The sequence below is a fragment of the Lygodium microphyllum genome, chromosome 16 (assembly GCF_053477565.2).
Source record: "Lygodium microphyllum isolate KBCC chromosome 16, Lygodium_microphyllum_v1.1.10, whole genome shotgun sequence".
Classification (NCBI taxonomy): Eukaryota; Viridiplantae; Streptophyta; class Polypodiopsida; order Schizaeales; family Lygodiaceae; genus Lygodium; species Lygodium microphyllum.
Window position 1 is genome coordinate 139,126,589 of NC_141150.1, and position 117,852 is coordinate 139,244,440.

General features: G+C 45.6%; 1 pseudogene; it reads right to left on the reverse strand.

Moving 5' to 3' along the window:
* Window positions 1-7,902: 7,902 nt before the first annotated feature.
* LOC148023496 (putative pre-mRNA-splicing factor ATP-dependent RNA helicase DEAH5 pseudogene) lies at window positions 7,903-77,962 on the reverse strand (annotated as a pseudogene).
* Window positions 77,963-117,852: the final 39,890 nt, after the last annotated feature.

The following is a 117,852-nucleotide window of genomic DNA, read 5'->3' on the forward strand; positions in this document are numbered from 1 at the left end:
CCTAGAAAACCCTAGTCCACCATGACATGGCACACACTCTCTCTCTCTTTCAAAAAACCCCGCTCCACTCAATCCCAAAAAACCCCACAAAACCCCACGACATTGCACACCCTCCCCTTCTCCTTTACAAAAACCTCACTCCATCCGATCCCAAAAAACCCACACTCCCACCACAACATAGCATGTCGTCCCCCCTCTCAAAAAACCCCGCTTGGCCTAACCCCAAAAAACCTTGCTCTCCCACAACATGGCACACCTCCCCTCATCTTTTCAAAGACCCGGCCCTCAACACTTGGGTTGATCTAACACATACTGTCTCTCCCAAAAACCACAGCACAACCCCTACACCCAACCTCCACTCCGCTATGATATGGCACACATACACACATCTCTCTCTCCTCCCAACTCTCTTTTCTCAAAAAACTCACTCCACCCAATCCCAAAAAAACCCACTCTCCCACGACATGGCACACCTCCCGCCTCTTCCCAAAAACCCCACTTCACCCAATCCCAAAAAACCCTACATATCACGTCATAACATGGCACATCATCCCCCCTCCTTCCCCAAAACCCCGCTCCACCTAACCACAATAAACCCCAATCCCCCACCACAACATGGTATGTCAACCCCCCTCCCCCGTTCAAAAAATCGTGCTTTGCCCAATCCCAAAAAAACCCACTGCCCCAAGATATAGCACACGCACCCTCTCTCCCAAAAACCATGGCACAACCCCTACACCCAACCTCCACTCCACCACAACATGGCATATATACACATCCCTCTCTCCTCCCAACTCTCTTTTCTCAAAAACCGTGCTCCACCCAACCCCAAAAAAACCCACTCTCCCATGACATTGCTCAACTTCCCTAAGAACCGCGCTCCATCCTGTTAGAAATAGGCTTTTCAACTAGGCTCATGTGAATGCCCCTGTGTTTGGTGGAGAAAGGGAGATGTATTTACACCCATGAGAGAATGTTAGGTGAACCTATTTTATGTGTTGTGAGGCCATCAATGAGGTTAGCAAAAGATTCTTGTATCAGCCTATATAAGAGGCTCATTCTCTTTATAACAAGACACATTAGATCAATATGATTATTATTCTTCTACTTTTCATTTAGCTTGTGTCCATCTTTCTTTCTTTTCTCTCCAGACATACACATTTCTTTCATCCACACACCATGAGCACACTTTGTTATCATCCGCCATACCTAAAAAACCCCACTCCCCCACAATATGGCACACACACCCTTTCTCAAAAACCAGGGCACAACCCCTACACCCAACCTCCACTCCGCCATGACATCATATATACACACACACACATATCCCTCTCTCCCTTTAACTCTCGTTTCTCAAAAATCTTGCTCCACCTAACCCTAGAAAACCCTAGTCCACCATGACATGGCACACACACTCTCTCTCTTTCCAAAAACCCTGCTCCACTCAATCCCAAAAAACCCCACAAAACCCCACGACATTGCACACCCTCCCCTTCTCCTTTCCAAAAACCTCACTTCATCCGATCCCAAAAAACCCACACTCTCACCACAACATAGCATGTTGTCCCCCCTCTCAAAAAACCCCGCTTGGCCTAACCCCAAAAAACCTTGCTCTCCCACAACATGGCACACCTCCCCTCGTCTTTCCAAAGACCCGGCTCCAACCAATCCCAAAAAACCAACTCCCCCATGACATGGCACATACCCTCTCCCCCTTCCCAAAAACCCGCTTCAACCAACCCTAAAAAGCCCGATACTACAACATGGTACATCATCCCTAAAAAACCCCACTCTCTCACCACAACATGGCATGTCATACCGCCTCTCAAAAAATCCCACTTCGCCCACCCCAAAAAATACCCCGTCTCTCCCATGACATGGCACACCTTCCCCCGTCTTCCTAAAGATCCCGCTCCACCCAACCGCAATAAACCCACTTCTCTACGACATGGCACACACCCTCAATCTCTTGCTAACCTCATTGATGACCTCACAACACATAAACTAGATTCACCTAACATTCTCTCATGAATGTAAATGCATCTCCCTTTTTCCACCAAACAGAGGGGCATTCACATGAGCCTAGTTGAAAAGCCTATTTTTAACAGGGTGGAGCAGGGTTCTTGGGGAAGTTGTGCCATGTCGTGGGAGAGTGGGTTTCTTTGGGGTTGGGTGGAGCAAGGTTTTTGAGAAAAGAGAGTTGGGAGGAGAGAGGGATGTGTGTATGTGCCATGTCGTGGCGGAGTGGAGGTTAGGTGTAGGGTTGTGCTGTGGTTTTTGGGAGAGAGGGTGCGTGTGCTATATCTTGGGGCAGTGGGGTTTTTAGGAGTTGGGTGAAGTGGGGTTTTTTGAAGGGGAGAGGTGGGATGACGTGACATGTAGTGGTGGGGGAGTGGGGTTTCTTGTGGTTGGATGGAGCGGGGTTTTTGGAAAGGAGGGGGAATGGTGTGCCATATCATGGCGCGATGTAGGGCTTTTGGCGTTGGGTGAAGCGGGGTTTTTGGGAAGAGGGAGGAGGTGTGCCATGTCGTGGGAGAGTGGGTTTTTTTGGGATTGGGTGGAGCGGGGTTTTTGAGAAAAGAGAGTTGGGAGGAGAGAGGGATGTGTGTGTGTGCGCCATGTCGTGGCAAAGTGGAGGAGAGTTGGGAGGAGAGAGGGATGTGTGTATGTGCCATGTCGTGGCGGAGTGGAGGTTAGGTGTAGGGTTGTGCCGTGGTTTTTGGGAGAGAGGGTGCGTGTGCTACATCTTGGGGCAGTGGGGTTTTTAGGAGTTGGGTGAAGTGGGGTTCTTTGAAGGGGAGAGGTGGGATGACGTGACATGTAGTGGTGGGGGAGTGGGTTTTCTTGTGGTTGGGTGGAGCGGGGTTTTTGGAAAGGAGGGGGGACGGTGTGCCATGTCATGGCGCGATGTAGGGCTTTTGGCGTTGGGTGAAGCGGGGTTTTTGGAAAGAGGGAGGAGGTGTGCCATGTCGTGGGAGAGTGGGTTTTTTTGGGATTGGGTGGAGCGGGGTTTTTGAGAAAAGAGAGTTGGGAGGAGAGAGAGATGTGTGTGTGTGTGTGGGCCATGTCATGGCAGAGTGGAGGTTGGGTGTAGGGGTTGTGCCGCGGATTTTGGGAGAGAAGGCATGTGGGGGAGTGGGGATTTTTGGGGTTGGGCGAAGCAGGGTTTTTTGAGGAAGGACGGGGGGGCATGGGGGGGACTTGAACAGCCTATTTCCAATAGGGTGGAGCGGGGTTCTTAGGGAAGTTGTGCCATGTCGTGAGAGAGTGGGTTTTTTTGGGGTTGGGTGGAGTGGGGTTTTTGAGAAAAGAGAGTTGGGAGGAGAGAGGGATGTGTGTATTTGCCATGTTGTGGTGGAGTGGAGGTTGGGTGTAGGGGTTGTGCCATGGTTTTTGGGAGAGAGGGTGCGTGTGCTATATCTTGGGGAAGTGCGTTTTTTTGGGATTGGGCCAAGCGGGGTTTTTGGAAGGGGGGAGGGGGGATGACGAGCCATGTTGTGGTGGGAGAGTGTGGTTTCTTGTGGTTAGGTGGAGCGGGGTTTTTGAGAAGGAGGGCGGATGGTGTGCCATGTCATGGTGTGATATGTAGGGTTTTTTGGGGTTGGGTAAAGCGGGGTTTTGGGAAGAGGCGGGAGGTGTGCCATGTCCTGGGAGAGTGGGGTTTTTTGGGATTGGGTGAAGCGGGTTTTTTGAGAAAAGAGAGTTGGGAGGAGAGAGGGATGTGTGTATGTGTGTGTGTGTGCCATATCATGGTGGATTGGAGGTTGGGTGTAGGGGTTGTGCCGCATTTTTTGGGAGAGAGGGTATGTGTGTCATATCGTGGGTGGATGCAACGGTGTTTTGAGGAGGGGGGTATGCCATATCGTGGGGTGTTGTGGGGTTTTTGGGGATTGGGTGGATGGGGTTTGAGAAGGGAGAGAGGGTGTGTCCATTGGCTCCCACCTCTCTAGTTCACTCGTTATGCTCTAAGACAAGTAGTGAAATCTCCTCCTATAAAGAAGTGTCTCTTGGGTATGCAATGTCAGAAAGCTATTATAGGAGACATCGTACCTAGGAGAGGGTAGTTGAGTCAAGAGAATCATGGCCATATCCTCTAAAGATATCATCCTCTCAAGGGATATAAGAAGGTGATTGGTGTCAAATGGGTCTTCAAGACCAAGTACCATAGTGATGACTCGTTCCTTCAGGTAAAGTTAGGATATCGGTGCTCCAAGGCCGATCTGCAACTTTATGTGTACACCTCCAAGGGTGGTCGTGTGTTGCTTGTTCTTTATGTTAATGATTTGATTGTTACAGGTGACTATGCACAGAAGGTTGAAGAGACAAAGGCAGCCTTACATCAAAAGTTCGAGATGACGGATTTAGGACTTCTCCATTTCTTTTTGGACCACCAGATTTATCAAACTCAGAGGGGGATTTTCCTTTCCCAGCTCCTAGCAGTATGTATAAGAGCTCTTGGTGACTTTTGAGATGGAGGGTTGCAGGTCCATTTCTACTCCTATGGATCCGAATTGGAAGGCCACTTCTCACATAGATTCTCCTTTAGCAGATGCTACCCGCTACTACAGCAACTAATTGGATCGTTGATTTGGCTCCTCAACACTTGGGTTGATCTAACACATACCGTCTCTCCCAAAAACCACGGCACAACCCCTACACCCAACCTCCACTCCGCTATGATATGGCACACATACACACATCTCTCTCTCCTCCCAACTCTCTTTTCTCAAAAAACTCACTCCACCCAATCCCAAAAAAACCCACTCTCCCACGACATGGCACACCTCCTGCCTCTTCCCAAAAACCCCACTTCACCCAACCCCAAAAAACCCTACATATCACGCCATAACATCGCACACCATCCCCCCTCCTTCTCCAAAACCCCGCTCCACCTAACCACAATAAACCCCAATCTCCCACCACAACATGGTATGTCAACCCCCCTCCCCCGTTCAAAAAACCCTGCTTTGCCCAATCCCAAAAAAACCCACTGCCCCAAGATATAGCACACGCACCCTCTCTCCCAAAAACCATGGCACAACCCCTACACCCAACCTCCACTCCACCACAACATGTTAATATAGCTAAAAAATCCAAAATCTTTGTTTATAAGCTTATAATGCATAAGGCTTTTTGACGTAGCTTCAACGTCGTTCTGCTGACCTGCAACGCGCACTAAACGAGTATGTCTGTGCGACAATTGCACAGAAAAAAAAACACACTGCGAGGTGACGTCGATCATGGCCGTCCAAGGGTTGGGTGGAGCGAGGTTTTTGAAAAAAGAGAGTTAGGGGGACAGAGGGGTATGTGTGTGTGTGCATGATGCCGTGGTAGAGTGGAGATTAGGTGTAGGGGTTGTCTGGCGGTTTTTGGGAGAGGGTGTGTGTGCCATATCATGGGGGAGTGGGGTTTTTTGGGGTTGGGCGAAGTAGGGTTTTTTGAAGGGGGAATGACGTGCCATGTTGTGGTGGGGGAGTGGGGGTATTTTGGGGCTGGGTGCAGCGGGGTTGTCGGGAAGGAGGGGGGTGGTGTGTCATGTCGTGGTGCAGTGTGGGGTTTTTTGGGGTTGGGTGGAGTGGGGTTCTTGGGAAGAGGGGGGAGGTGTGCCATGTCGTGGGAAAGTGGGTTTTTTTTTAGTTGGGTGGAGCGGGCTTTTTGAGAAAAGAGAGTTGGGAGGAGAGAGGGATATGTGTGTGTGTGTGCCATGTCATGGCGGAGTGGAGGTTAGGTGTAGGGGTTTGCCATTTTTTGAAGAGAGGGCGCATATGCCATATCGTGGGGGAGTGGGGTTTTTTGGTGTTGGGCGAAGCGGGGTTTTTTGAAGAGGGGAGGGGACGACGATATGCCATGTTGTGGTGGGGGGATTGGAAGAGGGGGGAGGTGTGCCATGTCGTAGAAGAGTGGCTTTTTTTGGGGTTTGGTGGAGCGGGGTTTTTTAGAAAAGAGTGTTGGGAGAAGAGAGGGATGTGTGTGTGTGTGTGTGTGTGTGCCATGTCATGGCGCTGTGGAGGTTTGGTGTAGGGGTTGTGCCGCGATTTTTGGGAGAGAGAGTGTGTGTGCCATATCATGCCGGAGTGGGGTTTTTTGGGGATGGGAAAAGCGGGGTTTTTTAAGGGGGGTGGGGGGCGACATGCCATGTTGTATTGGAGGAGCGGGGGGGAGGGGCTGTGCTACGTCGTGGGGTGGTGTGGGGTTTTTTGGGGCTAGGTAGATTGAGGTTTTGGGGAGGGAGGGGAGGGTTGTGTGCCATGTCATGACATAGTGTGAGGTTTTTTGGGGTTGGGCGGAGTGGGGTTCTTAGGAAGAAAGGGGAGGTATACTATGTCATGGGAGAGTGGGTTTTTTTAGGGATGGGTGGAGCGGGGTTTTTGAGAAAAGAGAGTTGGGAGGAGAGATGGATGCATGTGTGTGTATGCCATGTCGTGGCAGGGCGGAGGTTGGGTGTAGGGGTTATGCCGTTGTTTTTGAAAGAGAGGGTATGTGTGCCATATCGTGGAAAAGGGGGTTTTTTGGGGTTGGGCGAAGTGTGGTTTTTTGAAGGGGCAGGGGGAACAATGTGTCATATTGTGGTGGGGGAGCAGGGTTTTTTGGGGTTGGATAAAGCGGGGTTCTTGGGAAGGGGGGGAGGGGGTGTGCCATATCGTGGGGCGGTGTGGGATTTTTTGGGATTTGGTGGAGCAGGGTTTTTGGGAAGGGAGAGAGGCTGTGTACCATGTGGTGGTGGAGTGGGTTTTTTGGGGTTGGGTGGAGCGAGGTCTTTGGGAATAGGGGGGAGGTGTGCCATGTCATGTGAGATCAGGGTTTTTGGGGTCGGGTGAAGCAAGGTGTTTTTTGAAGGCATGAGGCGGGGATGATGTGCTATGTTGTGGTGGGGGAGTGGGGTTTTTTGTGGTTCAGTGGAGCGGGGTTTTTGGAAAGGAGGAGAGTGGTGTGACATGCCGTGTTGTAACGTGGGGTTTTTTTGGGTTGGGTGGAGCGGGGTTTTTGGGAAGGGGAGGAGGTGTGCCATGTCGTGGGAGAGTGGGTTTTTTGGTGTTGTGCCATAGTTTTTAGAAGAGAGAGAGTGTGTGTGCCATATCCTGGGGGAGGGGTTTTTTGGGGTTGGGCGAAGTGGGATTTTTTGAAGGGGCCACTAGGGGGGGGCAATGACGTGCCATGTTGTGGTGGGGGATCGGGGTCTTTTGGGGTTGGATGGAGCGGGGTTCTTAGGAAGGAGGGGTGGAGGGGGTGTGCTAGAATGGCAAGCGGCTTCCTGAAGACAGGTGTTCATTTGGCTACAGATCCCAATCCCAAGGTTATCGCTTCAAGTCCGAGACAACTGGGGCTTCAAGAATGACAGAAACGCAGATTGGGGCATAGCATAAACACAGATTGGGGCTTCAAGACGAAATGCATACTCAATGCAATTAAACCACAACAAAAACAAACTCAAAATTATAGAGAAACTTTAAGAGGCTTCGTTCAAAATGAAAACACAGAGAGAGGGACGAGAGAGAGAGAGGTTACAGCTACCTTGTTTTCAGACTGTCGTAGGCAAAAATCCTATCAAACTCGTCAAAGACAGCCTACAAAAGTACCTCGTTTTCAGATTCACAGAGAGAGAGAGAGAGAGAGAGAGAGAGAGAGAGAGAGAGAGAGAGAGAGAGAGAGAGAGAGAGAGAGAGAGAGGTACCTCGCTTTCAGAAATTCAGACTCAAGAGAAGACACTGAGGGCCACTTTAGTGACTCAAGAAAGACTCCAGCTTTCAAAAGGTAAACTTATTAGGTTGTTAGATCTATGGATAAGGCTTGTCTTTGGTGGGAAAGGGACGAAGCTGTCTGGATCATTAGAGGCACACATAAATGGGTTGATATATGCCATTATGAAACCAGATGAGAAGGTTGATATTATGTACAGGAATATCAAGCATGCCTTCTTTTAGCGAGCAACTCACTGGGGAGGGCACTATAGACAAGGAGAATGATTAGCTCAGGAACGTCTGGGCCTAGCCCTTTCATCCTTTCATATGGAATCTGGTAGGCTGTGTCAATCTCTTCCTGGCTAGATAAGAACAATAGTATATCCCCATCTGGTTCAGTCAGATGAATCTGCAGGACTGTTGCAGCTGAAAAATTAACTTGAAAACTTTTCAGCATCGAGTGTTGCTGATGTAACAATTAGACACAAGTCAGGTTGCCGACTAACCGACCATTTTAATAGCCCAAACAACACATCAGTATGTATCGTCCTTTCATGTGCCTCATCACGCATGATCACAAAATAAGCTGAAATATTTTCATCAACAAATACTCTCTAAAGAGCATACCATCTGTCATGTACTCTATTACTGTCTCAGGTCCTATACAATCGTCAAACCTGATGGCATATCCTACCTCCTCCCCTAGTTTGCAACCAAACTCTTCAGCTACTCTATTGGCAATAGACATTGCTGCAACTCTTTGAGGTTGGGTGCACCCAATTTTTCCTCTGGTTGTGTATCTTGCTTCCGCAAGGTACTGCATGACCTGTGTTGTCTTACTTGAACCTCTCTCAGTCTCCGCTAGCACTTGATTGTCGTGAACTACTTTGATCAGTTCATCCTTTAACTTATATATGGGGAGACTCTGTCTCTGTTCTTGAATTGAAAGCTTTGATCTCTGACCAAAAGTGGGTGCCTTTCCAAACACATCCTTCTTCCACTCAAGGATATCGTAGGTAGAAAGGCCAACACCACAAAGCTCCTGTACCAAACACCTCTCCCTTGACTCTGGCATTGGATCCACCCAAGGTAAATTCAAATCTTTGGGGATGGAGTCCAGCATAGTCCTCTGTTGTTGCTCTCGAAGCTCTCTTCTCTCTTTTTCCAAGGCAGAGTGAGTCATCACAGCCCTTTGCAAAGAGCCATTTGGGATTTTCACAATTTTTTTCAAGGGCCACATCAATAGAGTACCGGGTTTGTCCTCTCAAGAATGCGGGCTCATCCTCATTCAGCCGTATCTGAAGTTCCTCTTCAGCACCTTCATCTTGATAAAGCAAGTCGCCACCATCTCGGTCACAGTTGGGATAATCCCTCACATCCAAAACCCCAGGTGTGATGAGCTGTTTAGCCTCCCATGTCACATGCAGCTGATTGGGTCCTTGATATGGCATTGAACACTTGTATTTTGTATTTTGCTGTAAGTTTATTGGTTGGGCTCATGAATGACCAACGATGAAGCCGTTTGCTTGAAGAGTTATAGGGTAGGCTTTATCATCATCTCAATGAAAGGGAATGCAAAGACTAAACGTAAAGAGCCAAGTTTTGTTGAAGACTCTTCCATTATGTACATAGTTGAACTAATTTTCTTGTGTTATGGCCGAGTTAGTTTTGTGAGAGTGCGCAATGGAAGAAAGAACACGAATACAGAGATAAAAAGAGAGAGAGAGAGAGAGAGAGAGAGAGAGAGAGAGAGAGAGAGAGAGAGAGAGAGCAGAAAATAAAGAAACAAATGTTGCATTGGAGATGAATACAATGATGTGGACTAGTTCCTGCACACAACCCAAAGCGTCAGTGAGGGTACCAAATCGGGCTGAGATGAATGGCAACATCAATGTCGGAGAGGAGACAGAGACTGGGGTACTAAAATCTACAAGAAGTTTGTGGGAATAAGGAGAGGGGCTACTATATATAGCCCACATTAGCAAAATTGACCAAAAGTGGCCTTAAAAAAAAGCCACTTTTGGCTTATGTGGGCTATATATATATATATATATATATATATATATATATATAGTAGCCGCCGGCCTCCAAAAACAAACCAACTGTCCCAAAAGTGGCCGCCAATATGACACCACCCCCAAAATAGCATGCCTCCGTAAAAATGACCAGGCAGCCTCAGTAAGAGCTCATCTTGAACAGCCGGAAGAGGAAGACCCAACCCTGCACAGTCCATGGAAAGAGCAACTTAAGTACAACAAGGGGTATAGCTCCAGTACTAGGGTCTACTATAACTTATATCTTGTTTTGATACTATCTATTGATGTAACAACTCTTGAGCTAGTATTTTGTAATAAACTTAGAATTAATTAGGTCTTCACAATTGTATTTAATTAGAATACGTAGCGGAAGCATAGTGGGTCCTAACCCACAGGTCTTAGAACTTAAAACTAGTTTTTCTCGAGATGAGGACATCTCGATTTCTCTAAGGGGGAGTGGATGTAATGTACCTATCTTAGCACCTTAAAGGTCAAAAAATAAAATTGATAAAATTAATAAAAAATGTTACATATTATATTACAAGGACCATCAGAGCTCCTCGTCTTCTTTGGGTAGAGCAAGGAGAATAGACATATGTATGGATGGAAGGAGAAGGAGAAACTTTAAAGGAAAAGGAAGAACAAGAATAAGGAAGAGGAAGACGAAGAGAAAGAGGTGGTGGGGGTGAGCTTGAGGCTTGAGCAACAGGTGCCCAAGGTTTGAAGCTTGAGGAGGAAAGCTTGAAGGTTGAGGGTGGAGATTGAGGTACAAGCGGGGCTGCTTTTATAGAGCCCCAGCCAAAAGAAAAGGGCTGGCCAGTAATTGTTGTCGCCTTGATAAAATGCAAACACCAATGTAGCCACCTTGCCCCAAAAGATGCCACCTGATCAAAATGCAAGCTCCACGCTGCCTCTAGATAATGCCGCCTAGGAAAGGCGCAAGGTGGGGACACTCCATATATGGCCATCTAAGCTCCAAAAGATTGTGTTTGTAGTAAATGCAAGTAGTGCTAGATGGTTGGGGTTCTCCTCTGATAAGACGTGCTCTCAGTTAGGCAATGCTACCATGTGAGAGTTCGCAACGCAAGAAAAAATACGAATACAGAAAGAGAAAGAAACAAGAAAGAAAGTTATATTAACATCTTCAAAAGGCCAAATCGGCCTATGAGACCAAAAAGATTTTTACATCCAGGGAGTTTGGGGATTTCCCAAGTCTCAATAAAGCTATCATCTAATGCTATGATAGGCTAAGTGGAAGAAAAACCAAAAAGGAGCACATAGCTAATAGGTACGAAAGTGATATACATGCCAGATGCAGTGTGGAACCGCTCATGGATGTGATCATCCCAGAATATTTCTCACGAGTCTATCTAACATGGAGAGACTAAAGCGGTGGGGTATGGTCCCCTGGTGGCATTGTAGTATCCTTTGTATCCGCAACATGTGCCTCCTACAAGGGCGGGGGCCAGCTGGACGTGGGCGACGGATTCTACGTCTTGTGATGGCTATGTAGGGTGGGCCCCGGTGGCGGGGGAGGCTAGGTGGGCTGGTGGGGCCTCTATGGTGGAGAGGATATTCGGTGCTTGGTAGAACTCTGTGATTGTGCATTGGTGGGCGGCTCTTTGTCTCCGCTCCGAGGTCTGTAGGAGGTGATCTCTGTAGCGTTGTAGCTCCAGTAGGAAAAGCCCGCTGATTCTGGAAGTCCATCGCCTTGGAAAGTGACCCAAATCCCTCTCTGAACAGGCAGTGGAATCGCCCTCTGATCTCATAGTACACGAGACATCTGCATATGTAGTGTTTCTCTATCTATGGTTCAAGCTGGCAGAGCTAGCAAATCCTGTCTTCTGGGGGGAGGGGGTTTGTACTATACCTGCCTATCTCGATCCGCAGCTAGTGTGAGGATGTGTGGATCTGTCCAATGGTGCATCGTACTCCATGAGATATGTGTGCATCCATGTAGCTTAGGCGAATAATGAACCCGAATGAGGATATGCGAATAATGAACCCGAATGGGGAACCCGAATGTGTGCATCCCAGAGTCAGTGCAGGAAGGTCACTATCTGGAAGAGAGCCTCTGCTCCTAGAGTCACTGCAGGAAGGTCCTTATCATAAGAACCAAGGGTCGCTCCATCTGCTCCCATCCCTTATAGACGGCCTCCCCCTTGGGCAATGGTTGGTCCTGTGTGCTCCTCCTTGTGTGGTAGAGACTCGATCCCCATATGGGAACCCCATACAAAAGTACTAGCATGACCAAGGTGTCCAAGAGCCATAGCTTCCGATGCTCCTGGAGCTGTATGCGGGCACACTGGCTCTCCATTGACCCTAGGGCTGCATAGCCTCGTGTTAGTCTATCTTCTATTGCTTTCCTCAGAGTAAAGCTCGGCCCTAAGAATGTTATCCCCAAATAGGCGTATCTCTGGACCACTTCTATTGTTTCTACGCCATATGTGAAAGGGGGTACTGATCGCCGGATCCATTGGGTAGAGGTGTTAAATATCATGACCTTGGTTTTCCCCAGGTTCGCTATAAGGTCCTTGTCGTGACAAAAGGCCTGTAGTGCATCCAGATGGCACTATAATACCTCGGGGGTACTGGAGATGAGGACTATGTGGTCTGCATATAATGTTAGAATATCAAGCTCTCTCATGTGTGTTTGACCGACATGAGCTGGACACAGCTAGTCTAGCTATCTTAGTCAGGTACATTAAATAAGTCGGTGCTACTCCTGGTGTGAATGGTCTTATGACCTTAGGTTGTACTTTCACTATACAGTGTTGAATGAATGATGAAGTGTGTGAGAGGAAGCATGCTGCTTCACTCTGGTTATGATATCTTTCTGTCTCCATGAATTTGAACATGGTATCAGAGCCATGAATCGGCAAAGACTGTGTGCCTGGGAGTGTGGCATTGGACTTGCAGGAGCTTAAGTCAGAGGAAAGGAGTCAACTGTCATCTGCAGTGGTGAAGAGATCTATCCTATGGCCTTGACAACCATAGCTGGAAGCATGAAGGACTTCTTTCTGGTCTTTGTCTAGAAAGGCTTCTCAAGTAAGGTTAGTGGTAAGTCTTGAAGCCTATGCAAATGAGTATCAACACTAAAAACCAGCAGTCGTTTAAAACAAACGTGGCCTGGAAGAAAGCGCAGCATGACAGGGTTGCGTTTGATGGAAGAAACGTGGATTTGGGGCAGCATTACTGTGCTAAATGAAGACCATCAAGCACTTTATGAATGCTAGTTATGTACTTGAAACAACATGGTTGGCTGAAGCAACATAGGTAGCTGAAGAAAAACGAAATTTCAGAGCTGCTGAACATGTGGTCTGCTGGAATGCACCTGTCCTTCAGGAGTTGAACGACTGCAGAAGCAACATACTTAACCATTTGAGCCTTCTAGAGGGGATAATAATCAAGCATTAGAGCTTGATTTGAGTGAGCTTTAATGACCAGCCCTACTGCAGATGTAAAAACGAGTTGCTAACAGGTTGCGCCTGGTTCTTGATGCCCAAAATGGGGCTGCATTGACTACTGAAGTGGACAAATTTAATTCAGCACATACTTGGCATCTTGTGTGCTTGCTTGGGGGTCTCCAAATGCTCATTTGGTCATCTACAAGCTGAATTGTTTGTCTGGGTTGCACTTATCAACAGGCTGCCATTGTTGGCTGGGATTTAAGATGCAAAGCACGTGTCAAGTGGAATACAGGCTGGATGCATACCAAGGAAGGTTCTTACCTTTCTATTGCCCCTGTGGGAGCTCATGTGCGAGCTGACATACAGTTGCATAGGTCTGAATAGATCGGGCTAAACAGTCATTGAAAGTACAGGGACATTTTACACTTGTATGGTCTGAGATTTGGATGCTATTTGGCATGTACACTGAGCTTGAATGTAGCATGTGATGCTTGGTAGAAGACATGTCATTTTTCTTGGTAAATTTGGAGCTTTTGGTGGCCTGATCTGAGAGTTTGTGACAGGCTGAAAACTGTCAAAAATTGCAGACATAAAGCACTCATTAGTTACTCTAGCTCTTACAAGAACTAGTTGAGTTCATTAGCCATACAGGTACTTGAAGGCTTGGTTTGTGACTCACAAATGCTTGCGCATTGGAGACTGAAGTGATGCGAATGTCTTATGGTTCATTGGGACTGAGTGAATCCCTATTGCCAGTGCATTGGCTGTCTGGAACCTGGAATGTATTTACAACATTCGTATCTGCTAGTTATGTACTGTTGTGTGTTTTTATGTGTATGTATGGCTTGACACATGTACTAGCAGCCATCTATGAAGGTTTGGGACATGTATGACATGTATATTACTCAATTTTGGGGTTGAAATCACTGCTGGTCACTCCCAGAATTACAGTTTTCAGACTGCATGTCTGTACCCTGGCAGTGAGGTTGAAAGAGTTTCAACTAAAGTAACTACATTGCATTTGTCTTGACTGTTTTGCTTACAGTGTATCCCACTTGTTGCGGACTGTTTTGGGGCTGCTAGAGGGTCGAAATACCCTGTTTTTTTTCTGCAATTAATTGCAGAAAATTGTCACATACAGTTGCGGGCTGAAGTTTGTCAAGCTGACTTACTGGTTTGCAGGTAGTCAGGCAGTGTCTATAAAATGGCAAATGCTGATAGAACGGACAACATAACCCAGATTGTGGGAGAGAAGCTTGATAGCAATAGCAACAATTATGCAATATGGAAGTTCCGCATGGAGAACTTTCTGATAGGCAAAGGCTACTGGGAGCTTGTCACTGGAGCTGAAGCTGAACCCAGGTTGCCTACTACAGAAGAAAGACCTGCAACACAAGAACAACTGCGAGCTCATCGACTCGGGACAGAGAGAGCACGCAGGGTTTTGCACTGGCTGTCCTTGTGTATATCAGATGCCATGGTTATGCAGATTATGAATTGTCGCTCTCCAAAAGATGCACGGAACATCTTGGTCAGGTATTATGGCACTACTACAAGTGCAAGGAAGATCCAGTTAAAGCAAAAGTTTAATAATATGGAGAGAAAGAACAGATCCATTCAGGAGTATGTAACTGAGATAAAGACTATTGCGGATCAGCTGGCATCTGTTGGTTCACAGGTTGAAGATGAAGATATGGTTGCAGTGACCTTGAATGGTTTAGGTCCTGAGTACAAGTCCTTTGACACTTCAGTGTCTGTGCGGGCTGAAATGCCTGACTTTAATGAGCTGGTTGCATTATTGATTCATGAAGAGGTGAAGCTTGGCTTAGCTACAGGATCAAGCGGTTCAAAGAATAAGGATGCAGTTTTTTACTCGAATCAGCGCGGCCGTGGCAGCCATGGCAGGGGTTATGGATCTGGCAAAGGAGGCCAGCAGAATGCATCCTATGGCAATCAAAATCAGCAGCCATCAAATGCAAGAGGTCGTGGAAAATTTTGAGGCAGGGGGAGATCTAACTCCCGTGGTGGCAGAGGCTCATGGCAGCAGTAGCGTCAGTCAGACAATCCAAACAAAGACAAGGATTGTCATTACTGCGGCAAGTATGGGCATATTGCAAAGGACTGCTGGAAGAAGCACGGGAATCAGAAGGGTAAACAGCATGGACACTATGCTACGTCCAGTCAAGCAGATGATTCTGGTGATCGACTGCTTGCCATGCAATATGTCAAAGATAAGATTGCTGAAAAATCATATGATGATGCAGTGTGGTACATTGACTCAGGGGCGTCAAATCACATGACCCCTCACGGTGATTGGTTCACAGATATGGTGGCTGAAAAGCATGGCTATGTATGCACAGGTGATGACACGCAGCATAGCATTGAGCATAAAGGCAAAGTGCCTCTTGTGGTTCATGATGGCAGGAAGAAAAATCTGCATGATGTCTTGCATGTCCCTTCAATTACGAAAAACTTATTGTCTGTTGGTCAGATGACGGAGCAGAACTTGCAGGTTAGATTCAATAAGCATGGCTGCTTTATTGAAGAGTTTGGCAATGGCTGCAAGTTGATAGCTCATGGTCACAGGCACGGCAAAATGTTTACTCTTGATGCTTCTTTGCCAGAGCTGAATTCAGCTATGTTTGCCCATGGTTCTGGCACTATTAGGGATTTGGAAATCTGGCACAAGAGAGTGGGGCATGTCAATTTGCAAAGGCTGCAAACTATGCAGAAGAAATAGCTGGTCACAGGTTTACCCAAATTCCAATATTCAGATATTGGTCATGTATGCGAGGCTTGCCAGTTTGGTAAACAGTCTTGATTGCCGTTTGTCAGGCATGTAAGGCAGAGTACACGTCCATTGCAGTTAGTGCACTCTGATGTTTGGGGGCCAGCTCATAATGCCTCTATGGGAGGTTCCAGATACTATGTATCTTTCATTGACGACTACACTCGCTATACCTGGCTTTACATATTGAAAACAAAAGATGAGGTCTTTGCTGTTTTTCAGCAGTTCAAAGCATAGGTTGAGAAGGAATTTGAATGCTACATCTCTTGCTTGCGATCCGACAGTGGTGGGGAGTATGTATCAAATGAATTTGCTGATTTCTTGGCTGAAAATGGCATTCGTAGGCAGCTCACCTGCAGCTACACTCCGCAGCATACTATAACCTTGGTTTTCCCCAGATTCACGGTGAGGTCTTTGTCTTGGCAGAAGGCTTGTAGTGCATCCACTACCATGGGTGCTACATTTTCACGAGAGTGGTACAGTGTGTGGAATCTGGCAGGCTTTCATGCACGCAAAAAGGGTACTATCCATGTTTCTCAAATTGCTTCGAGAATGATAGCTAATGCAAGACATGTGGTCAAACGAGATCAAGAAGTTTGGGTAAAGGTTGTTTCTATGACTAGGAAGGAACTTAGTGGGTGTGACCCCCTAGCGAGACCCGATGGCGTCATGGAGGTGGCAAGAGGATGATGGTGGAGTATGGCAGGGCGGGGGGCTGACGCACGCGATAGGGCCGAGGGGAGATGCCGAGCGGGGCCGAGGGCCGAGGGCAAGGGCCCAGGGCTGAAGGCAGGGGCCGAGGAAGATGGCAAGGCTGAGGGCCGAAGGCAGGGGCCGAGGGCTGAGGACACGGGGGCCGAAGGGCAGGGGCCGAGGGCCGAGGCTGACGGGACCAAGGGCCGAAAGGGAGGGCTGAGGGCCGAGAGGTCGCGGGGCTCGGACGGGCCGAGAGGTGACGGGTCAATGCGTGTGGAGCAAGGCCGACGGTGACAGGTCGGAGGGGAAATGAATTGGCACGCGTCCCATGGCCGACCTGATCTGCTGACTTGTCCGACCTGATCTGCCATGTGGCAGCTGACGTGGCACTGATGACGTGGCTGCTGATGTGGCACCTGCACAGTCGCCTGCTGACGTGGCAACACATCTGCTTCGCACACTTTAACACTCTTGAATGGCTGCCTGGCTGGAAAATACATATGTACACAGCCTGAATGAGGAAAATGCATGTTGAGGGGATGATCTCTAACAATAACCCAAGTGTCTAGTGATCAAGTATTTCATCTAGATCCAAGAACCGTGTCATTTGGACACATACTTCTCAAGTTATGGCCAAAGGAGTGGTTATGGGACACTTGGACAGCAAGCTTGACAGGGAATTATTTGATGACCTTGTGCAAATGCGGAAAGGGATTGAACAATGCTCTCTTAAGGTTGACAAGTTTGTTGCTGAGGCTACTTCACTTTTTGAGAAGTTTTCTCTTACAACTTCCCATGATCCCAATTCAACATGGCAAGCGGATCAGCAAGTTCCAATGCAAACTCCTACTTATGGGCATCACAATTGGGACTCATCTTTTTATGGTTATCAACATGAAGACTATCATGGGCAGCTTGTGCAAGTGGACATGGACAGTCATCTTTTACAGTGCTGAGCTACCGGAGTACTTCATCAAGAGCTTGCTCACCACCATCCATGCTGTCCTCCTCCCAAAGAAAGCCAGCAAGGATGAGCTCTCAAGTATAATAATAACAAAGGAAGATGATAATGGTTCTTCTCGACGCTCATTAAAATGGATGAGCTCTCCAAAGAGATGGGAGGCCTTTTCAAGTAACAGAGTAGATGGGATGCAACTTTTACTAGCTTTTATATTTGGTGACATCTTAGCTATCTAAACTTTAGTGCAAGTTGATAAGAAACATAGAAAGTTAGGAACACAAGACATATATAATCAAAATAACAATAATACATTGCAAAAAATTCAAACTTCTATTATATTGTGATTTTAAAAAATATTTGGAATATCTGACTAGCTTTAATTTTAAAAAACCCATAGAAGTTTTAATTATCAAAGGTGGCCCCATAATCTCACATAAACATCCATTGAAAATAAGCAAAATAAAGAGAATATGTAATATGTATGTGCAATGTAATATATTATGTAATATGTATGCGCAATGTGCATATGCCATGCAGTCTTGTAGATTATATTGAATATTCTACCTATATACACCCATATGAACCTTTTTTTTAAAGGTATAGGTACATCATACATGCATACATATGTGTACATCAGGGAGGGGGAGAGCGAGACCTTGTCCATTGTCGAGACTTGGCGTGCTGCGCAGATGAAGTACCACAGGCTCGAAAAGGTCACCGTGGTGAGACCTTTTTTGACATGGCAGGCAAACTACAGTTCAACTAGGAGAGGCCCGATAACGGTGGGGAAATTCTGTGTTTCACCATTTCACAGTTCAACTGAGACACGTCGCACAAGCAAAGGATGCCTATTACAGAACAGACATGGAAAAAGAGATGCAATGGAGATAAGACGAGCTTACCTCATGTGCGCCAGATTGGAAAATGGTGCACCCTTTCTAACTATGCAGTTAAACTGGCTTCGCCTGCCTGGTACGTCATGTGCATGTGCAGAGGGGACGTTCACCACGAACAGCTCGTTTTTGGACTGTTACTCTTTTGGGCACTTCTTTGTGGTCAAATCTCTTTCCCATTTTGGTCAAAGATATTTGAAATGATGTCACTGGGCCCGCGGCACCTCTCCATGTCACGGTGCAAGAAGTGTAACATCTCACTATGTTTTGAACCAGCTCTTGTTGTTGCTAGTCAATTCTTAGGATAGCTCAAGAGTCCCTTGCAAGTGATCTCTTAGGAACTTTAGTCCACTCACCAAGCTAAAGATGGGTCATTTAGTATCTTTGAGTTTGCGAGGTTGCACATAGGTGCAAGATCTAGAGAGAGAGAGAGAGAGAGAGAGAGAGAGAGAGAGAACTATGGGAAATAAGATTGTTAACTCATTGGCTCTTTTATATATTTGTGTGGCATGCTAGGTTGTTTTGCTATTGGGTATTTGAGAAGAAGCCCTAGATTCAACTTCATTTGGTTAGGCACCTCTTTCATGATATGCCCTTCCTTCCTTTTTTCTTAAAACTGCTGCAAATATCATAATAATTTGGGTGCTACCCACGCAATGGTAAACCCCCCCGCCCACCCTCCCCCCTATAATGAGTCTATCGTTGTATGTAGATAACCCCTTCAGAGCTTCAAGCCCGGGGTTATTTGTGTGTTTTGTCTTGGATTTTTAGCCCTATGATGTAAGATCATGGATGTATTTTACCTTGAGGTCTATGCCCTTGGGGTGTTTTAATAGAAAATGATAATCTTCTGTGGTAAAAAAAACGGTCGCGTGCTTCTTCACAAAAAATACACATCTTGCATGCAAAGCAATGATGGCATCAACATTCCCTACAATATTCACAAAAGAGGGATAAAATATTTCCATCTACATTGTGCCAGACGTATGTGTGTGTGGGTATGCTACTCCCATTACAAATCCATAGACCGATACACACTACCATGCCAATGAAACACACTCCCACACATTTGTTCAAACTCCCATAGTAAATATCCCCATACTCTTTGCACGTGTACCTCACTTTTACATTACATTCCACTCTAAAACATACATGGACCACAGGGATACCCTTGCTAAGTAGTCTTACCTCAAAACCATCTTCCATCATATATCCAAATTTTGAGCATAACTTTTTAGATATCTTGCATAATTTAAGCAACCTTTATTCCTAGCTCAAACACTCAAGAAAATTTGAGCTAGGCTCAAGTCAAGAATCCAAGCTTACATGGTTGTAAAACCAAAAAAATGGAGAGATTGTGATTTTGTGGCCATATTAAAAGTTACAATGGATAGATGGATGCACCTACTTTCCTTTAGTTGAAGGATTTCTTCCATTTCATCAACCTTGGGAGCATCTTCCATAGTAGGTCCAGCAAACTTTCCCACAAAAGGGCATTGCAAACTAGCACGAAACACATTACGTATCCTTCGATGGGTTCTTGGAAAGGAGTGGGGGAGGGGGTGTGCCATGTCGTGGGATGGTGTGGGGTTTTTTAGGGTTGGGTGGAGCGGGCTTTTTGGGAAGGGAGAGAGGGTGTGTGCCATGTCATGGGGGAGTGGGTTTTTTGGGGTTGGGTGGAGCGAGGTCTTTGGGAAGAGAGGGAGAGGTGTGCCATGTCGTGGGAGAGCGAGGTTTTTTGGGGTCGAGCGAAGCGGTGTTTTTTGAGAGGGGGAAGGGAGATGACATGCCATGTTGTGGTGGGAGAGCGGGGTTTTTTGGGGTTGGATGCAATGGGGTTTTTTGAGGAGGGGGTGTGCCATATCATGGGGCGTTGAGGGGTTTTTTGGGATTAGGTGGAGCGGGATTTGGGAAGGGAGAGAGGGTGTATGTCCTCTCTTCACAAAAAGATTAAACTCGTTTGTTAACCTTATTTTTCCTATCCCTTTCCTATTGCTTTTCCTCAATCACATTTGGATCATATGTGCTGCATCTACCCCACCAATTGGTGAACTACCTCCATTGACCTCAACGAAGAATTGTACATCCTTGGTCTTCTTATTTCCAACCATGATAAAGCTATGCAAGTGTAGGTGAAGGAGAGTAATCATATCTTTTTTGAACTCGCTAAAAGAAGGCATGCTTGATATTCCTATACATAATATCAACCTTCTCATCTGGTTTCATAATGGCATATATCAACCCATTTATGTGTGCCTCTAATGATCCAGACAGCTTTGTCCCTTTCCCAACAAAGACAAGCCTTATCCATAGATCTAACAACCTAATAAGTTTACCTTTTGAAAGCTGGAGTCTTTCTTGAGTCACTAAAGTGGCCCTCAGTGTCTTCTCTTGAGTCTGAATTTCTGAAAGCGAGGTACCTCTCTCTCTCTCTCTCTCTCTCTCTCTCTCTCTCTCTCTCTCTCTCTCTCTCTCTCTCTCTCTCTCTCTCTCTCTCTCTCTCTCTCTCTCTCTCTCTCTCTCTCTCTCTCTCTCTCTCTCTCTCTCTCTCTGAATCTAAAAATGAGGCGCTCCACATCCGGGTGGTAGGGTGGAAGGAGGGAGACCAGCCCCCTGGCAGACGCCAAGAAGATTTGTGAAAATATGGGAGTAGATGACCCCAAAATAGTGGAGAATGCATGGCGCGTAGGGAAAGACCTCACCAAGGGACGGCCTCTCATCCTCAAATTCGCCAACCTGGACTCCCGACAAGCCTTCCTCTCTAGGAGGACAGCTCAAAAAGGGGAAAAGGTCTATTTGGAGGATGGCCTCACACCTGCACAGGTGGCACATCGTAGGGAATGCATGCCACAGATTCTAGAAGCCCGCAAAGCAGGTAAATGGGCAGTATATAGAGATGGTCGGGTCATCATCACAGATAAAAACCAATGACGGGGCGCGGCCTATGAGACACACCTGAAGTTTGCAGTGCGGAACTGCAATGGAGCCATGAAGACAGATGCAAGGCTCTTCCAAGAGACCTTCACCGGCAAGGATATCATTCTACACACAGAGACCCACCAGAGCCCGGGCACTTACTTACCGGAGGTGAGGGGATATAGATGGGAGACGGCATGCCGCCCCAAAGCCCGAGGGGTGACGCGGGGTGGGGTGGGTCGAGCGGGGTTTTCGGAGGCGTGGTGGTGTGGCGTGGAGGGAGCGGGGTTTTTCGAGGTGGGGTGCGGGGGGGCGTCGTGGGGGGGTGCGGTTGGGTGGGGGGGTGTGCCGTGTCATGGGGGAGTGACGCGGGGTTGGGTGGGTCGAGCGGGGTTTAGTCTATGAATACGAGGATATCATACACTACTCCAGCCTGGAGAACGTCATGCTGACTGGAGACTTCAATGCCCGCACAGCACAGAGACAGACTCCCTTCTTCGAGAGCGAAGACCACATGTATAGAGAGATAGCACCAGAGGAGATAGGGCTCAGCCGAGCATCATAGGACACAGCTGAATCCACCGAATACGGCGACCACATACTAGCACTAGGGGGGCACACAGACTAGCCATCCTCAATGGCCTGGACAGATGGCCCAGATCGGACGCCCTCACATGCTTCCCACATAAGCATGCATCTAATTGCAGCGGACGAGGGGCATCATGAGCACCTACACAGAAACTGGGAGCAAGCACAGTGGACTATATACTTGGGCCCCCGTCTCTCATCACTGACATCCAGTCCTTTAGAATATCACCCCGCCCACTCGCAGTGGCCGCCAACCATGCCTATCTACAGTTTGACATCGCATGCAGATATGAACTCACCATACTGACTGTAAGTGCCTACTCCGACCATCTGTATTGGATCCTGCAGGAAATGGCCCCCTAGGCACCCCTGGAGTAGGTCATAGCACAGCTTGCAGGAACACACTCCACACCTCAGCTGCCATGTACTTCCGACATTGGTGCTGCCCGTTCCCACTTCGACATTGGTGCTGCCATCATTTCCAGCCTGATCTGGTGCCCTCACTGACGCTCTGGGCTGCGTGCAGGGACTGATCAGTCCACAGCTTTGTATTCAGCATTCATTTCAGTCAGTGCAGTATTTCTTCCTACTCAATTAGCTCAACATAGCATAGATGTTAGCTTCACTGGGACTTATGAAATCTCCCAGATATTTTGTATGCAACATTTTGGTCTCATAGGCCAACTTGGCCTGTTGTAGACGTTAATATAGCTCTCTCTCTCTCTCTCTCTCTCTCTCTCTCTCTCTCTCTCTCTCTCTCTCTTCTGGAAGCCCGCAAAGCGGGAAAATGGGCAATATACAGATATGGTCGTGTCATCATCACAGATAAGCGCCAATGACGGGGCGCGGCCTATGAGACCCACCTGAGGTTCGCAGTATGGAACTACAACGGAGCTATGAAAACAGATGCAGGCCTATTCCAAGAGACCTTCACCGGCAAGGACATCATCCTCTACACAGAAACCCACCAAAGCCCAGGTACCTACTTATCAGACGTGAGGGGATATAGGTGGGAGACGGCATGCCGCCCTAGAGCCCGAACAAAAGGAGGAACCCGAGGGTCCGGAGGGGTGGCCGTGCTGTACCGGGAGGAGCTACAACCCATGGTGCAAGTGTTGCGGAAAGATGAGGAAGCCCGGTTCATGTGGATTCGGATACACATAGACCGCCCCCGAGACATATACATGGCAGTGTGCTACTTCCCACCAGCACACTCCCCATACGCATCACCGAAGGGCGAGTCACCATACCTACCGCTGTACGAGGACATCATGCACTACTCCAGCCTGGGGGATGTCATGCTGGCTGGAGACTTTAACGCACGTACAACACAAAGACAGACTCCCTTCTTCGAGAGCGAGGACCACATGTACAAAGAGATAGCACCAGAGGAGATAGGACTCAATCGGGCATCACAGGACACAGCTGAATGCACAGAATATGGTGAACACCTACTGGCATTAGGGGGGGCACACGGACTAGCCATTCTCAACGGTCTCGACAGATGGCCCGGGTCGGATGCCCTCACATGCTTCCCACACAACCACGCGGCCAATTGCATCGGGCGGGGGGCACATGGAGCACCAACACAGAAACTGGGAGCAAGCACAGTGGATTATATACTCGGGCCCCTATCACTTATCCCTGACATCCAGTCCTTCAGGATATCACGCCGCCCACTCGCAGTGGCTGCCGACCATGCCTACCTGCAATTTGACATAACATGTAGGTATGACCTAACCCCCCCCCCCCCCCCCCCGCGAGCAACCCCCAAAGATTCCCTAGGTACCACTTTACCAGGCTAACTGCGAGCGCCTACTCCGACCACCTCTATTGGAGCCTACAGGAAATGAATCCCCACGCACCCCTGGAGGAGGTCACAGCACAGCCTGCGGGCACACTACACACCTCGGCTACCGAACACTTCCCCTACACATCACAAACTCGGCTCCGTCTTCAACAAGACGAAGCACGGGGAGTACACACACACAAACAGGCACGCTGGATCTTCCGTCGTCTAGTGCGACGTCAGTAACTAGATAGGGGTAGTGCCAACGCTTTGGTGTTGATAGCAGCATTCTCTCCCTTCCATGGCAGGGGTAGAGACAAGGACAGGGACAGGGACAGGGACAGGGACGGGGATAGGAATACCAAATGGAATGATTAGAAATATGACCACCATGACAGTTATGATAGGGCTGCTAAAGATCATTATAGGAACCATGAAAAAAATGATGAGTTGGAGAGAGAGGAGATCGAGGCTTTAAGGGTGCCCCTAAAGAGGTAGAGCTTTTTGCTTTGTACCATGGCAGGGTTTCTAGAGTCATGGATAATGGCTACTTCGTACAACTCTCCGACTTTCAACACGCAAAAAGGGTATTGTCCATGTTTCTCAAATTGCTTCGAGAATGATAGCTGATGCAAGAGATGTGGTCAAACGAGATCAAGAAGTTTGGGTAAAGGTTGTTTCTATGACTAGGAAGGAACTTAGTGGATGTGACCCCCTAGCAAGACCCGATGGCGTCATGGAGGTGGCAAGAGGATGATGGTGGAGTATGGCAGGGCGGGGGGCTAGCGCACGCAACAGGGTTGAGGGGAGATGCCGGGCGGGGCCGAGGGCGGAGTGTAAGGGCCCAGGGCTAAAGGCAGGGGCTGAGGAAGATGGCAGGGCCGAGGGTCGAGGGCCGAGAGGCCGCGGGGCTCGGACGGGCCGAGAGGTGACGGGTCAACGCGTGTGGAGCGGGGCCGACGGTGACGGGTCGGAGGGGAAACGAATCGGCACGTGGACGCGTGAGGCGCGAGACGTGAAGGGCACAGGCGCGACTCGGGTCAACGCCGACGGGCCGGCAAGCACGACCTGCGGGGGACCGATAGACGTGACTTGTCGGGGAGGAAGGGCGTGACCTGCGGGGGATGGTGTGACCTAGCGGGAGACCTGGCATGGTGGGCGTCACCTGGCGATGGTGGGCGTGACCCGCTAGACCCGGCGTGACCTAGGAGACCTGGCGATGGCGATGGCGTGACCTACCTGGCGATAGCGCGAGAAAGAAAGAAAGAAAGAAAGTTATATTAATGTCTTCAACGGGCCAAATTGGCCTATGAGACCAAAATGTTACATACAAAATGTCTGGGGGATTCCAAAAATCCCAGTGAAGCTAACATTTATGCTATGTTGAACTAAATTGAGTAAGTACAAAATGATATCTAGACTGGTTACAATCTAGAGGTACTCCCAGTGCGTTGTGGAACTGCGCCTGGAGTGTTCATCCGAGGATGTCCCTCATGGGTCGGTCTAACATGGAGAGACTAAAATGGTGGGGCAGGGCCCTCCGATGGCGGCGGAGTATCCCTTGTATCTTTGACATGTGTCTCCTGCGGGGACGGGGGCCGGCGGGGCGTGGGCGCCTGGCTTTGCCTCTTGCTGTGGCTATTTCTAAGGTGGTCCCCCGGGGTCGGGAGGCCGGTTGGGCTGGCGGGGGCTCGGTGGTGGGGAGGGTAGCTGGTATTTGGTAGAATTCGTTGAGTGTGCGTTGGTTGGAGGCTCCTTGTCTTTGCTCCGTGGTCCGTAGAAGGTGGTCTCTGTGGCATCGTATTTCTAGTAGAAAGAGCCCCAGGCATCTCTGGTCCCTGAATTCCATCACCTTGGAGAGTGGTCCGAATCCTTCGTTGAATAGGCAGTGGAAGTGCCCTCGGATTTCGTAGTACACTGGGCATCTACAGATATAGTGTTCCTCTGTCTCTGGCTCGATATGGCAGAGCTGACAAATTCAATCTTCTAGGGGGAGGGGGTTGGCCCCATATCTACCCGTTTCGACCCAGAGTTGGTGTGTGTGTGTGTGTGTGTGTGTGACAATAGAACAAGAAGACCTGCTGTATGAAGTATGCTGAATACAAAGGAATGCATATATGTACACGGGCGCAGTGCATATGTCTGCGTATCTCCACCTCAATGATGTCACTTGCTGTCCACCTCGAAGTCTATGTTACATGAGAATAACAAAGAATCACTTTCAAGAATCCTCTCTTGCTCGTAGATACACCTCCCAAGAGGTATATCTAATATGAAGAGAGATGAGATACACTATAGTAACCTCTCAAGGCTCAATACTATCACTATCACTTCGGTCTTCACTTTGAGTCTTCAAAAGCTACTTTCTTTGCTTCTTCAAACTCTTTTGAGCTGATATTATTCCATTTTCAAGATTAGAGAACACCCCCAATCCATCAAATAGAACACTCAAAGGAGCATACAGAAGATAACAAAAGATCCACAGAAGCTCAACATGAAGTACCAAAAACTAATCATCTCAATCCAAGCCATAAAAAACCATCCAACTCACTCCCAAACATTTTCCAAACCACTAATTCACAACCATAACTTCTCAAAAGTAAAGCTAAAACAGCCCCATCAAAACCAAACAAACACACCACAAAACCAAACAGCACATCATAATTCAATGAAAAACCATCATGAGCTTCTCAGACCTACTCAACCCATTCCAACATACTCCAAAACATTTCCAAACTATCCAAAAACCAATTAATCAACCAGAAAATTAAACAAAAATCACCTAAAATCCAACAAAAATATATATAAATACAATCATTTTAGCACTCAACAAAAGCTCTACTTCTCTACTTTGTCATGACTCCTACTCCTTCTAAGGTGAAACGTAGTCCAGACAAATGAAATAATAATTGAAAATATAGGACTTTGAAAAATAAAATCTAAAAATTATAAATGGATGACAATGAGATATTATTCTTAAAAATAGAAAAAGAAACCACGATAAAAAATACATCATTGAAGAAAGTAAGTCCCCACCTTTCATTTCAGGCACACTACATCTATAATAGATAACATACATGAAATTGTGTAAAAGGTGCAATAAAAATGCAAAATTACCTAAGAATAAAGGGCTCCCAAACTTTCTACAAAGGGATGCAAGTTCAAATCTTCAAGTGGCTTTACTCCACTTCAAGGATGATCAACTAGGATTTGTAGGTAATCTTAACTTTATGGGTGTCCTACACACTTCCAAGCTACATGTTGTAGTCCATCGCCTATAAGTTTAACAATTGATAATAGTTGAGGATTTCATGCAAGGTGTCACAATGGATAGATTTGCTTCTCACTCAGCATTAAAGGAGTCATGACTACACTTCTGTCAATGTGTGGGTTAACAAAAACACACAATCTTCTTTAGAGATTGCATAACTACAAGTTCCAATTGTTGGCGATTGTTGGTGGTTAGAAGTTCTAGTTTTCTTATTTATGATAGCTCCTCCTCACAATAAGGTGACATGTATTCCAAATTAGTTTAACTCATAGATTATTTTGAATGATATGTGCTTTGGCTTTGGAATGATAATTACACATTTAGAGCTTTGAAAAATAAAACCTAAAGATGATGCGCAAATGATCTCTCATTTTAAAAGTAGAAAACACAACTACAATTTTAATAATATAATGTTTATAAGATAAAAATACATCACACAACAACCTGAATCGCCATTTTTTATTACGTGTACTATGGACATGAAATTATATAAATGGTTAAGTGTGTTGAGGTTGTAATGCAAATGTAAAATAATATGAGAAGATAGAGCTCTCAACTTACTATAGAGGGATGCAAGTTCAAATCTTCAAGTGGCAATCTCTCTCTCTCTCTCTCTCTCTCTCTCTCTCTCTCTCTCTCTCTCTCTCTCTCTCTCTCTTGTGTGCATGGTGATATACATACAAACACATGGGCTAGAAGTCCATACCATATATTGTTAACTCTATATACAACATATACTTGCGGACATTCTATATATATTACAACAAAAGGTGATCAATAACCAAAGCAATGACGATCGAACAAAAATAGAAGTATGAGTCATAATGGTATGCTTTTTCTCTACTTAGTTATTCATCATCTCAAAATTTTAACCTGAATAAAATAAACTTGAATAGATAAGGATAACTAGAGTAGAGTGAATATATGAATATAAATATGTATTTATAAAATGTCAACATGTAGAAAATACAATGTACATATTCTAAAAGAAAGTTGTATGCATACAATATCAACAAAAGTTGTTGAGGGGGGCTAGCTACTGTCATCATCATTGTCGCCATTACCATGTTGCAGTGTACGATTATTACAAGGTGGCTCTGCTGTGAGGATGCAACACAAGCTCCTCGTCTATCCACCTACCGTACTCCTCCTCCCTAGCAACCACCTCTAGATCTCTCTTACCTGAATCTCATGCATTAATAAGATTGAAGTTTGATTACTCGATTATTAAAAAGTACTTAAGAAATCATTCTAGCTTGAAAATATATCTAAACATTACAAATGATACTCACAAAAGGGTGTGTTGATGGAAGTGTCCAACACTACAAGGTTCTCTATCCTCAATATTTGGTCATCTAGATCTCTACTAGAGTGGGGTACAATTGGAGTCTCTGCTCTATACAAGAATAGATCCAAAGTTTTTTTTTTTCATTTTGTCCAGTCTATATACAGTATCTCTATTCTGTGAGAACTTAATAAGCATATACTTACAAGAGTGGCTATGAAGCCATGAAGTTAGCTCCCTAATGTTGAATGTCTTTTACCATGCCCTTGATGTAGATTAATGATTAGTGCATCCTTATCTTTAGTCTTATAGTTCTTGAATAGTTATTGACTTGCTATTTCAATATCCTTGCCTTGAGCATACCACTAATCACCTACTTTTCTTGCATTCACTTGATAAAACATGAGAGCACATGGAGTTAAGTTCAAGAGTTGAGATTTTGGAAAATAAAAAATTAACCTCAGCTTTTTGTCCCTTATTGGTATAGCAGTTTGTTAGCCTAGTGGTTAATTATTGCTCCCTCCCCACACAAAAGATATTGCAATGTTTCCTAGCATTATAGGGATACTGATCTTGTGGCATGCATGACTTTTTAAGAAAATATTTTAATATCTTCTACCATATACAACAATTATAATGATGCGCATTAGGAGAAATATGGACTCTCTTTTTTGCCCCTTAAGGGGTTTCTCTCACCTCTCTCTCTCTAAAAAGAGATTCCAAAATAATATTATAAAAAGAGATCTTCTACAATCAAGCAAATCTAGTTTTTGTGTTTTTAATAGATTTCACCTATTATTTTATTCCCAAACTGCAGGATAAGGTCACTTTTTCTCAAAATCCTCATAACTAAAAAAATACAATTCTATTTTTTCTAAAAACGTAGCCAATCATTCTTTAATGCCCTCATGACTCTTTAATGCCCTCATGACTTTTCAATCATTCTCATTCTCGCTTTTTAAAAGGGCGGAAGTTAAAAAACGATATAAAATGATGTACACATCATATTTTAAGATTATTTTTTACCCAGAGACACCTTTTTGACTCGAGAGTTTCCTTGTAAATGTTCATCTTTTTTGGACAAGTATATACCTATTTCTGGGCATTTTTTCATTCCCTCAGAAAGCTCTAGTTTTGTCCCAAATTTTGTGCATTCTTCTCTTTCCCTCTAGAATATGGTTTCTTGCATACGAGTTCTTCTGAAGCAGCATTGAGGAGTAGTTTTGATACCATTTGTTGAAATCAAATAATCTCTATCTACAACACACTCTACCCTGCTACAAGCCATCGTCCTCTTCATAAATATGCAGTAAGAAATCTCCGTCTTCAACAGTCTATACTACAAGCAATCCAGTGATAATGGAGGTATCTTTATTTTTTTAATCTTTGTGATGTTATTATTCTTCACAGTTGTTGTTCAGTCCTTAAGCATCAATTCATAGAGAGAGAGAGAGGGGGGAGAGAGAGAGAGAGAGGAGGGGAGAAGGGGGGGACAGAGAGGACTGTGTGAGATGAACAAAGAAAATAAGTGATAGAGTGACAGATAGTAAATTAGGGCAGAAGATAAGATGACATTTAGATTGTATACTTGTAAAATAAAATTAGCCTATATTGAATTAAAAGATCAATAAAATCAAGAAAACACAATATGAATCAACTAGCTATAGCCATACCATATTTGAATTGAATCAATGTATAGTGAGAATCAAGATGAGAGGCTACTGTAATAAATCCGCCCCTTGCAATAGCCATACCATAGCCATAGCCGACAAACTTGTATTTACTACAATACAAGGTAGCCATAGTTGAATTGAATCAATGTATAATGAGAATCAAGATGAGAGGCAACTATATGAAATCCACCCCTTGTAATGGTGGGCATTGAGCATCCACCCTCAATGTTGGAAGAGAAGGTAAGAAACCCTCAAGCTCCAAGATTGCTATGGTCAAGTTCTACAATATGTCTATGGAAGAATGTAGAGGCAAGCTTAAGTTTGTCCTCAAACTTGATGAGAGTGAGATTATCAAGGGGCAAAAACTTGAGCGTGTGAGTATAACACTTATGAATCGAGCATTGGATCCCAACATCGATGAAAAACATCCTTTATACTTCAGTGTACAATCGGAGAATGAAATATGGTGGCTTGTAGCATTTGAAGTACCAAAGGAGGACCATGAAGTACTTAAAGTTTTTTTTAACCTCACTAATATACCCAGTGTTATTCAACAGCAAAATAATGGAGCAGTTTTACACGTTTAGGGGTTTGGGGACTATCAAGTTGAATGGCATCTTGTAGGTGATTTAAAAACATTGAAGTGTATGTTTGGTTTATCAAATGCAGCAAATGCAAAATTTCCGTGCATATACTGCATGCAAACTAGGAAGAAAGGGAAAAATGGAAAGAAAGAATGGCTTGCCAAGGCAGGACAACAGGGTGCTCCGACACGTTATCAGAAAGTCATGAGAAATGGAATGCTAATTCTAGTGGATCCAAACTGGCGCCCTATTTTGGAAATACCACTAACAAGGGTTCACTTTTGCACATTGCAATGTTTGGTTAGAATAATTGAGAAGCTAGTATATGAATATATATGCTTTGCATACAAGATGCAGCCCGTGTCAGAATCTGATGCTACATGCAAGAAGGTAGAACAAGTCCTCTCTGAAGTTGGATTGCACGGAGGCCAAGTAGAAATAAAAAAGGACGAGAAAAAATCGGGGAAGAGTGGAAATGTTCCTTGTAAACCATGCTTTGGCGGACCCAAGGCTAGGAAGTTTTTATCTCCACCTCGACATGAGGAAGGCAATATACTAGTAAAACAACCAGAGAAGTACGAAGCATGGAAAAAGTTGCACCTTGCTATTTCAGATTGGAGCAATGGGGGACGAACGAGGATTGCGAAGGCAGAAGTGTGGATACACCTAGATAGATTAGCAGCTCTCTTACAGAAGTTGAGGTTTATGGATGGTGATGCCAATGCATTTAAAGAGACAGCTGCTAAATTTCATAAGTCCATGGTGGAGGCACGGACTACAAATAGCATAACACACTACATGGTCATTATTATCACCATTGCAAAAAAAAATCATCATTTCGAATTACTTTGTGATTCTAATCTCTTTTCTTGTGCAGCATATACTTGAAGCACATGGTCCATACTTTGCAGATCAAGGAAGTTTGGCAATATGGTCAACTCAAGGCATGGAAAGATCTCACTGGCAAGCTCGCTGTGCTTTTCAAAAGGCAACTGATCATGGAGGTGGCATCAATGATTCCAATTCTATGAGGCAATTATTCCAATGGTGGTATAGGAGACTAGAGATATGATACGAGGAAAAAGAAAAGAAGTCCAAAACATCTCAAGCAGAATCTATAAGTAGGGCAATATATGAAGTGAGAAAAGCAAGATATGAAAACAGCACAGCTAGACAACGGCACACAGAATGGTTGGCAACCCAAGAGAGAGATGGCAAAAAATGGAGACCTAGATAAAGATAATAATTTTGATGCATTTAGAGTCCACAAGAGAGCACAAGTCCCAAGGATATGACACGTCAATACTCATATCTCTAACATGAGATGTCTTATAAATTTTCTTTAAAATTTAAAAGGTTTGTCACTATGTTTTTCAAAGTCGATTTCGAACTTTGTTTTTTAATTATGAAAAGTCGATTTTGAAATCCTAAGACAAAGATATGAAAATTCCAAACATTGGAACATTCATTGGCCTAGAGAGAGAGGGGGGGCATGAGGGGGGTGTCAGGAGATAGAGAGAGGTAGGGATGGGGTGGAGAAATGAAATGGAATGATAAATTTAAAATTCATTTACAGCATAGTAAGTTTGAAAGTTTCGTATTTAAGTCATCTCTCCTTTCATTTTTTCCCATTGCTCTCCACTCTACCCTCCACCTTTCTATCCTTCATCATCACAACCATGGCACGTTGCAAGCTTCCTATCAAAAAGGCGCCTGCGAGAGCAGCTCAACACTCTTCCGAATCTAGTGAGCGTACTATGAGTGACAAAGATCCCCTAGTGACCGATAACAGTGGCCCTACTGCAGCCAATAATGGTGGTGCTACTGTGGCCAACAATGGTGGCCCTAGTGTGGTCGATAATGATGGTTCGCCATTGTCCAGAAATGGTGGTCGACATGCTCCAGCTGCTCCACCTCCCACTACTACTCCAGCTCGTAATACACGCCCTCCAACACATAAAAAGCGAAGATGGAGACCAGGCACAGCTGCGCTACGCGAGATAAGGAAATTCCAGAAGAGTGCCGACTTGATTATTCCTAAGGCACCATTCTCCAAGTTGGTGCGAGAAATACTGCAAGATCTACAGTCAGGGCATCATCACAAGTTCTTTTCGAGGAACCAAGCAAGGACTGTGGGGCGATGGTCAAGACAAGCCTTGCTTGCTCTCCAAGAAGCAGCTGAAAGCTACTTGATTGATCTAATCAACTTTTAGCCATTCATGCCCGACGTATCACTATTAAGCCCATAGATTTGGTTCTTGTTCGCAGGATCCGCAATAACAAGAATGCATTTAATCTTAATGTCAACAATATGCTTTGAGAAGCTACCTTGTAATTGGATCTATGTTTTTAGCTCAGGTTTGGTTGTAGATTGTAAGGAGCTTAGTTTTGGGTTATCTTTCCAGTAGACCTTCAAGTATTTGATAGTAGTGGCCTGCAAAATGAAGCTAAATTTTCCCTAGCTCTAGTTGTACTTGGTGCGATGCACTATCTACCATGTATTTCATAGTTTCGCAATGCTAAATCCAATATGTGATATTCTATTTTGACCATGTTTCGCATTGTGTGAATTTTCAAGTTTCCAATTTTGTAAGTAGTTTTGTTGAGGATAAATTCAATGTGCAACCACGTACACATCGGTGATCAGTTGTACATGGGACGATGCACTATATCCTTACTATATTTAATGGTTTGGCAACAGTATATCCGATATGCGATATTCCATTTTACCCATGATTTATTTTTTGTCAATTTTTAAGTTTCCAATGTTTCGCATTGCGAGGTTGACAATACATTTAATCTGTAGTTGTGCACACTCATTATCAGTACATTTAATCTACAGTTGCGAGGTTGACAATACATTATCAGTACAGTATAATGAAGTTAATGCATTTTCAAAAAAAGATTGAACCGTCAAATTTATAAATCGGAATATGGTGAAACTTCACCCTCATGCTGGGCATTAGAAAAACTCATTTATATTAAAAATTTGGCCCCATCAGAAGCCTCTGGGTCACCTGTCCGGAGGCTCGCGTCTGGGGCCCTGAATCTGGGGATTCAGGGCCCCAGACGCGAGCCTCCGGACAGGTGACCCAGAGGCTTCTGTTGGGGCCAAAAAATCTTTGGGTGGTTGATGTGTCCTTGAGGAGCCTACAGGTAAAATTTCATGTGAATCGGAGCACTGGTGATATTTTTCCAAAGTGTGGATTCATTAATTAAAATTTTAGGGTTTTTGAAAAGTTTGGCCATAAGTTTAAAGTTTCACCTCATTTTACACATTTCACTTTTGAGTTCTGAGTTCTCTCTCCTAGAAGACATGGTACACACCAAGCAAGCGGCCCGGAGATACCCCCTGGAAATTCCATATGGCAGCCACGTCCTCCAGCTCCACCACCACCACCACGACGCCAACATCGCAAGCGTCGATGGAAGCCAGGCACAGTGGCTCTTCGCGAGATCCGCCACTATCAGAAGACCACTCACCTCCTGATACCGAAGGCTCCATTCTAAAAGTTGGTGCGGGAGATCATGGAGGGCATACTGATCAGGAACAACAGGACCCAGTTTCCAGATACATCACACGCGAAACAACCGGATCGCTGGACTGCCCAGGCCCTCCTCACACTACAAGAAGCTGCTGAAGCCTACCTCATCGACTTATTTGGAGACTCAGTCTATGCAAGGGTGCATGCAAGGAGGGTCACCGTCACCGACAGGGATCTGCGGATAGTCAGGTTCTTTCGGCAATGGAAAGATAGTCCTTGCGGAGATCAGCAAGGATAGAGGTGTACAACTCAAAAGCACATGGAATGTAGCTTCTGAAGACATTTTGTAAAGCCTTGGTTGTAATGGACCCCATGTAAAATTGTTATTAATATAAATACAAAATTTTTGGCGCGTCTTATTTTTGTTTAGTCGCTTGATATTTATTTTATTTACGTCGTTGAGTTATCGTTACATGCGTTCGAACAAATACATGTTGCGCACGAATTCGATAAAGCACTGTGTATTAAATTTAGGGTACGAATCGTGTTACGTATAAATTCGACAAATAAACGTAACATTCAAGTAAAAAACAACAGTAAATGACACGTATCATAAACTACATTGCACACGAACCCAACAGACATCGGTTTTCATTACTTGAAGAGAAGATTACAAAGTGCAGTACATCAATGATGCAATATCAGTAGGCAATAAGTACATCTATTCTCTCCTAGGCTTCTTCGAGCTAGGCTCCCCATGGTCAGAGCTATTCTTGATCATAGGCAACAATACATTTTGCCCCAATAGTTCCTGTCTAATGACAGTGGGGTCTTCAACACCGGCAACCATGCCATGGGCCACCATGGAGAAAAGTGGGCCTGACCTAGTACTCGTGAATAAGTAGAGTAGCTTCGAACGTCGTAGCAACACTACTTTCTCAAGGCTAGAGTTGGTCGGGATGGTCTTGAAGGGCCCAGCCTTTGTTAGTGCCCTCAACTTCAAGAAGTTCTCGGCAAAAGCAGGGGAGCATGTCTTATGAAATATAATAATGTCGTTGACAAGCCGCCCAACCTACTCCTTCAATGCCAAGTCTTGCACCCTTCCTTGGCTACCAGATCGGCCACCTTGCCTAGATGAAAACTCATCTATATAGACAATCTCCTGCAACACACAAGTTCAGTATCAGACTCACTATGCATGGAGTGTGCTGAAGATATATAAATCATATTCATATGAAACTTAACCAGTAGTGCCTCTAGGGCATCAAGAGCGCACACATGTGTTTTTGTCGAGATCGGGCCCCCAGATGTGCCCTGGCCGGAGGCTCGCGTCTGGGGGCCTGAATCTGCAGGAGCAGTCTCATGGCTTCGGATCATTGGATGGGAAAGTCTACATGTTGAGGAAGGCCTTTGAAGGAAAGCATCACGTGCTTGGAACAATAAGATTGACTTCTGATGCTACGTTGAGAGCCCCACATGCTCAAGAATGCATTGTTGTTAGTTGTGCATCTCTGCACATGACTCCTTGCTTTGTATAGGTGTTGTCTATTTGGGAGCTTCGCATGGGTAGATTCGCATTGGAGATAGCTTTTCTGTTCTTGTGTATGTGATTGTGTGATTTCATGGCGAAGTGGAGGTTGGGTATAGGGATTGTACTGCGGTTTCTGGAAGAGAGGGTATGTGTACCATCTTGTGGGGAAGTGCGGTTTTTTGGGGTAGGGCAAAGTGGGGTTTTTTGAGGGGGGACGAGGGGGGAGGGGGGATGATATGCCATGTTGTGGGGGGGTGGGGTCTTTTGAGATTGGATGAAGCGGGGTTCTTGAGAAGGGGGAAGGGAATGTGCCATGTCTATTCCACTAGCAATGATTATTACTGGCAATCTTTGCACATGCAACTTTTCTACTAGCAATGTATCAACTGAGACCATTTCCACTAACATTCTTTCCACTAGTGATAATTTCTACTAGCAACCTTTTCATTGGCACCCTTTTGGCTGGATGTAGAGAAGAATGCAACTCTCTCCTTCTCTACAATGAAGCGGCTCAATACACATAATTGCAATTGGCATGGCCCTATTCATGGGTGGAAAAAACCTTGGGTTTACCATCATCTCTTGAGTTTGAGCCTTAGTGTGAGTCAAACTATATTAGGAGCTCTTTCATTCCCCTACTAACTCTTAAGACATAAAATACAGGCTGAAGCCTCATCAAAGATTATATCCCTTGCTTACCTTGATCTTTTATCTCTTCGGATCGTTAGATTATGCGGAGACTTTTGCTCCGACTGCATGTATGTCTATGATCCAAACGGTTCTAGTACTTGTAGCTCACCATCTTACCATTAGCCTGTTTTTTAGATGGATGTGAAGTCTGCCTTTCTCGACAATATTCTAGAGGAGGAGATTAATATGGAGAAACCCCTAGGTTTTCTTGTTGTTTGGAAGTCGTGAGGATGATAGCTACCACTTGTGCAGAAGGCTTTGTATGGCCTGAAGCAAGCACCCCGTACTTGGTACCAATGGATCAATCAATTCTTTTTTCATCATGGTTTCAAAAGGTCACATTATGATCCAAACCTTTACTTTCAGGTTGTGGATCAGTAGGTGGTTCTACTCATCCTCTATGTGGATGATCTAATCCTCACTAGGCAAGAAGTCATGTGCAAGAGATACAGAGGACTTGTGATCTTCTGAGCAAGGAATTTGATATGAAAGATTAAGGATTCTTCACTAATTCTTAGGTCTTGAGGTGTATTAGATGCTTGAAGGGATTTTCATTTCATAGTCACAAGTAGTGCTACATTCATGAGCTCTTGATAGACTTTGGTTTGGCCACCTGTAGGCCTATTTCTTGCCCCATAGACCTTACTAACTCTTGAGACATAAAATGCAGACCAAAGCCTCATCAAAGATCAAATCCTTGGCCTACCTCGATCTTTCATCTCTTCGGATCGTAGAGCCCATAACCTTTCGTGGTCCTACTTACCCCCTCGATCTTTCGTGTCTTTGCATCGTAGAGCTCATAACCTTACATAGTCCCACTATAGCCCATGAAGATAAGCTTCCTCAACTTGGAGTGGAGTTTTCTTTGTCTCTTCTACTTGTCCACATGGACAAGAGCATCGCATGCAAATATTTGGGCTATGTTCACATTGGCAGGGGCAGGTCTTGGCGTGGTCAAATTGCAATAAATGCACTTGCCAAGGTTGGTCGACTAGTTTTAGGCATTTTTGCCTATTTATATTGTTAGCAAATATTTGTGTCATGTACGATCATCACCTACGTGTGAGCCCCAATTTGAGTAAGATGAGAACGTTAGGAGCTCTAACATTACATCTACTACTGTAGGGAAGGATGCAGCTCCTTTCCTACAATGGAGCACCTCAACAAACATAATCGGAGATGGCATGGGGGGTCCATGTGTATCCTAAGCTTGAAGATGGGCACTGCATCTCTGAGTATATAGAGGCCCTATCTTGGAAATCCCTATTAGAGCAATTGCTTTCAGCCAAGATCGTGAAGGCATCGGCTCTGAAGGGGAATGCCAAGTTGGTGAAAGTGGCTACACTTAATCGGAATGGTTTTTCTATGCGAAGGTTTTCCCCTACCCCTATCACACCGAGCCTACTCCCTATTCATGGGCAGAAAAAACCTCGGGTTGAGAAATCAATGGCATTGCTTCATGGGGTAGAATCAAGAATTAGGGATTTATTGAAGTCGTTGCAAGAAAAGACGTATTTGTGTCATGGGGTAGAATCAAGAATTAGGGATTTGTGTCATGTACGATCATCCACATTTGGCTAAATTCCAACCGCCGAAGCTCATTCCAACCACCTACTACATTCTCTAATTGGCATACCTTTTTCATGAGCTGCAATTGTCGTCATCAAATCGTCTTTAGTCCATTTTGGATGCTGCCCTTTGTTGGCACTACACTTAGCTCGATGCTTGGATAGACGAGGCAAAGGGTTTTCTTCTGCCCTTTCTTGGCTCGATGCTTGGATGGACGAGGCAAAGGGTTGGGTGGAAGGAAAGAAGGCCCTTCATTTGTTTGGGTTGGTTGGGGCAAAGAAGGCTCTTGAGTAGGTTGATATTGAATGTGAGCATGTTTGTGGCGTGCCCTCTTGTAGTGCAAATGAGTGGTTTTGGGAGGAGGGACATTTACATGATTTTGAGACATGCTTACAACCTTCCTTGATTGCCTTCGTAAGTTCGTCCTAGATAATGAGTCGGAGTGTGGAAGTAGACTCTCTCTCTCTCTCTCTCTCTCTCTCTCTCTCTCTCTCTCTGTGAGAGTCTAATTCAAAAAAGTAGGGATGTTTAGGTGCTCATGTAACGATATTTACAAACTCCTTACTTCATGGTGTAGGTATTAACTTACGGTCTATCTAAGTTGGTTGCAAAATATGCGGGGTTTTTGGGAAGAGGGAGAGAGGTGTACCTTGTTGTGGGAGAGTGGGATTTTTTGGAGCTGGGTGGAGTGGGGTTTTCCATAAAAGAGAGTTGGGAGGAGAGAGGGATGTGTATGTGATTGTGTGATTTCATGGAGAAGTGGAGGTTGGGTATAGGGATTGTACCACGATTTTTGGAAGAGAGGGTATGTGTACCATCTCGTGGGAAAGTGTGGTTTTTTGGGATTGGGTGAAGTGGGGTTCTCTGAGGGGGGACAAGGATGGAGGGGGGGATGACATGCCATGTTTGGGGGGGTGGGGTCTTTTGAGATTGGATGGAGCGGGGTTCTCCAGAAGGAGGGGGGAGGGGATGTGCCATGTCTATTCCATTAGCCAATATTCTCACTGGGAATCTTTGCACAGGCAACTTTTCTACTAGCAATGTATCAAATGCGACCATTTCCACTAACATTATTTCCAGTAGTGAAAATTTCTACTAGCAACCTTTTCATTGGCACCCTTTTGGCTGGCTATAGAGAAGAATACAGCTCTCTCCTTCTCTACAATGAAGCGGCTCAATACACATAATTGCAGTCAGCATGGCCCTATTCATGGGTGGAAAAAACCTCGAGTTTACCGTCATCTCTTGAGTTTGAGCCTTAGTCTGAGTCAAACTTTATTAGAAGCTCTTTCATTCCCCAACTAACTCTTAAGACATAAAATGCAGGCCGAAGCCTCATCAAAGATTATATCCCTCGCTTACCTCGATCTTTCATCTCTTCGGATCATTGGATTATGCGGAGACTTTTGCTCCGACTGCACGTATGTCTATGATCCAAACGGTTCTAGCACTTGTAGCTCACCACCCAACCATTGGCCTCTTTTTTAGATGGATGTGAAGTCTCTCTTTCTCGATAGTATTCTAGATGAGGAGATTTATGTGGAGCAACCCCTAGGTTTTCTTGTTGTTTGTAAGTCGTGAGGATGATAGCTATCACTTGCAGAAGGCTTTGTATGGCTTGAAGCAAGCACCATGTACTTGGTACCAATGGATCAATCAGTTCTTTCTTCGCCATGGTTTCAGAAGGTCACATTATGATCCAAACCTTTACTTTCAGGTTGTGAATCAGTAGGTGGTTCTACTCATCCTCTATGTGGGTGATCTAATCCTCACTAGGCAAGAAGTTATATGCAAGAGATACATAGGACTTCTGATCTTCTGAGCAAGGACCCAACCCAAAAAAAACCCACTCTCCCGCGACATGGCACAACCTCCCCAAGAACCCCGCTCCACCTTGTTAGAAATAGGCTTTTCAACTAGGCTCATGTGAATGCCCCTTTGTTTGGTGGAAAAAGGGAGATGTATTTACACTCATGAGAGAATGTTAGGGTGAACCTACTTTATGTGTTGTGAGGTCATCAATGAGGCTAGCAAAAGATTGAGGGTGTGTGCCATGTCATAGAGAAGTGGATTTCTTGCGGTTGGGTGGAGCGGGATCTTTGGGAAGACGGGGGGAGGTGTGCCATGTCATGGGAGACACAGGTTTTTTTGGGATGGGCGAAGCGGGATTTTTGGAGAGGCGGTATGACATGCCATGTTGTGGTTAGAAATCGGGGTTTTTTAGGGATGACGTACCATGTTGCAATATCGGGTTTTTTAGAGTTGGTTGAAGCGGGGTTTTTGGGAAGGGAGAGAGGGTATGTGCCATGTCATGGGCAAGTTGGTTTTTTGGGATTGCTTGGAGCCGAGTCTTTGGAAAGATGAGGGGAGGTGTGCCATGTTGTGGGAGACAAAGGTTTTTTGGGGTTAGGTCAAGCGGGATTTTTTGTGCTATGTTGTGGTGGGAGAGCGGGGTTTTTTGGGGTCGGATGGAGTGAGGTTTTTGGGAAAGAGAAGGGGAGGGTGTGCCATTCGTGGGGTTTTGTGGGGTTTTTTGGGATTGAGTGGAGTGGGGTTTTTGGAAAGAGAGAGAGTGTGTGTGCCATGTCATGGTGAACTAGGGTTTTCTAGGGTTAGGTAGAGCGAGATTTTGGGGTAGAATCAAGAATTATGGATTTATTGAAGTCGTTGCAAGAAAAGACGGACTTCCTTTTCTTTTTGTGGGTTTTTTTTAAAACTATAGGGAAGAAGTCGATCATACTTAGAATCACCATAATTCTCAATATGTGATGATTTGCCTTGTTGTGGGAGACTGTAGTTTTTTGAGGTTAGATGAAGGGGGGTTTTTTTGAGGGGGGGGACGACATGCCATGTTGTGGTGGGGGAGTGTAGTTTTTTTGGGGTTTTTTGGGCAGGAAGGGGAATGGTGTGCCATGTCGTGGCGCGGTGTGGGGTTTTTTGGGGTTGGATGGACAAGGGTTCTTGGGAAGAGGGGGGTTGTATGCCATGTCATGGGAGAGTGGGTCTTTTTAGGGTTGGGTAAAGCGAGGTTTTTGAGAAAAGGGGAGGAGAGAGAGATGTGCATGTGTGTGCCATGTCATGGCGGAGTGGAGGTTGGGTGTAGGGGTTGTGCCGTGGTTTTTGGGAGAGAGGGTGCGTGTGCCATATTATAGGGGGTGGGGTTTTTGGGGGTTGGGTGAAGGAGATTTTTTGAAGGGGGGAGGAGGGGACGATGTGCCATGTTGTGGTGGGGGAGTGGGGTTTTCTCTGATTGGGTGGACCAAGGTTTTTGGGAAGGAGGGGGGTGGTGTGCCATGTCATGACGCGGTGTGGGGTTTTTTCGGGTTGGGTGAAGCGGGGTTTTTGGGAAGAGGGAGAGAGGTGTACCTTGTTGTGAGAGAGTGGACTTTTCTGGGGTTGGGTGGAGTGGGGTTTTTTTTAAAAGAGAGTTGGGAGGAGAGAGGGATGTGTATGTGATTGTGTGATTTCATGGCGAAGTGGAGGTTGGGTATAGGGATTGTACCACGGTTTTTAGAAGAGAGGGTATGTATATCATCTCGTGGGGGAGTGTGGTTTTTTGGGGTTGGGCAAAGTGGGGTTTTTTGAGGGGGACGAGGGGGGAGGGGGGGATGACATGCCATGTTGTGGGGGGTCGGGTCTTTTGAGATTGGATGGAGTAGGGTTTTCCTGAAGGAGGGGGGAGGGGATGTGCCATGTTTATTCCATTAGCAATGATTCTTACTGGCAATCTTTGCACAGGCAACTTTTCTACTAGCAATGTATCAACTGGGACCATTTCCACTAACATTCTTTCCACTAGTGATAATTTCTACTAGCAATCTTTTCATTGGCACCCTTTTGGCTGGCTGTAGAGAAGAATACAGCTCTCTCCTTCTCTACAATGAAGCGGCTCAATACACATAATTGCAGTCGGCATGGCCCTATTCATGGGTGGAAAAAACCTCGGGTTTACCATCATCTCTTGAGTTTGAGCCTTAGTCTGAGTCAAACGATATTAGGAGCTATTTCATTCCCCTACTAACTCTTAAGACATAAAATGCAGGCCGAAGCCTCATCAAAGATTATATCCCTCGCTTACCTCGATCTTTCATCTCTTCAGATCGTTGGATTATGCGGAGACTTTTGCTCCGACTGCACGTATGTCTATGATCCAAACGGTTCTAGCACTTGTAGCTCACCACCCAACCATTGGCCTATTTTTTAGATGGATGTGAAGTCTACCTTTCTCGACAATATTCTAGAGGAGGAGATTTATGTGGAGCAACCCCTAGGTTTTCTTGTTGTTTGTAAGTCGTGAGGATGATAGCTATCACTTGCAGAAGGCTTTGTATGGCTTGAAGCAAGCACCCCGTACTTGGTACCAATGGATCAATCAGTTCTTTCTTCACCATGGTTTCAAAACGTCACATTATGATGCAAACCTTTACTTTCAGGTTGTGGATCAGTAGGTGGTTCTACTCATCCTCTATGTGGATGATATAATCCTGACTAGGCAAGAAGTTATGTGCGAGAGATACAGAGGACTTGTGATCTTCTGAGAAATGAATTTGATATGACAAATTAAGGATTCTTCACTAATTCTTGGGTCTTGATGTGTATCAAATGCCTGAAGGGATTTTCATTTCATAGTCACAAGTAGTGCTACATTCATGAGCTCTTGATAGACTTTGGTTTGGCCACCTGTAGGCCTATTTCTTGCCCCGTAGACCTTACTAACTCTTGAGACACAAAATGCAGACCAAAGCCTCATCAAAGATCACATCCTTGGCCTACCTCGATCTTCATCTCTTCGGATTATAGAGCCCATAACCTTTCGTGGTCCTACTTACCTCCTCCATCTTTCGTGTCTTTGGAACGCAGAGCTCATAACCTTACGTGGTCCCGCTATAGCCCATGAAGATAAGCTTTCTCAACTTGGAGTGGAGTTTTCTTCGTCTCTTCTACTTGTCCACAGGGACCCCTATCGCACCGAGCCTACTCCCTATTCATGGGCGACAAAAACCTCGGGTTGAGAAATCAATGGCATTGCTTCATGGGGTAGAATCAAGAATTATGGATTTATTGAAGTCTTTGCAAGAAAAGATGGACTTCCTTTTCTTTTTGTGGGTTTTTTTTAAAACTATAGGGAAGAAGTCGATCATACTTAGAATCACCATAATTCTCAATATGTGATGATTTGCCTTGTTGTGGGAGACTGTAGTTTTTTGAGGTTAGATGAAGGGGGGTTTTTTTGAGGGGGGGATGACATGCCATGTTGTGGTGGGGGAGTGTAGTTTTATTGGGTTGGGTGGAGCAGCGTTTTTGGGCAGGAAGGGGAATGGTGTGCCATGTCGTGGCGCGGTGTGGGGTTTTTTGGGGTTGGATGGACAAGGGTTCTTGGGAAGAGGGGGGTTGTATGCCATGTCATGGGAGAGTGGGTCTTTTTAGGGTTGGGTAAAGCGAGGTTTTCGAGAAAAGGGGAGGAGAGAGAGATGTGCATGTGTGTGCCATGTCATGGCGGAGTGGAGGTTGGGTGTAGGGGTTGTGCCGCGGTTTTTGGGAGAGAGGGTGCGTGTGCCATATTATAGGGGGTTGGGGTTTTTTGGGGTTGGGTGAAGCGAGATTTTTTGAAGGGGGGAGGAGGGGACGATGTGCCATGTTGTGGTGGGGGAGTGGGGTTTTTCTGTGATTGGGTGGACCAAGGTTTTTGGGAAGGAGGGGGGTGGTGTGCCATGTCATGACACGGTGTGGGGTTTTTTTGGGTTCGGTGAAGCGGGGTTTTTGGGAAGAGGGAGAGAGGTGTACCTTGTTGGAGAGTGGACTTTTCTGGGGTTGGGTGGAGTGGGGTTTTTTTTAAAAGAGAGTTGGGAGGAGAGAGGGATGTGTATGTGATTGTGTGATTTCATGGCGAAGTGGAGGTTGGATATAGGGATTGTACCACGGTTTTTAGAAGAGAGGGTATGTATACCATCTCGTGGGGGAGTGTTGTTTTTTGGGGTTGGGCAAAGTGGGGTTTTTTGAGGGGGGACGAGGGGGGAGGGGGGAATGACATGCCATGTTGTGGGGGGTCGGGTCTTTTGAGATTGGATGGAGTAGGGTTCTCCTGAAGGAGGGGGGAGGGGATCTGCCATGTTTATTCCATTAGCAATGATTCTTACTAGCAATCTTTGCACAAGCAACTTTTCTACTAGCAATGTATCAACTGGGACCATTTCCACTAACATTCTTTCCACTAGTGATAATTTCTACTAGCAATCTTTTCATTGGCACCCTTTTGGCTGGCTGTAGAGAAGAATACAGCTCTCTCCTTCTCTACAATGAAGCGGCTCAATACACATAATTGCAGTCAGCCTGGCCCTATTCATGGGTGGAAAAAACCTCGGGTTTACCATCATCTCTTGAGTTTGAGCCTTAGTCTGAGTCAAACGATATTAGGAGCTATTTCATTCCCCTACTAACTCTTAAGACATAAAATGCAGGCCGAAGCCTCATCAAAGATTATATCCCTCGCTTACCTCGATCTTTCATCTCTTCGGATCGTTGGATTATGCGGAGACTTTTGCTCCGACTGCACGTATGTCTATGATCCAAACGGTTCTGGCACTTGTAGCTCACCACCCAACCATTGGCCTATTTTTTAGATGGATGTGAAGTCTGCCTTTCTCGACAATATTCTAGAGGAGGAGATTTATGTGGAGCAACCCCTAGGTTTTCTTGTTGTTTGTAAGTCGTGAGGATGATAGCTATCACTTGCAGAAGGCTTTGTATGGCCTGAAGCAAGCACCCCGTACTTGGTACCAATGGATCAATCAGTTCTTTCTTCACCATGGTTTTAGAAGGTCACATTATGATCCAAACCTTTACTTTCAGGTTGTGGATCAGTAGGTGGTTCTACTCATCCTCTATGTGGATGATCTAATCCTCACTAGGCAAGAAGTTATGTGCGAGAGATACAGAGGACTTGTGATCTTCTAAGAAATGAATTTGATATGACAAATTAAGGATTCTTCACTAATTCTTGGGTCTTTATGTGTATCAAATGCCTGAAGGGATTTTCATTTCATAGTCACAAGTAGTGCTACATTCATGAGCTCTTGATAGACTTTGGTTTGGCCACCTGTAGGCCTATTACTTGCCCCGTAGACCTTACTAACTCTTGAGACATAAAATGCAGACCAAAGCCTCATCAAAGATCACATCCTTGGCCTACCTCGATCTTTCATCTCTTTGGATTATAGAGCCCATAACCTTTCGTGGTCCTACTTACCTCCTCCATCTTTTGTGTCTTTGGATCGTAGAGCTCATAACCTTACGTGGTCCCGCTATAGCCCATGAAGATAAGCTTTCTCAACTTGGAGTGGAGTTTTCTTCGTCTCTTCTACTTGTCCACAGGGACAAAAGCATCGCATGCAAATATTTGGGCTATGTTCACATTGGCACGGGCAGGTCTTGGCCTGGTCAAACTGCATTAAATGCACTTGCCAAGGTTGGTTGACTAGTTTTAGGCATTTCTGCCTATTTATATTGTTAGCAGATATTTGTGTCATGTATGATCATCCACATTTGGCTAAATTCCAACCGCCGAAGCTCATTCCAACCACCTACTACATTCTCTGATTGGCATACCTTTTTCATGAGCTGCAATTGTCGTCATCAAATTGTCTTTAGTCCATTTTGGATGCTGCCCTTTGTTGGCACTACACTTAGCTCGATGCTTGGATAGACGAGGCAAAGGGTTTGCTACTGCCCTTTCTTGGCTCGATGCTTGGATGGACGAGGCAAAGGGTTGGGTGGAAGCAAAGAAGGCCCTTCATTTGTTTGGGTTGGCTGGAGCAAAGAAAGCTCTTGAGTAGGTTGATATTGAATATGTGCATGTTTGTGGCGTGCCCTCTTGTAGTGCAAATGAGTGGTTTTGGGAGGAGGAACATTTACATGATTTTGAGACGTGCTTACAACCTTCCTTGATTGCCTTCGTAAGTTCGTCCTGGATAATGAGTCGGAGTGTGGAAGTTGACTCTCTCTCTCTCTCTCTCTCTCTCTCTCTCTCTCTCTCTCTCTCTCTCTCTCTCTGTGAGAGTCTAATTCAAAAAAGTAGGGAAGTTTAGGTACTCATGTAACGATATTTACAAACTCCTTACTTCATGGTGTAGGTATCAACTTACGGTCTATCTAAGTTGGTTGCAAAATGTATATGTTCTTATCATATTGTCTTCAGACACACGTGCGATTTATTAAAATGTGTCATAGTTTTTGGGAGAGAGGGTATGTGTGTCATATCGTGGGTGGATGCAACGGTGTTTTTGAGGAGGGGGTATGCCATATCGTGGGGTGTTGTGGGGTTTTTTGGGATTGGGTGGAGCGGGGTTTGAGAAGGGACAGAGGGTGTGTCCATTGGCTCCTACCTTTCTAGTTCACTCATTATGCTCTAAGATAAGCAATGAAATCTCCTCCCGTAATGAAGTGTCTCTTGGGTCTGCAATGTCAAAAAGCTATTATAGGAGACATCGTACCTAGGAGAGGGTAGTTGAGTCAAGAGAGTCATGGCCATATCCTCTAAAGATATCATCCTCTCAAGGGATATAAGAAGGTGATTGGTGTCAAATGGGTCTTCAAGACCAAGTACCATAGTAATGACTCATTCCTTCAGGAAAAGTTGGGATATCGGCGCTCCAAGGCCGATCTGCAACTTTATGTGTACACTTCCGAGGGTGGTCGTGTGTTGCTTATTCTTTATGTTAATGATTTGATTGTTACAAGTGACCATGCACAAAAGGTTGAAGAGACAAAGGCAGCCTTACATCAGAAGTTCGAGATGATGGATTTAGGAAAACCTCGGGTTTACCATCATCTCTTGAGTTTGAGCCTTAGTCTGAGTCAAACTATATTAGGAGCTCTTTCATTCCCCTACTAACTCTTAAGACATAAAATGCAGGCCGAAGCCTCATCAAAGATTATATCCCTCGCTTACCTCGATCTTTCATCTCTTCAGATCGTTGGATTATGCGGAGACTTTTGCTCCAACTGCACGTATGTCTATGATCCAAACGGTTCTAGCACTTGTAGCTCACCACCCAACCATTGGCCTATTTTTTAGATGGATGTGAAGTCTACCTTTCTCGACAATATTCTAGAGGAGGAGATTTATGTGGAGCAACCCCTAGGTTTTCTTGTTGTTTGTAAGTCGTGAGGATGATAGCTATCACTTGCAGAAGGCTTTGTATGGCTTGAAGCAAGCACCCCGTACTTGGTACCAATGGATCAATCAGTTCTTTCTTCACCATGGTTTCAGAAGGTCACATTATGATCCAAACCTTTACTTTCAGGTTGTGGATCAGTAGGTGGTTCTACTCATCCTCTATGTGGATGATCTAATCCTCACTAGGCAAGAAGTTATGTGCGAGAGATACAGAGGACTTGTGATCTTTTGAGCAAGGAATTTGATATGACAAATTAAGGATTCTTCACTAATTCTTGGGTCTTGATGTGTATCAAATGCATGAAGGGATTTTCATTTCATAGTCAGAAGTAGTGCTACATTCATGAGCTCTTGATAGACTTTGGTTTGGCCACCTATAGGCCTATTTATTGCCTCGTAGACCTTACTAACTCTTGAGACATAAAATGCAGACCAAAGCCTCATCAAATATCACATCCTTGGCCTACCTCGATCTTTCATCTCTTTTGATTATAGAGCCCATAACCTTTCGTGGTCCTACTTACCTCCTCCATCTTTTGTGTCTTTGGATCGTAGAGCTCATAATGTTACGTGGTCCTGCTATAGCCCATGAAGATAAGCTTCCTCAACTTGGAGTGGAGTTTTCTTCGTCTCTTCTACTTGTCCACAGGGACAAAAGCATCGCATGCAAATATTTGGGCTATGTTCACATTGGCAGGGGCAGGTCTTGGCCTAGTCAAACTGCATTAAAAGCACTTGTTAAGGTTGGTCGACTAGCTTTAGGCATTTTTGCCTATTTGTGGTATTGTTTATTTTTTTGTTGATTGGATGTTTTTGCAGCATAATTTATTGAGAGAGAGAGAGAGAGAAAGAGAGAACATCTACTAAAGACTGAAATGTTAATATTTAATAGTCGAGTAAATTTTTTTCAAGTCCCAAGGTAGTTGTCATCTAATGCTATGATTGACTAGGTGAAAAATAAATAATAAATAATAAATAGCCAATAAGTACAAAATGATGTCCAAGGTAAATACAATGTGGAATTGCTCAAGAGAGACTCATTCCAAGATATCTCTCATGGGTCTATATCTAGTGAGAGAGAGAGAGAGAGAGAGAGAGAGAGAGAGAGAGAGAGAGTGTGTGTGTGTGTGTGAGTGAGTGAGTGAGAGATTAAGGTCATGTATTCTTTTTGAATTTTGTATATATAACATGTTAAGGTATGTCGATCGAACTATGTCTAAATAAGACATCTGAATGTAGTAGCTGTGCAAAACTTCCAATGTTTTTATAAGAGTTTTTGGATGGAGTATTATGAAGATTTTCGAAACCCCTTATTTTTATTTGTGGTATTGTTTATTGTTTTGTTGATTGGATGTTTTTGCATCATAATTTATTGAGAGATAAGAGAGAGAGAGAGAGAGAGAGAGAGAGAGAGAGAGAGAGAGAACATCTACTAAAGGCTGAAATGTTAATATTTAATAGTCGAGAAAAAATTTCAAGTCCCAAGGTAGTTGTCATCTAATGTTATGATTGACTAGGTGAAAAATAAATAAGAAATAATACATGGCTAATAAGTACAAAATGATGTCCAAGGCAAATACAATGTGGAATTACTCAAGAGACTCTCATTCCAAGATATCTCTCATGGGTCTATATCTAGTGGGGGAAAGAGAGAGAGAGAGAGAGAGAGAGTGAGTGAGTGAGTGAGAGAGATTAAGGTCATGTATTCTTTTTGAATTTTGTAGAGAGATTAAGGTCACGTATTCTTTTTGAATTTTGTATATATAACATGTTAAGGGGGGATTTTTGGGGTTGGGTGGAGCAGGGATTTTAAAAGAGTGTTAAGGGAAGAGAGGGTTGTGTGTGTAATTGTGTGGTGCCTTTGCAGAGTGGAGGTTGGGTGTAGCGATTCCACTGCGGTTTTTAGGAGAGGGTGTGTGTGCCATATCGTGGAGGAGTAAGATAAGTTTTGGGGGGTTGTGCGAAGCAAGGTTTTTTGAAAGGGGGGAACGACGTGCCATGTTGTGATAGGGGACTGAGGTTTTTTGGGGTTAGGTGAAGCGGGGTTTTTGGGAGGGAGGGGGATGGTGTGCCATGTCGTGGCGCAATGTGGGGTTTTTTGGGGTTGGGCGGAGTGGGGTTCTTGGGGGTTGGATGGAACAAGGTTTTTGGGAAGGGAGAGAGGGTGTGTGCAATGTTGTGGAGAAGTGGGTTTCTTGGGGTTGGGTGGAGTGGGGTCTAACCTTTCGTGGTCCTGCTTACCTCCTCGATCTTTCGTGTCTTTGGGTCGTATACCTCATAAAATTTTGTGGTCCTACTATAGCCCATGAAGATAAGCTTCCTCAACTTGGAGTGGAGTTTGCTTTGTCTCTTCTACTTGCCCACATGGACAAGAGCATCGCATGTAAAGATGAAAATTTGTGCTAGAGCTTACAGGAGAGTTTTTTTGCACACAATTTCCATAGTTTCTCAAAGCAACTTAAGGCAAAGCGCTGATAAGCAAAGTTAGAATGTTTGAAGAGACGAAACAGTGAGATCATTGGCTGATTGAAAACTGATTTGTTGTAGCAACGACTGGAGTTTATAGTGGTGAGGATTGCTCATTATCTTGAGAAGGAATCACTACTAATAATCCACCTTGTAATCCCTAATTCATTGCTGGACATCCCAATCTAAGCACTGCTCTTAAAAGGGAGAAAGAAATACTACAAGGGGAACAACCTTTGGGGCAAATCTATCTCTTGGTTCTTGGGTAGGAGCATTCTAGCTCCCATGGGTGAACTTTTGTTCTTTGCTGATTTGTTCACATGTGTAATGCTGAAGTAAAGTTTACTGCTTTATACTTAATTCTATTGGCTGGTTGCATGGTTCTGCTGCCGAGACATCACCATCTTCCCTAAGGGGTGAGCTTGCGGTCATCTCAAGGTGCATACACATCTTCTTAGGTGCTGAAATCACTAACCAAGAGAGAAAAATCAGAAATCAGCACGACATCACACTAGCATCATGATGATAGTGATGGGGATTCACTATCTTCAGTATATATCCTTGGCATCTCATCTAAAGTAATGGAAAGTCTTCTAACCCAGCTTGCAGCATGAATAAATCTGAAAATGGATGAAGATATTGTATTGGTGTTTTACTAAAAAGTTTACCTCCAAATTATGATAATGTTTCAACCACTTTAATCAACATGCCAAACCCTAAATTGGTTGACATTAAAGCCTATTTGTTAGAAGAAGAAAAGAAGATTAAAGGCAAAGAAGAAATTGCAAAAGATGAACAACTGTTGTATGTCAATAACAGGAACAAAGGCAAAAAGGACCAGCTATTTTGTGACTTTTGCAAAAGGACCGGACACATTCAGAAGTTCTGCGGTGCCAGAAAGCTGTAAAAGAAGAAGAAGATCATGGAGTAAAGGAAGAAGAAGAAGAAGAGGAAGAAGAAGAAGAAGAAGAAGAAGAAGAAGAAGAAGAAGAAGAAGAAGAAGAAGAAGAAGAAGAAGAAGAAGAAGAAGAAGACCGTCAGGAGTAGAAGGACAAGCCACACCAGTCCTTCTATTCTCACTACTCTAATAGACTTTTTTGAAGCCTTGTGTATCCTTGCCCTAATGCTTCTATTAGTATTTTTAGAATATTATGTGGAGCGAGAGCAATGCCAAAGTACTCAAACTTGCTAAGTAAATAGTTGTCTCTGCTCCTGTGTCTTGAGCTCACCTTTATAAACTTAGATAAGCATTTTTTATTGTTTGTTTGAAAATGTACAAAAAAACTTGGGTATTCTTGGTAGAGATGGTAGTGTTGCAAAATGAATCATGATACTGAACTTTGAACCTTCTCCTATGATTTCTAGAGCAGAAGAAAGCTTCAAATACGGCCTTCAAATATTCTATAGTTTTAGAGTTTTTTGTTTTGTTCTAGTATTCTATTAATATATTGTGATATTGTTCAATCTTCTTATTAGTTTTAGTCACCTGCATACTTAGCTTGAAGTACACATGTACTTTTGAAAGTGAGTCTTTCAAGGCTACATTTTTTGCTTCCAAGTTGTAGACTTGTTTGATGTAGCAATAGAAGAGAGGGTTCAATCAATGGAATAGAAGAGCCATGGATCATATAGAATGGTTGCCAATAGAAATAATGGCCATTAGGACTAGTTCTTTTAAAAGACACACAAAAAGAAAAGGACGTCCATATTTTCATGCAACGACTTCAATGATTCTGCCCCATCAAGCGATGCCACTGATTTCTCAACCTGAGGTTTTTTCTACCTATGAATAGGAAGCAGCCTCGATGCGGTAGGGGTAGGGGAAAACCTCCACCTAGAAAAACCATTCCCATCAAGAGTAGCCACTTTCACCAACTTGGCATTCTCCTTCAGAGCCGATGCCTTCACAATCTTAGGTGAAAGCAATTACCCCCATGCCAACTGCGATTATGCATTTAATGTAGTCTGACCAAGCCACGAGCTACCCTTGCCAATGTGAACATAGCCCAAACGTTTTCATGTGATGCTTGTCCATGTGGACAAGTAGAAGAGACGAAACAAACTCCACTCCAAGCTGAGGAAGCTTATCTTCATGGGCTATAGCAAGACCACGAAAGGTTATGAGTTTTACGACCCAAAGACATGAAAGATCGAGGAGCTAAGTAGGACCACTAAAGGTTATGGGCTCTACAATCCGAAGACACAAAAGATCGATAAAAGACAAGGATGTGATCTTTGATGAGGCTTCGGCTTGCATTTTATGTCTCAAGAGTTAGTAGGGGAATGAAGAGCTCCTAATATCATCTGACTGAGACTAAGGCTCAAACTCAAGCGATGATGGTAAACCAGGGGGAGAGAGAGATGTTTGTGTGTGTGATGCCATGGGCAGAGTGGAGGTTGGGTGTAGGGGTTGTACCGCGGTTTTTGAGAGAGGATATGTGTACCATATCGTGGGGGAGTGGGGTTTTTTGGGGTTGGGCGAAGCGCGGTTTTTTTTGGGGGGAGGGGGGGGCGACGTCCATGTTGTGGTATGGAAGTGGGGTTTTCTGAGTTGGGTGGAGTAGGGTTTTTGGAAAGGAGGGGGGGTCGTGTGTCATGTCGTGGCACAGTGTGGGGTCTTTTGGAGTTGGGTGGAGCGGGGTTCTTTGGAAGAGCGGGGAGGTGTGCCATGTCGTAGGAGAGTGGGTTTGTTGGGGTTGGGTGGAGTGGGGTTTTTGAGAAAAGAGAGTTGGGAGGAGAGAGGGATGTGTATGTGTGTGTGCCATGTCGTGGCGGAGTGGAGGTTGGGTGTACGGGTTGTCCCGCGGTTTTTGGGAGAGACGGTGTGTGTGCCATATCGTGGGGGAGTGGGTTTTTTTGGGGTTCGACAAAGCGGGGCTTTTTGAGGAGGAGCGAGGGGAACGACGTGCCATGTTGTGGTGGGAGAGCGGGGTTCTTGGGAAGAAGGGCGGGGAAGGGGGTGTGCCATATCGTGGGGAGGTGTGGGGTTTTTTGGGGTTGGGTGGAGCGGGGTTTATGGGAAGGAAGAGAGGGTGTGTGCATGTCGTAGGGGAGTGGAGTTTTTGGGGTTAGGTAGAGCGGGGTCTTTGGAAAGAGAGGGGAGGTGTGCCATGTTGTGGGAGAGCAAGTTCTTTTAGGGTGGCAAAGCGGGGTTTTTTGAGGAGGGGGGACGACGTGCCATGTTGTGGTGGGAGAGTAGGGGTTTTTAGGATTGGATGGAATGGGGATTTTGGGAAGGAGGGGGGAAGGGTGTGCCATGTCGTGGGTCGTTGTGGGGTTTTTTGGGATTGGGTGGAGTAGGGTTTTTGGGAAGGGAGAAAGGGTGTGTGCCATGTCATGGCGAGTGGGTTTTTTGGGGTTGGTGGAGTGAGATTTTTTAAAAATAAGAGTTGGGGGAGAGAGGGTGTGTGTGATATCGTGGCGGAGTGGACAAGGTTGGGTGTAGGGGTTGTGCTGCGATTTTTGGAAGAGGATGTGTATGCCATATCCTGGGGGAGTGGGGTTTTTTGGGGTTGGGCGAAGCGAGGTTTTTTGAAAGGTGGTTGGGGGGGAAACAGCGTGCCATGTTGTGGTGGGGGAGTGGGGTTTTTTCTGGTTGGGTGGAGCGGGATTTTTGGAAGGAGGAGGGGGTGGTGTGCCATATTGTGGTACGGTGTGGGGTTTTTTGGGGTTGGGTGAGCTTGGTTTTTGACCCTGGTGGTAGGAAGGATATGAACATGAGATTTTGGGGGATGAAATTGAGATGAAAGATGAGGATGAAAGCTCTAAACCTACGGATGATTGATACTCTACCACATAACGAAGGATGTGTAGGTTCGGTAGGGGTGGATGTTAGAGGATTATGCATCTACAAAGTGAAATGACATGAAGAGGGGCCTCTTAGTGACCTACAGCATCTATCTTTGTCCAACTATATAGCAAGTATTTCATGTATTTGACTAGGTACATTGTTTGGAGTCAAAAGAGAGATAAGTTGTGTAAGTTTTCAAGCTTGGTAAGTATTTGGATTGGATGGAACGGGGATTTTTGGAAGGAGGGGGAAAGGGTGTGCCATGTCGTGGGTCGTTGTGGGGTTTTTTGGGATTGGGTGGAGTAGGGTCTTTGGGAAGGGAGAGAGGGTGTGTGCCATGTCATGGGGAGTGGGTTTTTTGGGGTTGGGTGGAGCGAGATTTTTTAAAAATAAGAGTTGGGAGAGAGAGGGTGTGTGTGATATCGTGGCGGAGTGGAGGTTGTTGGAGGTTAGGTGTAGGGGTTGTGCTGCGATTTTTGGAAGAGGATGTGTATGCCATATCGTGGGGGAGTGGGGTTTTTTGGGGTTGGGCGAAGCGAGGTTTTTTGAAAGGTGGTTGGGGGGGAAACAGCGTGCCATGTTGTGGTGGGGGAGTGGGGTTTTTTCTGGTTGGGTGGAGCGGGATTTTTGGGAAGGAGGAGGGGGTGGTGTGCCATATTGTGGTACGGTGTGGGGTTTTTTGGGGTTGGGTGAGCTTGGGTTTTGACCCTGATGGTAGGAAGGATATGAACATGAGATGTTGGGGGATGAAATTGAGATGAACAATGAGGATGAAAGCTCTAAACCTACGGATGATTGAGACTCTACCACATAACGAAGTATGTGTAGGTTCGGTAGGGGTGGATGTTAGAGGATTATGCGTCTACAAAGTGAAATGACATGAAGAGGGGCCTCTTAGTGACCTACAGGATCTATCTTTGTCCAACTATATAGCAAGTATTTCATGTATTTGACTAGGTACATTGTTTGGAGTCAAAAGAGAGATAAGTTGTGTAAGTTTTCAAGCTTGGTAAGTATTTGAATTAGATGACATGGATTAGTGACTTAGATAGTCACTAAGTGACTAGTGGAGAGGACTTGTGATGGAGCTAGTTGAGAGTGAGAGTTGTGAAGACCAAAGGAGCTGCCTGCATGAAAATCAATGCTGTCAGAAGACGACTGTTGATCCAGTGGAACTTTAGTGTTAGCCAATTGACTGAAAGTAACCCGGTTATTTGTCAAATGTACAAATATCAGTCGAATGGTATCCACCTCTATTTGCTCTTTAAAGAAATGAAAGGGACATCCACATACTTGTCCCTAGATAACACGATGGCATTAGCAACTAGTACAATGGTAATCTAGTTATCGATGTGAATAACAATCGATAAATCCATGGAAAATTATATGTCTACTAGGAAGGAACCTGCGAAGATAGATTACTCAATATAGCATCAAATCTTCGCTCTAAAGTCAACCACAAACTCCGGCCTCTTGCTAATGCAAGGGAAGAGACACCGTGCCATGATATGGCACACCCCCCTCCTTCCCAAAAACCCCACTCCCATACCACAATATGGCATGTCGTCCCCCACCTCTTCAAAGGACTTTGCTTTTTCCATACCCAAAAAACCCCACTCCCCCACAATATGGCACACACACCCTTTCTCAAAAACCAGGGCACAACCCCTATACCCAACCTCCACTCCGCCATGACATCATATATACACGTACACACACACATATCCCTCTCTCCCTCTAACTCTCGTTTCTCAAAAATCTCGCTCCACCTAACCCTAGAAAACCCTAGTCCACCATGACATGGCACACGCACTCTCTCTCTTTCCAAAAACCCCGCTCCACTCAATCCCAAAAAACCCCACAAAACCCCACGACATTGCACACCCTCCCCTTCTCCTTTACAAAAACCTCACTCCATCTGACCCCAAAAAACCCACACTCCCACCACAACATAGCATGTCGTCCCCCCTCTCAAAAAACCCCGCTTGGCCTAACCCCAAAAAACCTTGCTCTCCCACAACATGGCACACCTCCCCTCGTCTTTCCAAAGACCCGGATCCAACCAATCCCAAAAAACCAACTCCCCCATGACATGGCACATACCCTCTCCCCCTTCCCAAAAACCCCGCTTCAACCAACCCTAAAAAGCCCGATACTGCAACATGGTACGTCATCCCTAAAAAACCCCACTCTCTCACCACAACATGGCATGTCATACCACCTCTCAAAAAATCCCGCTTCGCCCACCCCAAAAAAACCCCTCTCTCCCATGACATGGCACACCTCCCCCCGTCTTCCCAAAGATCCCGCTCCACCCAACCGCAAGAAACCCACTTCTCTACGACATGGCACACACCCTCAATCTTTTGCTAACCTCATTGATGGCCTCACAACACATAAAGTAGATTCACCTAACATTCTCTCATGAGTGTAAATGCATCTCCCTTTTTCCACCAAACAGAGAGGCATTCACATGAGCCTAGTTGAAAAGCCTATTTCTAACAGGGTGGAGCAGGGTTCTTGGGGAAGTTGTGCCATGTCGTGGGAGAGTGGGTTTCTTTGGGGTTGGGTGGAGCAAGGTTTTTGAGAAAAGAGAGTTGGGAGGAGAGAGGGATGTGTGTATGTGCCATGTCGTGGCGGAGTGGAGGTTAGGTGTAGGGTTGTGCCGTGGTTTTTGGGAGAGAGGGTGCGTGCGCTACATCTTGGGGCAGTGGGGTTTTTAGGAGTTGGGTGAAGTGGGGTTTTTTGAAGGGGAGAGGTGGGATGACGTGACATGTAGTGGTGGGGGAGTGGGGTTTCTTGTGGTTGGGTGGAGCGGGGCTTTTGGAAAGGAGGGGGGATGGTGTGCCATGTCATGGCACGATGTAGGGCTTTTGGCGTTGGGTGAAGCGGGGTTTTTGGGAAAAGGGAGGAGGTGTGCCATGTCGTGGGAGAGTGGGTTTTTTTGGGATTGGGTGGAGCGGGGTTTTTGAGAAAAGAGAGTTGGGAGGAGAGAGAGATATGTGTGTGTGTGTGCGCCATGTCGTGGCAGAGTGGAGGTTGGGTGTAGGCGTTGTGCCACGGATTTTGGAAGAGAGGGCATGTGGGGGAGTGGGGATTTTTGGGGTTGGGCGAAGAGGGGTTTTTTGAGGAAGGACGGGGGGGCATGGGGGGGACTTGAACAGCCTATTTCTAACAGGGTGGAGCAGGGTTCTTAGGGAAGTTGTGCCATGTCGTGAGAGAGTGGGTTTTTTTGGGGTTGGGTGGAGCGGGGTTTTTGAGAAAAGAGAGTTGGGAGGAGAGAGGGATGTGTGTATATGCCATGTTGTGGTGGAGTGGAGGTTGGGTGTAGGGGTTGTGCCATGGTTTTTGGGAGAGAGGGTGCATGTGCTATATCTTGGGGAAGTGCATTTTTTTGGGATTGGGCCAAGCGGGGTTTTTGGAAGGGGGGAGGGGGGATGACGAGCCATGTTTTGGTGGGAGAGTGTGGTTTCTTGTGGTTAGGTGCAGCGGGATTTTTGAGAAGGAGGGCGGATGGTGTGCCATGTCATGGTGTGATATGTAGGGTTTTTTGGGGTTGGGTAAAGCGGGGTTTGGGGAAGAGGCGGGAGGTGTGCCATGTCCTGGGAGAGTGGGGTTTTTTGGGATTGGGTGAAGCGGGTTTTTTGAGAAAAGAGAGTTGGAAGGAGAGAGGGATGTGTGTGTGTGTGTGTGTGTGTGTGTGTGTGTGTGCCATATCATGGTGGATTGGAGGTTGGGTGTAGGGGTTGTGCCGCATTTTTTGGGAGAGAGGTATGTGTGTCATATCGTGGGTGGATGCAACGGTGTTTTTGAGGAGGGGGGTATGCCATATCGTGGGGTGTTGTGGGGTTTTTTGGGATTGGGTGGAGCGGGGTTTGAGAAGGGAGAGAGGGTGTGTCCATTGGCTCCCCCCTCTCTAGTTCACTCGTTATGCTCTAAGACAAGCAGTGAAATCTCCTCCCGTAAAGAAGTGTCTCTTGGGTCTGCAATGTCAAAAAGCTATTATAGGAGACATCGTACCTAGGAGAGGGTAGTTGAGTCAAGAGAATCATGGCCATATCCTCTAAAGATATCATCCTCTCAAGGGATATAAGAAGGTGATTGGTGTCAAATGGGTCTTCAAGACCAAGTACCATAGTGATGACTCATTCCTTCAGGAAAAGTTAGGATATCAGCGCTCCAAGGCCAATCTGCAACTTTATGTGTACACCTCCAAGGGTAGTCGTGTGTTGCTTGTTCTTTATGTTAATGATTTACAGGTGACCATGCACAGAAGGTTGAAGAGACAAAGGCAGCCTTACATCAAAAGTTCGAGATGACGGATTTAGGACTTCTCCATTTCTTTTTGGACCCCGAGATTTATCAAACTCAGAGGGGGATTTTCCTTTCCCAGCTCCTAGTAGTATGTATAAGAGCTCTTGGTGACTTTTGAGATGGAGGGTTGCAGGTCCATTTCTACTCCTATGGATCCGAACTAGAAGGCCACTTCTCACATAGATTCTCCTTTAGCAGATGCTACCCTCTACTGCAGCAACTAATTGGATCGTTGATTTGGCTCCTCAACACTTTGTTGAGATATCGAGCTCCACTCGTTATACGCCAGGGTGACCGTTGTGCATTTATGTCACCAACGTGTCAGTTGCAGATGCGGTTGGTACACCGCCCATGAATAATAGCTACATGATAGCTATCCTTATCTATTCTAGTTCGTGGCTCAGTTAGTATGCTACCTTAGTTAGTTGAGTTTGGTTTGAGACCTATATATAGGGTTCTTCTATTTCTTTGTACTAGAGTTCCTTTTGGCTTACACAACTAAGAAGAGGAAAACTGTTTTCAGCCTCCACCCTTGTGTGTCTTCCCCCATTGTGCAAGCAAGAAAGCTACAAGTGAGACTCCTTCCTTCTCTCCCACAATCTTGACATGGTATTAGAGCCTTGTTCGTGGTAAGGAGCTCAAGAAAGCAAGCCAAGATCGCGGTGTTCTGGTAAGAGGAGCAGTGTTGCTTTCATTTTCTGTTTTGGGAGCAGATCTCTGCAGGTAGCACAGCCGGAAATTGCAGGAGTGCATTGTCTCAGGTTGAGACGCCCTTCGCGGTGAAGCAAGAGGGCAGTATATGCTGCGGGGTAGGGCTTTAGCCCTTGGCGACCCTGTTTTTTTGATTTGAGGCCATTTCGGGGCCTGTTTTGGAGGCGGAAGTTTTTTGCACGCACTCAGGAAAAGGCCCAGTTTTATGTTGTGCAGCCACTGTTCTACAGGTCGGTGAAAAGTTTCTGTAGAAATTGCATCGTATGCTTGTGCGCAGGGACATTGGAAGTTGCAGAATCATCCCTGTTGCCTGTTGATGCAAAATCGTCACTAGGACGTGACTGTGTGGTCAAATACCACTTTCACCAGTTTTGCAGATTTGCCCTTGTGAGGGTGAAGCTGTGTTTTTTGCAGTGACAGAATTTTTTGCAGTATTCTGTAATGGCGTCTGATTCTCTTTCACAGATTGTAATTGAAAAGCTTGACAAGAACAACTTCCAGGCATGGAAGTTTAGAATGACAAATTTTCTTATGGGAAAAGGATATTGGGAATTTGTTGCAGGAAATGAAGAAGAACCAGTTCTTCCTGATGTTCCCAATCAACAGCAAATGCAGACATTCAAAGCATGGCATGAGAGAGCCAAGAAAGTTATGTTTTGGCTGTCTATCAGTATTTCAGACTCTATGATTGTGCATATTCAGGATGCAAGTACGCCAAAGGAGGCATGGGATACTCTGTCAAATATGTATAGCACAAATACGCAAGCCAGGAAAATGCAGCTCAAGCAAGAGTTGCACAATGTGCAAAGAGAAAATATGAGCATCAATGACTACCACATGAAGGTGAAGAAGATTGCAGATGCACTTGCTTCCATTGGGTCGCCAGTGGAAGATGATGATTTAGTTTCTGTGACCTTGAATGGTCTAGGAAAGGATTATGCACAGTTTCGGACATCCATTTCAGTTCGTGAAAGATTTTCTGATTTTGAGGAGTTGATTGCTCTTCTAATTTCTGAGGAGCAGAGAAATGGTGGTGCATCTTCTTCAGGAGGAACTTCAAAAGAAACTGTCTTCTACTCAAATGCTGGAAGAGGTAGAGGCAGAGGTAGAGGAGGCCGATTTGGAGGCCGTGGTAGAAATCAGAATATGCAGCAAACTCAAGAAAACCAGTCCTATGGAGGAGGACGTGGTAACTCTAGAGGCAGGGGGAGCCAAAGAGGTCGTGATGGATGGCAAAGAGGCCAAAATGCAAACAGTAATGTTGAATGCTACTATTGTGGTAAAATGGGTCATATGGCTAAAGAGTGCTATAAAAAGCAGAATGACATCATGAATGGAAAACTGCAACAAGGAAATTATGCATCTTCTAGTAGACAGGGTGATGACAGAAATGAGCATTTGTTTATGGTGCAACACATGAACAATTCTGTGACAAGTGCAGAAGAAAGCAACGATGTGTGGTATGTTGACTCAGGTGCATCAAACCACATGACAGGTCATGCAGAATGGATGGAGGATGCAAGGAAAATGGAAAAACCAGGATTTGTGGAGACTGGTGATGATACTGCACATCCGATTGTGCAGATTGAAAAAATTCCCTTGTCTATGCAGGATGGGAAAAAGAAATACCTGTCCGATGTATTTCATGTCCCGAATATCACCAAGAATCTGGTTTCTGTTGGTCAAATGGTTGAACAGGGCTTGCAGGTCAGATTTAATCCTCATGGATGCTTTGTTGAGGATATGAAAAATAAAGGTCGCTTGATAGCAAAAGGAAAGAAGAAGGGCAGAATGTTTACGTTGGATGCAGACATGTCTGAATTGAGTGCAGCAATGTTTGCACATGGGACCGGTGTAGTTGCAGATATTGATATCTGGCATAAATGCATTGGTCATGTTAATGTACAGCGACTTAAATCAATGCAGGCCCAAAATATTGTTGCAGGATTGCCTAAATTCAAGGTTGCAGAAATGCATAAGGTATGTGAAGCCTCTTAGTTTGGAAAACAGGCAAGGAAACCATTTCCTAGACATGTTCAAGAGAGTAAGAAGCCATTGGAATTAATCCACTCTGATGTGTGGACTACTAAAGCTGCATCTCTTGGAGGCTGTCATTATTTTGTCAGTTTTATTGATGACTATAGCAGAAAATTTTGGGTGTATTTTATGAAAAAGAAAAGTGAAGTTTTTGGGCATTTCAAAACTCTTAAAGCTATGGTTGAAAAAGAAACAGGCCTGCAAATAAAATGCCTAAGGTCAGATGGAGGGGGAGAGTACCTCTCAAATGAGTTTGCAAGGTTCCTGCAGGAGCATGGCATAAAGCAGCAATATTCATGTAGTCATACCCCACAGCAAAATGGAATTGCAGAAAGAAAAAACAGACATATTGGAGAGGTGTCTCGTGCCATGCTCAATGAAAAAGACCTGCCAGATTTTTATTGGGCTGAAGCAGTTGCTACAGCAGTCTACATAATGAACAGGACTCCCACTGTAGCAATACATGGAATGACTCCAGAGGAGAGGTATACTGGTAGGAAACCAGATATTTCTCATTTGAAAATTTTTGGTTGCATTGCCTATGTACATGTGCCAGATGAGTTGAGATCCAAGTTGGATCCAAAAGCTGAGAAGTGCATCTTTATTGGTTACTCTCTACAGCAAAAAGGGTATAGATGCTATAACCCTTCTATCGTAAGTTTACAATGAGCAGAGATGTTGTTTTTGATGAGATGAATAGCTGGTATAAACCAGTAAATGTGATTGATGATGTAGATTCACAAAATGGTAATGATGCACAGAATTCACAGTAGCAGTCACAAAATATTAGTGGACTTGGAGCGTCCTCTAGCAGTGGTTCACATTCTTCGCCATGGACAGGCAGATTGAGATCAGGAGAATCTTCTCAAAGTAATGCAGATAGTGGTATGCAGGTATCACGAAAAGGAAAAGAGAAGGTTGATCAGCCCATGTTTGATGTGAATGCAGGTCACTCTTATGTGGATGGTGAATCCAGTGGCTCAGAACAGAGCATTGATGATGAGTTGGGTATTCCTTCTATTGTTACACCTGGAGTAAGGAAGACCAGGGATGTTTTGAGGGCACCTGGGAGTGAACCCACTTTGCGCAGGTCAACCAGAGTTAGGTATCCTGTGGATAGGCTGAAATATGATGGATTTACAGCCATTCACTATGCATATATGGTCAAGGTGATACAGGAACCAGAACCCACTTCTTTTGAGCAAGCCATGGGAAAAGAAAAATGGGAGAAAGCCATGGATGAAGAAATGGATGCCTTGGAAGAAAATGCTACATGGAAATTGGTACCTTTGCCTAAAGGTAAGAATGCAATTGGCTATAAGTGGGTTTATAAGGTGAAGCACAATGCAGATGGTTCTGTGAACAGATACAAGGCAAGATTAGTAGTCAAGGGGTATGCACAAACATATGGCATTGACTATGAAGAAACATTCAGTCCGGTTGCAAGGATGGCAACCGTAAGAGCAGTCATTGCTATGGCTGCATCAAAGGGATGGTCTTTACATCAGATGGATATAAAGAATGCCTTCTTGCATGGTGATTTGCAAGAAGAGGTCTATATGGAGCAGCCACCAGGTTATGTGCATGCTGTTCATCCTGAGTTTGTTTGCAGGTTGAAGAAAGCCTTGTATGGCTTGAAGCAAGCACCTAGAGCATGGTCTGACAAGATAGGGCAGTATCTTGTCACTATTGGCTTTCAGATTTCCAAGGCAGATTTCTCACTTTATGTGAGAAAAACAGAGAAAGGTATTATGCTACTTGTCATTTATGTTGATGATTTGATTATGACAGGTGACAGTGATGAAGATATCCTTCATGTGAAAATGCTATTGAAGCAGAAGTTTGAGATGAAGGATTTGGGAGAGCTGCGTTATTTCTTGGGCATTGAGGTGATTAGATCACCAAGTGGGATACAGCTCTTGCAGAGGCAGTATGGATTGGACATGCTGTCCAAATATGGAATGACAGGTTGTAAGCCTATTTCAGTTCCTTTGGAGCAGAATGTGAAGCTGAGCGCAGATGCAAGTGAGCTTCTGGAAGACCCTACTATGTACAGACGCATAGTAGGAAGCTTGATTTATATGACTATTACCAGGCCAGATTTGAGCTATGCTGTTGGATTGGTAAGTCAGTTTATGCAGGCTCCAAGGAAATCACATTTGGATGCGGCTAGACGCATACTCAGGTATGTGAAGTCCACATTGCAGTATGGACTATTTTATGAGACTGGGGTTCAGATACAGTTGCATGGATACACTGATGCTGATTGGGCTGGTAGCATTTCTGATAGACGATCTACCAGTGGATATGTGTTCTCTTTTGGGAGTGCTGCAGTCACTTGGAGCAGCAAGAAACAGCCTACAGTTGCCTTGTCGAGCACAGAGGCCGAGTACAGGGGTGCAACAATGGCTGCATGTGAGGTAGCTTGGTTGCATAAGCTACTTTATGATATGCATGAGCCTACAGATGGGCCAGTTGTCATTTATTGTGACAACATGAGTAGTATACACTTGGCAAATAACCCAGTCTATCATGCTAGAACAAAGCACATTGAGGTGCATTATCACTATGTGCGAGAGAGGGTTTTACTAGGTCTTATTGATCTAGTTTATGTCAGCATAGAGGATCAGGTAGCTGACATATTCACGAAGGCATTGGGCGCAGAGAAGCTGCGCAAGTTCAGAGACCTGCTTGGTGTGCAGGAATTGGGATTGAGCTCGAGGCGGAGTGTTGAGATATCGAGCTCCACTCGTGATACGCCAGGGTGACCGTTGTGCATTTATGTCACCGACGTGTCAGTTGCAGATGCGGTTGGTACACCGCCCATGAATAATAGCTACATGATAGCTATCCTTATCTATTCTAGTTCGTGGCTCAGTTAGTATGCCACCTTAGTTAGTTGAGTTTGGTTTGAGACCCATATATAGGGTTCTTCTATTTCTTTGTACTAGAGTTCCTTTTGGCTTACACAACTAAGAAGAGGAAAACTGTTTTCAGCCTCCACCCTTGTGTGTCTTCCCCCATTGTGCAAGCAAGAAAGCTACAAGTGAGACTCCTTCCTTCTCTCCCACAATCTTGACACACTTGGGTTGATCTAACACATACCGTCTCTCCCAAAAACCACGGCACAACCCCTACACCCAACCTCCACTCCGCTATGATATGGCACACATACACATATCTCTCTCTCCTCCCAACTCTCTTTTCTCAAAAAACTCACTCCACCCAATCCCAAAAAAACCCACTCTCCCACGACATGGCACACCTCCCGCCTCTTCCCAAAAACCCCACTTCACCCAACCCCAAAAAACCCTACATATCACGCCATAACATGGCACACCATCCCCCCTCCTTCCCCAAAACCCCGCTCCACCTAACTACAATAAACCCCAATCCCCCACCACAACATGGTATGTCAACCCCCCTCCCCCATTCAAAAAACCCTGCTTTGCCCAATCTCAAAAAAACCCACTGCCCCAAGATATAGCACACTCACCCTCTCTCCCAAAAACCATGGCACAACCCCTACACCCAACCTCCACTCCACCACAACATGGCATATATACACATCCCTCTCTCCTCCCAACTCTCTTTTCTCAAAAACCGCGCTCCACCCAACCCCAAAAAAACCCACTCTCCCACGACATGGCACAACTTCCCTAAGAACCCCGCTCCATCCTGTTAGAAATAGGCTTTTCAACTAGGCTCATGTGAATGCCCCTGTGTTTTGTGGAGAAAGGGAGATGTATTTACACCCATGAGAGAATGTTAGGTGAACCTACTTTATGTGTTGTGAGGTCATCAATGAGGTTAGCAAAAGATTCTTGTATCAGCCTATATAAGATGCTCATTCTCTTTATAACAAGACACATTAGATCAATATGATTATTATTCTTCTACTTTTCATTTAGCTTGTGTCCATCTTTCTTTCTTTTCTCTCCAGAGACATATACATTTCTTTCATCCACACACCATGAGCACACTTTGTTATCATCCGCCATACCCAAAAAACCCCACTCCCCCACAATATGGCACACACACCCTTTCTCAAAAACCAGGGCACAACCCCTACACCCAACCTCCACTCCGCCATGACATCATATATACACACACACACATATCCCTCTCTCCCTCTAACTCTCGTTTCTCAAAAATCTCGCTCCACCTAACCCTAGAAAACCCTAGTCCACCATGACATGGCACACACTCTCTCTCTCTTTCAAAAAACCCCGCTCCACTCAATCCCAAAAAACCCCACAAAACCCCACGACATTGCACACCCTCCCCTTCTCCTTTACAAAAACCTCACTCCATCCGACCCCAAAAAACCCACACTCCCACCACAACATAGCATGTCGTCCCCCCTCTCAAAAAACCCCACTTGGCCTAACCCCAAAAAACCTTGCTCTCCCACAACATGGCACACCTCCCCTCGTCTTCTCAAAGACCCGGCCCTCAACACTTGGGTTGATCTAACACATACCGTCTCTCCCAAAAACCACGGCACAACCCCTACACCCAACCTCCACTCCGCTATGATATGGCACACATACACACATCTCTCTCTCCTCCCAACTCTCTTTTCTCAAAAAACTCACTCCACCCAATCCCAAAAAAACCCACTCTCCCACGACATGGCACACCTCCCGCCTCTTCCCAAAAACCCCACTTCACCCAACCCCAAAAAACCCTACATATCACGTCATAACATGGCACATCATCCCCCCTCCTTCCCCAAAACCCCGCTCCACCTAACCACAATAAACCCCAATCCCCCACCACAACATGGTATGTCAACCCCCCTCCCCCGTTCAAAAAACCGTGCTTTGCCCAATCCCAAAAAAACCCACTGCCCCAAGATATAGCACACGCACCCTCTCTCCCAAAAACCATGGCACAACCCCTACACCCAACCTCCACTCCACCACAACATGGCATATATACACATCCCTCTCTCTTCCCAAATCTCTTTTCTCAAAACCGCGCTCCACCCAACCCCAAAAAAACCCACTTTCCCATGACATTGCACAACTTCCCTAAGAACCGCGCTCCATCCTGTTAGAAATAGGCTTTTCAACTAGGCTCATGTGAATGCCCCTGTGTTTGGTGGAGAAAGGGAGATGTATTTACACCCATGAGAGAATATTAGGTGAACCTACTTTATGTGTTGTGAGGTCATCAATGAGGTTAGCAAAAGATTCTTGTATCAGCCTATATAAGATGCTCATTCTCTTTATAACAAGACACATTAGATCAATATGATTATTATTCTTCTACTTTTCATTTAGCTTGTGTCCATCTTTCTTTCTTTTCTCTCCAGAGACATATACATTTCTTTCATCCACACACCATGAGCACACTTTGTTATCATCCGCCATACCCAAAAAACCCCACTCCCCCACAATATGGCACACACACCCTTTCTCAAAAACCAGGGCACAACCCCTACACCCAACCTCCACTCCGCCATGACATCATATATACACACACACACATATCCCTCTCTCCCTCTAACTCTCGTTTCTCAAAAATCTCGCTCCACCTAACCCTAGAAAACCCTAGTCCACCATGACATGGCACACACTCTCTCTCTCTTTCAAAAAACCCCGCTCCACTCAATCCCAAAAAACCCCACAAAACCCCACGACATTGCACACCCTCCCCTTCTCCTTTACAAAAACCTCACTCCATCCGACCCCAAAAAACCCACACTCCCACCACAACATAGCATGTCGTCCCCCCTCTCAAAAAACCCCACTTGGCCTAACCCCAAAAAACCTTGCTCTCCCACAACATGGCACACCTCCCCTCGTCTTCTTAAAGACCCGGCCCTCAACACTTGGGTTGATCTAACACATACCGTCTCTCCCAAAAACCACGGCACAACCCCTACACCCAACCTCCACTCCGCTATGATATGGCACACATACACACATCTCTCTCTCCTCCCAACTCTCTTTTCTCAAAAAACTCACTCCACCCAATCCCAAAAAAACCCACTCTCCCACGACATGGCACACCTCCCGCCTCTTCCCAAAAACCCCACTTCACCCAACCCCAAAAAACCCTACATATCACGTCATAACATGGCACATCATCCCCCCTCCTTCCCCAAAACCCCGCTCCACCTAACCACAATAAACCCCAATCCCCCACCACAACATGGTATGTCAACCCCCCTCCCCCGTTCAAAAAACCGTGCTTTGCCCAATCCCAAAAAAACCCACTGCCCCAAGATATAGCACACGCACCCTCTCTCCCAAAAACCATGGCACAACCCCTACACCCAACCTCCACTCCACCACAACATGGCATATATACACATCCCTCTCTCTTCCCAAATCTCTTTTCTCAAAACCGCGCTCCACCCAACCCCAAAAAAACCCACTTTCCCATGACATTGCACAACTTCCCTAAGAACCGCGCTCCATCCTGTTAGAAATAGGCTTTTCAACTAGGCTCATGTGAATGCCCCTGTGTTTGGTGGAGAAAGGGAGATGTATTTACACCCATGAGAGAATGTTAGGTAAACCTACTTTATGTGTTGTGAGGTCATCAATGAGGTTAGCAAAAGATTCTTGTATCAGCCTATATAAGATGCTCATTCTCTTTATAACAAGACACATTAGATCAATATGATTATTATTCTTCTACTTTTCATTTAGCTTGTGTCCATCTTTCTTTCTTTTCTCTCCAGAGACATATACATTTCTTTCATCCACACACCATGAGCACACTTTGTTATCATCCGCCATACCCAAAAAACCCCACTCCCCCACAATATGGCACACACACGCTTTCTCAAAAACCAGGGCACAACATCTACACCCAACCTCCACTCCGCCATGACATCATATATACACACACACACATATCCCTCTCTCCCTCTAACTCTCGTTTCTCAAAAATCTCGCTCCACCTAACCTTAGAAAACCCTAGTCCACCATGACATGGCACACACTCTCTCTCTCTTTCCAAAAACCCCGCTCCACTCAATCCCAAAAAACCCCACAAAACCCCACAACATTGCACACCCTCCCCTTCTCCTTTCCAAAAACCTCACTTCATCCGATCCCAAAAAACCCACACTCCCACCACAACATAGCATGTTGTCCCCCCTCTCAAAAAACCCCACTTGGCCTAACCCCAAAAAACCTTGCTTTTCCACAACATGGCACACCTCCCCTCGTCTTTACAAAGACCCGGCTCCAACCAATCCCAAAAAACCAACTCCCCCATGACATGGCACATACCCTCTCCCCCTTCCCAAAAACCCGCTTCAACCAACCCTAAAAAGCCCGATACTGCAACATGGTACGTCATCCCTAAAAAACCCCACTCTCTCACCACAACATGCCATGTCATACCGCCTCTCAAAAAATCCCGCTTTGCCCACCCCAAAAAATACCTCGTCTCTCCCATGACATGGCACACCTCCCCCCGTCTTCCTAAAGATCCCGCTCCACCCAACCGCAAGAAACCCACTTCTCTACGACATGGCACACACCCTCAATCTCTTGCTAGCCTCATTGATGACCTCACAACACATAAAGTAGATTCACCTAACATTCTCTCATGAATGTAAATGCATATCCCTTTTTCCACCAAACAAAGGGGCATTCACATGAGCCTAGTTGAAAAGCCTATTTCTAACAGGGTGGAGCAGGGTTCTTGGGGAAGTTGTGCCATGTCGTGGGAGAGTGGGTTTCTTTGGGGTTGGGTGGAGCAAGGTTTTTGAGAAAAGAGAGTTGGGAGGAGAGAGGGATGTGTGTATGTGCCATGTCATGGCGGAGTGGAGGCTAGGTGTAGGGTTGTGCCGTGGTTTTTGGGAGAGAGGGTGCGTGTGCTATATCTTGGGGCAGTGGGGTTTTTAGGAGTTGGGTGAAGTGGGGTTTTTTGAAGGGGAGAGGTGGGATGACATGACATGTAGTGGTGGGGGAGTGGGGTTTCTTGTGGTTGGATGGAGCGGGGTTTTTGGAAAGGAGGGGGGATGGTGTGCCATGTCATGGCGCGATGTAGGGCTTTTGGCGTTGGGTGAAGCGGGGTTTTTGGGAAGAGGGAGGAGGTGTGCCATGTTGTGGAAGAGTGGGTTTTTTTGGGATTGGGTGGAGTGGGGTTTTTGAGAAAAGAGAGTTGGGAGGAGAGAGGGATGTGTGTGTGTGCGCCATGTCGTGGCAGAGTGGAGGAGAGTTGGGAGGAGAGAGGGATGTGTGTATGTGCCATGTCGTGGCGGAATGGAGGTTAGGTGTAGGGTTGTGCCGTGGTTTTTGGGAGAGAGGGTGCGTGTGCTACATCTTGGGGCAGTGGGGTTTTTAGGAGTTGGGTGAAGTGGGGTTCTTTGAAGGGGAGAGGTGGGATGACGTGACATGTAGTGGTGGGGGAGTGGGGTTTCTTGTGGTTGGGAGGAGCAGGGTTTTTGGAAGGGACGGGGGATGGTGTGCAATGTCATGGCCCGATGTAGGGCTTTTGGCGTTGGGTGAAGCGGGGTTTTCGGAAAGAGGGAGGAGGTGTGCCATGTCGTGGGAAAGTGGCTTTTTTTGGGATTGGGTGGAGCGGGGTTTTTGAGAAAAGAGAGTTGGAAGGAGAGAGAGATGTGTGTGTGTGTGTGGGCCATGTCGTGGCAGAGTGGAGGTTGGGTGTAGGGGCTGTGCCGCGGATTTTGGGAGAGAAGGCATGTGCGGGAGTAAGGATTTTTGGGGTTGGGCGAAGCAGGGTTTTTTGAGGAAGGACCGGGGGGCATGGGGGGGACTTGAACAGCCTATTTCTAATAGGGTGGAGCGGGGTTCTTAGGGAAGTTGTGCCATGTCGTGAGAGAGTGGGTTTTTTTGGTGTTGGGTGGAGCGGGGTTTTTGAGAAAAGAGAGTTGGGAGGAGAGAGGGATGTGTGTATATGCCATGTTGTGGTGGAGTGGAGGGGTTGGGCCATGGTTTTTGGGAGAGAGGGTGCGTGTGCTATATCTTGGGGAAGTGCATTTTTTTGGGATTGGGCCAAGTGGGGTTTTTGGAAGGGGGGAGCGGGGATGACGAGCCATGTTGTGGTGGGAGAGTGTGGTTTCTTGTGGTTAGGTGCAGCGGGGTTTTTGAGAAGGAGGGCGGATGGTGTGCCATGTCATGGTGTGATATGTAGGGTTTTTTGGGGTTGGGTAAAGCGGGGTTTTGGGAAGAGGCGGGAGGTGTGCCATGTCCTGGGAGAGTGGGGTTTTTCGGGATTGGGTGAAGCGGGTTTTTTGAGAAAAGAGAGTTGGGAGGAGAGAGGGATGTGTGTGTGTATGTGTGTGTGTGTGCCATATCATGGTGGATTGGAGGTTGGGTGTAGGGGTTATGCCGCATTTTTTGGGAGAGAGGGTATGTGTGTCATATTGTGGGTGGATGCAATGGTGTTTTTGAGGAGGGGGGTATGCCATATCGTGGGGTGTTGTGGGGTTTTTTGGGATTGGGTGGAGCGAGGTTTGAGAAGGGAGAGATGGTGTGTCCATTGGCTCCCACCTCTCTAGTTCACTCGTTATGCTCTAAGACAAGTAGTGAAATCTCCTCCCGTAAAGAAGTGTCTCTTGGGTCTGCAATGTCAGAAAGCTATTATAGGAGACATCGTACCTAGGAGAGGGTAGTTGAGTCAAGAGAATCATGGCCATATCCTCTAAAGATATCATCCTCTCAAGGGATATAAGAAGGTGATTGGTGTCAAATGGGTCTTCAAGACCAAGTACCATAGTGATGACTCATTCCTTCAGGAAAAGTTAGGATATCGGCACTCCAAGGCCGATCTGCAACTTTACGTGTACACCTCCAAGGGTGGTCGTGTGTTGCTTGTTCTTTATGTTAATGATTTGATTGTTATAGGTGACCATGCAGAAAAGGTTGAAGAGACAAAGGCAGCCTTACATCAAAAGTTCGAGATGACGGATTTGGGACTTCTCCATTTTTTTTTGGACCCCGAGATTTATCAAACTCAGAGGGGGATTTTCCTTTCCCAGCTCCTAGTAGTATGTATAAGAGCTCTTGGTGACTTTTGAGATGGAGGGTTGCAGGTCCATTTCTACTCCTATGGATCCGAACTGGAAGGCCACTTCTCACATAGATTCTCCTTTAGCAGATGCTACCCGCTACTGCAGCAACTAATTGGATCGTTGATTTGGCTCCTTAACACTTGCGCTGATCTAACACATACCGTCTCTCCCAAAAACCACGGCACAACCCCTACACCCAACCTCCACTCCGCTATGATATGGCACACATACACACATCTCTCTCTCCTCCCAACTCTCTTTTCTCAAAAAACTCACTCCACCCAATCCCAAAAAAACCCACTCTCCCACGACATGGCACACCTCCCGCCTCTTCCCAAAAACCCCACTTCACCCAACCCCAAAAAACCCTACATATCACGCCATAACATGGCACACCATCCCCCCTCCTTCCCCAAAACCCCGCTCCACCTAACCACAATAAACCCCAATCCCCCACCACAACATGGTATGTCAACCCCCCTCCCCCGTTCAAAAAACCGTGCTTTGCCCAATCCCAAAAAAACCCACTGCCCCAAGATATAGCACATGCACCCTCTCTCCCAAAAACCATGGCACAACCCCTACACCCAACCTCCACTCCACCACAACATGTTAATATAGCTAAAAAATCCAAAAGCTTTGTTTATAAGCTTATAATGCATAAGGCTTTTTGACGTAGCTTCAACGTCGTTCTGTTGACCTGCAACGCGCAGTAAACAAGTATGTCTGTGCGACAATCGTGCAGAAAAAAAAACACACTGCGAGGTGACGTCGATCATGGCCGTCCAGAACGTTGGCGTTCGTTTCTTTTCTTTTATTTAAGCTTCTTTAAGAAGCTTGTAGAAGCTTCTTCTCTTTGTACACTTAACCAGATTCACACTCTCCTTATGAACTAGCTTCGGTTAGCTCATGTTCTCGCGCACTTAGTCCATCTATCTTCAGGATTTTGGATTTATCTTGCAGTCTTTGGCTCGGCTCGCATCACGGCTCCAATCATGACTAGGATAGTTTGCTCTAGTACACGGAATTGAATATTAATGCATACATGCACGCGCAATGTCCGGGTTTCTTCATCTTGGGTTTTATACACATGCAAAGACACGCATTCACACAGAATCCTCACACTAAATACACGCAGCTCGAGTACTACTTGAGATTACAAAAAATTAAGATGAAGCACACAGCAAACATATCAATCACACACACAAAAGAACTTAAAATTTGCAGTGGTTCGTCGAGGATTTCCATGCGAGGCCGCGAAGCGCCATGACATCGGGGTTTTTGGGAAGAGGGGGAGAGGTGTGCCATGTCGTGGGAGAGTGGGGTTTTTTGGGGTTGGGTGGAGCTGGTTTTTTGAGAAAAGAGAGTTGGCAGGGGAGAGGGATGTATGTGTTTGTGTGCCATGTCGTAGCAGAGTGGAGGTTGTGTGTAGTCTTTTGGGGTTGGATGAAGCAAGGTTCTTGGGAAGGAGGGTGAGAGGGGGTGTGCCATGTCATGGGGCAGTGTGGGATTTTTTTGGGTTGGGAGGAGTGAGGTTTTTGAGAAGGGAGAGATGGTGTGTGCCATGTCATGGGGGAGTGGGTTTTTTGGGCTTGGGTGGAGCGGGGTATTTGGGAAGAGGGTGGGACGTGTGCCATATCGTGGGAGAGTGAGGTTTCTTGGGATCGGGCAAAGCAGAGTTTTTTGAGGGGGGACGACGTGCCCTGGAGCGAGGTTTTTGGGAAGGAGGGGGGTGTGCCATGTCGTAGAGCATTGTGGGTTTTTTTGAAGGGGAGGGACAATGTGCTATGTTGTGGTGCGGGAGTGGAGTTTTTTGGAGTTGGGTTGAGTGGGGTTTTTGGGAAGGAAGGGGGGTGGTGTGCCGTATCGTGGTGCGATGTGGGGTTTTTTGGGTTTGGGTGGAGCAGGGTTCTTGGGAAGAGGGGGGGAGGTGTGCCATGTCTTGGGAAAGTGGGTTTTTTTCGAGTTGGGTGGAGCGGGCTTTTTGAGAAAAGAGAGTTGGGAGGAGAGAGGGATATGTGTGTGTGTGTGCCATGTCATGGCGGAGTGGAGGTTAGGTGTAGGGGTTTGCGGTTTTTTGAAGAGAGGGCGCATATGCCATATCGTGGGGGAATGGGGTTTTTTGGTGTTGGGCGAAGCGGGGTTTTTTGAAGGGGGGAGGGGACGACGATATGCCATGTTGTGGTGGGGGGATTGGAAGAGGGGGGAGGTGTGCCATGTCGTAGAAGAGTGGCTTTTTTTGGGGTTTGGTGGAGCGGGGTTTTCTAGAAAAGAGTGTTGGGAGAAGAGAGGGATGTGTGTGTGTGTGTGTGTGTGTGTGTGTGTGTGCCATGTCGTGGCGCTGTGGAGGTTGGGTGTAGGGATTGTACCGCGATTTTTGGGAGAGAGAGTGTGTGTGCCATATCATGCCGGAGTGGGGTTTTTTGGGGATGGGAAAAGCGGGGGTTTTTTAAGGGGGGTGGGGGGCGACATGCCATGTTGTATTGGGGGAGCGGGGGGGAGGGGCTGTGCTACGTCGTGGGGTGGTGTGGGGTTTTTTGGGGCTAGGTAGATTGAGGTTTGGGGGAAGGAGAAGAGGGTTGTGTGCCATGTCATGACACGGTGTGAGGTTTTTTGGGGTTGGGTGGAGTGGGGTTCTTAGGAAGAAAGGGGAGGTATACTATGTCATGGGAGAGTGGGTTTTTTTAGGGATGGGTGGAGCGGGGTTTTTGAGAAAAGAGAGTTGGGAGGAGAGATGGATGCATGTGTGTGTATGCCATGTCGTGGCGGGGCGGAGGTTGGGTGTAGGGGTTATGCCGTTGTTTTTGAAAGAGAGGGTATGTGTGCCATATCGTGGAAAAGGGGGGTTTTTTGGGGTTGGGCGAAGTGTGGTTTTTTGAAGGGGCAGGGAGAACAATGTGTCATATTGTGGTGGGGGAGCAGGATTTTTTGGGGTTGGATAAAGCAGGGTTCTTGGGAAGGGGGGGAGGGGGTGTGCCATATCGTGGGGCGGTGTGGGATTTTTTGGGATTTGGTGGAGCAGGGTTTTTGGGAAGGGAGAGAGGCTATGTACCATGTGGTGGTGGAGTGGGTTTTTTGGGGTTGGGTGGAGCGAGGTCTTTGGGAATAGGGTGGAGGTGTGCCATGTCATGTGAGAGCAGGGTTTTTGGGGTCGGGCGAAGCGAGGTGTTTTTTGAAGGCGTGAGGCAGGGACGATGTGCTATGTTGTGGTGGGGGAGTGGGGTTTTTTGTGGTTCAGTGGAGTGGGGTTTTTGGAAAGGAGGAGAGTGGTGTGACATGTCGTGTTGTAACATGGGGTTTTTTGGGGTTGGGTGGAGCGGGGTTTTTGGGAAGGGGAGGAGGTGTGCCATGTCGTGGGAGAGTGGGTTTTTTGGTGTTGTGCCATAGTTTTTAGAAGAGAGAGAGTGTGTGTGCCATATCGTGGGGGAGGGGTTTTTTGGGGTTGGGCGAAGTGGGATTTTTTGAAGGGGCCACCAGGGGGGGGGCAATGACGTGCCATGTTGTGGTGGGGGATCGGGGTCTTTTGGGGTTGGATGGAGCGGGGTTCTTAGGAAGGAGGGGTGGAGGGGGTGTGCTAGAATGGCAAGCGGCTTCCTGAAGACAGGTGTTCATTTGGCTACAGCTCCCAATCCCAAGGTTATCACTTCAAGTCCGAGACAACTAGGGCTTCAAGAATGACAGAAACACAGATTGGGGCATAGCATAAACGCAGATTGGGGCTTCAAGACGAAATGCATACTCAATGCAATTAAACCACAACAAAAACAAACTCAAATTTACAGAGAAACTTTAAGAGGCTTCGTTCAAAATTAAAACACAGAGAGAGGGACGAGAGAGAGAGAGGTTACAGCTACCTTGTTTTTAGACTGTCGTAGGCAAAAATCCTATCAATCTCGTCAAATACAGCCTACAAAAGTACCTCGTTTTTAGATTCACAGAGAGAGAGAGACAGAGAGAGAGAGAGAGAGGTACCTCGCTTTCAGAAATTCAGACTCAAGAGAAGACACTGAGGGCCACTTTACTGACTCAAGAAAGACTCCAGCTTTCAAAAGGTAAACTTATTAGGTTGTTAGATCTATGGATAAGGCTTGTCTTTGGTGGGAAAGGGATGAAGCTATCTGGATCATTAGAGGCACACATAAATGGGTTGATATATGCAATTATGAAACCAGATGAGAAGGTTGATATTATGTACAGGAATATCAAGCATGCCTTCTTTTAGCGAGTTCAAAAAAGATATGATTACTCTCCTTCACCTACACTTGCATAGCTTTATCATGGTTGGAAATAAGAAGACCAAGGATGTACAATTCTTCGTTGAGGTCAATGGAGGTAGTTCACCAATTGGTGGGGTAGATGCAGCACATATGATCCAAATGTGATTGAGGAAAAGCAATAGGAAAGGGATAGGAAAAATAAGGTTAACAAACGAGTTTAACCTTTTTGTGAAGAGAGGACATACACCCTCTCTCCCTTCCCAAATCCCGCTCCACCTAATCCCAAAAAACCCCTCAACGCCCCATGATATGGCACACCCCCCTCCTCAAAAAACCCCATTGCATCCAACCCCAAAAAACCCCGCTCTCCCACCACAACATGGCATGTCATCTTCCTTCCCCCTCTCAAAAAACACCGCTTCGCTCGACCCCAAAAAACCTCGCTCTCCCACGACATGGCACACCTCTCCCTCTCTTCCCAAAGACCTCGCTCCACCCAACCCCAAAAAACCCACTCCCCCATGACATGGCACACACCCCTCTCCCTTCCCAAAAAGCCCGCTCCACCCAACCCTAAAAAACCCCACACCACCCCACGACATGGCACACCCCCTCCCCCACTCCTTTCCAAGAACCCATCGAAGGATACGTAATGTGTTTCGTGCTAGTTTGCAATGCCCTTTTGTGGGAAAGTTTGCTGGACCTACTATGGAAGATGCTCCCAAGGTTGATGAAATCGAAGAAATCCTTCAACTAAAGGAAAGTAGGTGCATCCATCTATCCATTGTAACTTTTAATATGGCCACAAAATCGCAATCTCTCCATTTTTTTGGTTTTACAACCATGTAAGCTTGGATTCTTGACTTGAGCCTAGCTCAAATTTGCTTGAGTGTTTGAGCTAGGAATAAAGGTTGCTTAAATTATGCAAGATATCTAAAAAGTTATGCTCAAAATTTGGATATTTGATGGAAGATGGTTTTAAGGTAAGACTACTTAGCAAGGGTATCCCTGTGGTCCATGTATGTTTTAGAGTGGAATGTAATGTAAAAGTGAGGTACACGTGTAAAGAGTATGGGGATATTTACTATGGGAGTTTGAACAAATGTGTGGGAGTGTGTTTCATTGGCATGGTAGTGTGTATCGGTCTATGGATTTGTAATGGGAGTAGCATACCCACACACACATACGTCTGGCACAATGTAGATGGAAATATTTTATCCCTCTTTTGTGAATACTGTAGGGAATGTTGATGCCATCATTGCTTTGCATGCAAGATGTGTATTTTTTGTGAAGAAGCACGCGACCGTTTTTTTTACCACATAAGATTATCATTTTCTATTAAAACACCCCAAGGGCATAGACCTCAAGGTAAAATACATCCATGATCTTACATCATAAGGCTAAAAATCCAAGACAAAACACACAAATAACCCCGGGATTGAAGCTCTGAAGGGGTTATCTACATACAACGATAGACTCGTTATGGGGGGGAGGGTGGGCGGGGGGGTTTACCATTGCGGGGGTAGTACCCAAATTAGTATGATATTTGCAGCAGTTTTAAGAAAAAAGGAAGGAAGGGCATATCATGAAAGAGGTGCCTCACCAAATGAAGTTGAATCTAGGGCTTCTTCTCAAATACCCAATAGCAAAACAACCTAGCATGCCACACAGATATATAAAAGAGCCAATGATTTAACAATCTTATTTCCCATAGTTCGCTCTCTCTCTCTCTCTCTCTCTCTCTCTCTCTCTAGATCTTGCACCTATGTGCAACCTCGCAAACTCAGAGATACTAAATGACCCATCTTTAGCTTGGTGAGTGGACTAAAGTGCCTAAGAGATCACTTACAAGGGACTCTTGAGCTATCCTAAGAATTGACTAGCAACAACAAGAGCTGGTTCAAAACATAGTGAGATGTTACACTTCTTGCACCGTGACATGGAGAGGTGCCGCGGGCCCAGTGACATCATTTCAGATATCTTTGACCAAAATGGGAAAGAGTTTTGACCACAGAGAAGCGCCCAAAAGAGTAACAGTCCAAAAACGAGTTGTTCGTGGTGAACGTCGTCATACCCTCTACACATGCACATGACGTACCAGGCAGGCGAAGCCAGTTCAACTGCACAGTTAGAAAGGGTGCACCATTTTCCAATCTGGCGCACATGAGGTAAGCTCGTCTCATCTCCATTGCATCTCTTTTTCCATGTCAGTTCTGTAATAGGCATCCTTTGCTTGTGCCACGTGTCTCAGTTGAACTGTGAAATGGTGAAACACAGAATTTCCCCACCGTTATCGGGCCTCTCCTAGTTGAACTGTAGTTTGCCTGCCACGTCAAAAAAGGTCTCACCACGGTGACCTTTTCGAGCCTGTGGTACTTCATCTGCGCAGCACGCCAAGTCTCGACAATGAACAAGGTCTCGCTCTCCCCCTCCCTGATGTACACATATGTATGCATGTATGATGTACCTATACCTTTAAAAAAAAGGTTCATATGGGTGTATATAGGTAGAATATTCAATATAATCTACAAGACTGCATGGCATATGCACATTGCGCATACATATTACATAATATATTACATTGCACATACATATTACATATTCTCTTTATTTTTCTTATTTTCAGTGGATGTTTATGTGAGATTATGGGGCCACCTTTGATAATTAAAACTTCTATGGGTTTTTTAAAATTAAAGCTAGTTAGATATTCCAAATATTTTTTTAAATCACAATATAATAGAAGTTCGAATTTTTCGCAATGTATTATTGTTATTTTGATTATATATGTCTTGTGTTCCTAACTTGCTATGTTTCTTATCAACTTGCACTAAAGTTTAGATAGCTAAGATGTCACCAAATATAAAAGCTAGTAAAAGTTGCATCCCATCTACTCTGTTACTTGAAAAGGCCTCCCATCTCTTTGGAGAGCTCATCCATTTTAATGAGTGTCGAGAAGAACCATTACCATCTTCCTCTGTTATTATTATACTTGAGAGCTCATCCTTGCTGGCTTTCTTTGGGAGGAGGATAGCATGGATGGTGGTGAGCAAGCTCTTGATGAAGTACTCCGGTAGCTCAGCACTGTAAAAGATGACTGTCCATGTCCACTTGCACAAGCTGCCCATGATAGTCTTCATGTTGATAACCATAAAAAGATGAGTCCCAATTGTGATGCCCATAAGTAGGAGTTTACATTGGAACTTGCTGATCCGCTTGCCATGTTGAATTGGGATCATGGGAAGTTGTAAGAGAAAACTTCTCAAAAAGTGAAGTAGCCTCAGCAACAAACTTGTCAACCTTAAGAGAGCATTGTTCAATCCCTTTTTGCATTTGCACAAGATCATCAAATAATTCCTTGTCAAGCTTGCTGTCCAAGTGTCCCATAACCACTCCTTTGGCCATAACTTGAGAAGTATGTGTCCAAATGACACGGTTCTTGGATCTAGATGAAATACTTGATCACTAGACACTTGGGTTATTGTTAGATATCATCCCCTGGACATGCATTTTCCTCATTCAGGCTGTGTACATATGTATTTTCTAGCCAGGCAGCCATTCGAGAGTGTTAAAGTGTGCGAAGTAGATGTGTTGCCACGTCAGCAGGCGACTATGTAGGTGCCACGTCAGCAGCCACGTCATCAGTGCCACGTCAGCTGCCACGTGGCAGATCAGGTCGGATAGGTCAGCAGATCAGGTCGGCCATGGGACGCGTGCCGATTCGTTTCCCCTCCGACCCGTCACCGTTGACCCTGCTCCACACACATTGACCCGTCACCTCTCGGCCCGTCCGAGCCCCGCGACCTCTCGGCCCTCGGCCCTCCCTTTCGGCCCTTGGTCTTGTCAGCCTCAGCCCTCGGCCCCTGCCCTTCGGCCCCCGTGTTCTCAGCCCTGGGCCCTTGCCTTCAGCCCTCGGCCTTGCCATCTTCCTCGGCCCCTGCCTTCAGCCCTGGGCCCTTGCCCTCGGCCCTCGGCCCCGCCCAGCATCTCCCCTCGGCCCTATCGCGTGCGTCAGCCCCCCGCCCTACCATACTCCACCATCATCCTCTTGCCACCTCCATGACGCCATCGGGTCTCGCTAGGGGGTCACACCCACTAAGTTCCTTCCTAGTCATAGAAACAACCGTTACCCAAAATTCTTGATCTCGTTTGACCACATGTCTTGCATCAGCTATCATTCTCGAAGCAATTTGAGAAACATGGACAATACCCTTTTTGTGTGCATGAAAGTTGGAGAGTTGTACGAAGCAGCCATTATCCATGACTCTAGAAACCCTGCCATGATACAAAGCAAAAAGCTCTACCTCTTTAGGGGCACCCTTAAAGCCTCGATCTCCTCTCTCTCCAACTCATAATTTTTGTCATGGTTCCTATAATGATCTTTAGCAGCCCTATCATAACTGTCATGGTGGTCATGTTTCTAATCATTCCATTTGGTATTCCTATCCCCGTCCTTGTCCCTGTCCCTGTCCCTGTCCTTGTCTCTACCCCTGCCATGGAAGGGAAAGAATGCTGCTATCAACACCAAAGCGTTGGCACTACCCCTGTCTAGTTACTGACAACAATAGGATAACAACACTGCAATGATCGTTTTGAGTAACTCCTCTCCTAGATTAATTCTGCAGCCACCAGATCATGCTACCTAGAAGCAAAGTCATCACCTCTTTGAGAATAAAATGACAGCCACCAAGTCACCTCTTTGGGAAATGGGTGTCATGACAAGGGAGTCTAAACCAAGCTTGGGATTGTAGACATTCTGTTTTGCAAATCCTGGGTCAAATACACAACAAAACCCCCCCTTCGCCTAACCTCAAAAAACTATAGTCTCCCACGACAAGGCAAATCATCACATATTGAGAATTATGGTGATTCTAAGTATGATCGACTTCTTCCCTATAGTTTTTTTAAAAAACCCACAAAAAGAAAAAGAAAATACCACAAATAAAATAAGGGGTTTCGAAATCTTCATAATACTCGGTCCAAAAACTAGACTATTATTTATATCAAATGATAAGAGTCTCAAGAGCTACAAGCTCAGTCTCTTGCTTGTAAGAACATTAAAAGTTTTTTAGAATAGACACAATACATCCAAATGTCTTATTTAGACATAGTTCAACCGACATATGTCATTGTAGACGTAAAAGCTTCCTTCGGGTATCGGTAGCAATAGGTAAAAGCTTCCTTAGGGTATCGGTAGCATACTCTTTTCTTACTCCAAGAAAAAAATTACAAAAAGATTTTACTAGTTCCCATGAGAGAGGGTACAAGTAGAAAAAAACACTTAATAAAAACATAGCTAGAACTTGAAATAAGCTAAGCTACAAAACTTAAAAATGAGCTTGTAGCCAAATGTCAACAGCACTTGAACTCCCATAAGAAGTATCTTGCCAAAGACAAGTTGCATGGTATCATTATATTATAACAAGCCACATCACATAAACATACTTGCTTATAAACCCGCAACCCATAATCTTCATAAAAGCGCACAATTTCAAGCAACCAAGCATCCTCTTCTCCTCCTCTTCCAAAAACAAATTAGCACAAGATTTCAATAGTTGCCCATAAGAGAGGGTACAAGTACAGAAAATAAAAGGCCAACTGATCTTGTATAGTTTCTTCAAAGTTGAAAGACAGGATCAAGCCAACAACCGTAAGGTTTTCAGAAGGTATCTAGATAACTTCAATTTGAGTACGGTTCAGCTATTATTGTCAAAGCCTCTCATTGGTTGGTCTTTTGCCACGGAACTTAAGTCTGTCTTCAAAGTACTTTAGCTCACTTCCTCATATTTTCACAATAGTTCCAATCCAACATAGATTGATTAGAGAACACAACGTAAAATGCATCTATCCCTACAAAATGCACCTAAAATGGGGGTGGTCACTTTCGTAAAAACACAAGGTTGCCTGGAGTTGTCGCTCAACTAGCTGAGCTAAAACACTTAAAAGTGAGCCAGCAACCAAATGCCAACAGCGCTCCAACTCCTATGAGAAGCATCTTACAAAAACACAAGTTGTATGGTGTCCTTACATTATGACAAGCCACATTACATGATCATAATTGCTTGTAAGCCAATAGCCCATAATTCCAAGTAGCCAAGCATCCTCTTCGCCTGCTACAAAAATAAATTAGCTCATTATTTCCAAAATTGCCCATAAGAGAGGATAAAAGTAGTTAAAAACACTTAATATCATGGCTACTTTGGAGTGGGACACCTTGGGGTAGTATGGGCTGAGTAATCACATTGCAATCCCTCTGAGTTCTGATTTTGGGCTTAAGAGGGGAGTGTTCAACCAAAATAGGCACATTATAAAAATTAACCTTCATTAGCAATTTATTACAGACTTAAATCTCAACTTTTTCAACCTTTATTAAAAATTACCAAAGTGTTTATGTGCCATAAGCGAAAAACTTAAATCTGTGCCTCAAAGCTTAGTGGGTATATTGAACGTTGGATAATCCTTAAAGATACATTATGGCTTCTGATACTTGATGGGTATGATGATGTTCTTGGTACTTTATGGATTTAATATCGACATGAAAGGTTTAGTTTGATGAGTTTTTGCCTCAAGTGAATTTCTGTGGTTGATAGATTATGATGTCTTATTGAGTGGTGGTCTTAGGATCGGTTCATTGAATTGCAGTGTCCTTATGTTTCTTTGATGGTGGTTGTAAGAAGTATTGAGCTAGCTAGAATCCGCACCAGCTAAGTTTAAGCACCAAACCCCTACCCCTATCTGGCGCTCAAACAAGCTCCACATGCTTGAAACGAGAAGATAGACTCGTTTCTCCAACTAAGATTGAGATATTGGCATTCCACGACCAATCCATAGCTTTATATCCACACTTCAAATGGGGCACGAGCCTTGTTTATTGTCCTCTATGTGAATGATTTGATCTTGATAGGTGACCTTGCCCAAATGGTCAAGCAAACGAAGGCAACACTTCATGAGAAGTTTAAGATGAGGACATGGGACTTCACTTTTTCTTAGATCATGAGATCTATCATACTCTAATGGGGATCTTCTATGTGAATGATTTGATCTTAATATGTGACCATGCCCAAATGGTCAAGCAAACGAAGGCAGCACTTCATGAGAAGTTTAAGATGAGGACATGGGACTTCACTTTTTCTTAGATCATGAGATCTATCATACTCTAATGGGGATCTTCATCTCCTAGCAGTGCTATGTGCAAGCGCTCTTGACTACATTTGAGATGGAAGGATGCAAGTCCATATGAACTCCTCTAGATCTAAACTAGAAGGCCACAACCCATGTTAATTCACCTTTAGCGGATGCTACCTCTCACATGCAGCTGATTGGGTCCTTGATATGGCATTGAACACTTGTATTTTGTATTTTGCTGTAAGATTATTGGTTGGGCTCATGAATGACCAACGATGAAGCCGTTTGCTTGAAGAGTTATAGGGGAGGCTTTATCATCATCTCAGTGAAACGGAATGCAAAGACTAAACGTAAAGACCCAAGTTTTGTTGAAGACTCTTCCATTATGTACATAACTGAGCTAATTTTCTTGTGTTATGGCCGAGTTAGTTTTGTGAGAGTGCGCAATGGAAGAAAGAACACGAATACAGAGATAAAGAGAGAGAGAGAGAGAGAGAGAGAGAGAGAGAGAGAGAGAGAGAGAGAGAGAGAGAGAGAGAGAGAGAGAGAGAGAGAGAGAGAGAGAGAGAGAGAGCAGAAAATAAAGAAACAAATGTTGCACTGGAGATGAATACAATGATGTGGACTAGTTCCTGCACACAACCCAAAGCGTCAGTGAGGGTACCAAATCGGGCTGAGATGAATGGCACCATCAATGTCGGAGAGGAGAAAGAGACTGGGGTACTAAAATCTACAAGAAGTTTGTGGGAATAAGGAGAGGGGCTACTATATATAGCCTACATTAGCAAAAATTGACCAAAAGTGGCCTCAAAAAACAAGCCACTTTTGGCTTATGTGGGCTATATATATATATATATATATATAGTAGCCGCCGGCCTCCAAAAACAAACCAATTGTCCCAAAAGTGGCCGCCAATATGACACCACCCCCAAAATAGCATGCCTCCGTAAAAATGACCAGGCAGCCTCAGTAAGAGCTCATCTTGAACAGCCGGAAGAGGAAGACCCAACCCTACACAGTCCATGGAAAGAGCAACTTAAGTACAACAAGGGGTATAGCTCCAGTACTAGGGTCTACTATAACTTATATCTTGTTTTGATACTATCTATTGATGTAACAACTCTTGAGCTAGTATTTTGTAATAAACTTAGAATTAATTAGGTCTGCACAATTGTATTTAATTAGAATACGTAGCGGAAGCATAGTGGGTCCTAACCCACAAGTCTTAGAACTTAAAACTAGTTTTTCTCGAGATGAGGACATCTCGATTTCTCTAAGGGGGAGTGGATGTAATGTACCTATCTTAGCACCTTAAAGGTCAAAAAAGAAAATTGATAAAATTAATCAAAAATGTTACATATTATATTACAAGAACCATCAGAGCTCCTCGTCTTCTTTGGGTAGAGCAAGGAGAATAGACATATGTATGGATGGAAGGAGAAGGAGAAACTTTAAAGGAAAAGGAAGAACAAGAATAAGGAAGACGAAGACGAAGAGAAAGAGGTGGTGGGGGTGAGCTTGAGGCTTGAGCAACAGGTGCCCAAGGTTTGAAGCTTGAGGAGGAAAGCTTGAAGGTTGAGGGTGGAGATTGAGGTACAAGCGGGGCTGCTTTTATAGAGCCCTAGCCAAAAGAAAAGGGCTGGCCAGTAATTGTTGTCGCCTTGATAAAATGCAAACACCAATGCAGCCACCTTGCCCCAAAAGATGCCACCTGATCAAAATGCAAGCTCCACGCTGCCTCTAGATAATGCCGCCTAGGAAAGGCGCAAGATGGGGACACTCCATATATGGCCATCTAAGCTCCAAAAGATTGTGTTTGCAGCAAATGCAAGTAGTGCTAGATGGTTGGGGTTCTCCTCTGATAAGACGTGCTCTCAGTTAGGCAATGCTACCATGTGAGAGTTCGCAACACAAGAAAAAATACGAATACAGAAAGAGAAAGAAACAAGAAAGAAAGTTATATTAACATCTTCGAAAGGCCAAATCGGCCTATGAGACCAAAAAGATTTTTACATCCAGGGAGTTTGGGGATTTCCCAAGTCTCAATAAAGCTATCATCTAATGCTATGATAGGCTAAGTGGAAGAAAAACCAAAAAGGAGCACATAGCTAATAGGTACGAAAGTGATATACATGCCAGATACAGTGTGGAACCGCTCATGGAGCGTGATCATCCTAGAATATTTCTCACGAGTCTATCTAACATGGAGAGACTAAAGCGGTGGGGTATGGTCCCCTGGTGGCATTGTAGTATCCTTTGTATCCGCAACATGTGCCTCCTACAAGGGCGGGGGCCAGCTGGACGTGGGCGACGGATTCTACGTCTTGTGATGGCTATGTCAAGGGTGGGCCCCAGTGGCGGGGGAGGCTAGGTGGGCTGGTGGGGCCTCTATGGTGGAGAGGATAGTCGGTGCTTGGTAGAACTCTGTGATTGTGCGTTGGTGGGCGGCTCCTTGTCTCCGCTCCGAGGTCTGTAGGAGGTGATCTCTATAGCGTTGTAGCTCCAGTAGGAAAAGCCCGCTGATCCTGGAAGTCCATCACCTTGGAAAGTGACCCAAATCCCTCTCTGAACAGGGAGTGGAATCGCCCTCTGATCTCATAGTACACGAGACATCTGCATATGTAGTGTTTCTCTGTCTATGGTTCAAGCTGGCAGAGCTGGCAAATCCTGTCTTCTGGGGGGAGGGGGTTTGTACTATAGCTGCCTGTCTCGATCCGCAGCTAGTGTGAGGATGTGTGGATCTGTCCAATGGTGCATCGTACTCCATGAGATATGTGTGAATCCATGTAGCTTAGGCGAATAATGAACCCGAATGAGGATATGCGAATAATGAACCCGAATGGGAAACCCGAATGTGTGCATCCTAGAGTCAGTGCAGGAAGGTCACTATCTGGAAGAGAGCCTCTGCTACTATGGGCGGTGCCCCCATCTCTGCTCTGATGATCTCATGTGGCACGAAGGGCTTACTCTGGATAATATGTGATATCATAAGAACCAAGGGTCGCTCCATCTGCTCCCATCCCTTATAGACGGCCTCCCCCTTGGGCAATGGTTGGTCCTATGTGCTCCTCCTTGTGTGGTAGAGACTCGATCCCCATATGGGAACCCCATACAAAAGTACTAGCATGACCAACGTGTCGAAGAGCCATAGCTTCCGATGCTCCTGGAGCTGTATGCGGGCACACTGGCTCTCCATTGACCCTAGGGCTGCATAGCCTCGTGTTAGTCTATTTTCTATTGCTTTCCTCAGAGTAAAGCTCGGCCCTAAGAATGTTATCCCCAAATAGGCGTATCTCTGGACCACTTCTATTGTTTCTACGCCATATGTGAAAGGGGGTACTGATCGCCGGATCCATTGGGTAGAGGTGTTAAATATCATGACCTTGGTTTTCCCCAGGTTCGCTATAAGGTCCTTGTCGTGACAAAAGGCCTGTAGTGCATCCAGATGGCGCTATAATACCTCGGGGGTACTGGTGATGAGGACTATGTGGTCTGCATATAATGTTAGAATATCAAGCTCTCTCATGTGTGTTTGACCGACATGAGCTGGACACAGCTAGTCTAGCTATCTTAGTTAGGTACATTAAATAAGTCGGTGCTACTCCTGGTGTGAATGGTCTTATGACCTTAGGTTGTACTTTCACTATACAGTGTTGAATGAATGATGAAGTGTGTGAGAGGAAGCATGCTGCTTCACTCTGGTTATGATATCTTTCTGTCTCCATGAATTTGAACATGGTATCAGAGCCATGAATCGGCAAAGACTGTGTGCCTGGGAGTGTGGCATTGGACTTGCAGGAGCTGAAGTCAGAGGAAAGGAGTCAACTATCATCTGCAGTGGTGAAGAGATCTGTCCTGTGGCCTTGACAACCATAGCTGGAAGCATGAAGGAATTCTTTCTGGTCTTTCTCTAGAAAGGCTTCTCAAGTAAGGTTAGTGGTAAGTCTTGAAGCCTATGCAAATGAGTATCAACACTAAAAACCAGCAGTTGTTTAAAACAAACCTGGAAGAAAGCGCAGCATGACAGGGTTGCGTCTGATGGAAGAAACGTGGATTTGGGGCAGCATTACTGTGCTAAATGAAGACCATCAAGCACTTTATGAATGCTAATTATGTACTTGAAACAACATGGTTGGTTGAAGCAACATAGGTAGCTGAAGAAAAACGAAATTTCAGAGCTGTTGAACACGTGGTCTGCTGGAATGCGCCTGTCCTTCAGGAGTGGAACGACTGCAGAAGCAACATACTTAACCATTTGAGCCTTCTAGAGGGGATAATAATCAAGCATTAGAGCTTGATTTGAGTGAGCTTTAATGACCAGCCCTACTGCAGATGTAAAAACGAGTTGCTGACAGGTTGCGCCTGGTTCTTGATACCCAAAATGGGGCTGCATTGACTACTGAAGTGGACAGATTTAATTCAGCACATACTTGGCATCTTGTGTGCTTGCTTGGGGGTCTCCAAATGCTCATTTGGTCATCTACAAGCTGAACTGTTTGTCTAGGCTGCACTTATCAACAGGCTGCCATTGTTGGCTGGGATTTAAGATGCAAAGCACGTGTCAAGTGGAATACAGGCTGGATGCATACCAAGGAAGGTTCTTACCTTGCTATTGCCCCTGTGGGAGCTCATGTGTGAGCTGACATACAGTTGCATAGGTCTGAATAGATCGGGCTGAACAGTCATTGAAAGTACAGGGACATTTTACACTTGTATGGTCTGAGATTTGGATGCTATTTGGCATGTACACTGAGCTTGAATGTAGCATGTGATGCTTGGTAGAAGACATGTCATTTTTCTTGGTAAATTTGGAGCTTTTGGTGGCCTGATCTGAGAGTTTGTGACAGGCTGAAAACTGTTAAAAATTGCAGACATAAAGCACTCATTAGTTACTCTAGTTCTTACAAGAACTAGTTGAGTTCATTAGCCATACAGGTACTTGAAGGCTTGGTTTGTGACTCACAAATGCTTGCGCATTGGAGATTGAAGTGATGCGAATGTCTTATGGTTCATTGGGACTGAAATGAATACCTGTTGCTAGTGCATTGGCTGTCTGGAACCTGGAATGTATTTACAACATTCGTATCTGCTGGTTATGTACTGTTATGTGTTTTTATGCCTATGTATGGCTTGACACATGTACTAGCAGCCATCTATGAAGGTTTGGGACATGTATGACATGTATATTACTCAGTTTTGGGGTTGAAATCACTGCTGGTCACTCCCAGAATTACAGTTTTCAGACTGCATGTCTGTACCCTGGCAGTGAGGTTGAAAGAGTTTCAACTGAAGTAACTACATTGCATTTGTCTTGACTGTTTTGCTTACAGTGTATCCCACTTGTTGTGGACTATTCTTGGGCTGCTAGAGGGTCGAAATACCCTGTTTTTTTTCTGCAATTAATTGCAGAAAATTGTCACATACAGTTGCGGGCTGAAGTTTGTCAAGTTGACTTACTGGTTTGCAGGTAGTCAGCCAGTGTCTATAAAATGGCAAATGCTGATAGAACGGACAACATAACCCAGATTGTGGGGGAGAAGCTTGATAGCAATAGCAACAATTATGCAATATGGAAGTTCCACATGGAGAACTTTCTGATAGGTAAAGGCTACTGGGAGCTTGTCATTGGAGCTGAAGCTGAACCCAGGTTGCCTACTACAGAAGAAAGACCTGCAACACAAGAACAGCTGCGAGCTCATCGACTCTGGACAGAGAGAGCATGCAGGGTTTTGCACTGGTTGTCCTTGTGTATATCAGATGCCATGGTTATGCAGATTATGAATTGTCGCTCTCCAAAAGATGCATGGAACATCTTGGTCAGGTATTATGGCACTACTACAAGTGCAAGGAAGATCCAGTTAAAGCAAAAGTTTAATAATATGGAGAGAAAGAACAGATCCATTCAGGAGTATGTAACTGAGATAAAGATTATTGCGGATCAGCTGGCATCTGTTGGTTCACAGGTTGAAGATGAAGATATGGTTGCAGTGACCTTGAATGGTTTAGGTCCTGAGTACAAGTCCTTTGACACTTCAGTGTCTGTGCGGGCTGAAATGCCTGACTTTAATGAGCTGGTTGCATTATTGATTCATGAAGAGGTGAAGCTTGGCTTAGCTACATGATCAAGCGGTTCAAAGAATAAGGATGCAGTTTTTTACTCGAATCAGCGCGACCGTAGCAGCCATGGCAGGGGTTATGGATCTGGTAGAGGAGGCCAGCAGAATGCATCCTATGGCAATCAAAATCAGCAGCCATCAAATGCAAGAGGTCGTGGAAATTTTCGAGGCAGGGGGAGATCTAACTCCCGTTGGCAGAGGCTCATGGCAGCAGCAGCGTCAGTGAGACAATCCAAACAAAAACAAGGATTGTCATTACTGCGGCAAGTATGGGCATATTGCAAAGGACTGTTGGAAGAAGCACGGGAATCAGAAGGGTAAACAGCATGGACACTATGCTACGTCCAGTCAGGCAGATGATTCTGGTGATCGACTGTTTGCCATGCAATATGTCAAAGATAAGATTGCTGAAAAATCATCTGATGATGCAGTGTGGTACATTGACTTAGGGGCGTCAAATCACATGACCCCTCACGGTGATTGGTTCACAGATATGGTGGCTGAAAAGCATGGCTATGTATGCACAGGTGATGACACGCAGCATAGCATTGAGCATAAAGGCAAAGTGCCTCTTGTGGTTCATGATGGCAGGAAGAAAAATATGCATGATGTCTTGCATGTCCCTTCAATTACGAAAAACTTATTGTCTGTTGGTCAAGCAGAACTTGCAGGTTAGATTCAATAAGCATGGCTGCTTTAGTGAAGAGTTTGGCAATGGCTGCAAGTTGATAGCTCGTGGTCACAGGCATGGCAGAATGTTTACTCTTGATGCTTCTTTGCCAGAGCTGAATTCAGCTATGTTTGCCCATGGTTCTGGCACTGTTAGGGATTTGGAAATCTGGCACAAGAGAGTGGGGCATGTCAATTTGCAAAGGCTGCAAACTATGCAGAAGAAACAGCTGGTCACAGGTTTACCCAAATTCCAATATTCAGATATTGGTCATGTATGCGAGGCTTGCCAGTTTGGTAAGCAGTCTCGATTGCCATTTGTCAGGCATGTAAGGCAGAGTACACGTCCATTGCAGTTAGTGCACTCTGATGTTTGGGGGCCAGCTCATAATGCCTCTATGGGAGGTTCCAGATACTATGTATCTTTCATTGACACAACATGGCACGTCGTCCCCCTGCTTCACCCAACCCCAAAAAACCCCACTCCCCCATGATATGGCACACGCACCCTCTCTCCCAAAAACCGCGGCACAACCCCTACACCCAACCTCCACTCCGCCATGACATGGCACACACACACACATACATCCCTCTCCCCTCCCAACTCTCTTTTCTCAAAAGCCCCATTCCTCCCAACCCCAAAAAAACCCACTCTCCCATGACATGGCACACCTCTTTGGAGCTTTCTACTGTGGATGAGAGGGATTTACCTTCTCTTGGTGAGGGGGAGTCCCTTTCCCAAACAAGTGGATTATAGGTATCTAAGGCTTCTCAATCTCCTTCCCAATAGGATGAACCGATCACCATTCCTCAATGGTACCAGTGGCTCATGCAGGAGTCAGGTGTTACCCACTTTCTTGCTATCCCTTCAGGCGCACATAGATCAACAACCACAAGATACAATTGTCTTGCCTGGACCTGTTTCCCCAATCACCACTAGCACCTGATTGTCCTGAGCTGCTTTGATAAGCTCATCCTTTAACTTATATATGGGAAGACTCTGTCTCTGTTCCTAACCATAAGTGGGTGCCTTTCCAAACGCATCCTTCTTTCACTCAGGCATATCGTAGGTAGAAAGACCAACACCACGAAGCTGCTGTGCCAAATGCCTCTCCCCCGTCTTTGGCATTGGATCCTCCCAAGGTCAATTCAAATATTTGGGGATGGAGTCCAGCATAGTCCTTTGTTGCTGTTCTTGAAATTCTCTTCTCTCTTTTGCCCATACAAACTGAGTCATTACAACCCTTTGGAAAGAGCCATATGGATTTTTCACAATCTTTACAAGGGACACATCAATAAAGTATCGAGTTTGTCCTCTCAAGAATGCAGGCTCATTCTCATTCAACTCTATCTCAAGTTCCTCTTCAACACCTTCATCTTGATAAATCAAGTCGCCACCATCTGGGTCATAGTTGGGATAATCCCTCACAACCAAAACCCTAGATGTAATGAGCTATTTAGCCTCCCATCTCCTTGGAGAGCTCATCCTTTTTAATAGGCATCGAGAAGAACCGTTATCATCTCCCATCGTTATCATTATACTTGAGAGGCCTTTCCTAGTAGAAGGAAGCTTATTGGAACTAGAAGGATTTGCCTCTTCATCCAAACTGCTACTTTTTATGGGAAGGAGATCTTGCCCTATTTTCTAGTCTACATCCCTCATGGAAAAGCTAAGTTTGTTCCCAGTCATAGAAACAACCTTTACCCCAACTTCTTGATCTCATTTGACCACATCTCTTGCATCAATTATCATTCTCAAAGCAACATGGAAAGATAAGTTTGTCCCCAGTTATAGAAACAACCTTTACCCAAACTTTTTGATCTCATTTGACCACATCTCTTGCATCAACTATCATTCTCAAAGCAACTTAAGAAAGATAGAGAAAACCCTTTGTGCTCATGAAAGCCAGATAGTTGTATAAATCATCCATTATCCATGAGCATATCGTAGGTAAAAAGGCCAACACTACGAAGCTCCTGTGCCAAATGCCTCTCCCCCGTCTTTGGCATTGGATCGTCCCAAGATCAATTCAAATCTTTGGGGATGGAGTCCAGCATAGTCCTTTGTTGCTGTTCTTGAAATTCTCTTCTCTCTTTTGCCCATACAAACTGAATCATTACAACCCTTTGCAAAGAGCCATCTGGATTTTTCACAATCTTTACAAGGGACACATCAATAGAGTATCGAGTTTGTCCTCTCAAGAATGTAGGCTCATTCTCATTCATCTCTATCTCAAGTTCCTCTTCAGTACCTTCATCTCGATAAAGCAAGCCGCCACCATCTGGGTCATAGTTGGGATAATCCCTCACATCCAAAACCCCAGATGCAATGAGCTATTTAGCCTCCCATCTCCTTGGAGAGCTCATCCTTTTTAATAGGCATCGAGAAGAACCGTTATCATCTCCCATCGTTATCATCATACTTGAGAGGCCTTTCCTAGTAGAAGGATGCTTATTGGAACTAGAAGGATTTGCCTCTTCATTCAAACTGCTACTTTTTATGGGAAGGAGATCTTGCCCTATTTTCTAGTCTACATCCCTCATGGAAAAGCTAAGTTTGTTCCCAGTCATAGAAACAACTTTTACCCCAACTTCTTGATCTCATTTGACCGCATCTCTTACATCAATTATCATTCTCAAAGCAACATGGAAAGATAAGTTTGTCCCCAGTTATAGAAACTACCTTTACCCAAACTTCTTGATCTCATTTGACCACATCTCTTGCATCAACTATCATTCTCAAAGCAACTTAAGAAACATGGAGAAAATCCTTTGCGCTCATGAAAGCCAGATAGTTGTATAAATCATCCATTATCCATGACCCTAGAAATGTACATAGCAAAAAGCGCTACCTCTTGAGGGGAACCCTTAAAGCCTCGATCTCCTCTCTCTCCATTCTTCCAGATTCTGTCTCACAGTCCCGATCCTCAGGTTTCTATAATGATCTTCAACAGCCCTATCATAACTGTCACGGTGGTCATGTTTCTGATCATTCCATTCAGTATCCTTGTCTCCAACTCTATCCTTGTCCCTGTACATCCGTGTCCTTGTCCTTGTCTTTGCTTGTGTGTGTCCTTGTCCCTATCTCTATCACTGTCCCTATGTCTATCACTGTCCTTGTCCATGTGCCTATCACTCTCCCTGTCCCTGGGCCTTGGCCCTCCTGCCATGATAATCCCCATCTTCATGCATGTTGCCCTCACTCTTTGGCTTGATCAGACTCTGTAAGGGTAACCCTGGCTTGTGTTCCAAACTAGTACGACAGAGCAACCATATCGCAAACAAGGATTTAGAAGGTCCTCTATGAGTAGTTATATCAGTTTATGTTGGGTGTAAAGTCCCTTCGTCTCTGTGTATAAAGTTATACGGGTGTGAACACACCCTTATTGTACCCTAACATATAAATACATTCTTTAATCTTTGTGTACCATCACAATCTGGTACACATATCTCTGCGTTCACTCTCTCTCACTCTCAACATTGCTGCTCACACTTCTGTCTCGCACTTCCATTGCGCACTCTCTCCCCTTCAAATTGGTATCAGAGTTGCGGCTAAGGTGTGCGCGCTTCTCAAAGTCTGTGGGGTCAGCTCCAGCTCGTCTGCGCGAAGAAACATCAGTCTTTGTAGTCTGTTTTGATAAGGTGAGTACAGGTGATAGCTCACGTGATCAAGTGGCAGTCAATTTTGACCAGCGGGACTCGAGGAGATTGGCTCTTAGATCTTTGTTCCAAGGATATAATCACGGTTGATGATATCTCTTTGGTGCTTATTTGTGGTGCTGACTATGTTGCTACATCATCCATTGAGCTCTGTATAGGAGGTTCTATGTGTTCTAGACTCGGGCTTCCATGTTCTCTTGTCCACACCTTCTGTGGCATGACATGACATGCCTCTTGTGATGAACACCATGTCAACCCCTCCCCATGATGCAATGTGATGCTTCCCTCGGTGTGATCCACATTGCATTGTGTTGTCTCCCTTGACCTCGCCATTAGACGATGACACGACACTCCCCCCACCATGGTACCCCTCCCCTTACACCATGGCACGAGATCCCCAAATCATGGTGTGTTATCCCATCTTGCAACCAAGCCTTGAAGTACTTGTGGTCAACTTTGTAACTACGTGTTGTCACGCTGCAAGTGCAAGTGAACAACCCCACAAAGTCCATGTTGTCACATTGTGGTGACAACCCGTATAGGGGGTCTTGGACCTCGTGGTACCTTACAAAAAACAAACTCGTGGTCAATTTTGCTGGTCAGAACGAGCCCGCCAACTTGCAGGAGTCATGGCCTCTCTCTCCATCAAATCAACCTAGGATGCCTGCTCTAAGTTTGCTCTGTCAGAGGGTGAGTCTATGGCCATCACATCTAGAGGGCCTGTTGTGAGGCTCTGCCCGACTATCAAAAGTCTTGAACCTAGGCTACCTCAAATTTTAGGAAGCGGCTTATTCTACTCCTGCTCATCCGTGCTTGTCCTGTTCATTCTTGCGTATCCTGCTCTTCTGTCATGGACCCGCCTGCTTCTACTTCTGATGCTGCCGCCGCCGCTGCTGTTATAGAGTTTTCCTCTACGAAAATTATTATGATGGAGTTGTGCCTAACTAAGGCAGCAGTCGCTTACCCGACAGATGGGGATGTACTTGAAAAAGTGAGACAGGCGCTGGACGAGTTACCGTCGATCATGCTGATCGACAATCTTACAGACGCTCATGTCGCGCTTAGGAATTTCTTCCCGGCATGGAGCGAGAAGGACATCACGCGGGTTGCATCAGTTACATACAAAGCACGAGGTGAGACAGCTTCTTTTCTTTTTGATTATCCATGGTGTTTGGCTGTTTACTTGTTTGTTGAGAGACAGCTTCTTTATTTTTATGGGAAAGTAGCTCAGTCCTAATAGTAATGTAGAGTGTAGGGAATAATGCACATGAAGAATACTGGGTTTAAGGAATGTGGAGTGTAGGGAATACTGCACATAAAGAATACTGGGCTGATGGGGAATAATGGTTGTTTGCTAGACGTCAATTTGAAAAAGACGAGTGTTGTTTATGACAAAAGTATGTTTCCTCCCATTCTGAGGCCTAGTATTCTTTATGTGCAGGGACACATGTCAATGTTAATTCCACCACCTTTGAGAAAGGTCAATGTGCTGTAGGCTCTCCTCGTGATGCAACTCTTCCAATGCCTGTAGACTCTGCAAAGGCAGAAGTAATTTGGAACAGACATGAATGGGATGAGTGTGTGCAAGAGTTCAATTTGAAGAGATTAGTAGAAATCGCCCATTATGATGGTTGCAAGTTTGACATGCTTATGGCTGAACATGGAGCTATGCTTAGCCTAAGGGATTTTCCTCCTTCCCCCTTGGCTATAGGTGGCATTATCAAGTTGCATACAGATATTGACAATGTGGAGTGCATTGGTCAGCTGATTAACGAGGGGGAGCTGCATCTTAGAGAATGTGGGCCTGAAAAACAATCTATTGCCCTTGGTATCACAGACTTGACGAAAATAAGATGGTTTCACCTAAAAATAGATGACTTTCCTGCTATTTCTCAGAGTGTTACAATTGCAGATGCCAGAGAAAGTATCTGTGGTTATATGCATGCTAAACCTGCTATGTTAGGTATAAACATGGCGCTGAATATATTTCATCTGCCATTTTCTTGGAAGGTGTTGAAGCACTTGGGTTCCGGCTTGACGAGCCATGTCTATCTTGTTGAAGGATCAGGCAGCAGATTTGCAGTTAAAGCCCCACGATTATTTTTTGATCTCAGTCAAGATATTCAATATCTTGAACTCTTGAGGGGGGTTGATGGAGTACCTGTCATTCAACAAAAGATCCATAGAATGATAGTTCTAAAACCTATTTGTGCATCCTTTTCAGTTGAAACTTTCTTTGAATGTGGAACTTTGGAATTGGCTGATTTAATCGAAACTATTCGCTGTGCCCATGAGAGGGGAATTGTGAACAGAGATTTACGTATAGAAAATATTATGATTGGAGAGAGTCTGTACAATACCGGGAAGATTAGATTCTTCATTTTGGACTGGGGTTTTGCTGCCAAAACTGGTTTGGCCACTGGCTTCTCTGGCAGTGTTATTACAGCATCAGATAAGGTTCTGGGCCAATTGTGCCATGGGTTCTCACAGGTGACTGTCTCTGTGAATGATGACTTGGTTTCCCTCGTGCGTTGTCTCTTTTTGATCTTCAATTGCAAGGCCATTTCTGTTTTACACACGTTAAAGGAGAAGCCTAAAAAGATCATACATTTCTGGCAGCAGCACTTAGAAAAGAGCTCTTTCTGGAGAAAGGCACAGGGTGATGCTCTCCAACTGCAGTATGATGGTCTCAAGGAATTATTTCAGACATCCACGCAAGAAGATTTGATAGAAGTATGATTGTATGAATGCCCATGGTTGTACCATGCTAGGCAGTAGGCTGGTTGTAATGTTTACCCTCTGAGCTGTCCTCTGAACTTTCAAAGATTCAAGCCCCCGCTGCTTGAATGTTACAGTGAGGTGAGCAGCAGGCTTGTCAAGAGGTGTTTTGTGGTCTTCGTGACCCAAGTGGTAAGGTCCCGGCAATGGCATTCTGCTATGAGCCAACTGGTGAAGTAACCACAATGGCATTTTGCTAGCAGCAATGCTTATACAGCAAGTAAGAGACACTACTATGCAATACACGTTTAGTTTTGTGAGAACAGTTCTGTTTTCATTTGGTAATGATGATTTTGCTGCTTTAAGCACAGCGAAGTTGGTTGAATAATGTTAGTGTGTTGAACTTGATTCTTTTGTCTACTATGTTGAATTTGATAACAGCATTAAGTTGAGGCTAGTCTGCGAGTTTAAATTTCACCTTCAAGTTATTAATTTGAGTTTGTAGATTTTCAAACAGAAGACCCAATATGCATAATTTAGGCCAAACTAGTACTTGTATTAAGTGTATGTTGTTTGTCTACTAAACGCTATGTCTACTTAAGTCAGATTTTGCTAGCATATGGAGTTGGCTCTCTCTCCCTGCCGCCTTCTTCATCAATAAGCGATGGGCAGTGGTTATATAGTTGGAAGGGGCTTTTGAGTTATGACATTACTAGGCTAGAGTGGATTCACCCTGATTAGCTAAAGAGGTATTTGGAGATAATTTAATTGATTGGATCCTAATAATGACGACACATTAATATTGATTAATTATACGAGCAACATGAATAAATCCTCTTGGTGCAATGGAAGACTATTTGCTCTTTCCATTTGCAGCCAGAATTTGTCTTGTCATTTGGGATGCTTTATGATTGAGGCTCACAGGTAGGTGATGATCGTACATGACACAAATATTTGCTAACAATATAAATAGGCAAAAATGCCTAAAACTAGTTGACCAACCTTGGCAAGTGCATTTAATGCAGTTTGACTAGGCCAAGACCTGCCTCTGCCAATGTGAACGTAGCCCAAATATTTGCATGCGATGCTCTTGTCCATGTGGACAAGTAGAAGAGACGAAGAAAACTCCACTCCAAGGTGAGGAAGCTTATCTTCATGGGCTATAGTAGGACCACGTAAGGTTATGAGCTCTACGATCCAAAGACATGAAAGATGGAGGAGATAAGTAGGACCATGAAAGGTTATGGGCTCTACGATCAGAAGAGATGAAAGATCGAGGTAGGCCAAGGATGTGATCTTTGATGAGGCTTTGGTCTGCATTTTATGTCTCAAGATTTAGTAAGGTCTATGGGGCAAGAAATAGGCCTACAGGTGGCCAAACCAAAGTCTATCAAGATCTCATGAATGTAGCACTACTTGTGACTATGAAATGAAAATCCCTTCAAGTATCCGATACACCTCAAGACCCAAGAATTAGTGAAGAATTCTTAATCTCTCATATCAAATTCATTGCTCAGAAGATCACAAGTCCTCTGTATCTCTTGCACATGACTTCTTGCCTAGTGAGGATTAGATCATCCACATAGAGGATGAGTAGAACCACCTACTGATCCATAACCTGAAAGTAAAGGTTTGGATCAAAATGTGACCTTCTGAAACCATGGTGAAGAAAGAACTGATTGATCCATTGGTAGGGGTGCTTGCTTCAGGCCATACAAAGCCTTCTGCAAGTGGTAGCTATCATCCTCACGACTTACAAACAATACAAAAACCTAGGGGTTGCTCCACATAAATCTCCTCTTCTATAATACTGTCGAGAAAGGCAGACTTCACATCCATATAACAAATAGGCCAATGGTTGGGTGGTGAGCTACAAGTGCTAGAACCATTTGGATCATAGACATACGTGTAGTCGGAGCAAAATTCTCCGCATAATCCAATGATCCGAAGAGATGAAAGATCGAGGTAAGCGAGGGATATAATCTTTGATGAGGCTTCGGCCTGCATCTTATGTCTTAAGAGTTAGTAGGGAAATGAAATAGCTCCTAATATCGTTTGACTTAGACTAAGGCTCAAACTCAAGAGATGATGGTAAACCCGAGGTTTTTTCCACCCATGAATAGGGCCATGCCGATTGCAATTATGTGTATTGAGCCGCTTCATTGTAGAGAAGGAGAGAGCTGCATTCTTCTCTACAGCCAGCCAAAAGGGTGCCAATGAAAAGATTGCTAGTAGAAATTATCACTAGTGGAAAGAATGTTAGTGGAAATGGTCCCAATTGATACATTGCTAGAAGAAAAGTTGCCTATGCAAAGATTGCTAGTATGAATCATTGCTAATGGAATAGACATGGCACATCCCCTCCCCCCTTCTTCAGGAGAACCTCGCTCCATCCAATCTCAAAAGACCCCACCCCCCCACAACATGGCATGTCATCCCCCCGTCCCCCCTAAAAAAACCCCACTTCGCCCAACCCCAAAAAACCGCACTTCCCCACGAGATAGTACACATACCCTCTCTTCCAAAAACCACGGTACAATCCCTATACCCAACCTCCACTTCGCCATGAAATCCTACAATCACATACGCATCCCTCTCTCCTCCCAACTCTCTTTTATAAAAAAACCCCACTCAAAAAACTACAGTCTCCCACGATATGGCACAAACACCCTCTCTCCCAAAAACCGCAACACAACCTCTACAATCAACCTTCGCTTCGCCACAACATGGCACACACACAAACACATCCCTCTCTCCTCCAACACTCTTTTCTCAAAAACCCCACTCCACTCTACCCAAAAAAAAACCCCACTCTCCGACGACATGGCACATCCCCCCCTCTTTCCAAGAATCCCGCTCCACACAACTCAGAAAAAACCCACACCGTGCCATGATATGGCACACCCCCCTCCCCAAAAAGCCCACTCCACCCAACCCCAAAAAACCTCACTCCGATACTACAATATGGCATGTCTTCCCCCACCTCTTCAAAAAACTTTGCTTTTTCCAAACCCAAAAAACCCCACTCCCCCAGAATATGGCACACACACCCTTTCTCAAAAACCAGGGCACAACCCCACACCCAACCTCCACTCTACCATGACATCATATACACACACACATATATCCCTCTCTCCCTGTAACTCTCGTTTCTCAAAAATCTCGCTTTACCTAACCCTAGAAAACCCTAGTTTACCATGACATGGCACACACACTCTCTCTCTTTCCAAAAACCCCGCTCCACTCAATCCCAAAAAACCCCAAAAAACCCCACGACATGGCACACCCTCCCCTTCTCCTTCCCAAAAACCTCACTCCATCCGACCCCAAAAAACCCCGCTCTCCCACCACAACATAGCATGTCGTCCCCCCTCTCAAAAAACCCCGCTTGACCTAACCCCAAAAAACATTTGTCTCCCACAACATGGCACACCTCCCCTCATCTTTCCAAAGACTCAGCTCCAAGCAATCCCAAAAAACCAACTCACCCATGACATGGCACATACCCTCTCTCCCTTCCCAAAAACCGCGCTTCAACCAACCCTAAAAAACCCGATACTGCAACATGGTACGTCATCCCTAAAAACCCCCGATTTCTAACCACAACATGGCATGTCATACCGTCTCTCCAAAAATCCCGCTTCGCCTGTCCCAAAAAAACCCGTGTCTCCCATGACATGGCACACCTCCCCCCGTCTTCCCAAAGATCCCGCTCCACCCAACCCCAAGAAATCCACTTCTCTACGACATGGCACACACCCTCAATCTTTTGCTAGCCTCATTGATGACCTCACAACACATAAAGTAGGTTCACCCTAACATTCTCTCATGAGTGTAAATACATCTCCCTTTTTCCACCAAATAGAGGGGCATTCACATGAGCCTAGTTGAAAAGCCTATTTCTAACAAGGTGGAGCGGGGTTCTTGGGGAGGTTGTGCCATGTCGTGGGAGAGTGGGTTTTTTTGGGGTTGGGTCCTTGCTCGGAAGATCGGAAGATCGGAAGATCTATGTATCTCTTGCATATAACTTCTTGCCTAGTGAGGATTAGATCACCCACATAGAGGATGAGTAGAACCACCTACTAATTCACAACCTGAAAGTAAAGGTTTGGATCATAATGTGACCTTCTGAAACCATGGCGAAGAAAGAACTGATTGATCCATTGGTACCAAGTACATGGTGCTTGCTTCAGGCCATACAAAGCCTTCTGCAAGTGATAGCTATCATCCTCACGACTTACAAACAACAAGAAAACCTAGGGGTTGCTCCACATAAATCTCCTCCTCTAGAATACTGTCGAGAAAGACAGACTTCACATCCATCTAAAAAAGAGGCCAATGGTTGGGTGGTGAGCTACAAGTGCTAGAACCGTTTGAATCATAGACATACGTGCAGTCGGAGCAAAAGTCTCCGCATAATCCAATGATCCGAAGAGATGAAAGATCGAGGTAAGCGAGGGATATAATCTTTGATGAGGCTTCGGCCTGCATTTTATGTCTTAAGAGTTAGTCGGGGAATGAAAGAGCTCCTAATAACGTTTGACTCAGACTAAGGCTCAAACTCAAGAGATGACGGTAAACCCGAGGTTTTTTCCACCTATGAATAGGGCCATGCTGACTGTAATTATGTGTATTGAGCCGCTTCATTGTAGAGAAGGAGAGAGCTATATTCTTCTCTACATCCAGCCAAAAGGGTGCCAATGAAAAGGTTGCTAGTACAAATTATCACTAGTGGAAATAATGTTAGTGGAAATGGTCGCATTTGATACATTGCTAGCAGAAAAGTTGCCTGTGCAAAGATTCCCAGTGAGAATATTGGCTAATGGAATAGACATGGCACATCCCCTCCCCCCTCCTTCTGGAGAACCCCGCTCCATCCAATCTCAAAAGACCCCACCCCCCCACAACATGGCATATCATCCCCCCCTCCATCCTTGTCCCCCCTCAGAAAACCCCACTTCACCCAATCCCAAAAAACCACACTTTCCCACGAGATGGTACACATACCCTCTCTTCCAAAAACCGCGGTACAATCCCTATACCCAACCTCCACTTCGCCATGAAATCACACAATCACATACACATCCCTCTCTCCTCCCAACTCTCTTTTATAGAAAACCCCACTCCACCCAACCCCAAAAAAGCCCACTCTCCCACAACAAGGTACACCTCTCTCCCTCTTCCCAAAAACCCTGCTTCACCCAACCCCAAAAAGCCCCGCACACACCACCCCCCTCCTTCCCCAAAACCTTGCTCCACCCAATCACAGAAAACCCCACTCCCCAACCACAACATGGCACATCGTCCCCCCTCCCCCCTTCAAAAAATCTCGCTTTACCCAACCCCCCTATTATATGGCACACGCACCCTCACCACTCACGGTAAGGCGTCACATGGAAGGACGCACCTGAATCCAATAACCAGCACTGTGCATACATACTAGGTGTCTCAGTCAAGTGTGAAGCATCAGAAGAACTAGCTGCAAGTATAAAATCATCACCACCATCGGAATCCTCGGTCTGCGTGACATTAATCTCCTCAATCTTGACGCTGGACTTTGCAGGTACTATGCTGCAATCAGAGGACTTCTCCTGCACTTTGTCTTTCCCCTTATCTTTGCGCTTCTCATTGCGTAACTCATGACACTGTGGTCTAATATGGCCCTTTTTTCCACAATGATGACATATGACATTTGCATTGCGCCCACGCGACTTACTACGCGACTTGCCACAAGATTTAGACCGACCCTTCTGCGAGTCACGGCCACGGCCATTACCACGGTCATTTCTGTCATTCCTGCCTCTAACTGTCAAAGCATGACTACCACGAGAAGCATCCAAGTTTTTGTGATTGACCTCTTCTTGAAGAAGAGCACTCTCAACATCAACCAATTTTAGAGTAGCACTAGAGGCACATAGAGTAGTACGGAATACATCCCATGACTCATTCAGAGTCCCAAGCAAGAAAAGAGGAGTCACGTCCTCTCCAAAGGTAATATCCTGCGAAGTCAAATTCTTCAAGATGGCATGAAATTGGCTCAAGTGAGCAGACATGGTGGCATTATCCTTCATGCGCAAATCCATAAGCTGCGTTAACCAGTACATCTGACTCGCCGGACTCTTCTTATCATAAAGATTCTTGATCTTATTCCATAACTCCCATGCACTCTGTGCATCCTCAAATACATTATAATGTACCTGCTTAGTGAGAGAAAGTTATATTAACGTCTTCTAAAGACCAAAACTGGCCTATGAGACAAACTGTGATACAACTGATGAGGTCCAGCTATCCAAAATAAAAGTGCTGAATGAAAAGCTAAAAACTGGAAACTGAAAATACGGTGCTGTGAGTGTGATAAGTGTCGTGTATGTGTATGTGCATATGTAGCTCTGGTACTCCAGATAATGGCTACAAAAGGGGAACAAATGTCAGCTGTGATAGGGGAACAACTGTCGGCTGTGATAAAGTGGTGCGATGTGTATATGTAACAGATGCAGGGAGATATACTATCCTGGGATGTAGTAGCAGTCGTCGAAGTCGCTAATAGTAGGTGATCCCTCCTGGATGCAGGATGTGGTACATCGACGGTGGAGAAAGAGCAAACTGGAGGTCTGAGATCCAGTGTGTCGAGTGTCGTCGGATCTCAGTCTGCTGTCGATGTAGATCAAGAATCCTCCGGATCTCCTGTCGGTGTGGCTGTGGGGTCTGAAACCCACAGATCCTCGTGCGGCGTTGGGTACGCTGGTTCTCAGCCTGCTGTAGTGTGAGCCCGGAGGTCTGGCTGGAGGCTAGTACAGTAGCTCTCACTCTGTCTGTCTGAAAGAACTGTGTAATAGTCGTCTGGGTGGGCCCCTCTCTGACTGGGACCCGCTGTGTGCTCTGCTCTCTGATGTGCCATGCCTCTCCCAGAAAATGGCCAAATGATCTCTGATCCATATCAGTCATACATCCCTGAAGTGAGCTGCTCAATGTGTATCTAGATCTCAACTCTGAGTATGCCGGGCATCTGAGAACAAAATGCTCCTCACTCTCCACCTCTGATCTGCAAAGGGGGCATATCCTCTCCTCCCGTGGGATGCCACTGGCTCTGCCACTCTCAATCATAAGCTGATGTGATGATACCCTGAGCTGTCCAATAAGAACTCTCAATCGATGTGGCATATAGATCTGCATATATCTCAGAATCTCTATGAATCCCTGCTCTGATATGCTCAAGAACTGTGTCTAATAATGTGCCATCTTCGATGGCAGTGGCTGTGCAGGGCTGACCCATGTCCTCTGTATATAAATATGCCATATCTCCTGTCTGATGACTCTGTTCCTCTCAGAGAGAGAGAGGGTGTAAGTGGGATCCTGAGTATCATATAGAAGAGGTGGGAGTCTATCAATGTCCAGCCCATGTCTGTCAAACCAAGCTCTAGTCTGTGCATACCATGATGTGGTATCCCCCGCTCGAGCCATCTCCTGAGATGCCATATATGCTCTGTATGCAATGCGATCTCTGTCTATATCCTGAAATCTGTGTAGGAAGCAGACTGTCTGAAATGTGCCTCTATTAGATAAAACAATCGTGGACTTGCATAGCTCATCTAGCTCAACCCATTCGTCATTGTTCATGGTTGCAGGCTGCTGCCCGCTCAACCGAAGTGGCTTAATCTGAGATTTCTGCACCAAGACTTGCCATATTTGACTCTTCCAGTAAGAGTAGTTGGTACCATCCAACTTCCTGATGTTAAAGATGGCACTATCATGCGAAGATGACGCCATAATGCAGGCTGGAAATGCACAGACAGTGTAAAACTACTTGCTGTTTTACTGCAGAAACTGCCCAAAAATCACCAAAATGAGGTCCAAATGGCGAGCAAAGTGTGCCAAAAGTTGCTACCCACTTAGTACTAGGTGCGGTACACCAAATTAGGATATTTCAGCATGAAAAAGACTGCTCAGTCCACCAATAAATGCTTGCTGTAATAAATTGCAGGTATGCAACAAAGAGAGCAAACTGTCCCAAAACTGGATCCAATGTCAACTAGACAATGCTAGGTCCAAAGCCGGCATGAAACGGACAATGCAAAGCCAAATGACAGTGAAAAGAACATGAGCTCAACATCGAGACATGTCAAAATAGCATCTGCCAGTAAGAGGCACACCCCCAGATTTACCTTGGAAAATATGGCTATAAGCCTTTGTAAAAATCATAGGTAGCTGGATTTAGAGGCACCTATAAATAGGGTAGCCTGGGCCAAAGTTAGAGACTTATGACATTATGGAATATTGAAACTTTGGTTTGTTTCTCTTTCTTGTTTCTTGTTCTTCTTGTCCATTCTAGGCTAATGGTAGATTAGCTATGTCTTCATGCAATTTTCATGGTTTCTAGGCTAGTTAGGTTAGAAAAGATCTAGGCTAGGAACTCCTTCTTTACACTCTCGGTGTGCGTGCATCCCGGATTTGCTGCTAGATATCATCGTTTGCCTTGTTCTTTCCCCTGTTCCTTGCCATGGTAAAGTGCAGTCCCGTTTGTTTGGGTCCCACTCTTTTCCTCTCTATTCATAGTTTGAGAGCCTTTGGTAGTGGATTCATCCTGCTGTCATAATACTTGATATTCATGGAGTTCATCCACTCCTTAATGCCATCAAGTGATGCAAAAGGGATTGCATCAATCCTAAGAACTTCGCGCTTAAAATCCTTAAAGACAATGGTCATATCAAAGGCTTTTTGGCCTAGACCAACTCTTTCCAAGTTGACTATCTCAATATCATTTGCAGTGATCACCAAAAGGGCTACTTTATGAGTTCAACCAAACTGTTAACAGTCGCAACAATAAAAGTTGAAGCTTTGTGAGGCACCCCATGGAATCCAAGCTTCCAGCAAGCAAAAATGCCTCTAATGATCCAGACAGCTTCTGCCCTTTCCCACCAAAGACAGGCCTTATCCATAGATCTGACAACTTAATAGGTTTACCTTTTGAAAGTTGGAGTCTTTCTTGAGTCATTAAAGTGGCCCTCTCAATCTTCTCTGATTCCCTTTGTGTAGCGGCCATGTTGTGGTGGGGGAGCGGGGTTTTTTGGGGTTGGATGGAGCGGGGTTCTTGGGAAGAAGGGGGGGGAAGGGGTGTGCCATATCGTGGGGCGGTGTGGGGTTTTTTGGGGTTGGATGGAGCAGGCTTTTTGGGAAGGGAGAGAGGGTGTGTGCCATCTTGTGGGGGAGTGGGTTTTTTGGGGTTGGGTAGAGTGAGGTCTTTGGGAAGAGGGGGGGAGGTGTGACATGTCGGGGGAGAGCAAGGTTTTTAGGGATCGAGCGAAGCGGGGTTTTTTGAGAGGGGGGAGGGAGACAACGTGCCATGTTGTGGTGGGAGAGCGGGGTTTTGTGGGGTTGGATGCAACGGGGTTTTTGAGGAGGGGGGTATGCCATATCGTGCGGTGTTGTGGGGTTTTTTGGGATTGGGTGGAGCGGGGTTTGAGAAGGGAGAGAGGGTGTGTGCCCTCTCTTCACAAAAAGGTTAAACTCATTTGTTAATCTTATTTTTCCTATCCCTTTCCTGCTGCGTTTTCTCAATTACATTAGGATCATATGTGCTGCGTCTTCTCCCACCAAACTGGTGAACTACCTCCATTAAGCTCAACAAAGAAATGTACATCCTTGGTCTTCTTGTTTCCAACCATGATAAAGTTATGCAAGTGTAGGTGAAGGAGAGTAATCATACGCTTTTTCAACTAGCTAACATAAGGCATGCTTGATATTCTTGTACATAATATCAACCTTCTCATCTGGTTTCATAATGGCATATCTCAACCCATTTATGTGTGCCTCTAATGATCCAGACAGCTTCCGCCCTTTCCCACCAAAGACAGGCCTTATCCATAGATCTAACAACCTAATAGGTTTACCTTTTGAAAGATGGAGCCTTTCTTGGGTCACTAAAGTGGCCCTTTGAGTCTTCTCTAATTCCCTTTGTGCAGTGGCCATGTTGTGGTGGGGAAGCGGGGTTTTTTGGGGTTGGATGGAGCAGGGTTGTTGAGATTTTTAGGGTTGTTGGTCTTCTTGTTTCCAACCATGATGGTCTGGGGATTTTTAGGGTTGAGTGGAGCGGGGATCTTGGAAAGGAGGGGGGATGTGCCATGTCGTGGGAGAGTGGGTTTTTTTGGGGTAGGGTGGAGTAGGGTTTTCGAGAAAAGGGAGTTGGGAGGAGAGAGGGATGAGTGTGCATGTGTACCATGTCGTGGCAGAGTGGAGGTTGGGTGTAGGGGTTATGCCACGGTTTTCGGGAGAGAGGGTGTAATGTTCTCGTCTTACTCAAATTGAGGCTCTCAGGTAGGGGATGATCGTGCATGATACAAATCTTTGCTAATAATATAAATAGGCAATAATGCCTAAAACTGGCCGACCAACCTTGACAACTGCATTTAATGCAGTCTGACTAGGCCAAGACCTGCCCCTCCCAATGTGAACGTGGCCCAAATCTAGCACAAATTTTCATCTTTGCATGCGATGCTCTTGTGCATGTGGACAAGTAGAAGAGACAAAGCAAACTCCACTCCAAGTTGAGGAAGCTTATCTTCATGGACTATAGTAGGACCACAAAATTTTATGAGCTATACGACCCAAAGACACGAAAGATCGAGGAGGTAAGCAGGACCACGAAAGGTTAGACCCCACTCCACCCAACCCCAAGAAACCCACTCCTCCACAACATGGCACACACCCTCTCTCCCTTCCCAAAAACCCCGTTCCATCCAACCCCAAAGAACCCCACTCCGCCCAACCCCAAAAAACCCCACATTGCGCCACAACATGGCACACCACCCCCCTCCCTCCCAAAAACCCCGCTTCACCGAACCCCAAAAAACCTCAGTCCCCTATCACAACATGGCACGTCGTTCCCCCTTTCAAAAAACCTTGCTTCGCACAACCCCCCAAAACTTACCTTACTCCTCCACGATATGGCACACATACCCTCTCCTAAAAACCGCGGTGGAATCGCTACACCCAACCTCCACTCTGCAAAGTCACCACACAATTACACACACAACCCTCTCTTCCCTTAACACTCTTTTAAAATCCCCGCTCCACCCAACCCCAAAAAATCCGATCCCCCATGACATGGCACAGGCTCTCTCTCCCTTTCCAAAAACCTTTCACCACCCAACCACAAAAAACCCCACACTGCCCCACGACATGGCACACCCTCTCCCCCCCCTTCCCAAGAATCTCGCTCCATCCAACCCCAAAAGACCTCGCTTTCCCACCACCATATGGCACATTGTCCCACCCGCCCCCGCTAAAAAAACCTGCTTCGCCCAACCCCAAAAAACCCCACTCCCCCATGATATGGCACACACACCCTCTCTCCCAAAAACCGCGGCACAACCCCTATAGCCAACCTCTACTCCACCACAACATGGCATATATACACATCCCTCTCTCCTCCCAACTCTCTTTTCTCAAAAACCGCGCTCCACCCAACCCCAAAAAAACCCACTCTCCCACGACATGGCACAACTTCCCTAAGAACCCTGCTCCATCCTGTTAGAAATAGGCTTTTCAACTAGGCTCATGTGAATGCCCCTGTGTTTGGTGGAGAAAGGGAGATGTATTTACACCCATGAGAGAATGTTAGGTGAACCTACTTTATGTGTTGTGAGGTCATCAATGAGGTTAGCAAAAGATTCTTGTATCAGCCTATATAAGAGGCTCATTCTCTTTATAACAAGACACATTGGATCAATATGATTATCATTCTTCTACTTTTCATTTAGCTTGTGTCCATCTTTCTTTCTTTTCTCTCCAGACATACACATTTCTTTCATCCACACACCATGAGCACACTTTGTTATCATCCGCCATAGCCATGTTGTCGAGCTCAACTTGTGTGGATACCTAAAAGTATAACATGGTATCAGAGCACACGCTCTTGGATCTAGTAAATTAGCCTCCCTCATTCTATCATTTGCAAGATTATACAGTAGTTAAGAATCATTAGGTCCAGTATCGTTTTTTCTTCATTACCATCATCTACTTATTTTGAGGTTGGGTGTAGGGGTTGTGCTACCGATTTTGGGAGAGGGTGTGTGCCATATCGTGGGGGAGTGGGGTTTTTGGGGTTGGGTGAAGCAGGATTTTTTGAAGTTGGGACGACGTGCCATGTTGTGGTATGGGAGTGGGGTTTTCGGGGATTGGGTGGAGCGGGGCTTTTTGGGAACGAGGGGGGCGATGTGCCATGTCGTGGCGCAGTGTGAGGTTTTTTGTGTTTGGGTGGAGCGGGGTTCTTGGGAAGAGGGGGGAAGGTGTGCATATCCTCCTAGGAGAGTGGGTTTTTTTACGTAGAAAGAAGCGGTGGTTTTTAGAAAAGAGAGTTGGGAGGAGACATGGATGTGTGTGTGTGTGTGTGTGTGTGTGTGTGTGTGTGTGTGTGTGTGTGTGCACCATGTCGTGGCGGAGTGGAGGTTGGGTATAGAGGTTGTGCTGCGGTTTTTGGGAGAGAGGGTGTGTGTGCCATATCATGGGGGAGTGGGGTTTTTTGGGGTTGGGCGAAGCAGGTTTTTTTAGCGGGGGGGGGGGGGGGGGGTGGGACAATGTGCCATATGGTGGTGGGAAAGCGAGGTCTTTTGGGGTTGGATGGAGCGAGATTCTTGGGAAGGGGGGGGGGAGAGGGTGTGCCATGTCGTGGGGCAGTGTGGGGTTTTTTGTGGTTGGGTGGTGAAAGGTTTTTGGAAAGGGAGAGAGAGCCTGTGCCATGTCATGGGGGATCGGATTTTTTGGGGTTGGGTGGAGCGGGGATTTTAAAAGAGTGTTAAGGGAAGAGAGGGTTGTGTGTGTAATTGTGTGGTGCCTTTGCAGAGTGGAGGTTGGGTGTAGCGATTCCACCGCGGTTTTTAGGAGAGGGTGTGTGTGCCATATCGTGGAGGAGTAAGATAAGTTTTGGGGGGTTGTGCGAAGCAAGGTTTTTTGAAAGGGGGGAACGACGTGCCATGTTGTGATAGGGGACTGAGGTTTTTTGGGGTTAGGTGAAGCGGGGTTTTTGGGAGGGAGGGGGATGGTGTGCCATGTCATGGCGCAATGTGGGGTTTTTTGGGGTTGGGCGGAGTGGGGTTCTTGGGGGTTGGATGGAACGGGGTTTTTGGGAAGGGAGAGAGGGTGTGTGCCATGTTGTGGAGGAGTGGGTTTCTTGGGGTTGGGTGGAGTGGGGTCTAACCTTTCGTGGTCCTGCTTACCTCCTCGATCCTTCGTGTCTTTGGGTCGTATAGCTCATAAAATTTTGTGGTCCTACTATAGCCCATGAAGATAAGCTTCCTCAACTTGGAGTGGAGTTTGCTTTGTCTCTTCTACATGTCCACATGGACAAGAGCATCGCATGTAAAGATGAAAATTTGTGCTAGAGCTTACAGGAGAGTTTTTTTGCACACAATTGCCATAGTTTCTCAAAGCAACTTAAGGCAAAGCGCTGATAAGCAAAGTTGGAATGTTTGAAGAGACGAAACAATGAGATCATTGGCTGATTGAAAACTGGTTTGTTGTAGCAACGACTGGAGTTTATAGTGGTGAGGATTGCTCATTATCTTGAGAAGGAATCACTACTAATAATCCACCTTGTAATCCCTAATTCATTGCTGGACATCCCAATCTAAGCACTGCTCTTAAAAGGGAGAAAGAAATACTACAAGGGGAACCAACCTTTGGGGCAAATCTATCTCTTGGTTCTTGGGTAGGAGCATTCTAGCTCCCATGGCTGAACTTTTGTTCTTTGCTGATTTGTTCACATGTGTAATGCTGAAGTAAAGTTTACTGCCTTATAGTTAATTCTATTGGCTGGTTGCATGGTTCTGTTGCTGAGACATCACCATCTTCCCTAAGGGGTGAGCTTGTGGTCATCTCAAGGTGCATACACATCTTCTTAGGTGCTGAAATCACTAACCAGGAGAGAAAAATCAGAAATCAGCACGACGTCACACTAGCATCATGATGATAGTGATGGGGATTCACTATCTTCAGTATATATCCTTGGCATCTCATCTAAATTAATGGAAAGTCTTCTAACCCAGCTTGCAGCATGAATAAATCTGAAAATGGATGAAGATATTGTATTGGTGTTTTACTAAAAAGTTTACCTCCAAATTATGATAATGTTTCAACCACTTTAATCAACATGCCAAACCCTAAATTGGTTGACATTAAAGCCTATTTGTTAGAAGAAGAAAAGAAGATTAAAGGCAAAGAAGAAATTGCAAAAGATGAATAACTGTTGTATGTCAATAACAAGAACAAAGGCAAAAAGGACCAGCTATTTTGTGACTTCTGCAAAAGGACCGGACACACTCAGAAGTTCTGCCATGCCAGAAAGCTATAAAAGAAGAAGAAGATCATGGAGTAAAGGAAGAAGAAGAAGAAGAAGAAGACGAAGACCGTCAGGAGTAGAAGGACAAGCTACACCAGTCCTTCTATTCTCACTACTCTAATAGACTTTTTTGAAGCCTTGTATATCCTTGCCCTAATGCTTCTATTAGTATTTTTAGAATATTATGTGGAGCGAGAATGCATAAGGCTTTTTGACGTAGCTTCAACGTCGTTCTGCTGACCTGCAACGCGCAGTAAACGAGTATGTCAGTGCGACAATCGCGCAGAAAAAAAAACACACTGCGAGGTGACGTCGATCATGGCCGTCCAGAACGCTGGCGTTCGTTGCTTTTCTTTTATTTAAGCTTCTTTAAGAAGCTTGTAGAAGCTTCTTCTCTTTGTACACTTAACCAGATTCACACTCTCCTTATGAACTAGCTTTGGTTAGCTCATGTTCTCGCGCAATTAGTCCATCTATCTTCGGGTTTTTGGATTTATCTTGCAGTCTTTGGCTCGGCTCGCATCACGGCTCCAATCATGACTAGGATAGTTTGCTCTAGTACACGGAATTGAATATTAATGCATACATGCACGCGCAATGTCCAGGTTTCTTCATCTTGGGTTTTATACACACACAAAGACACGCATTCACACGGAATCCTCACACTAAATACACGCAGCTCGAGTACTACTCGAGATTACAAAAAATTAAGATGAAGCACACAGCAAACATATCAATCACACACACAAAAGAATTTAAAATTCGTAGTGGTTCGTCGAGGATTTCCATGCGTGGCCGCGAAGCGCCATGACAGCGGGGTTTTTGGGAAGAGGGGGAGAGGTATGCCATGTCGTGGAAGAGAGGGGTTTTTTGGGGTTGGGTGGAGCTGGGTTTTTGAGAAAAGAGAGTTGGCAGGGGAGAGGGATGTATGTGTTTGTGTGCCATGTCGTAGCAGAGTGGAGGTTGTGTGTAGTCTTTTGGGGTTGGATGAAGCAGGGTTCTTGGGAAGGAGGGTGAGAGGGGGTGTGCCATGTCATGGGGCAGTGTGGGATTTTTTTGGGTTGGGAGGAGTGAGGTTTTTGAGAAGGGAGAGATGGTGTGTGCCATGTCATGGGGGAGTGGGTTTTTTGGGCTTGGGTGGAGTGTGGTATTTGGGAAGAGGGTGGGACGTGTGCCATATCGTGGGAGAGTGAGGTTTCTTGGGATCGGGCGAAGCGGAGTTTTTTGAGAGGGGGGACGACGTGCCCTGTTGTGGTGGGAGAGTGGGGTTTTTTGGTGTTGGATGGAGCGAGGTTTTTGGGAAGGAGGGGGGTGTGCCATGTCGTAGAGCGTTGTGGGGTTTTTTGAAGGGGAGGGACGATGTGCCATGTTGTGGTGCAGGAGTGGAGTTTTTTGGGGCTGGGTTGAGTGGGGTTTTTGGGAAGGAAGGGGGGTGGTGTGCCGTATCGTGGTGCCATGTGGGGTTTTTTGGGTTTGGGTGGAGCAGGGTTCTTGGGAAGAGGGGGGGAGGTGTGCCATGTCTTGGGAGAGTGGGTTTTTTGGCGTTGGGTGGAGCGGGATTTTGGAGAAAAGAGAGTTGGGAGGAGAGAGGGATTTGCGTCCGTGTGTGCAACGTCGTGGCAGAGTGGAGGTCGGGTGTAAGGGTTATGCCGCAGTTATTGGGAGAGAGGGTGTGCGTGCCATATCTTGGGGAGTCGGGTTTTTTGGGGTTGGGCGAAGCGGGGTTTTTGGAAAGGGGGGGCCATGTGCCTTGTTGTGGTAGGGGAGATTGGTCTTTTGGGGTTGGATGGAGTGGGGTTCTTGGGAAGGGAGGGGATGGGGTGTGCCATGTCGTGGGGTGGTGTGGGGCTTTTTGGGATTTTGTGGACTGAGGTTTTTGAAAAGAGAGAGAGGGTGTGCGCCATGTCATGGGGGAATCGGTTTTTTGGGGTTGGGTGGAGCGGAGTTTCAAAGGGTTGGGTGGAGCGAGGTTTTTGAAAAAAGAGAGTTAGGGGGACATAGGGGTATGTGTGTGTGTGCATGATGCCGTGGTAGAGTGGAGATTAGGTGTAGGGGTTGTGCGGCGGTTTTTGGAAGAGGGTGTGTGTGCCATATCGTGGGGGAGTGGGGTTTTTTGGGGTTGGACGAAGTAGGGTTTTTTGAAGGGGGAACAACGTGCCATGTTGTGGTGGGGGAGTGGGGGTATTTTGGGGCTGGGTGCAGCAGGGTTGTCGGGAAGGAGGGGGGTGGTGTGTCATGTCGTGGTGCAGTGTGGGGTTTTTTGGGGTTGGGTGGAGCGGGGTTCTTGGGAAGAGGGGGGAGGTGTGCCATGTCGTGGGAAAGTGGATTTTTTTCGAGTTGGGTGGAGCGGGCTTTTTGAGAAAAGAGAGTTGGGAGGAGAGAGGGATATGTGTGTGTGTGTGCCATGTCATGGCGGAGTGGAGGTTAGGTGTAGGGGTTTGCGGTTTTTTGAAGAGAGGGCGCATATGCCATATCGTGGGGGAGTGGGGTTTTTTGGTGTTGGGCGAAGCGGGGTTTTTTGAAGGGGGAAGGGGACGACGATATGCCATGTTGTGGTGGGGGGATTGGAAGAGGGGGGAGGTGTGCCATGTCGTAGAAGAGTGGCTTTTTTTGGGGTTTGGTGGAGCGGGGTTTTTTAGAAAAGAGTGTTGGGAGAAGAGAGGGATGTGTGTGTGTGTGTGTGTGTGCCATGTCGTGGCGCTGTGGAGGTTGGGTGTAGGGGTTGTGCCGCGATTTTTGGGAGAGAGAGTGTGTGTGCCATATCATGCCGGAGTGGGGTTTTTTGGGGATGGGAAAAGTGGGGTTTTTTAAGGGGGGTGGGAGGCGACATGCCATGTTGTATTGGGGGAGCGGGGGGGAGGGGCTGTGCTACGTCGTGGGGTGGTGTGGGATTTTTTGGGGCTAGGTAGATTGAGGTTTTGGGGAGGGAGGGGAGGGTTGTGTGCCATGTCATGACACGGTGTGAGGTTTTTTGGGGTTGGGTGGAGTGGGGTTCTTAGGAAGAAAGGGGAGGTATACTATGTCATGGGAGAGTGGGTTTCTTTAGGGATGGGTGGAGCGGGGTTTTTGATAAAAGAGAGTTGGGAGGAGAGATGGATGCATGTGTGTGTATGCCATGTCGTGGCGGGGCGGAGGTTGGGTGTAGGGGTTATGCCGTTGTTTTTGAAAGAGAGGGTATGTGTGCCATATCGTGGAAAAGGGGGTTTTTTTGGGGTTGGGCAAAGTGTGGTTTTTTGAAGGGGCGGGGGGAACAATGTGTCATATTGTGGTGGGGGAGCAGGGTTTTTTGGGATTGGATAAAGCGGGGTTCTTGGGAAGGGGGGGAGGGGGTGTGCCATATCGTGGGGCGGTGTGGGATTTTTTGGGATTTGGTGGAGCAGGGTTTTTGGGAAGGGAGAGAGGCTGTGTACCATGTGGTGGTGGAGTGGGTTTTTTGGGGTTGGGTGGAGCGAGGTCTTTGGGAATAGGGGGGAGGTGTGCCATGTCATGTGAGAGCAGGGTTTTTGGGGTCGGGCGAAGCGAGGTGTTTTTTGAAGGCATGAGGCAGGGACGATGTGCTATGTTGTGGTGGGGGAGAGGGGTTTTTTGTAGTTCAGTGGAGCGGGGTTTTTGGAAAGGAGGAGAGTGGTGTGACATGCCGTGTTGTAACGTGGGGTTTTTTGGGGTTGGGTGGAGCGGGGTTTTTGGGAAGGGGAGGAGGTGTGCCATGTCATGGGAGAGTGGGTTTTTTGGTGTTGTGCCATAGTTTTTAGAAGAGAGAGTGTGTGTGCGCCATATCGTGGGGGAGGGGTTTTTTGGGGTTGGGCGAAGTGGGATTTTTTGAAGGGGCCACCAGGGGGGGGGGGCAATGACGTGCCATGTTGTGGTGGGGGATCGGGGTCTTTTGGGGTTGGATGGAGCGGGGTTCTTAGGAAGGAGGGGTGGAGGGGGTGTGCTAGAATGGCAAACGGCTTCCTGAAGACAGGTGCTCATTTGGCTACAGCTCCCAATCCCAAGGTTATCGCTTCAAGTCCGAGACAACTGGGGCTTCAAGAATGACAAAAACGCAGATTGGGGCATAGCATAAACGCAGATTGGGGCTTCAAGACGAATGCATACTCAATGCAATTAAACCAAAACAAAAACAAACTCAAAATTACAGAGAAACTTTAAGAGGCTTCGTTCAAAATTAAAACATAGAGAGAGGGATGAGAGAGAGAGAGGTTATAGCTACCTTGTTTTCAGACTGTCGTAGGCAAAAATCCTATCAATCTCGTCAAATACAGCCTACAAAAGTACCTCGTTTTCAGATTCACAGAGAGAGAGAGAGAGAGAGAGAGAGAGAGAGAGAGAGAGAGAGAGAGAGAGAGAGAGAGAGAGAGAGAGAGAGAGAGAGAGATACCTCGCTTTCAGAAATTCAGACTCAAGAGAAGACACTGAGGGCCACTTTAGTGACTCAAGAAAGACTCCAGCTTTCAAAAGGTAAACTTATTAGGTTGTTAGATCTATGGATAAGGCTTGTCTTTGGTGGGAAAGGGACGAAGCTGTCTGGATCATTAGAGGCACACATAAATGGGTTGATATATGCCATTATGAAACCAGATGAGAAGGTTGATATTATGTACAAGAATATCAAGCATGCCTTCTTTTAGTGAGTTCAAAAAAGATATGATTGCTCTCCTTCACCTACACTTGCATAGCTTTATTATGGTTGGAAATAAGAAGACCAAGGATGTACAATTCTTCATTGAGGTCAATGGAGGTAGTTCACCAATTGGTGGGGTAGATGCAGCACATATGATCCAAATGTGATTGAGGAAAAGAAATAGGAAAGGGATAGGAAAAATAAGGTTAACAAACGAGTTTAACCTTTTTGTGAAGAGAGGACATACACCCTCTCTCCCTTCCCAAATCCCGCTCCACCTAATCCCAAAAAACCCCTCAACGCCCCATGATATGGCACACCCCCCTCCTCAAAAAACCCCATTGCATCCAACCCCAAAAAACCCCGCTCTCCCATCACAACATGGCATGTCATCTCCCTTCCCCCTCTCAAAAAACACCGCTTCGCTCGACCCCAAAAAACCTTGCTCTCCCACGACATGGCACACCTCTCCCTCTCTTCCCAAAGACCTCGCTCCACCCAACCCCAAAAAACCCACTCCCCCATGACATGGCACGCACCCTCTCTCCCTTCCCAAAAAGCCCGCTCCACCCAACCCTAAAAAACCCCACACCACCCCACAACATGGCACACCCCCTCCCCCACTCCTTTCCAAGAACCCATCGAAGGATACATAATGTGTTTTGTGCTAGTTTGCAATGCCCTTTTGTGGGAAAGTTTGCTGGACCTACTATGGAAGATGCTCCCAAGGTTGATGAAATTGAAGAAATCCTTCAACTAAAGGAAAGTAGGTGCATCCATCTATCCATTGTAACTTTTAATATGGCCACAAAATCGCAATCTCTCCATTTTTTTGGTTTTACAACCATGTAAGCTTGGATTCTTGACTTGAGCCTAGCTCAAATTTGCTCAAAATTTGGATATATGATGGAAGATGGTTTTGAGGTAAGACTACTTAGCAAGGGTATCCCTGTGGTCCATGTATGTTTTAGAGTGGAATGTAATGTAAAAGTGAGATACATGTGCAAACAGTATGGGGATATTTACTATGGGAGTTTGAACAAATGTGTGGGAGTGTGTTTCATTGGCATGTAGTGTGTATCGGTCTATGGATTTGTAATGGGAGTAGCATACCCACACACACATACGTCTGGCACAATGTAGATGGAAATATTTTATCCCTCTTTTGTGAATATTGTAGGGAATGTTGATGCCATCATTGCTTTGCATGCAAGATGTGTATTTTTTGTGAAGAAGCACGCAACCGTTTTTTTTACCACAGAAGATTATCATTTTCTATTAAAACACCCCAAGGGCATAGATCTCAAGGTAAAGTACATCCATGATCTTACATCATAGGGCTAAAAATCCAAGACAAAACACACAAATAACCCCGGGCTTGAAGCTCTGAAGGGGTTATCTACATTCAATGATAGACTCGTTATAGGGGGGGAGGGTGGGCGGGGGGGTTTACCATTGCGTGGGTAGTATCCAAATTATTATGATATTTGCAGCAGTTTTAAGAAAAAAGGAAGGAAGGGCATATCATGAAAGAGGTGCCTCACCAAATGAAGTTGAATCTAGGGCTTCTTCTCAAATACCCAATAGCAAAACAACCTAGCATGCCACACAGATATATAAAAGAGCCAATGAGTTAACAATCTTATTTCCCATAGTTCGCTCTCTCTCTCTCTCTCTCTCTCTCTCTCTCTCTCTATCTCTATCTCTAGATCTTGCACCTATGTGCAACCTCGCAAACTCAAAGATACTAAATGACCCATCTTTAGCTTGGTGAGTGGACTAAAGTGCCTAAGAGATCACTTGCAAGGGACTCTTGAGCTATCCTAAGAATTGACTAGCAACGACAAGAGTTGGTTCAAAACATAGTGAGATGTTACACTTCTTGCACCGTGACATGGAGAGGTGCCGCGGGCCCAGTGACATCATTTCAGATATCTTTGACCAAAATGGGAAAGAGGTTTGACCACAGAGAAGCGCCCAAAAGAGTAACAGTCCAAAAACGAGCTGTTCGTGGTGAACGTCGTCATACCCTCTGCACATGCACATGATGTACCAGGCAGGCAAAGCCAGTTTAACTACACAGTTAGAAAGGGTGCACCATTTTCCAATCTGACGCACATGAGGTAAGCTCGTCTCATCTCCATTGCATCTCTTTTTCCATGTCTGTTCTGTAATAGGCGTCCTTTGCTTATGCCACGTGTCTCAGTTGAACTGTGAAATGGTGAAACACAGAATTTCCCCACCGTTATCGGGCCTCTCCTAGTTGAACTGTAGTTTGCCTGCCACGTCAAAAAAGGTCTCACCACGGTGACCTTTTCGAGCCTGTGGTACTTCATCTGCGCAGCACGCCAAGTCTCGACAATGGACAAGGTCTCGCTCTCCCCCTCCCTAATGTACACATATGTATGCATGTATGATGTATAGACCTTTAAAAAAAAGGTTCATATGGGTGTATATAGGTAGAATATTCAATATAATCTACAAGACTGCATGGCATATGCACATTGCGCATACATATGACCTTTAAAAAAAAGAATCATATGGGTGTATATAGGTAGAATATTTAATATAATCTACAAGACTGCATGGCATATGCACATTGCGCATACATATTACATAATATATTACATTGCACATACATATTACATATTCTCTTTATTTTGCTTATTTTCAGTGGATGTTTATGTGAGATTATGGGGCCACCTTTGATAATTAAAACTTCTATGGGTTTTTTTAAATTAAAGCTAGTCAGATATTCCAAATATTTTTTAAAATCACAATATAATAGAAGTTGGAGTTTTTCGCAATGTATTATTGTTATTTTGATTATATATGTCTTGTGTTCCTAACTTTCTATGTTTCTTATCAACTTGCACTAAAGTTTAGATAGCTAAGATGTCACCAAATATAAAAGCTAGTAAAAGTTGCATCGCATCTACTCTGTTACTTGAAAAGGCCTCCCATCTCTTTGGAGAGCTCATCCATTTTAATGAGCGTCGAGAAGAACCATTATCATATTCCTCTGTTATTATTATACTTGAGAGCTCATCCTTGCTGGCTTTCTTTGGGAGGAGGATAGCATGGATGGTGGTGAGCAAGCTCTTGACTCCGGTAGCTCAGCACTGTAAAAGATGACTGTCCATGTCCACTTGCACAAGCTGCCCATGACAGCCTTCATGTTGATAACCATAAAAAGATGAGTCCCAATTGTGATGCCCATAAGTAGGAGTTTGCATTGGAACTTGCTGATCTGCTTGCCATGTTGAATTGGGATAATGGGAAGTTGTAAGAGAAAACTTCTCAAAAAGTGAAGTAGCCTCAGCAACAAACTTGTCAACCTTAAGAGAGCATTGTTCAAGCCCTTTCTGCATTTGCACAAGGTCATCAAATAATTCCCTGTCAAGCTTGCTGTCCAAGTGTCCCATAACCACTCCTTTGGCCATAACTTGAGAAGTATGTGTCCAAATGACACGGTTCTTGGATCTAGATGAAATACTTAATCACTAGACACTTGGGTTATTGTTAGAGATCATCCCCTGGACATGCATTTTCCTCATTCAGGTTGTGTACATATGTATTTTCCAGCCACGCAGCCATTCGAGAGTGTTAAAGTGTGCGAAGTAGATGTGTTGCCATGTCAGCAGGCGGCTGTGCAAGTGCCACGTCAGCTGCCACGTGGTAGATCAGGTCGGACAGGTCAGCAGATCAGGTCGGCCATGGGACGCGTGCCGATTCGTTTCCCCTCCGACCCGTCACCGTCGGCCCTGCTCCACACGCATTGACCCGTCACCTCTCGACCCGTCTGAGCCCCGCGACCTCTCGGCCCTCGGCCCTCCCTTTCGGCCCTTGGTCTCGTTAGCCTCGGCCCTTAGCAACTGCCCTTCGGCCCCCGTGTCCTCAGCCCTCGGCCCCTGCCTTCGGCCCTCGGCCTTGCCATCTTCCTCGGCCCCTGCCTTCAGCCCTGGGCCCTTGCCCTTGGCCCTCGGCCCCGCCCGGCATCTCCCCTCGGCCCTATCGCGTGCGTCAGCCCCCCGCCCTGCCATACTCCACC